The sequence below is a fragment of the Chelonia mydas genome, chromosome 4 (genome assembly GCF_015237465.2).
Source record: "Chelonia mydas isolate rCheMyd1 chromosome 4, rCheMyd1.pri.v2, whole genome shotgun sequence".
NCBI classification, from domain to species: Eukaryota; Metazoa; Chordata; order Testudines; family Cheloniidae; genus Chelonia; species Chelonia mydas.
Genome location: NC_057852.1, coordinates 119,518,376 through 119,662,554, shown reverse-complemented (window position 1 = coordinate 119,662,554; position 144,179 = coordinate 119,518,376). Strand labels below are relative to the sequence as shown.

At 42.2% G+C, this 144,179-nt stretch overlaps 1 protein-coding gene across 3 annotated transcripts; it reads right to left on the bottom strand.

Annotated features, from left to right (window-relative positions):
- Positions 1-79,206: 79,206 nt before the first annotated feature.
- CPZ (carboxypeptidase Z) lies at positions 79,207-139,828 on the bottom strand. 3 transcript variants are annotated; one of them, XM_037898151.2, is made up of 12 exons: positions 139,617-139,734; positions 131,801-131,888; positions 115,637-115,660; positions 114,233-114,607; positions 113,310-113,525; positions 111,105-111,301; positions 110,262-110,423; positions 99,920-100,078; positions 92,713-92,848; positions 91,265-91,404; positions 86,952-87,051; positions 79,207-83,411 (listed from the first exon to the last, which is right to left on the bottom strand). In XM_037898151.2, the coding sequence occupies exons 4-12, from the start codon at positions 114,549-114,551 to the stop codon at positions 83,047-83,049; spliced, it is 1,794 nt and encodes a 597-aa protein (XP_037754079.1). In that variant the 5' UTR covers positions 114,552-114,607; positions 115,637-115,660; positions 131,801-131,888; positions 139,617-139,734; the 3' UTR covers positions 79,207-83,046. The 3 variants fall into 3 exon arrangements, with proteins under 3 accessions (XP_037754079.1, XP_027678285.2, XP_043400655.1); XM_027822484.3 differs by lacking the exon at positions 131,801-131,888 and having other exon boundaries at positions 139,617-139,828; XM_043544720.1 differs by lacking the exons at positions 131,801-131,888; positions 139,617-139,734 and adding an exon at positions 127,090-127,150.
- Positions 139,829-144,179: the final 4,351 nt, after the last annotated feature.

Genomic DNA, 144,179 nt, shown 5'->3' with positions numbered 1-144,179 from the left:
TTGCTAAATTTGGATCTGGATTTCAGGTTATACTTTGGAGCCCCTCTTCCCTTCCTTACCCTCCAAACTTCTAGCAAGGGATGTGGGGGGTGGGGTTCTGATTTGATATTGGTTTGGAGAGTTTTTACCCTAAAAGGCCTATGTTGGATGCTGATAAGGAGCAAATGGCGTGGTAAGGTGGAAATGGTTTGTTACACAAAAATGGCGACTCTGTGCAAGGTTTCATAGTTTGGAAGTAACATTTGGAAAGTCCAGGCAAAATGCGACAGGAAGCCAGTTTCAATACAGTAATATAGGTGTGATATGTTCTGGGGGCCAGGTGTGACTCAGGAGGCTGGCAGCTTTGTGCACGTTGTAACTTTGACACAGTGAATGAAGAGAGACAGGCTAACAAAGATTACCCATAATAAAGTCATGGAAAGGTATGGCTAAGAGTCTTATTGCACATATGAGACATTGGGGACAAATGCACTCTGAAGGGTTACTTGTGTAGGAAGCAAGTACATTATTTATGGCATACCCATGAGCAGTTTACAAATGCATTTATTTTGTCTTGGCACATCTTTACTTGTAAGCGTTTAGCTTGTAATAACCAACTCTGAATAATGCTCCATTCTCCCTGCAAATAGTTGAGCTTTTATGTATCAGGGAGTGGACAAAGGAGAGAGAAAATAATAAATCATTTCTCTTCTCTTCTGTGTTGGATTGTTGCTGTTTATAATTCTGTTACTAATATGGCTCTAAGCGCTGAAGTCAAACACAGGCATTAATTTTATTTTTTTGTTGTTTTAGGATATTATCTGACATAGGTAAGCCGTTAGGATCCAAGCCTGTAACTTTTGCTCAGGCAAACCTCTACTGATATCAATAGGATTGCATACATATAAGTTAGGGCAGAATTTAGCCCCAGGAATGTCCATTTTCCCCTTTGCCAGTTTCAGTGAAATAGTGAGACGTATTATTCAAGTGGATGAGGGGATGGATGGCTGAAGGAACATTAGAGAGGGACAATTGTTCAAAGAATGACTCAGGAGAAAATACTTCCTTACTTAATATTCTCCATGGAAGCATTAACAGAAATGTTTTTCTCAGCTTCCTCCATAGTTCTACCTCTGTTCTCTACCAAGTTAAAAGAAACCTGTGCAGTAAATAATTAGCTAGTACTCTAGGTGCTGAAACTAGGGGTGCAGGGGTTGTTGCCAGACCCCCTGCCTTCAAGTGGTTTCCATTATATGCAGGGTTTACAATTTGGTTCAGTGGCTCCTAACACCCCAACTATACAAATTGTTCCAGCACCCCCCGCCAGTACTACAGCCACAGTTAACTAAAAAAGAAACCAGGACATGTTAACCCATAGAACTTGCTGCTGCAGGACCTTATCAAAGCAACTTGCTTCAAAAAGAATTGGACATGTCTATGAATAAAATTAACATCACTGGTTATACTATGCCTCATTTATCAATACTAAGAAGACTATTTTGCAGTAAGTTATTTCTCCTGAAAAACTCAGGAAAGGAAAATGGCACCCGCTTGAACAAAAGCTGGAAAGATATGTGACATGATTTGTAGGTCCAAAAGTTAAAGTGTGTTGAGAAGAGATAATCCAACAATAAAGCCCATCTTTGCCATTGAAATTTGAGGCGGCATTCTCGGTATGTCCAATCAGAGATATAAAGGAGGGGAAAAGAGATACATTGCTGATATGTTAGTTATATTGTAATGTAGTAGAGCAGCTACTGTACGTGAACACCACATAGGTCACCAGAATAACCAATTGGTTGGCCAAAAGGAGTAATAATATGGCTATTGGAGAAACTCACCTAGTTGAGAAAATACAATGCTGACAATTATGTCATTATGTCTTTAAGTTAATTAATTATACTATATTAAGTAAAAAGAAAAGGAGGACTTGTGGCACCTTAGGGAGTAAGAAATTTAGTTGAGCGTAAGCTTTCACAAAAGCTTACGCTCAACTAAATTTGTTAGTCTCTAAGGTGCCACAAGTCCTCCTTTTCTTTTTGCGGATACAGACTAACGCGGCTGCTACTCTGAAACCTATATTAAGTAAAAGACACATGACTATGAAAGACCTAGATATTTTGGGCCTAATTTTCCACTCATGCTGGTGTAAATCAGGAATAACTTTGAAGTCAGTGAAGTTATACTGGTGTAACTGAAAATAGAATCTGGCCCATCATCTCCCATCACCCCAAATACACATACACTAAGTAAAAAACTTGGAAGAAGAAGAGGATCCCTTAGAAGTTGCCTTCAGAGCTGAATATGGAGAGGAGAATCAAGATTCACAAGCCAAACTAATGGGACATGATGGCTTGCATTGCTTTATTCATGAATTCACTCCCCTTCTCCATGCTTTTCCTCTCCCGTTGTCCTTTTTAGTTCATTCTGTGAAATATGCATGGTGTGAGATATGATGTGCACAGTACATCTTGACTGTACTGTATATAAAGTAAGATGTCATGATTGTAATTCTGCAGCATAGATTCCAATACTGAGTTGGGTTTTTGTAGCATCTCTGGATAAAGGAATTCTGGAAGTGAGATGCTTGTTCATACTGTTCCCACTGAAGCCAGCTGGAGTTTTACTATTAAGTTCAATGTGAGTTGGATCAGGCCCTAGGGTCTTACATGGAAAACTGGATTATATTTTACTATATATCTGAGCTCCTAGAGAAAATCAACAAATTGGGGATCTGTGTGTGTGCACTGAGTTCTTTGTCACAGTCTAGTTTTTCATGCTTCAGAAATTTCTGTTCTTTATATATTCCATTTTACATAATCTTAAAGTTCTCTTTGACCAAGTTCTAGTTTTTATAATGCAGTGCAATGTTGGGTGGCTGTAAGTTTCACATCACTAAGTATATTTCATTTGACACTTTTTTTCCCTCTCAAGTTCCTTACATGTTTTAGCATGCTGCTCTATCCCTCCTGGTGTTCTTCACTTTCCGCTTATTGCTCTTTCCTGGAGCTTCCTTAATTGATGCAGTTAGCTATTTACTTCTTTTTAAAAAATAGATTTGCTTTGCCAATTGACAGTACTTCTGTTTCCTTGTTTATATGTATATTCTTCATGATTTCTGTTTCTTCAAAATTAAACTGAGTGAAATGAAAAGGATTTTTACCAGACACTAATTTGTGTTCCCTAAATAATCCAAATTCATAATATGCCATAATGTATGGTTATTTGCCATTTCTCATAGCTCATCATCATGTTCAAAGAGTTTCTTAACAGGTATGGGTAGAGAAACCTGGGTTGAAATTAGTTCCTGGCATGCGAGAAAAAATGAAGAGATCAGCTATGAATTCCTGAGGAAAGGTTTGTTTCTGAGATTAAAAATTTGTCAGTTGAAAATCCTTTGTGCCCAAGAAAATTCACAAATAATCTGAAATAAACATTATTTACAGTGTAAGCTCTTCGGGGCAGGGACCATCTTTTTGTTCTGTGTTTGTACAGCACCGAGCACAATGTGGCCCTGATCCATGACTGGGGCCTCTAGGCACTACCACAACACACACACCAATAATTTGTAATCTTTTAAACAAAGGAATCAAATATTTCCTCAAGCACAGGGAGGTGCTCTCACAGACAGATTGCAGCACAGAGACAGCAGCTGGAAAAATGAGCCCGAACCTTCCTGCCTAATCTGTGTGCATGAAACCCCAGCAATCAGTGGGGACTGGGCCAGAAAAGAGGAGGTTATGGGCCAGGATCCTGACTGACATTCCTAAACAGCATAGCCTGTAACTAGCTGGACTATTCAGATATGTGCAACCAGGCCATACAAGCACATTGCCTGGGGCAAGGTAGGGGAGTGAGGGCTTTAAGCAGTAGGAGACCTAGCCTCTTAATCACTCTCTGCTGGGTAAGAAAGAGAAAAAAGCCATTTTGCTTCTTAGCAGGAAGAGCCTGGCTGACAGAAACACCCTGTTTTTCGAGATGTCCCCTGGAACAACTGTGATATGAGGGAGGGAATATTAGTTTCCCCACTAGTTAATCACCAGCCACAAACGGCAGTCAGCAGAGAGAAAAAGGAAGTCACCTGCTCAGGTCTGCACAAAGCAGAGAGGAGAAAAGGGATCCCTAGACAATACTCTCTAGGTGAGGGCTGACTACCAGTCTCTGCTTGTTCAGCTTGCTCTCTTCAGGGTAAGAAAGGGGGCGGGGGAACCACAACCACACACACACACGAGAAGGCCCAGGGACTTGCTTCATCCAAAGGGTTATATATCTGCCTTGCAGTGAAATGGCACCTAAAAGACAATACACTTAGGCCCACAAAGAGACTTAAGTTTTGTAACACTCAGCATTGCAATGACTAACTTTAAAGCACATTGAAATTACTGGAATCCCCCAAAGCCTGAGTTAGGCCCTAGGTTCCTATACAATGCATGGGGAGAGAGAGGCACCTGAGAATGTGATCCACAAAAGCCAATTCATCATGCTAGACAAGGAGCCCCCCAAGCTAGCCAACGAGAGAGGCTGATGATCCTAAGCCCTGCTCCTCTTAGAGAGTTCAGCACCTAAGTCTAGGCTGGAGGGAGGTGCTTATCTCTCCTAGGGATCCATAGCCAGAAACTCTTTCCCGGAGTCAGGCAGCTTAAGTGCCCTAAGCTATTTTTTCTAAGAATGGAATAGGTAGGCATCGAATCCCCACACAAAATGGCTGGCTGGGTGGAAAAGAACAGGAGGCCTTCCTTATAACCATTAGCTTTGTGGTTAGGGTACTCACCCAGGACATGGGAGGTGGTGGTTTAATTCCCCCTCTGCTGGTGAGGGGAAGGGATAGGAACAAGGATCTCCTCTCTTTCAGGTCTGTACCCTAACCACTGGACTATGGAATGACTCTCATTCTGTCTCTGCCCAGCCTGATAATGTAATTAAAGTGGAATGGCTTCAAAAAGCAAGATGGAGAGAGACCCAAATCACAGTATCCCATAGTCTAGTGGTTATGGTACTCACCGATACTCACTAACATGATATATATGGAACCACTGACATGGAATCATATTAATGTCATTTTACAGTAAGAATTCTTTTATCTGAAAGGTAACAAAAATGTTCCTTAATATATGTATAATATACATACACTACTTATTATTTTATTAACTGTGCACCTCTTGTTCTATAATAGTGACATTCAATTGCCTGTATTATGCAGGTGGTCAGATTAGATGATCCTAATGGTCCCTTAAACTCTCTGCAGGAGAAATACTGGTCTCATTGAAATCAATGGGAGTTAGGTGCCTAGGCATGTCTAAAAATCTCACTAGGCACCTATTTACAACTTTGGGTGCCTAAATCCCTGTTAAAATCTGGCCCTTACTGTCTTGCAATATTGGGCCTTAAGTGGCACATCAAAAGATACAAGTGAATTGTATGTTAAGGACCAAATTTTAAGGAGGAATTCTGTCCAGGGCTACTCCTGAAGTAGGTAGAAGCTGGGCTCATCTGTCTGGTATTAGGATTTTGCCCGTGTACTTTACACTTACAAAACATTATGTACATTATTTTGTATGCATGTATGAAAACACTAGTAACCTGCTTGGTTTTTTTTTCAAAAAGAGAACAAACTAGGTATGACAGTGTGAAGTCCTCTAATAGTTAAAGTGAAAAGCATCTTTCATACTGATGTTAGATTTTCAATCTCATCTTTAGTTTCCTTAACGTTAACATTTACCACATATCACTCTTTGGCTTGTTTGTGTTTTTCGTGAGTAGGTCTGTATCCTATGCATGATCTACAGCTGGACATGGCACAATATTATATAGGAAATGAGAAGGGGGCCATTATTCAGCAAGGAGCACACCTGGTTTCAGAATGGTAGAAGCTTGCACAAAGACAGAAAAATTGATGTGATGATTACACTTGAGACCTGAAGGAAACACACTTTTGTTGGAGCATTAGAGTTTGCATGGAGATTAGGATGCCAAGTGGGTTTTTTTTGGCTACACAATCTATTGTACATAATAAGGATATTTAAGAAAAGGTGCAGCTTTTTAGTAAATAATTAGTAAATGGAACGGAGTGGCATTGTGCAGGTATTAGATAATCTTTTAAAAGCTGTCTTAGGGATCTGTCATATTTTTGCTTACAGTCTACTGAATCCTGAGCAGATGAATGTGCTAAGCTGTCTGCTCTAGTGCTTTCATGCAAAAGGCTTTTAAATTAAAGTAAAAATTCATTTTAAGAGCAGGGTTATGTTTTCCCTTGAGCTTTATACCATTGCTCGCTCTCCTTGCTCAGGATGTTTTACCCTTCATGTTAAAAGCTTTCCTTTCTGTGATCCTAGCAATGGTAGTTAACTTTAATCGGCCGTGGTGCTGGTGGCATTGTACAGCTGAAGGAACCAGTCTTGTATGTGTTATGCACCTGGCATTGCCATTAAAGTCAGTGGGAGTTTTGGGTGTTCAGGGATCAGCCTACAGGTAAACGTGGAGGTGAGCAGATGAAAGAGATGAATGATTTATTTGTATATTACTCAGCTCTTGGCTCCTGCACCTATTTATTAAGGTCTCTCAGACTTCCTCTTTAAAGACTCAATCACTATTCTGGAGCAGCTGGGAGAGTTATTCTGATTCTGTTAACTAATTTACTATGCAGGAAAAGTTAGTTTCTTCTCTTAAGCACCACTTGTAGTAGACAGATGGCAGAAAAATACAGTAGACTCGGACCCCCATTGAAAGCTGACCTAGACTCACCCTGGTTTTATTGTTTTTCTTTCATAATTAGCTTTTGCTCAGCTTTGTCATTTTCATAAGCCTAGATATTCTTCAATTAGCAAAACAGAACAAGAACAACAGGAGCTTAGGCAGCTCATGAGGTCACTTCTTGCAGGGGCTGGATTATGGCACCAAAAGAAGCCTGAAAAGCATGTATTGATCCAGTCTGACAGTTCCTGCCACATTAAGCCTCACCACAGCTGTGATATAAAGGCGCTTAGAGCTGTTATCATAAATACCATCCACTATCTTTAAAGATCATCAAAATTGCTTCACATTGTATAAGAGTTATTGTCATATAATTTGTTCAATGCATTTTAACAGCATAAATTGGTTTAACATCTTAATACTAGCTTAAAGGTCAAACGCAGATAATTTAAACTAACATTTATCCTATGAAAGTTATCATATAAGCTCAATTTACTGAATGGGTGGAATGAAAAACACATTCCCTTCTTTTACCCCCAAACTACATATATCCACTAACAATTGCTTAAAATATTCAGACAACTTTGTTTAAACAACAAGAACGTCTCCATGATTCATATGATTAAAAGTATAAAATAATAGGGCTATAATCTTGGAACACTGTAGCAGCATATCTAGTTTTCTCTTAGCAATGAAGTATTGTACTGTAGCCAGATGATTATAGGGGAAAATATGTATACTCATGAATGGAAAATTACTATTTCAGTGTATAGCCAACTTGAAGTATTAGGAATGTTTGTATGGGAAGTGGAACTGTGAGCATGCATCTCTTAAGATCTCTTAACAAAATCCAGAGCTAGGCCTCTGATCATCTGTTAAGTTCCTGCTGGGCCCTGAGAGGCCTTAGCTCAAAAGAAATATTCCCTTCCGACTTGTGACTCCTTGCAATCCGCTCATTGAATCAACAAAACATGAAAAAGTTCTCAGCCCTTAAGCAAGAGTTTGCTGAAGAGAGAGAGAGAGAGAAATTGAGGGTATCGTGGAAGCACGGTGTGAGGGAGCAATGATTGAATATAATATAACTGATGGCACCAGCAGAAGAAGAAAGATTGTGGGGGGAAAACTAGTTGTAACAAGTTTTCTCCTCAGAGACTCCCCCGAAGATTTACAGCTTCTGCTGGTGCTGGGGAGAGCTGCTAGAAATCATCTACTCTGGTACTGACAGGTCCACGGGACACTCTTCAGTTCTGGTTAAATCACTGGATTGGGACTCAGGAAATCTATGCCAAATTTTCAGTTCTGTCACTGACTTCCTAGTGTGACCCTGAACAATTCAGTTATCTCTGTGCCTCAGTTTCCCAGCTGTAAAAAGGAGATAACACTTCCTTCCTCTCAGAGGTTTTGTGAGAATAAAGTCATTAATGGTTTTGAAGTGTTCAGGTATTATGATGCTCAGTGTCATGTAAGTATCTAGGGTAAATAGATGGGTTAATTTTTGGGCTCTCAAATTGTGTAGGGGGCAGCAGGAGGAAACATAGAGACCACAGGAAACACATTAAAAAGAGACCTAGTTTTGAAACAGGAGTAGATCACAGTGCGCTAGGGAAAAGTTGGTATGTGGCAGGAAGCTCCATGCAGTCACTTAATGTGTGGCAGGCTAACGCAGGGTAAATTTACACCCAGCTTGCTGCGAACTCAGTGTTTTTGCAGACAAGCCCACAGAGTAATATTGGCTTTAGTCGGGTAAAACATATATTAGTTTCATGGGTAGAATCCACCCTGTAGAGCAGTGGTTCTTCACAAATCTGGTCTAGCTCAGCAGTTCTCAACCAAGGGTCCAAGGACCCCTGGGGGGGGCCGCAAGCAGGTTTTGGGGGGCCGCCAAGCAGGGCCAGCATTAGACTCACTGGGGCCCAGGGCAGAAAGCCGAAGCCCTGCCACATGAGATTGAAGCCTGGTCCCTGAGCCCTGCCACCCGAGGCTGAAGCCTGAGCAATGTAGCTTTGCAGGGGCTGCTGCAGCATGAGGCCCCAGGCAATTGCCCTGCTTGCTACCCCTTAACACCGGCCCTGGCTTTTATATGCAGAAAATCCATTATTGTGACACAGGTAGCACGTGGAGTTTTTATACCATGTTTGGGCAGGGGGGGCTCAGAAATAAGAAGGTTGAGAACCCCTGCTATAGACCAGAGCTATCGAGCAGGGTTATAGCTGTACACTGACAAAGAAGCAATTACGCATCATGGAGCTGATGTAAATTGTCCATCAGATCCACTGAAGATCTGGCCCCAAGCAAGGAGGATGCTTGGGTCAATGAGTCTGTATTATCTTTGATCCTATGGCCCCGCCCCAGCTTGTCTTCTCCTGTATGCTGGCCTATGCAGCACCAGTGCAGAGACTTATTTTCTTGTAGTATGCAGTGCAGACAGTTCATAAGTGCCCCTCATCAGCATTCCCACCACTGGGTTTAAGTGGGAGTTTCACCTATTTGAAGAGGAAGAGTAGACTTCTTATTTAACAAGCTAGTTTATGATGATTATTTTTACAGTGCCCACTAATGTGCTAGGGGCCTCACAGGTCAGATGAGACCTGGCCCCTGACACCCCAAAGAGCTCACAGTCTAGGCCCAGATTTTCAAAACAGCTCAGCAGCACCCAACTTTTCCCATTTAGGGACCAAAATGAAGTGCCCAGGGGCAAAATCCTGGCCTCACTGAAGCCAATGGCAGCTTTACCATTTAATTCAATGGGACCTGGATTTCACACCAGATTTTTAAATGTGCACCATTTCCGTTGTCAGTGTGTGATTGATGGGAGCTGTGGAGGGTCTGGCCCCAGTTGAAGATGCTGAACACTCATGGAAATCCAGCCCCTAATTTCAGACAGTGACAGAATGGAAGGGTCAGCAAAACTACAGGGAAGGAACGAAAGAGGAAGGCTAAGAGGCACTTCAAGAAGACTACACGATTTCTCAGCAAAAATATGTGTAGCATGGCAGAGCAGTTTTAGAGACAAAATATCCGTGTATGTACCTGTAGGTTTTACAAAGATATATCTACACTGTGGATGTGCAGAAAGGTCTGCTTCAATTCCTGTGAATGTCAAGTGGTTTGTTTAATTTTACGTTGCTTTGCTATTAAAAAAAAAATCAGGAATGAAAGTAAAACAATCAGGGTGGTGATGGTCTCCTTGCTTCTCTAGGTAGTTGCCATTTTTTTCTCATGTTTTTATAACAATGTTCCCACAGTGTGAGTGAGTGGCTGTGAGTGAGAGAGCCTGGGACAGACTTGCCTGCTGATTTATTCCTGGCCGTGGCAGGGGTGGTAGTTCTTAGCAGAGCTGTCTGATGGTACCAAAAATATCATGGTTTGCATAGAAATTCTTGTCATTTGTGACCCACAAATTTTGTTTTGGGTTAAATGGCCATTACAAATATCTGAGGAGTATACTTCAAGGGTGGACATGAAATGTTTAATGTGATACATGGATGTAAGTTGAAGTAGCAGACCTGCCAAGGGTCACTCATCTTGCATGACACTCATGCATGCAGGCACTTTCATGCATCCCACAGCCTGTACTAAGGGAATGTCTACACTAAAAAAAGCAAACAAAACAAAGCTCTGTGAGTTCACCCCAGCTTGCCCTAAAGGCTTTAACTCATATTGCTAACTCAAATTAAAAGCCAAGTTGCTGTGTCTTCACTGCTATTTTAACCCAAGTTAAAAGCACACTTTTATTTTTCAACATACAGAACACTTATGTTACACACCTGGGCTAGTAAGAGGCATTGGGGTATACCAACAACTACAGTCTGACCTGAACACCACCTGTGCACACTCTGGTACCTGCTAAGTGGGCAGCCAGTCAGCCCCTCTCCTTCCCCCTCTAGCTGCTGTCTACTCCCCATGATGTTCCCAATCATGTGGACTCCAGTGGATAGATGGAGATGGTGCCAGTGTCCCAACAAGTGAGGTAACGCTCTCGTATGGGAGTGGAAAGTGGTGAACCAGGAGCTACTTGGGAGGTGGGAACCAGGAACTATTGAGCGGAAGGAACCAAGAACAATTGGGGGAAAGTGAAAATGAGGTCAAGGGCTTCCTGAAGGAAAGGGGGATACAGGAGCTATTGAGGGACAACAGTATGGAATGGGAGGTGCTAAAACTGGACAGAAGATAGGGATGGGGGCTAACAGGAAGGTATGTGAGCTAATGAGCAATGCCAAGCCATAGCAGTCCTGTCCCCACAGCTTTTCTCCCATCCCCTGTACCCCCCTTCCCCTCCCCCGTCCAGCTCCTCTGGTTACTGCTACCAAGCTACCTCTGGCTTCTCATAGGTCTTTGCTCCCCTGCCCTGCCTTCCCTTCGAGGAAAACAAGGAATGAGACCCTGCCTCTTCCACAGGTGTTTCCACTGCTTGGGGGTGGTGGAGGGTGGCTGTCAATGAAATTTAACCTTAATCCAATACCTTTAACCAGCACTAAATCCACACAGTGTTTCCAAAACCCATGTTCATGAGCGCTTGAAAATAATTTTTAACAAACACAAATTAATTAATTAAATAACATAAAATGCCCTGCATGGAGTTGCACATAACTTGTCAGCAATGGAAAAAAATTAGAGCTAGATAAATAATTCATAAGAAATTATTTACTGCACAAATTTCACCTCCTTTTCTATTCATGAATAGTCCACAAAGCAGGTCACAATTTTCTCCTGTATTCAGATTGAGCTGGGAGAATTTTTTTTTCTATGAAAATATGTTGCCCAAAAATGGGTTTTCATTAAAAATGATTTTTTTCACCATAAAATTGATCTTGAGAAAATTAGTTTAAAAAAAATGAAATGAAAATTTCAGAAAACAACTAAATTTTCTGGAAATTTTAAAATTCTGGGGAAATGCCCACCTTCTTTGATTGCTTTGTTTGTTTTTGGTTTGGTTTGTTTGATTTTTAATATCCCGGCACTAGAAACATGGGGACAACTTTTAAAAAAAGAAAATAACACTTTAAAAAAGTCAGAAATAGTATTTTCAGAGTAACTTTCACATTTAAGTGCTAGTTTTGAAAATGTAAAATTTAAGATTCAAAATACATACACTTTCAGCATTAACACTTTTAAGCATTAACACTTTTAAATGTTGACAGTGTTACTTTCAGAGAGAAAGTAAAAGTGACACTGTCTCACCTTTTAATTTTCTGTCACTTAAAGTGACAGAAAGTAATGCAAAGTACCACTTTTTTTTCATCCTCAAGGGAGGGGAGACAAAACCTGAAAGTGTTTCTACCCCTCTTTTATTTTAATCCTCCTTTTTTATTCTTACACTACAAAAAAGGAAAGGGGGGAGCAATTTAAAAACAGAAAATATTTTTTTTCTGATTTTTCTCATATTTATAGTTCCTTTCTTTCTCACCCCCTTCCCACTTTTTCCAAAGGGGGAAAAGAGGATGTAGGACTAAAAAGTATCAGAGTTAAATTTGTCTCACCAAAACAGAACACAAAATGAAGTCTTGCAATAAGCAATCATAAAAAATTATATTTTTATTTATTTATTTATTTATTAATTAATGAAAAGGCCAATTTCATCCAGCTCTAATTCATATTTATTTCCAACAGTGTGAGTCTGGAGCCAGTATCCAGGAATAAGTGGAGTTACTCTGGATTCACAGTGGTGTTAGGGAGGTCAATCTTGGGAGCCCAACATCTGCCCTGTGTAACTTACTGACGAGAGTTTTGCACTAAAAGTGGCAAATATACATGAGTAGAAGGGAATTTATTTGCAACACCCCAGGTGTAGTCCTGGGAGGCACTGTGTCTTAGACACACTTCTCTGAGCACAGTTCCCTTTTATGCTCTCACCTTGCACCAGGGAGTGGTAGTAAATTGTGGCTGGCATAATTACAGCAGTAAATTACAAAATCCTCCACATTAAGTCAGCTGCACTGACTAGCACACTGGGGGAACGTGAGTGGCACCAAGTCTCCGCCCACTCCACTCCTCTATTCCCTGCTCAACCAACATCCATGGCTAAGAGAACATCAACCAGTAAAGCTGATACAGACTTCATAGCCTACCCAGGTGTAAATCAGTTTAAAAGGGATCAGAAAAATCTAAGATCTGCAAGTGAGCCAAAAGTTGCCTCAGCACAATGTTTACAAGAAAACTTTTTTTTTAGAAAAGGAAGAAATAGGGCAGTATGGGTGAGATCATCAGTAAAAAGAACTGGCTTCTTGAGCAAAGGCCTAACAACCACATTTTAGGTCAGATGGTGCCCTGTGGTCCCTTAAGTAGGCATTAAAAATCTTAGTTAACAATGGCCTTGATATCTTTCTGCTAAATCTATGTAAGCCTGAAGGCAAGGTTCCAAAACTTGGAAACCTTCCAAACTTTGGATGAAACTTTTAGTATGTAAAATAAGCACGTGAAACTGGCCCAAACTCAACCAGAAAATTCAGTGAATTCTTCTTCCTCTGTCCCCCCACATTATGCCACTATAAACACAGCTAACGCAGCCTGAAACTGACCGATCTTTCTTGCAATGAAGGTTAAAAATACCTTTCAGTGAAAAGGATCTTATTCTGTGTCTGAGCAGAGTCAGACAGGGCTTATGATGATGTCATCTACTTATATTGTTGCAATAGTGGAAGAAAAGAGCTTTTTCTTTGTCTCCACAGCACCAACGATACGGGATTTTTAAAAAAAATCTTCTTTGCAGTAATTCCTTGAGTCAAGGCTCCATTTCTACTAGCTATGATCTCAACTTGTATGCTCAGCTGTCACAGGTTAATGGTAAAACACAGTGACATATGAGTCTGACAGATAGAAAAAGGATGCTCTGCAGACAATATTTGAGGACCATAAGGTTCTCAACAGGGTAGCCAGATGCAATGTATTCTTTCTCAGACAACTCTGAAACCAGTGAGTCCATCATTCTTCACAGTTGGGCCAACCAATTCAGCTCTCCATCTTGATGGTGGACAGTGGGAACAATAGGGTTGCTATGAAAAGACTCTTGAATTAACGGGTACAGTTTGTCTTTGTTTGAGCAAAGAGGTAACCTGAATTTGGTTGTAGAACGCTGGGGTTTGAGTCAGATATCATCAAAGATCTCTAAGTAAGTCATTCAGCTTGTAGAGTTTTATGACAGGAGAGATGCAGATCCTGAATGAGGCCATGGTAACCAAATGTGAGATTCGATTATTTATTGTACTCATGCTTCTGCTAGTGCTCAGAGAGGCTATACGTTGTACAGTCCCAGAAGAAGGTAAGGTAGCCCTGCTCTGAAGAACTAAGGCTATGTCTAGGCTACAAGCCAGAGGTGTGATTCCCCGGCTCGTGCACTAATACTCACACCTGCTCTCATCAAGCTGGCATCAGTATAAATAGCAGTAGAGCTGTGGTAGCACAGGGCCCAGCTGAGCCGGGCCAAGCACCTCCCCACTGGCTTCAGACTGGTTTGGACTCATCCCAGCTCAGCTATGCCTCTGCTGCTGCTTCCAGTGCTATTTATACTGACGCTAGCTCAGTTGAGAGCTAGCGCAAGAGTGTGTACACAAGCAAGGGAATCAGCCCCTTAGCTCGCAGCATAGGCATCACCCTAAGCAGACAAACAAACAGAAGAAGGGTAGGAAAGAGCAGTCTAGCTTCCCTGTAAAGGTTTCAGAGTAGCAGCCGTGTTAGTCTGTATTCGCAAAACGAAAAGGAGGACTTGTGGCACCTTAGAGACTAACCAATTTATTTGAGCCTAAGCTTCTGTGAGCTACAGCTCACTGCATCGGATGTAGCTCACGAAAGCTTAGGCTCAAATGAATGTGTTAGTCTCTAAGGTGCCACAAGTCCTCCTGTTCTCTTTGCATCCCTGTAAAGTTGTTGCTGTGCGGATCAACCACTTCTTAATGAAACACTTTTACTTTTCAATAATATTATTAGATCTCTGTCTTATATTTTGCAAACCCAGACACCCAAATTAGGCTTCAAAACCCATATTTAGTCACCAACGCAAAAATGGCCTGATTTTCAAAGGTGCTAGGCATATCACCATTATTGCCCTTATTAAATATGATAAGAGAAGACCGCTCAGGTGCAATGGCTATACAGAAACCTGTGAGGAGAGAGAGACACAGTTAATGGTCCAATCCTCTGGTGGCTAAATCCTCTCCCACACAGCCAGTCTGTGTAGATGGACTTAGAAGAGACTTGCTTAATAGGAGGGCAGAATCTTTCCCTCCACCCCACTCCCACCTCTTCACTCTCTGTAACTCTTACTGCTGCCTTTGGACTCTGGAAGCCTTCACACCAGCTGTTTCCTCCCCCAGTCTTTCCCCATGCACACACGTGCAAGGGGATGTATGGTTGCTGTGGTGAATATACACAGATGATGATCTGCTGGCCCTACCTCATCCTTCCCCTACCCATCCTTGCCAAAAGAGCCATATGCAGAGCCTGAAGTCAGCCCACTTGACCACAGCTGAGCACCAAGCAGGGGTTGCAGTCCACCTCTTTGTGAAGACGATGCATCCTGCAACTTCCTGTGGAGAAGAACTGCACTGATCCTCCTGCCTTTTGGAGCATATACACTCCTGATTCATCAGCTCTGTTTTCTTAAGGGTCCCCCCCTACACACACACTTTTTTCCCATTGTGAAAAATCTGTAAAACCAAACCTATTTTTTCCACTTTTCATTTTGTCTAAAAATCAAAAATGCTGCCAAAGTTTCCAGTGAAATGAAAATTTTTCATTCATTTGAATTTTTCCATGAGAAATATACAGCATTTCGAGGCGGATGTAGCTTCCAGCCTATTAAAAGTAGAAAGAGCAGACTGGACTGGAGTCCTCACCAACTAAGAGTTACTGCAAGTGATGGCCAGTATCAGCCAGTTCAGGATACTGTGCCATCCCAGGAACAATATAACAGATTTGGTTACATTCTCTAACTGCACCAAGTTGAAATTCATCTGCACCATCTGAGTTGGGTTAGAAGGCATACATTTAGTAAGCTGACAAGGGAAGGTGACTCAAAGTGAAATCACAAGGGTAATGGGATCCATCGTGCCAAAAATTCCTCCTCTAACACACTAAACCCTCACTTCCCCCAGGCACCTCCGTATTTTCTCCCATGCTGCCTTCTAAATGAGGAATGAGTTCAGTGATCACATATGTCATGCATGCTCCCCACTTTTCTTCCTTCACATCCTCCCTAATGCCCCATTTCTTCTATCTCTCTGACTTAGGTTCCTGTGTCAACTAATGATACAACACTGAAAAATAAGAAGTACAAAAATTGACCAAAAAAGTGGAACTAATACAATGTGAACACTACAGACACCAGTAATCTCACGCAATTATTCTGTGGAACCCCAAACTGCCCATCCCCATTCCTACCTTGTCTGCTTTCGTCTAGTCTTACATTAAATTATCTCTGCTTTACACAGAGGAGTGGACATTCTAGCTGTTGTTTTTATTCTCTTTTCTTTTCTGTCTCAGCTTTTCAGTGATGTTAAGGCATTGTTTTCCCTTCTTCTAATGCCAGAGTTCCATTCTGTGTCTGAGCTGAGCAAAACTGACACCAGTGTTGTCCTCCTACTGAGAGATAGCAGATGTTCAGGGCCTTGCAAGTCAGTTTTTCCAGTGGAGGAGAAATCAAAGACTTGATATATTCTAAGTGTACCTTGCTTTATTTACACACACACACCAGTCCTGGAACAGAAGTGGCCAAACAGCACATAGGGCAACCCCTTCTTTCAGGAATCTTAACTCAACAGAGAACAACTGTCTCAAGAATTGAGTCTAATCAGAGCCCCAGGCAGACAGCAAGCTCTCCTGCTACTCAAATGACTCCCTCTCTCTCCAAGGTCCCCTGTCTCTACCCAGAACGTTGTGTAACCCAAGGTAACAATATGGCATGTCTTCTCAAGATGGAACATTTGCTTACATGCAAAGAAAAAGAACTTGAAAGAGAAGATTTAACATTGCCACCGGGTAACACTTGCTACAACGTTTTTTGTTTTGTTTTTCCTGTAATCAATATTAAAAAACTTTTCTTGACTTTCACAGCTTCAGACTATAGCACTTTTCCCTACCACTGAAGTCAATGTGACTACTCATATGCTTTCAGTTAAGCATGTGCTTAAGTGCTTTACCAGATTAAAGTGCATATGAGATTCCATTCTACCAGTTGTTTTTCATTTTAAAAGGAAAAAAAGAGCCCCATGCGATATTCCTAATGACGTGTAACTTTGTGAGGCTTGCTGATGGCCAGTGTAGTATTATATGCTCTTGTTTCAAGGTGCATTGCTTTCATTCAGAAAAAAATGATAAACATTTTTAGTTCTAATTCTAAACTTGTACCTTTGGGTTGGTTGCTTTTCAAGGGGTGCATTAAATATTCACATTTTGTAATACCATGACTTGCTATGGCCAATTGTTCTCTCTGCTTTTATTATGGATTTTTCTCTGAAATGACTCAGAGTCCCAGTAACAGAACAGCAGAGGCAAGACATGCAAGTTACTACAACCTGGGGCCCTCAGGATGTGTCTACACTGCACTAAAACACCTGCAGTTGGCCTGTGTCTGCTGGCTCTGATTCAAGGGGCTTGCACTGCAGGGCTATAAAATTGCAGTGTAGACATCCAGGCTCTGGCTGGAGCCTAGACTCTGGGACCCCACAAGTGGGGATGGTCCCAAAGTCAGGCTCCAGCCCAAGCCCAGATGTTTACACTGCAATTTTATAGCCCCACAGCATGAGCCCCACAAGCCTGAGTCAGCTGACACGTGCCAGCTGTGCATGTTTCATTGCAGTGTAGACATACTCTCGGTGGCCAGTAACATACGAAATCTAGCTACTAAACATTAGCTAAACTTGTATTGGTTGTTCTAGTCTTTATCACTCAAAGGGTGGGATTGAAAAGAAAAACTATTATAAGCCAGGTAATACTATGTTCAGACCAAAGCTGAGATTTTCATATACCAGTAATGGGAACTGGGATTCCCTAAGGCAGTGGTTCTCAAACTAGGGCTGCTGCATGCTCAGGGAAAGCCCTTGGAGGGCCGGGCCGGTTTGTTTACCTGCCACGTCCGCAGGTTCAGCCGATCACGGCTCCCACTGGCTGCAGTTTGCCACTCCTGGCCAATGGGGCTGCAGGAAGGGCGGCCAGCATATCCCTCAGCCTGCGCTGCTTCCCACAGCCCCCATTGGCCTGGAGCGGCGAACCGCGGCCAGTGGGAGCCACGATCGGCCGAACCTGCAGACGTGACAAGTAAACAAACCAGCCCGGCCCACCAGGGGCTTTCCCTGAACAAGCGGCGGCCCTAGTTTGAGAACCACTGCCCCAAGGCAGATTTTTAAAACTCAGCCAAAATATGGGTAGATGAAGAGTGACCATTTTATAACTTACTTTTTTAGAACTCCTATGGCAAAGTGTTAATACCCATTTCTCTCTCTGTGTTGCACCCCTCATTTCTCATCCCAGGAATGATCCACATAAGTCCAGATGCTGGAGTGTTTGCTGTCCTGTGGAAGGAGATGGGGACTTTACCTCCTTAATCTATGATTTTCAGCTTGGTCCATATTCTTGGAACCTCTATAAAAGGTGGAGGGTACAGAGCACAGGAGGAAGCACTTGAAGTTAATACAGCCCGTACTGCTGATTCCCCTGGGTGGGGGACTAGGTGAATCTAGACAAGTGAAGTTAGTTTCCCCATCTTCCCATGGCCAGCTAGCCCCATTCATGCCCCCTCCAACTCTGTGACACTAGAACCCCATGGAGCCCTAGCGGAAGCTAGAAGGAGAAGAGTGGGTCATCCCAAAAAGGCAGAATTCCTGGTCCCATACACATAAGCTCTTCTCTGCTGGAAGTGGGAGCATGAGATGCAGATTTATTGTTCTCCAGTAATGCACATCATCTGTGTGTGTGTGTGTGTGTGTGTGTGTGTGTGTGTGTGTGTGTGTGTGTGTGTGTGTAAATTACTTTTCATAAGGGGTCTATGAACCCTAATTAGGTATTGAGCAGTGAAGTGTTTTATAGGGGCACTGAAATTTGAGTTCCAGTAGTTCCATGTTTTCCCTCAAACTACATAAGTACACTATTCAAGAAGCCCATGTCTGAGTATGATTTTCTCCAGACTAGTACATCTTAACTTTGAAAAGTCATGGAAGATGGGAGACATTCCAGAAGACTGGAAAAGGACAAATATAGTGCCCATCTATAAAAAGAGAAATAAGGACAAACCTGGGAATTACAGACCAGTCAGCTTAATTTATGTACCCGGAAAGATAATGGAGCAAATAATTAAGTAATCAATTTGCAAACACCTAGAAGATAATAAGGTGTTAAACAGTCAGCATGGATTTTTCAAGAGCAAATTGTGTCAAACCAACCTGATAGCTTTCTTTGACTGGGTAACAAGCCTTGTAGATAGGGAGGAAGTGGTAGATGTGGTATATTTTGATTTTAGTAAGGCTTTTGATACTGTCTCACGTGAACTTCTCATAAGCTAACTAGGGAAATACAACCTAGATGGAGCTACTATAAGGTGGGTGCATAACTAGTCGGAAAATTGTTCCCAGAGAGTAGTTATCAGTGGTTCACAGTCATGCTGGAAGGGCACAAAGAGTGGGGTCCTGCAGGGATCAGTTCTGGGTCCGGTTCCGTTCAATATCTTCATCAATGATTTAGATAATGGCATAGAGAGTATACTTATAAAGTTTTCAGATGATACCAAACTGGGAGGGGTTGCAAATGCTTTGGAAGATAGGATTAAAATTCAGATTGATCTGGACAAACTGGAGAAATGGTCTGAAGTAAATAGGATGAAATTAAATACAGACAAATGCAAAGTACTCCACTTAGGAAGGAACAATCATTTTCACACAAGCAAAATGGGAAATGACTGCCTAGGAAGGAGTACTGCGGAAAGGGATCTGGGGGTCATAGTGGATCACAAACTAAATATGAGTCAGTGTAATACTGTTGCAAAAAAAGCAAACATCATTTTGGGATGTATTAGCAAGAGTATTGTAAGCAAGACACAAGAAGTAATTCTTTCACTCTACCGCGTGCTGATTAGGCCTCAACTGGAGTATTGTGTCCAGTACTGGGTGCCACATTTCAGGAAAGATGTGGACAAATTGGAGAATGTCCAGAGTAGAGCAACAAAAATTATTAAAAGTCTAGAAAATATGACCTATGAGGGAAGATTGAAAAAACTGGGTTTGTTTAGTTTGGAGAAGAGAAGACTGAGAGGGGACATAACTGTTTTCAAGTACATAAAAGGTTGTTACAAGGAGGAGGGAGAAAAATTGTTCTTCTTAACCTGTGAGGATAGGACAAGAAGCAATGGGCTCAAATCGCAGCAAGGGCGGTTTAGGTTGGACATTAGGAAAAACTTCCTCACTGTCAGAGTGGTTAAGCACTGGAATAAATTGCCTAGGGAGGTTGTGAAATCTCCATCATTGGGGATTTTTAAGAGCAGGTTGGACAAACACCTGTCAGGGATGGTCTAGATAATACTTAGTCCTGCCTTGAGTGCCGGGGACTGGACTACATAACTCTTGAGGTCCCTTCTAGTTCTATGATTCTATGATCTCATTTTTAAGTGAATTATTTTTTTCCTTATAAAGTAACATTACAATTGATGAAATTACCTACCATAAGAGAAGACCGATAGTTCTGGCATTGATTATGATTTGTAAACTGCACATCAACAGGCCCAAACTTGACTGAGTACGGAGGATCGTGCAATGTTGCTAAACCACAGATATAGAACTGCTGATTAAACAATCCTAGTGGGTAAAGATGATTGATATTACCATACCTGACAATAAGTTATTTACCAACTAGCAAGAGAAAGTTAAATGTACTTAATGTGCACTTTTGTGTATGTGCGTTACTGGTTTAATTTCTGAAGCAATCAAAGAGAGTCTTCCTTGTTTTTTTCAACCTTGTACTGTATGGCAAATTACAGGACATTGGATGATGATTAAAGCTTTGATTCAGCAAAGTGGTTACATATCTGTCTAACTTTAATCATGCAAATATCCTATGGGACTACTTCCATACTTAAAGTTAGGCACATGCTTTAAAGTATTTTCATGATCAGAGCCTAAACCAGGCACCATTATCTGTTTTGTTTTTTTCTGGGGGTGAAAGGAAGGAAGGAGTCTGTGTGTGTGTATGTGTGTTTCTAATATATAACACCCTAGTAGCACTATACTTTATTTACATGTATGTTACAAGGGTTTGGCTTTCATAGATCTATAAAAAGACTGAAAAAAAATTCCTTGTGGAGGTTTCTAACATTAAAGTGTAATCCTTTTAGACAAATGATATCTAAGTTATTATAAAGTACTAATGCTGTCCATGAACCAGCAAGATTCTTCATTCACTTCCTGCTCAAATGACCATACAATTTGACTACACCAATACCTCAATTTTAAATTTACACTTCAGTACCTTAAATGATGTGCAATGTTTTACTTTAAAAAAATCATATGATCTTATTTTTAAGTTGTTGTATATATCTGTTCAGGGACATGTTTATTCAATTGTAAAATGTTTCATTCCCCGATGACAGACTCAATCCTGCATCCACTGAAATCAATGGCAAAAGTCCTACTGGGTTCAGTGAAGCAGGCCTATTAACAGCTGATTAAGAAATGTGAAGAATGTGAATTTGAAGAGGTCTTTTGGCAATAAAAATAACTCCCTTTAGCTTTATCTGTACCAAAGGTGTGATCCATTTTGGCTGTTCAGCACCGTAATGCCTAAGGATATAAGAATGGCCATGCTGGGTCAGACCAAAGGTCCATCTAGCCCAGAATCCTGTCACCAGTGCCAGGTGCCCCAGAGGGAATGAACAGAACAGGGCAATTATTGAGTGATCCATCCCCTGTCATCTCGCCCCAGCTTCTGGCAGTCAAAGGCTTAAGGACAAACACCAGCCACATTCTGGTTCCCACTAGCCTTGGTTATTACTTGTACAGTGATCCCAACACACTCCCAGTCCCTAGTTTTCCCTCTAGAAATGTGTGTTCTGAACTGTCCAGCCCGCTCCTAGATAGTTTGGATATTTTAGGTCTGTTGTCCCTGTAAAGGAACAATATACAACAACTTGTCACCTTAAATGGAGTTACCCACACAGTTCAGTTTACTCACGACACTGGATTAATTTTGATTAAAGAATAAAAAATAGTTTATTTAACAGAAGGAGATGGAACTTTAAGTATGTAAAAGTATTAAGGCATTAAAGTCAGAATGGTTGCAAGAAAAATAAAGATAAAACATTTCCTAGTACTAAAACTTTACAAACTAGGCTAGGTTCAAGGTAAAATTGTTCCCACAGGCTTCCAACAGCATTATTAACCAGTCTTCAGGTCTGGATCCCTCCCAAATTCAAAGAGCTGGATTCCTTTGTCAAGAGAGATGGATAGGGAGAAATAGCTTGGGGTGTTTTTGCCCCTCACCTTTATAGTTCAGTCACCCTTTTGAAATAAAGTTTCCTGGCAGTGACCTCTAGATCATGTTCTTTCCAGCTGAAAGCAAGGAGACATGGGGCCTGGTGGAGGCGGGAGGTTTTTTGCTGTTTCTTTCCTTGCTAAAGAGTGGCCACTAGATAGGTGATGGCCCATCAGCTTTGATGACCCCTGGCTTAGGTGTCAACTTGTCCTTTGTCTGTGAGAAACAGGTTTACCTGTTTACGGACTTATCTGGTAAACACATTTCAGTCATGATTGCAGCTTATGTTCATAATTTTACGTATAATGTTGTTACATGCATTTTACCATGAGATTATTGACCAGGAAGTTATTAGTTTTCAAATGGTAACTTAAAAGGCATATTTTGTACAAAGATTATCACAATAGTGTGTATGGTGTGAATTCAGGGGTGCATTCCATCACAATCCCCTGGCAACAAGTTCCACAGCTTGACTGTGTGTTGTGTTAGAAGTACTTCTTTGTTTGTTTTGAACCTGCTACCTATTAATTTCATCGGGTGACCCCTGTTTCTTGTGTTATGTGAGGGGTAAACAACACATCCTTATCCACTTTCTCCACCCCAGTCATGATTTTGTAGACCTCTCTCATATGCCCCCTTCATCCTCTCTTTTCCAAGCTGAACAGTCCCTGTCTTTTTAATCTTCCCTCCTATTAAATTTGTTCCATGTCCCTAATCATTTTTGTTGCCTTTCTCTGTACCTTTTCCAATTCTAATGTATCTTTTTTGAGATGGGGCAACCAGAACTGCACATAGTATTTAAGATGTGGGCGTATCATGCATGGATATAGTGGCATTATGATATTTACTGTTTTATTATCTATCCCTTTCCTAATAGTTCCTAACATTGTTAGCTTTTTTGACTGCTGCTGCACATTGAGCAGATATTTTTAGAAAATGATCCACAATGACACCAAGATCTCTTTCTTGAGTAGTAGCAGATAATTTAGATCCCATCATTTTGTATGTGTAGTCAATATTACATTTTTCAATGTGCATTACTTTGCATTTATCAACATTTAATTTCATTGGCCATTTTGTTACCCAGTCACCCCAGTTTTGTAACTTTGCAGTCTGCTTTGGTTTTAACTATCTTGAGTAATTTTGTATCATCTGCAAACTTTGCAACCTCACTGTTTACCCCTTTTTCCATATCCTTTATGAATATGTTGAACAGCACTGGTTCCAGTCGAGATTCATGGTGGACACAGCTATTTACCTCTCTCCATTCTGAAAACTCACCATCCTACACTTTGTTTCCTGTCTTTTAATTAGTTACTGATCCATGAGAGGACCTGATAGATTCATAGATATTAAGGTCAAAAGGGACCGTTATGATCATCTAGTCTGACCTTCTGCACAACGAAGGCCACAGAATCTCACCCACCCACTCCTGTGAAAAACCTCTCACCTATATCTGAGCTATTGAACTCCTCAAATCGTGGTTTAAAGACTTCAAGGAGCAGAGAATCCTTCAGCAAGTGACCTGTGCCCCATGCTGCAGAGGAAGGTGAAAAACCTCCAGGGCCTCTTCCAATCGGCCCTGGAGGAAAATTCCTTCCCGACCCCAAATATGGCAATCAGCTAAACCCTGAGCATATGGGCAAGAGTCACCAGCCAGATACCCAGGAAAGAATTCTCTGTAGTAACTCAGATCCCACCCCATCTAATATTCCATCACAGGCCATTGGGCCTATTTACCATGAATATTTAAAGATCAATTTATTGCCAAAATCATGTTACCCCATCAGACCTTCTCTTTTATTCCATGACAGCGTAGTTTTCTTAAGAGCCTTTGGTGAGGGACCTTGTCAAAGGCTTTCTGAAAGTCCGAGTATACTAAATCCACAGGATCATTCTTGTCCATGTGTTTGTTGAACCCCTCAAAGAATTCTAATAGATTGGTGAGGAATGATTTCCCTTTACAAAAGCAGTGTTGACTCTTCCCCAACATATCACATTCATCTATGTGTCTGATCATTCTGTTCTTTATTTTAGTTTCAACCAATTTGCTTGATACTTTAATTAGACTTACTAGCCAGTAATTGCCAGTATCACCTTTGGAGCCTTTTAAAAAAAAATCTGTGTTACATTAGCTATCCTCCAGTCATTTGGTACAGAGGCTCATTTAACTGATAGGTTACATACCATAGTTAGTAGTCGGGCAATTTCATATCTGAGTTCCTTCAGAATTTTTGGGTGAATACCATGTGGTCCTGGTGACTTATTGTTTAATATATCAATTTGTTCCAAAACCTCCTCTATTGACACCTCAATCTGGGACAGTTCCTCAGATTTGTCATCTGAAAAGAATGGCTCTGGTATGGGAAGCTCCCTCACATCTTCTGCAGTGAAGACTGATACAAAGAATTCATACAACTTCTCTGCCACAACCTTATCTTCACTCCATTAGCACCTCAACTGTCCAGTGGCCCCATTGATTGTTTGGCAGGCTTCCTGCTTCTCAGGCACTTAATATTTGTTTGCTGTTAGTTTTTTGTGTTTTTGCTAGTTGCTTTTCAAATTCTTTTTTGTCCTGCCTAATTATATTTTTACACTGGAGTTGCCAGAGTTTATGTTTCTTTCTATTTTTCTCAGTAGGATTTGACTTCCAGTTTTTAAAAGATGCTTTTTTGCCTCTAACGGACTCTTTTACTCTGTTGTTTAACTGGGTGTCCTTTTTTGGTCCCCATACTATTTTTTGGGGTATACATTTAATTTGTGCCTCTGTTAAGGTGCTTTTTAAAAGTTTCCAGGTCATTTGCAGGCATTTGACTCTTGTGACTGTTCCTTTTAATTTCCATTTAACAAGCCTCCTCATTTTTGTGTAGTTCACCTTTTTTAAATTGAAGTCTACTGTAGTAGCATTCTTTGGTGTAGTACCCACACAAGGATGATTACATTATGGTCATTCTTACCGAGCGGTTCAGCTATATTCGCCTTTTGGACAAGTCCTGTGCTCCACTTAAGATTAAATCAAGAATTGCTTCTCCTCTTGTGGGTTCCAGGACTATCTGCTCCAAAAAGTCATCACTAGTGGTGACTATCACTATAAATTTTATTTCTGCATCCTGTCCTGAGGTGACATGTACCAGTCAATATGGGGATAGTTAAAATTACCCATTGTTACTGAGTTTTCTATTTTTGTAGCCTCTCTAATCTCCCTGAGCATTTCACAATCACCACCACCATCCAGGTCAGGTAGTTTTTAGTGTATTCCTACTGATATACTATTATTATTCAATTGTGGAATTCTATCCATTGAGATTCTGTGGTACAGTTTGATTCATTTAAGATTTTTATTATATTTGACTCTGTGCTTTCCTTCACATATATCACCACTCCCCCACCAACATAACCTACTCTGTCATTCATATATATTGTATACCCTGGTGTTACCGTTTCCCATTGATTATCATCATGTCACCAAATCTCTGTGATGCTGTTATATAAATGTCCTAATTTCAAACCAGGCACTCAAGTTCACCCATCTTCATAGTTAGACTTCTAGCTTTTGTATACAAGCATTTATAAAATTTGTCAATATGTAGTTGCCAGCCTTCATAGGATGTAATTGAACGGGGTGCTTTTTCATTCAACTGTTTCTCTTCAGCTCCTACCTGTACTTTATCAGCATCAATCCTTTCCTCTTTCCTTTTGCTCTTTCCTTTTACCTGAAAGTACTTTGTATTAGAATATGATACAAAGATGCCTGTCAAGCACTCCAAGAAATATAGGTTTGATGCATGTAGTGGGAGTAACCGAAACTCTGTTTCATCAAGTTGAGTACCCTGTCTTCTGTAGGCAGTTGTCTGGTAATTGTATTAGGTAACCTAAAAAAAGGAGGAAATTTGTAAGATTAAGAAGTCCTCCACCTTTGATAAAACAGTCAAATACTGCAACCTGACAGGTAGCTAAAGAGCTTAGATGTTCCTCTGATATTGTTCTTAGCCATAAGCCCTCAAGCTTTGTTCTACATGCTTAGTTAAACTGTTTTTATCTTACATAAATCCTGGTAAGCTACTTTAAGACCCATCAGACTACCTCAATTGCCATTTAAGTGTTTTTTTCTGCACTAACTGCTTCTTGTTAAATAGTTTGACATTTATGTGTCTAGACTTGGGATGTTTTGATATTGATTTTGTACAGAATGATAATGGAGCATAGTGGCAACATTAGTTTTGCTGTCATATACAGTAGTGATCTATCTCCTTGAACTTTTTTATACTGGGAGCAAAATCTGGAAGCGTATAGGTCTAACTTTAGCAAAGTTCTTCAATGCTAGGCTTTCACTTTGATTTTACCAGACATTTTATATTTCTTTTGGGTCTCCCTTTCTGGTGAAGCTTCAAGAAAACTGAAGCTTCCTGCTCAATCCCTAAATGGTAAGGTCGATTGAGATATCAGTTCTTTCTCTCATGCTGGCTCATAGAATCGTATGGTTAGAAGGGACCACAAAGATCTTCTAATCTAAGCCCTTGCCAAGATGCAGGATTTGTTGTGTCTAACCCATCCAAGACAGATGCCTATCCAGCCTTCTTTTGGAAACCTCCAGTGAAGGAGCTTCCACAACCTCCTGAGGCAGTCTGTTCCATTGTCCTACTGTTCTTACATTTAGGAAGTTTTTCCTGAGATTTAATTTAAATTTGATTTGCTGTAGTTTGAACCCATTGGGTCTTGTCCTGCCCTCTGTGACAAGAGACAACAACTTTTCTCCATTTTTATGGCAGCATTTCAAGTATTTGAAGACCACTATCATGTCCCCTCTCAGTCTTCTCTTTTCCAAACTAAACATACCTATTCCTTCAGCCTTTGCTCATATGGCTTGCATTCCATCCCTTGATCATCTTTGTCACTCACCTCTGCATCCTTTCCAGTTTCTCTATATCTTTTCTATACATTGGTGACCACAATTGGACTCAGAACTCCAGCTGAGTCCTATCCAGCAGTGCTGAGCAAAGCAGTACTATCACCGCCAGTGACTTGCATATCATGCTTCTGTTAATGCAACCTAAAATTGCATTTACTTTTTTTGCAACAGCATCGCATAGCTGACGCATGTTGAGGTTGTGATCCACCACAACTCCCAGATCCTTCTCAGCACTGTTGCTGCCCAAGGCAGTTATCTTCCAGTTATTGGGATTTGTGCATTTGGTTTTTCTTCCCTAAGTGTAGCACCTTACACTTGTCTTTGTTGAATTTCATTTTGTTGTCTATAGCCCAGTTCTCCAATTTATCAATATCCCGCTGAATTTTAGCTCTATCCTCCAAAGTGTTGGCAACCCCCCTAGCATTGTGTAACCTGCAAATTTGATCAGTAAGGACCTGGATGGTCATTAATAAAGATGTTAAAGAACACCAGACCCAGAACAGATTTCTCCAATCTGACATCATTCCATTAATAGTTACACTTTGTTGGCAGTTGTTTAACCAATTATGTATCCACTTAATGGTAGCTCCACCAAGCCCACATTTCTCCAGCTTACTTATCAGAATGTCATGTGGGACTGTGTCAAAAGCCTGGCTGAAGTCCACTTATATTATGTCCACCACATATCACCTATCCACCAAACCAGTTATCCTATCAAAGAAGGAAATCAGGCTGGTTTGGCATGGTTTGTTCTTGGTAAATCCAGGCTGGCTGCTAGTGATCACCCCTTCGTCTCCAGTTATTCATAAATTGAATGTTTTATACATTGCTCTAGTAGTTTCTTAGGTATAGACGTCAGGCTGACCAGTCTATAGTTCTCTGACTTCTCCTTTCCCCCATTTTTAAAGATGGGCACTATGCTAGCCTGTCTCCAGTCTTCCAGGACCACTTTGTTATCCATGAGTTTGTAAATATTATTGCCAGTAGCTCCAAGATTTCTTCAGCTAATTCCTTCAGTATCCTCAGATGAATAGCATCAGGCCCCACTGATTTGAATTAATTCAAATTGACCAGAAGGTCTGACGTGTTCCTTGCCTATCCCAATCTGCATTCCTTCCCCTTTATTGTCTATAGTAACTTCGCTAGTCATCCAGTCACATGTTATTTTTTGTGAGAAGATTGAAGCAAAGAAGGCATCGAGCAACTCTGCTTTCCCATCATCTTCCATTACCAGCTCAACTTCTCCATTAAGCAGTGGACCACATCATCCTTGATTTTTTTTTTTTTTGGCTAACATATTTGAAGGACCCTTCTTGTTGTCTCTAACATTCCTTGGCAGGTGCATCTCTTTCTTTGCCTTGGCGTTCCTGATTTTGTCCATTCATGCTCATGTTATTCCCATGTATACTTCCTTGGTGACATGCCCCTCCTTCCATTCCTGTATGTATTCCGTTTGGTTTTTAGATGGCTAAAACGCTCCTTGTGCAGCCACATTGGCCTCCTGTCCTGTGGCTCTTTTTATCTTTCCTCTGCATTGGAATAGCTTGATGTTGAGCCTCTAGTATTACATCTTATAAGAATTGCCAGGCTGCTTTATTCCTTTTCTTTCTAATTGCTCTCTCCATGGGACTTTGCCTGCTATTTCTCTGAGTTGATTGAAACATGGGCTTGATCTGGGCAGCTAATCTCTGGAGGGGGTTCAAGTGTCCTTAATAAACCAATCTGCTTCAAGACTGTCACAGTTATCTATTCAATTAGATGAGTTTTTGTTGGTGTGCTGTTTTGTTTGCCTACCTGAGTCAGTACAATGGACTGGAAATTAAAGGTAAGGGGTCAAATTCATCCCAGCATGGTTTCAATGGAGTTATACAAGTGATGAATTTAGCTCAGGTTCTTTAGGTAGGAGCTAAATAGGAGACATCAGACTTATTCCTAGAAAATAAGTTTGAAATTTTCCAACTGTGAGGCAGGTAGGCCTGTATGTGAAAATCGAACCTATAACCATGATTAAGAGTAAAAGATTTTATTCTGGCAGTGCTCAAGCTTAGCTTTTGACACTCATTTTGTAAAGTTGAACTGCTGCTAATCACAGAGTACCAAAAATATACAAATACTCACCTCTTTAGCGAACGTGCAGCCTTGATGTGCCTGGGAACAGTGAAGACACTCTTTGGGACCTGGAGGAGAAATCTCAATTGGGAGCAGAGAGGCAGAGATCCACAAGCTCTCTTGCATTTCTCTGTCTCTCTCTCTCCACCCCTTCTTTTCAATATGTGAGGGCTGCTTCTTCTCTCTTCTCCTCATCTTCCTCCCTTGTGAGCAGGGCACAGGGAGGAATGGTGTTTGCCAGGGGGTGTCACATGCTTCATCTGGGACTAGGACTCCAGGAGCTTGGACTGCCCACTGCTCCTGGCATTGGGCAACGGGACTGATGCTGGGTGATTGGCTCCCATTTGATGGTGCTAGAACGTGAGGGGGGTGGATGGAGCTTGCCGCCTAAGCTAGGTAGGCACTGTGGGTTTCCTGTCTCAGCCCCATCCTTTCTCCACTTCTTGAATCTCTGGTGATGCCAGGGGTTGGACTGGTCATCAGTTTTGGGGTCTGGAAGGGATTTTTCCATGGTAACATTAACAAATTGCTGTGTGGAGCTTTTCACCTTCCACCCGATATCCAGGAGTGGATATCCCACAAAAAGAAGACTCCAGTTCAGGAGCTGAGACCTTTGCTCGTAAGTTTTGACGAGGCATCCAAGCACCCTCCCACACCAGCTGCCACAGAGACCACGTCAGGGGAAGTGGCCGGATTGTAGTACCAGGCAGCCCAGGAAGAACATGAGCACCAGAGACTGATGACAGAACTGTGGATCAGGGAGACTGAAGCAGCCCAAGCTTCAATCAAGACCAAGGAGGAGGTGGTGGAACGAGCCCACCCAAGATGCATAGCCAATGAACAATTTGAGGAGAGAGCCCACCAAAGATGCACGGAACGAGCAGCATCCAAAGTGAAAAAGGACACTGAGGACAGGGCATGCAAGAGGCAAATGGGAGCTCAAACATTGCAGCTCAGCATACTGGAGCAGGAAAGGCAGCCTCCTCAGCCTGGGAGTATACCTCCCCACAACACAAGGGAGTGGGACAAAGGCTGCCCAGTTTCTAAAGAAACTGTATAGAAGATTATCTGACCACCTTTGAAAGACAATGTGGGATGCATGATATTGCGAAGGATAAGCAGGTGTCTATTCTCCTAACTATTTAGCTGGGAAAGCCTGACAAGTTTAATGATATGGAGGAGGGTGATGCTAAGGGGTATAAGAAATGTAAAGAAAAATGTATTGAAAAGGTTTAAGATTAGCCTGAGACCTATTGACTGAAGTACAGAAATCTCAAAATTGAAGTACAGACTATATCAACCATATCAAAAATGTGTGTAGAATGTGTATTTTTATGAGAAAATGGATATTGGGTGCGGGGCGCTGAAGATGACTGTGAAAACCTGCCTTGGTTTGCTGGCCCGGGAGCAGTTATTATGGGTAGTTACAGATGAAGTAAAGGCAGCCATTTGTGACAAAAAAGCCCTCCACAGTTTTTGAGGCTGCAGGAATTGGCGATGAATATGTTGAATTAAGGGTCCGCAAGGGGAGCAAATCCCAGAAGAAGGAAAATCTCCCATGTCGCCCAGGTTAAGAGGGGTTTGGAACTAAACATAGCCCGAATTTTGATTTAAAAAACCCCGTGGCTTTAAAAAAACCCTGCCCTACAGATAAGCAGGTAGTCTGTCTTCAATGTGGAGCTCCCAGCCATATAAAGCCAAATTGCCCAACCACATCAAACAGCCCTAAATTAAATAATCACTATCTAAAACAGTGGTTTTCAACGTTTAATCCCCTGACTCCTGGGGGATGGCAGATGATATCTAAGGGGTCCGCAAAAGTTTGTCATTACCACAGAAGAGTGGTTTTCAACCTGTGGTCTGCTGACCCCAGGGGGTCCGTAGACTATGTCTAAGATTTCCAAAGGGGTCTGTACCTCCATCTGGCAAAAAGGTTGAAAACCACTGATCTAAATCATGATCTATTAATATATTTCATTATTATAAGGCATGTATTTAACTCCTGAGAATTTGCTGTTTCCATCTAAATTTAAATGTAACAAGCAGTGTTATCCTGATTTGTATCAGAATGTTTCATGTAACCCTATGTTGGGGGATGGGAGAGAGAGAGATTGGCTATCATTTAACAACCTATAATTTGGACAGGCTGCCTTAATTGCCTGTAGTCTAAATCAGGGTTTCTCAGCAGTATGTAGTGACCCCCAGGGTGGGTCAAAAAGGCAGTAAGGGACTTTGATACATTGAACATTGTATTACAATCTAAAGCAAAGAAAATCTCACTCCCCTACTTCCTACAGACCCTGACCTTTCAAGGTCAAGTATTCTCTGTCAACCTCTTGAAACACACACACAAATAAATGATATGGACTAAGCATTGTTATCACTGATACAGGTTTTTACTTTGACTTTTAGAGGAAATGATTGTAATGCCCACTTGGTCACAAACTTTCTTGACTTCAGATAGGATGTCTCCAGCCTGAATAGGTTGAGAAACTGGCCTAAATGTTAATTTCAGACTGAGAGTGACTTGACTCTTCCTGTAACAACTATTTGGCTGAAATAGATTCACAGATTCCAAGGCCAGAAGGGACCATTGTGATCCTTTAGTCTGACCTCCTGTGTATAACACAATAACACAGGACACAGAACTTCCCTAACATAATTGCCTTTAAACTACATCATGTCTTGTTAAAAAACATCCAATCTTGATTTAAAAAATTGCTAGTGATGGAAAATCCACCAGCTTTGGTAAACTGTTCCAATGGTTAATTATCCTCACTGTTAAAAATGTACACCTTATTTCCAGTCTGAATTTCTCTTGCTTCAACTTCCATTATTGGATCTTTTTATACCTTTGTCTGCAACATGGAAGAGCCCATTATCAAATATTTGTTCCCATTAGAATCCTAGAAATGAAGGGCTGGCAGGGACCTCAAGAAGTCATCTAGTCCAGCCCCCTGCACTGAGACAGGGCCAAATATACCTAGACAATCCATGACAGGTGTTGTCTATCCAATGATAGAGATGCCACGACCTTCCTTGGAAGCCTGTTCCAGAGCTTAACTATCCTTATAAAGTTTTTCCTAATATCCAACCTAAATCTCCCTTGCTGCAGATTAAGCCCATTACTTCTTGTCTGACCTTCAGTGGACATGGAGAACAATTGATTGCCGTCTCCTTTATAATAGCCCTGAACATATCTAAAGACTGATATCAGGCCTTCTTTTCTCAAGACTAAACTTGTCCAGGTTTCTAATCTTTCCTCATAGGTCAGGTTTGGTTGCTCTCCTCTGGGCTGTCTCCAATTTGTCCACCTCTTTCTTAAAGTGTGGTGCCCAGAACTGGACACAGTGCTCAAGCTGAGGCCCCAGTAGTGCTGAGGAGAGCAGAACAATTACCTCCTACGTCTTACCCAGGCATTCCTGTTAATACACCCCAGAATTATATTAGCTTTTTGAGCAACTGCATCACATTGTTGACTCATATTCAATTTGTGATCCACTATAACCCCGGAATCCTTTTCAGCAGTACTACTGCCTAGCCAGTTATTCCCCATTTTGTAGTTGTGCATTTCATTTTTCCTTCCAAAGTGTAGTACTTCGCACTTGGCTTTATTGAATTTCACCGAGTTGGTTTCAGGCCAATTCTCCAATTTGTCAAGATCTTTTGAATTTGAATCCTGTCCTCCCAACAAGCAACCCCTCCCAGCCTGGTGTTATTTGCAAATTTCATAAATTTACTCTCCACTCTATTATCCAAGTCAATAATGAAAATGTTGAATAGAACTGGACCCACGACAAACCCCTGTGGGACCCCACTTGATATGTGTCCCCACAGTTTGACAGCAAAGTATTGATAACTACTCTTTGAGTACTCTGTCAAAGTGAGAAATTAGGTTGGTTTGACATGATTTGTTCTTGAGAAATTCAAAGGTAGATTCTCATAGACTGTGATCAAGTCATCCCCTGACATTCTCTTTGTTAAGCTAAATAGATCAAGCTCCTTGAGTCTATCACGAGTCTGCATGTTATGTAATCCTTTAATCATTCTCCTAGCTCCTCTCTGAACCGTCTACAATTTATCAACATCCTTCTTGAACTGTGGACACCAGAAGTGGACACACTATTCCTGCAGCAGTTACAGCAGTGTCAAATACAGGGATAACATAGTCTTTCTGCTCATTTTGAAGGTTCCCCTGTCAATGCATCCAAGAATTGCATTAGCCATTTTGGACACAGCATCACACTGGGAGCTCATTTTCAGTTGATTATCCCATATGACTCCCCAATTTTTTTTTTCCAGAATCACTGCTTCCCAGGGGAGTGTCCCCCATCTTGTAAGTATGGCCTACAGTCTTTGTTCCTAGACTAATACATTTACATTTAGTCATATTAAAACACATATTGTTTGCTTGCACCCATCTTACCAAGCAATCTGGATTGCTCTGTATCAGTGACCTGTCCTCTTCCTTATTTACCACTCCCCCGATTAAGTAATATATAAATTGTCATTGAGATTGATAATGCCCCGTTATTTTAAGACTGACAACTAAACAACCTTTGCTACCTTTCCAGATATTTACATAAGGATTATATTGAATTGTTGGTATCCTTGGTATTATTATAATTTTGATACTATTATATAATGATAATATAATACTGATTGACTTGATATTAAATCTTTTATCTTAAGTGGTTTTATTTCAATTTTATTTTATACTTTTATTTAGTTGTTCATATGGTTAACAAAATAGCAAAAATTGGAAATCTGCATAGGCCTACCCCAGGTGTTTCTATCCCAGAAATCAGGGGCTGGAACTGCAAAGACCCCAGGGTACATAAGCGACAACTTAACAAGCCTAATAACCTAGTGGAGGTCCATAGACTTTAGCCCTCACAAAGGGAGTTAGGCACCCAAATCCCATTAAAAGTCCTAATTCTCTTAGGGTCCTTGGGAAAAGTCCAACCTAATGAATATCTCTAGTCCTGTAAAACCACTAAAATATTTAGGAACTTTTAAAGCTATTGGTAAACACTTGAACAGGGATAGTAGAGGCCCCAGCAGAGTGAATAACTCAAAGCAAGTCAGTATGCCCAGCTGCTCACTGATCATACTGGCAATATCAGCGCTAATGGCCTTTCTGCAGCCACATAAAGGTCACCCCCACTCTTGTACTGAGCAGGTGCCCACATAAAGGGGGGGTCTGGATAGTTACAAAACAGCCAAGGGATACTGCTGTGATGAACACCACAAAATAAAAGAAGGGCATGTGCAGGGGTGCCAAAGGAACTATACCCTGTGCAGGGCTGCTCCCTGGAGCAGCAGCAGCAGAAGATGCAGGGTTTTGCAGACTCTGAAGTGATGCAGAGAGATAAAAGGGCAGCTGGAAGGATCTGAAAGGATGTGCTCTGTGCACCAGGCCACCCCAGAGTGTAGCTGCAAAGAGGAAAAGCAGGGCTTAGAACAGGGGTGGGCAAACTACGGCCCGCGGGCCAGATCCAGCCCCTTGGGGCTTTGGATCTGGCCCGCAGGATTGCCACCGCCGCGGGCTCCACGCTGCTCCAGGAAGCGGCCACACCATGTCCCTGCAGCCCGTAGGGGTGGGGGGTCAGAGAGCTCCACACACTGCTCTTGCCTGTGGGTACCTCCCCCAAAGCTCCCATTGGCCAGGAACGGGGTACCGCGGCCAATGGGAGCTTCGGGGGAGGTACCCACAGGCAAGGGAAACACGCGGAGCCCTCTGCGCCCCCCACGCCCAATGGCCACAGGAACACGGTGCCGGCTGCTTCTCAGAGCGGCGCACCATGAGGCCGGGGCCGGGGCTGGGGCCTGAGTAGGCAGGCAGGGAGCCTGCCCTGGCCCTGGTGCGTGCCGCTGCCACCCCAGAGCCGATCTAGGTAAGCAGCACCGGGCCAGATCCTGAACCCCTCCTGCACCCTGCCCCACAACTCCCTGCCCTAAGCCCGCTGCCTGCACCTCACACCCCCTCCTGTACCCCAACCCCCTCCCCTGAGCCCCCTGCCTCATCCCTCCTGCACCCCAACTTCCCGTCCTGAGCCCCCTGCTGCACCCTGCACCCCAACTCCCTGCCCTGAGCCCCCTCATACACCCACATCCCTCCTCTGCCCCAACCCCTTGCCCTGAGCCCCTTCCTGCACACACACCCCCTCCCACACCCCGCAATCCGCCCCCGCACTCCAACCCCCTGCAAGCAATTTCCCCACCCAGATGTGGCCCTCGGGCCAAAAAGTTTGCCCACCCCTGGTTTAGAAGCTTAAAGTGTTGTATTCCAGGATAGGCTGTAGCCTTGAATACAGCTGCAGCTGGAAGCAAGCTGGGAGAAAGATGTGTACATGAGAACATAGGAGCAGCCATACTGGGTCAGACCAAAGGTCCATCTAGCCCAGTATCCTGTCTTCTGACAGTGGCCAGTGCCAGGTGCCCCAGAGGGAAAGAACAGAACCGGTAATCAACTGATCCATCCCCTTCATGTTTCAGAGTAGCAGCTGTGTTTTTCTGTATCCGTAAAAAGAAAAGGAGTACTTGTGGCACCTTAGAGACTAACAAATTTATTAGAGCATTCATGAATTCCCAGCTTCTGGCAAACAGAGACTAGGGACACCATCCTTGCCCATCCTGACTAATAGCCATTGACAACCTATCCTCCATGAACTTATCTATTTCTTTTCTGAACTATGTTATAATCTTGGCCTTCACAACATCCTCTGGTAAAGAGTTCCACGGGCTGCCTGTGCATTGTATGAAAAAATACTTTTGTTTACATTTGGTGACCCCTAGTTCTTGTGTTATGAGAACGTAAATAACACTTCCTTACTTACTTTCTCCACACCAGTCAGGATTTTATAGACTTCAATCATATCCCTCCTTAGTAGTCTCTTTATTCCCAAGCTGAAAAGTCTCATTAATCTCTCCTCATATGGCAGATGCTCCATACCCCAATCATTTTTGTTGCCCTTTTTGGAACCTTTTTCAATTCCAATATATCTTATTTGAGATGGGACGACCACATCTGCACACATGTGGGCGTACCATGGATTTATATAGAGACTATATGATATTTTCCATTTTATTATCTATCCCTTTTTTAATGATTCCCAACATTCTGTTTGCTTTTTTGACTGCCGCTGAACATTGAGTGGATGTTTTCAGAGAACAATCCACAATGAGTCCAAGATCTCTTTCTTGAGTGGTCACAGCTAATTTAGACCCCATCATTTTATATGTATAGTTGGGATTATGTTTTCCAATGTGCATTGCTTTGCATTTATCAACACTGAATTTCATCTGCCATTTTGTTGCCCAGTCACCCAGTTTTGAGAGATCCTTTTGTAGCTCTTCACAGTCTGCCTGGAACTTAACTATCTTGAGGAGTTTTGTATCATCTGCAAATGTTGCCACCTCCCTGTTTACCCCTTTTTCCAGATCGTTTATGAATATGTTGAATAGCACTGGTCCCAGTACTGACCTCTTGGAGGCACCACTATTTACCTCTCTCTATTCTGAAAACTGACCATGAATTACTATCCTTTGTTTCCTATCTTTTAACCAGTTACCAATCCATGAGAGGACCTTCCTTCCTTATCCCATCACAGCTTACTTTGCTTATCTTTGGTGAGGGACAAAAATCTAAGTACACTATATCCACTGGATCCCCCTTGTCCACATGCTTGTTGACACCCTCAAAGAATTCTTGTAGATTGGTGAGGCATGATTTCCCTTTACAAAAACCATGTTGACTCTTCCCCAACAAATTATGTTCATCTATGTGTCTGACAATTTTGTTCTTTACTGTAGTTTCAATCAGTTTGCCTGGTACTGAACTCAAGCTTACCGGCCGATAATTGCCAGGATCACCTCTGGAGCCCATTTTAAAAATTGGCGTCACATTAGCTATCCTCCAGTCATTTGGGACAGAAGCAGATTTAAATTGTAGGTTACAAACTACAGTTAGTAGTTCTGCAATTTCACATTTGACTTCCTTCAGAACTCATGGGTGAATGCCATCTGGTCCTGTTGACTTATAATTGTTTAGTTTATCAATTTGTTCCAAAACCTCCTCTAATGACACCTCAATCTGGGACAGTTCCTCAGATTTGTCACCTAAAAAGAATGGCTCAGGTTTGGGAATCTCCCTCACATCCTCAGCCATGAAGACCAATGCAAAGAATTCATTTAGTTTCTTTGCAATGGCCTTAACATCGTTGAGTACTCCTTTAGCATCACGATCATCCTGTGGCCCCACTGGTTGTTTAACAGGCTTCCTTCTTCTGATGTACTTAAAAAAATTTGTGCTATTGCTTTTTGAGTCATAGAATCATAAAATATTAGGGTTGGAAGAGACCTCAGGAGGTCATCTAGTCCAATCCCCTGCTCAAAGCAGGACCAACATCCACTAAATTCATCCCAGCCAAGGGCTTTGTCAAGCCAGGCCATAAAACCTCTAAGGATAGAGATTCCACCACCTCCCTAGGTAACCCATTCCAATACTTCACCACCCTCCTAGTGAAATAGTGTTTCCTAATATCCAACCTAGACCTCCCGCACTGTGACTTGAGACCATTGCTTCTTGTTCTGTCATCTGCCACTACTGAGATCAGCCGAGCTCCATCCTCTTTGGAACCCCCCTTCAGGTAGTTGAAAGGCTGCTATCAAATCTCCGCTCACTCTTCTCTTCTGCAGACTAAATAATCCCAGTTCCCTCAGTCTCTCTGAGTCTTTGGCTAGCTGTTCTTCAAATTCTTTTTTGGTCTTCCTAATTATATTTTTACACTTCATTTGCCAGAGTTTATGCTCCTTTATATTTTACTCACTAGGATTTAGCTTCCACTTTTTAAAAGATGCCTTTTTGCCTCTCACTGCTTCTCTTACTTTGTTGTTTAGCCACAGTGGCACTTTTTTGGTTCCCTTACTATGTTTTTTTAATTTGAGGTATACATTTAAGTTGAGCCTCTATTATGGTGTTTTAAAAAAATTTCCACGCAGCTTGCAGGGATTTCACTTTTGGCGCTGTGCCTTTTAACTTCTGTTTAACTAACTTCCTCATTTTTGTGTACTCCCCCTTTTTGAATTAAATGCTACAGTGTTGGGTCACTGTGGTGTTTTCCCCACCACAGGGATGTTAAATTTAATTATAGTATGGTCACTATGACCAAGCGATCCAGCTATATTCACTTCTTGGACCAGATCCTGTGCTCCACTTAGGACTAAATCAAGAATTGCCTTTCCTCTTGTAGGTTCCAGGATTATCTCCTCCAAGAAGCAGTCATTTAAGGTGTCGAGAAACTTTATCTCTGAATCCCATCCTGTATCCAGCACATATACCCAGTCAATATGGGGATAGTTGAAATCCCTCATTATTATTGAGTTTTTTATTTTAATAGTCTCTCTAATCTCCCTGAGCATTTCACAGTCACTATCACCATCCTGGTTAGGTGGTTGGTCATATAACCCTACTGTTATATTATTATTAGATCATGGAATTACTATCCATAGAGATTCTATAGTACAGTTTGGTTCACTTAAGATTTTTACTTCATTTTATTCTATGCTTTCTTCCACATATAGTGCCACTCCTACAGCATGATCCTGTTCTGTTCTTCTGATATATTTTGTACCCTTGTATACCCTCTTTATAATCAATAACCCTTGATTATCCTCATTCCACTAAGTTTCTGTGATGCCTATTATACAAATATCCTCATTTAATACAAGGCACTCTAGTTCATCCATCTTATTATTTAGACTTCTAGCATTTGTATACAATCACTTTTAAAACTTGTCACTTTTTAGCTGTCTGCCATTACATGATGTATTTGAATGGGACTTTTTTTTCATTTGACTGTTTCTCATCAGATACTACCTGTATTTTATCATCTTCCATCCTCTCCTCCTTACTACGACATAAAGAATCTCCATCAGTAGATCCTCCCCTAAGGGATATCTGTCTGAATCATATGCTCCTCCACACCTGTTGGCTTTCCCCCTGCCCTTAGTTTAAAAAACCTGCTCTATAACCTTTATAATCTGGTTCCATTTTGGTTTAGGTAGAGCACATCCTTCCTGTATAGCTCCACCTTTCTCAAAATTTTCCCCAGTTCCTAATAAATCTAAACCCCTCCTCCCTACAACATCATCTCATCCATGCATTGAGACCCTGCAGTTCTGCCTGTCTAACTGGCCCTGCACATGGACTTGGGGGTGAGGGCTGGTTTCCAGTACAGGGAGATCGATGCTGCTGCAATCGATGCAGCAGCGATCAATTTCGCGGGTCCAGTGAAGACCCACTAAATTGATGGCAAAGCGCTCTCCGGTCAACCCTGGTACTCTAGCTGTCCAAGAAGAGTAAGGGAAGTTGACCAGAGAGTGTCTCCCGTCAACTCAGTGCAGTGAAGATACCGGGGTAAGTCGACCTAAGCTATGTTGACTCCAGCTATGTTATTCACATAGCTAGAGTAACGTAACATAGGTTGACTTACCCTGGTAGTGTAGACAAGCCCTGAGACACAGAATAGTGGGAGAGAGAAAGAGAGGCAAACTGAGGGCACAGAGAGATACACAGAGACTCACTTAGAGACCTATTCATGGAGAAAAGACAGATATATCCCAGAGAGGAGGGTGGAAAAACACACAGACAGGGGTCAGGGAGAGAAAGCAATACCAACAATGGAGCAAAGAGATGGTAGAGGGTGTTCCTGGCTATTGTAGACACAGTTAAAAGGGTGGAGAGAAAAAGAAACATAGTAAAAGGGGGCAGGAGAGATATGCTGCGTGTGTTACCCAGGGTTTTCAGAACCCAACGCAGTGGTAACTTAACTGTTTCTCTCCAGGCAGTGTCAGGAATAAATCAATGGGGAACAGCTACTCCATCCGATTGGTATAAACAAGAGATCTTTTACCTGTCACTACTTTTCTATTAGGTCTCAAGCACACACACATATATTTGCTGTCGCAGTAGCTTCAGAGCATCCCAAACATTTATATTTACCCAAAATCTGAGATGGTTTCAAGTAAACAAGATTCTTGGGCCCTTCTTCCATCCAGCAGTTAGGGATTTTAAGTAGCAGCTCCTTGCTCATAGAAAAGCTTCCTCAGACTGGTCCAAAGTGTATCCTTTTGGCTAATCTTTTATAGCTAACTTAAACAAAGCACATAACCCCTAGTGACTCCTAGTGGGTTACCAATTCTCTTAATTTCAAGCTACTCATTATCTCCTAGTATCTCTAGTCATAACACCAATAAAATTTATTTGTCAGGGGAACTTAAAACCAAAGTCGACAGTTCAAACGTTCTTTCCATTCTCATTGTACATCAACTCTCTGTCCCATCTTCTCATTCTGATTAGCAGAACTGCAAACATGCAGCTATTTGGCCTCGCTTCTCAGAGTCTAAGATTATTTCTAGCTATGTGCTACTTGGTTTTCCATTAGCAATAGCTGGATACACAAAATAGGTGACTGCAGTAAAGTCAAATTCTGGGGGTACAGTCGAGGGAGAGAATTGGACTGCTTGTTAGCCAGGGTTTTCAGAACCCAAAGGAGTACTAATGTAAGTTTCTCTTCAGGCGGTGTCAGGAATCCCAAGAGAAGGAGGCGGGTGGTGGTGGTCGGGGACTCTCTTCTCAGGGGGACTGAGTCATCTATCTGCTGCCCCGACCGGGAAAACCGAGAAGTCTGCTGCTTGCCAGGAGCTAAGATTCGCGATGTGACGGAGAGACTGCCGAGACTCATCAAGCCCTCGGATGGCTACCCCTTCCTGCTTCTCCACGTGGGCACCAATGATACTGCCAAGAATGACCTTGAGTGGATCACTGCAGACTACGTGGCTCTGGGAAGAAGGATAAAGGAGTTTGAGGCGCAAGTGGTGTTCTCGTCCATCCTCCCCGTGGAAGGAAAAGGCCGGGGTAGAGACCGTCGAATCGTGGAAGTCAACGAATGGCTACGCAGGTGGTGTCGGAGAGAAGGCTTTGGATTCTTTGACCATGGGATGGTGTTCCAAGAAGGAGGAGTGCTAGGCAGAGACGGGCTCCACCTAACGAAGAGAGGGAAGAGCATCTTCGCAAGCAGGCTGGCTAACCTAGTGAGGAGGGCTTTAAACTAGGTTCACCGGGAGAAGGAGACCAAAACCCTGAGGTAAGTGGGGAAGTGGGATACCGGGAGGAAGCAAGAGCAGGAACGTGTGAGAGGGGAGGGCTCCTGCCTCATACTGAGAAAGAGGGGCGATCAGCGGGTTATCTCAAGTGCCTCTACACAAATGCAAGAAGCCTGGGAAACAAGCAGGGAGAACTGGAAGTCCTGGCAGAGTCAAGGAATTTTGATGTGATTGGAATAACAGAGACTTGGTGGAATGACTCACATGACTGGAGTACTGTCATGGATGGATATAAGCTGTTCAGGAAGGACAGGCAGGGCAGAAAAGGTGGGGGAGTTGCACTGTATGTAAGAGATCAGTATGACTGCTCAGAGCTCAAGTATGAAACTGCAGAAAAACCTGAGAGTCTCTGAATTAAGTTTAGAAGTGTGAGCAACAAGGGTGATGTCGTGGTGGGAGTCTACTATAGACCACCGGACCAGGGGGATGAGGTGGACAAGGCTTTCTTCCGGCAACTCGCAGAACTTACTAGATCGCACGCCCTGGTTCTCATGGGAGACTTCAATCACCTTGATATCTGCTGGGAGAGCAATACAGCGATGCACAGACAATCCAAGAAGTTTTTGGAAAATGTAGGGGACAATTTCCTGGAGCAAGTGCTGGAGGAACCAACTAGGGGCAGAGCTCTTCTTGACCTGCTGCTCACAAACCGGGAAGAATTAGTAGGGGAAGCTAAAGTGGATGGGAACCTGGGAGGCAGTGACCATGAGATGGTCGAGTTCAGGATCCTGACACAAGGAAGAAAGGAAAGCAGCAGAATACGAACCCTGGACTTCAGAAAAGCAGACTCTGACTCCCTCAGGGAACTGATGGGCAAGATCCCCTGGGAGAATAACATGAGGGGGAAAGCTAATGTACTCAATGCTTTTTTTGCTTCTGTCTTCACGAACAAGGTCAGCTCCCAGACTACTGCACTGGGCAGCACGGCATGGGGAGGAGGTGACCAGCCCTCTGGGGAGAAAGAAGTGGTTCGGGACTATTTAGAAAAGCTGGACGTGCACAAGTCCATGCGGCTGGATGCGCTGCATCCGAGAGTGCTAAAGGAGTTGGCGGATGTGATTGCAGAGTCCTTGGCCATTATCTTTGAAAACTCATGGCGATCGGGGGAAGTCCCGGACGACTGGAAAAAGGCTAATGTAGTGCCCATCTTTAAAAAAGGGAAGAAGGAGGATCCGGGGAACTACAGGCCAGTCAGCCTCACCTCAGTCCCTGGAAAAATCATGGAGCAGGTCCTCAAGGAATCAATTCTGAAGCACTTAGAGGAGAGGAAAGTGATCAGGAACAGTCAGCATGGATTCACCAAGGGCAAGTCATGCCTGACTAATCTAATTGCCTTCTATGATAACTGGTTCTGTGGATGAAGGGAAAGCAGTGGACGTGTTGTTCCTTGATTTTAGCAAAGCTTTTGACACTGTCTCCCACAGTATTCTTGCCAGCAAGTTAAAGAAGTATGGGCTGAATGAATGGACTATAAGGTGGGTAGAAAGTTGGCTAGATCGTTGGACTCAACGGATATTGATCAATGGCTCCATGTCTAGTTGGCAGCCAGTATCTAGCGGAGTGCCCCATGGGTCGGTCCTGGGGCCGGTTTTGTTCAATATCTTCATAAATGATCTGGAGGATGGTATGGATTGCACCCTCAGCAAGTTTGCGGATGACACTAAACTGGGAGGAGTGGTAGATACGCTGGAGGGTAGGGATAGGATACAGAGGGACCTAGACAAATTGGAGGATTGGGCCAAAAGAAATTTGATGAGGTTCAACTAGGACAAGTGCAGAGTCCTGCACTTAGGACGGAAGAATCCCATGCACCGCTACAGACTAGGGACCGAATGGCTCAGCAGCAGTTCTGCAGAAAAGGACCTAGGGGTTACAGTGGACGAGAAGCTGGATATGAGTCAACAGTGTGCCCTTGTTGCCAAGAAGGCCAATGGCATTTTGGGATATATAAGTAGGGGCATTGCCAGCAGATCGAGGGATGTGATTGTTCCCCTCTATTCGACACTGGTGAGGCCTCGTCTGGACTAATGTGTCCAGTTTTGGGCCCCACACTACAAGAAGGATGTGGAAAAATTGGAAAGAGTCCAGCGGAGGGCAACAAAAATGATTCGGGGACTGGAACACATGAGTTATGAGGAGAGGCTGAGGGAACTGGGGATGTTTAGTCTACGGAAGAGAAGAATGAGGGGGGATTTGATAGCTGCTTTCAACTACCTGAAAGGGGGTTTCAAAGAGGATGGCTCTAGACTGTTCTCAGTGGTAGCAGATGACAGAACAAGGAGTAATGGTCTCAAGTTGCAGTGGGGGAGATTTAGGTTGGATATTAGGAAAAACTTTTTCACTAGGAGGGTGGTGAAACACTGGAATGCGTTACCTAGGGAGGTGGTGGAATCTCCTTCCTTTGAAGTTTTTAAGGTCAGCCTTGATAAAGCCCTGGCTGGTATGATTTAATTGGGGATCGGTCCTGCTTTGAGCAGGGGGTTGGACTAGATGACCTCCTGAGGTCCCTTCCAACCCTGATATTCTATGATTCTATGATTCTATGAATCAATCAATGGGGACACAGCTCCTCTGTCTGATGAATGGCACAAACAAGAGTGCTTTTTCCTTAAACTACTTTTTTATTAGGTCTTAAATACACACACGCTGTAGCAATAGGATTAGAACATCCCAAAACATTGATATTTACCCAAAGTCTGAGATGGTTTTGAGGAATCAGCAACCAGTCTTCAGGGGGCCCTCCTTTTGTCCAGTTGCCGGGGAGTTTTATGTGCCAGATCCTTGCCCAAAGAAAAGATTCCTCAGAGTTCTCCAAAGTACACTTTCTAACTAAACTTTTTATAGATTTACTTCAAGCAAAGCACACATAATAGCCCTTAATAGGCTAACAATTTCCTTAGCAACAGCCAATAACAATTCATTATTCTCCTCATCTGCAAAGCAACATCAGCAAAACAAACAAACAAATCAAAAAAACAAAAACAAAAAACACACCACCTACACACAGAGATAATCAAAATGAAGGTCAGCTTTCTACATTCCCCACACCCTTTTTTCATGAATCTGTCCTTCCACTTTATCTATCTTGGTTAGTAAAATTGCAGCTTGCAGCTGTTTGTCTGACTAAGCAAGGCCAGATTTTTCTCTCAGCTCTGTGGTGTCTTCCCCCTCCGGCTTGGGGGGAGGGAGGGACTAAGTGCATAAAATGGCTGAGGATTATATCAAATCCAGTTCTCTTACAACATGCTCACTCCAGTATTAGTCAATGTTAGTAAGGGCCTTTGTCTGTAAAACACCTAGCCCACTTTGGGTACTTGGGTATAGATTTTCAAGAGCACAAATGGGAATTGGGAGTTTGGCGCCTAACTGACCTTTATACCTTTGAAAATCTCCCTCTGTATAAATCAGCCTGGCAAAATTGTTATGAAAAATTTCCAGCCCTGACACAAAATCTATATGCCTACCCTTCACTGTGTTGACAAATAATAAAGTACAGAGGGAGAGGGCAATGGAATTAAAACAAGATATTTGACATACACCTGTCAAAACAACAACTACACTCTGCAGGTGAGGAGAATTTTACAAGGCTGACATACATGATAAATGTTAATGGGCTTGTGTGATGGGGTATGAATGGGTTAAAAGGCAATACTGTGTCCAGTTAGCCCCCCACTCCAGACCAGCTGAGAATGCTCCAGCTGGAAGAGTGGGTTAAGAGAGCCCAGGCAAAGGGTGGTGGACAACCTGCTGGAGAGAGGAGTCTTCTCCAGGAAGCCAGGCAGAAGAGTGAGTCTGAAAGGGGACCACAGAATGGGTAACACCCACAGGCAGAGCCTTCTCTAACCACCATCCCCTTTGAGAACTTGCAGGGCCCTGCTGCTTTGAACTTTTTGTTGTAAGGCGATTGACTGTTTGCAGGGCCAGCTCTTGGTTTTTTGCCGCCCCAAGCTCAGGTGGGGCTGGGGCTCGCAGGCGGCGCTGGAAGCGGAGGGAGTGATGTCACCTTCTCCCAGCGCCGGCAGGGGCTTTACCCCCTCCCCTGCCCGGCCACGCAGAGAAGCCCCGAGATAAGGGGTGGCACGAGGCAGCGCCGCAGCCAGTGCACAGGGGGGCGGCTCATCCCCGGCTCCCTGGCAGGACTCGCCCTCTCCTCCTCAGGTAGCGGCTGGGCCCTGGCAACTCAGACTCCTGGGGCTGGGGCTTCCCCTTCCCGCTGCGGCCGGGGGCGTGGCGCCCTGGCCCCGTCTAAGTGGCGCAGCTCCGAGAGCGCAACTGCCCCCGAAAGAAAAGGATGGCTGGAATGCCGCCCCCTGGAAATGTGCCGGCCCAAGCACGTGCTTGCTTTGCTGGTGCCGAGAGCCAGTCCTGACTGTTTGAACTATAAGGGGCATGCCCCAAACTGGAGGGACCTATAGGTAAAAAGTAGCTGAGGGAAGCAGCTCAGACTCACTGCAGGGAGGACTCTGCCACTGTCACTTCCCAGGTGTGGGTGGAAACCCAAAAATCCCTGACTTACCGTCAGGAACAGGTACCCCTAATACCCTGACAGAGAGGCAGAGGGCTGGAAGTTGGGTGTAATGACCCCTAGGCTTTCTGACCCTCCAAGCTTCCTATTACAGCTTAGCTAAAATAAAAAATAGGCCACTCTGCTAACTTTCCAGCCTAGCTGGATTGCTAGTCATGGCTGACAAGTTTAACTGGCTGTTCAGGCTACCCAGCTGCAGAGTTATGGGACTCAGTAAAATTATTGCTGGACAGATATTGAGTCAACAACATGATAGCAGACTATATTATACTGCACAGATGTAGGTATATCATTCTAAGCAGTTTTGTGCTGTCTTTCAATGATAACATATGTGATGCTTCCAAAACCCATTGCCAAGCTTATCTGAGAATAAATGGTCCAGATGTTTTCAATCGAAAACACATCATCCTAAAATAAATTGATATTTCATATTCTTTGTATTCTTCTTTCCTGCACATGCAGTAAGTATTAACAGTGAAATGATTGTGTGTGACTGTAGTTTAACAAAATGATCAGGAAGACGAGCTGTGTTAGTAGCATTCAGACATTTAATAGCATTTATCCCTTTAACTTCATTATAGTACAAGGCCCTGGGGCCCAAGAAAGTTATTTTTAATGTGACTTCAGACAGAGAGAAGTAACTTCTTATATGGACAATACAGTCTTCTTTCAAATACATTACTGTGGCTCCAGGGAATAAGAACAGGGGCTTGCCGCCTTCTCCTCCTCCCTGTCCCCACCACTCCCAGCAGTCACTCGATGTGGTCTTATTAGTCCCTCGGGCCAGCAATAAAAGTTCCCAACCCTCAGGCCTTCCCAGCTGCTACCATCCTCCAGATGTCACCACCCCTTCCTTGACCTCTTAGTCCAAATCCATTTAGCCTCATCTCTTCCCAGGTCCTCTCTAGAACACAGCAGGAGCTGCTCCAGGATGATAGGTTTCTCTCTATCACGCACGCTATCATGTGATTTAGCATACCCAACCCCCTTTCTTCTAGGGATTGTCTAAATAAAGACTTCAGCTTCCCGCAGAAGAGTAACCAAGACCCAGATCTTGAAAGGTATGTAGGCACCTAATTCCCAGCAGAATTAGGTGCCTTAATACCTTTGAGGACCTGGGCCAAACTGCCTCCATCCAGTGCCTCAGGGGAGGAGAGAATTCCAGAACTGCCCCACTCTTCCCTTGCACCCATCAGAACCCACTGGGATCTACTCCATGCCACTGGATCCTTGCAGCTTCATTAGCAACACATGGGGCAATGGAGCCATTGTGCCCAGAACTTCAGCTGGTCAACCACTGGCCAGATTTCTCCAACTGCATGGTTAGTATTCTTCATCCCAGTGCCTAGACAGCAACACATCTTGATGATAAAGTTGCTGTTTTGGACAGAGTCTAAGTGAATAATTTAGAAAATGTATGGACTTGATAATTTATTGTCTTGGATGCTTTTGCTTCTGGCACCCTGTTTATTCACTTCCATTTACTGATTAGTGCTATCTCTCTGCTCTGTCACACTTGTCTGTTTTGTTCCATTTACTCATTGCTGCTAGTACTCATCCTCCACCCCCAGAAACCAGTCCTCCCCTTCTTGTCTTCCACCTCACCCATCCTCCACTACCTTGTAGTTTTCCTTTCTCTCAAACCTCATTCCCATCCATTGCTTCCCTACCTGTATCCTCTCTCGCTCTCCTTGGAACTCAAATTGCAACACTAACACACTCACCACTATGCACACCCTCTTTCCGAAGTCAACAGTATCTCCTCATGCTCAAAGGAGCCTCCCTCTATCTTCTCCATCTTTGTATATAGAGCCACTCACTTTCAGTGGACTCATTTCCTCCGATTCTTGTCAATCAGAGGTGATAGACTAGAAACGTTCCTCTCTCCTTTCTGCTGCTTCCAATCCATTTCCCTCCCTCCTTCCCTTCAAAATCTAGTCCCTTTCTCACTTATTTCTGGATGACACATCTACGGCGCTCCAGATGTGTCACTGCCCTCCTTCAACTTTGACTTCTGGCTGCCCCTCTTCCCTCAATCTTCTGCCCTCATTCTGGGACATTCAGCTTCCACACTGATTAACAGCCTGATCCTACTACCTCACATCTCCTACTTCACTATTGCCTTTGGTGGATCATCTTCTTTCCTCTACCTCCACCCCACACACTTTAAATGTCCCTCAGGGTTTACTCTTTCTCCCTCTGTGCTTGTCTGTTGGGTGAGCTCCATCAAGCTGTCCTGCAGTGACTCAAAAGCATGAGTACCCTCCTCAGGCCAGACTGTTAAGGAGCAAGGCACCAGGTTGTGAATCTATACTTAGTTTTCAACAAACAGTTATTAAGTGTAAACTCTTCAGGCACTATAACAACCAAACCATGGAGTCATAGATAGTCCCCCTGGGTACTCTGATTTATCTCACCACCAGTAAACTTGCCTTTCAGATAGATGAACCTTACACCAAAAATCACAATATTCAGGTTACTCCCAGTCCCAAAGGACCAGTCACTTACCCCAGGTCAATTGTATCTTAGATCTTACACCAAAGACAACTCTTGTAGCCATTCCTATAATTAGCTGCGTAAAGATTTATTAGCTAGGAAAAGGAAATAAGAGGGTATTTACATGGTTAAAGCAGGTAAACACATATTCACAATAGAGTTCCAATCTTAAGTTTTAAAAAGTAATAAAAGCTATTATAATAAACAAGCTCTATCTACCCTTTAGGGCTAATCTATGCTAAGCACTGGAGATCACTTGCTTATGCCTAGAAAACCTTGGCCTTTAGAGTCTAAAGCACAAAGATACAGTTTCTTCTTGTTAGGTGTTTTTATCCCATTCCCCATTTGTTCTTCTCTTCTGATAGGAGAAATTCACTTGCAAGACTCATCTCCAAGGGGGAGGGAAGAGCAATCAGCAAAGTCTTTTGCCCCCTTTAAGGTTTGACAATAGTTCATCTGGCATTGATGGGCCTTCCCTATTGGGCAGGATGTAACCCCTTCTGCTGGAAGCCAGCATTTTACACTAGTTAAATCCTGTTTGGTGATTTGCACGGTTACAGAGGATTACAATGCACACACTGAAATATTACCTTATAATATGGGATAGAGATATTTTAAGTGAGATTAATGCATGCATCAATTTACAAACATTTCCTAAAGTCTAAACACTTAGTTCATCCATTTATCAGGGGAATTTTTGTTATAATGAAGTCACTTGTGCATCACTATTGAAATAAGGACTGAAAATATTATGTCTTATTCGTCAGGCTAATATGTATTTGCAGCTCTGAATAGTCTGTGGGGGATCTGCATGTGAATATATGAAAGCAGAATTTGACCTGTAAGGTGTTCACGTGTAAGGGCTGATCAGTAAACAAATAACTCCCTCAATTGGATGTATGCTGCAGTATTCTAGGAATTGTGTAGTAATAATGGGAGGACTTTAAAAGTGAGTATTTCGTAATTTTGCATTTTTTCTAAGAGTTGCTAGTGGGATTGGGTATAGGGTTGTGGAGACGTTTATAGGGATTATAGAGTTCAACTATTCCTGACCCAGTCACTTTAGAAAAAAACCTAAACAGAAAGTTAATGGATAGACTCTAGAAGGGTGGAGTGAAGGGGACTTGAGCAAACTGATAGTGAAATAAAATTACTTTAGCAGCAGTGTGTTGAATACGTTGGAGTGGGAAGAGATGAGGCTGGAAAAGAGGTCAGTAGTCTCTGTGTAAGTGTCTATGTAACAACAATTCAGCAACGGGGGGACAGGGAGGAATGGGGGGAGTCGGAAGATGTTGTAGAAGGTGAAGCAATGTGATTTGGTGAAGACCCGGATGTGCGGGGGGAATGACAAGGAGAAATTAGAAAGTGACACCCAAGGTTGTGAGCTTGAGTGACCAGGAAGGTGCTGGAGTTGTCTGTGGAGAAAGAGAATGATGGGGTGGAGGGAGAGCAAATGCTTTAGAAGGGAAGATGTGTTTCATTTGAGAAAGAAATGGGAAACCCATGAGAAGATATAGATGTGTCAAGTCATGCTATGAGCCTGGAGAGAGTGGGAAATGTGCATCTCAAGATGTACATTTGAGAGGCAATAGCCTAAAAGTACTAGTTGAAACCATGGAGTCTGATGAGCTTGTGATGCTGGCAAACCACGTGCCAGCCTGTGCCAAGGTCCCCATGCCTCACTTCCAATAAACACATAGCTGGAATCTGTCTGCTTCACTTGTGCATTAGTATAGGTGAAATAGACATTAGAGTTATCCTACTCAGGCACCTTTACTGACTACAACTTAGCCGGATTTCATGGAGTGAGAGGCAGTCTCTCAAATAGGCAAGTCCCCAGCCAGTTCTACATTGCAAGTAACATTCTGATGAGAGATTATTGTTACACATGGATCTATCATATTTACCTTTCTTCTTGATCTCCTTTCCCTCTGGCTGTTGCAAGGAGTGGTCTCTTCCTTGCTTTAGCTCTTGTCACAATTTGAATACATTACTTTAATTGCTATTCATTGAAATTGTCTCTTCTATTCATTCTTAGTTAGGACTCTATGCAAATTGAAAATTAGTTAATTTTTTAAGCAAAACAAATAATTAATGCATGACTATCTTTCTCTCATTAACATACTGACTTTCATGTTAATAACATAACTATTACAGTAAGCAGATCTACCTTAAAAGAAATCTAACAGGAGACTAATTTTGTCTGTGAAGAATACAAACTGTTCTTATAAAAGTTTGTGGACTTAGTCTGTGTATTTAGTTTTAATGTAAAAAAGTTTGTGTATTTAGTTTTAATATAATGTAGTTTTAATGTACAGTAATGTAGTTGTGTATTTAGTTTTAATGTAAAACAATCAAGAAGCAGAAAAAGGACATCAATAGCAAGAGATTAAGAAGGTGTCTTTCAGTTGACAGCATGTGCAATAGTCCACTACAGAGGAAGTACCAGGGCAGCCAACATGGCAGGAGATAACGTGACAACAGAGCAAAGTGAGAATCTAGAGGGCTTCTTCCTTTCCCTATGAAACATGTGTGGCAACAGGTCGTGATCCAGATAGGCAGCAAGCACTTAGTGGGAGTCTACACTGCTTGTTTTTAGAGCAGCATTAAAGAATGCTGCTAAACGTATTGTCCTCAAGCCTCCTTTAAACCATCCTGCCCTACATACGCAGAATGTCTTCAGAACCCTCCACTCTGCCACTACCACCCTGCTCTTGCCCTCGCTCTTTGATAAGAGAAGAGAGAGTGTAATCTATGGTATGTAACAAAACAAAGATGTTGATGACAAAAGACACATTGGGTTAAAAAGAAAAAGCATGGTACTAGAGAGATGGCTGAGTCCATTCCATTTAGAACCCTAAGGAAAAGTACCACAAAGGACATCAGAAAATACCCCATCACTGTGATCTAGGGGATATTGCTGAGGAAAACAAGAGGATGAAACATGACTGGTGACTGGGAAATAGCAGATGTTCCCCCTCAAGGGCATAAGTGGAACTGTACTTGCACAGAACAAAGGCATCCTACCAAGCGGAAGAGCATTAACCAGGCAGTCTAGAAGAATACAAACAAACATACAAGTATTATCATTTCCCTTCACATTGAGACATGGAGAAGTAAGATCCAAGAACAGCCCCACCCATTAAGAGGGCACAGAGCAACCAAACAGCTATGAACATAAGAAAAGCGAAATATTTTGACTAACATCATAAGGACACAGGATGCCCAATAGCATACATTTGAGTTGAGAAAACTCCAAAGTCAGCTTAACAGGCTATTGCATGGGATTGATAGTAGTGAAAATTCTACCATAACCATCGGCTAATGGCTATATAATTGAATGTTCCTGGCAGAGTCATATAAAAAGGCCAGATACTGCAACTCAGGCATGTGACATGAGTTACTTCTTGCATAGAGTAGTCCCATTGGAACTGCTTATGTATGTAAGGTTATTCAGTTGTGTGTTTGTAGTACTAGTCCCCCAAAATTGTGAGTAAGGTCAAGTGCAAAGATATGAATATATTCAAATAAATCCATTCTTTGCCAGGCAAAGCAAAAGACTCCCATACCAAAGCAAGGTACTATACCTTATGTGTTATTCTGCCTAAGTTCATTCTCATCATATGTTACTGCAGTTTCCATCACAACCAAACAAAAGCCAACAAACAGCCCATCTTCCCGAATGGCCACAGGCTGCACTATGACCCAAAGCTTGTGTATTTAGGTGTGACACCATAATATTCAAGGAACACCTTACAAAGTCCTTGCTGAAAATAAAGACAAAAAACAACCTGATCAGCAAACTAGCTGATTCAACCTGGGAGAGCCAATGTGCTGACCCTAAGAAGCTCTGGGCTTGCCTTGCATTATTCCGTAGTAGAGTATTGCTCCCCAGTGCGACTTAGTTCCTCTCACAGAGAACTAGTGGACACTCAGTTGAATGAAGCTATGTATAAAATAATTGGTAGCATGAGTCCAACCTACCTGGCCTGGCTGCCAGTACTGTCCCACATAGCCCCTTCTAACATCAGGCAACAAGTCATCTGGCAGAATCTGCTTCCTAAGGTGCAAGACATATAACATCTACCCCTCTCTAAAGAGTGTCTAATCCACCAATTTACCATTTTAGCTCAAGGCTTCTATTTGGACAATTCCTTTAAAGAACTTCAATGTCCTCTTCAGGTGGTGTACTAAGTGGCAAGAACAAACTTCAGACATAGCCAATGCCTACCTTACAACACATCCAACAGTCCAGCAACCTTCCACACCATCCGTGGGCAAAGCTCAGTCACTTCAAATATACAATGATCAGATGTGCTGCAAATGACTATAAGTTGGGCCTTTGTAAATCTCCCCTTTGCTTCTGTGGCCAGCTAGAAGATGTATATCACATACTTACAGGATACATCCATCTGCAAGGGGTGCCTTGTTCTTCATGGACTTGCACAGTGCTGTTCAATTTGTCACTGAACTCCCTGGGGGAGAACTGAATGTCCCCTGTTCTGTTTTACCCACATTCTGCCATATATTTCATGTTATAGCTGTCTCAGATGATGACCCAGCACATGTTGTTCAGCTATTGAATGGTTAAGACATTGAGATTAACACGCTTGACTTGAATGTTTATGTAAATGCAATCACAATAATAAAAAAAGTTTTCACTAGTTAGCTAATTAAAATGATGTTGTTTTATATGGATTTTCCATAGCTATGAACAGTTTGAAAACAGCAAATTACCAAATCCGGGTTTTATTTGCACCCATGCAACCACTCTGATATGAATGAGGCACAGTGGCTATAACTGGGAGTAGAATTTGGCTTCATCACCATAGCCTCTCTCCCCCATTCTCAAGCAGAGATGGACCCAAACCTGAGGCTGCTCTAAGTTAAATTGAGACCCAAGACAGACCCTAGCTGGCTGCAGAATTGGGGAGCTGTAGAGGTGGTTTAAAATTGCCTTCATCCTCCCTAGCTGTAAAGAGCATTTCTCAGCTGAGGATCGAGAGAGTGAGCTCAGTTCTGTCTCTTTATATGCATCATTAGAATTGGTACTAAGTTCCAATCAGTTATACCTGTGCAAACCCATTGAAGGCAATGGAGTTGCACCAATATCACTGAGGTTATCTGAAGTCAGGGTTGCACAGGTGTAACTGTGGGCTGAATTTAGCCTACAGAACCTTTATTTATGGTGGTAATACAGTAGAACCTCAGAGTTACGAACACCAGAGTTACAAACTGACCAGTCAACCAAACACCTCATTTGGAACCAGAAGTACGCAATCAGGCAGCAGCAGAGACCAAAAAATTATAATAATTGCAAATACAGTACAGTACTGTGACAGTGTTAAATGTAAACTACTAAAAAAAAGGAAAAGCAGCATTTTTCTTCTGCATAGTAAAGTTTCAAAGCTGTATTAAGTCAATGTTCAGTTGTAAACTTTTGAAAGAACCACCATAATCTTTTGTTCAGAGTTATGAACATTTCAGTTACGAACAATCTCCATGCCCCAGGAGTTCTTAGCTGTGAGGATCTACTGTATGCAAAACCGAATTTATCCATTTTACACTTGAATTGTTGGTTTAGTTTGCAGGACTGGTGGTAAATTTTGCTTCCAAACTGAGCAAATTTAATATGGAGTCATTGGACACGGAGTGGAAAAGTGAGGTTTAAAAACAGAATTATTTTCAGAAAAGTGACTGTGTACAAATGGCATCTACTAATTCAATGGATCTGCAAAGTACATAGTTATATCTGCTTACTTTAGTGGTAAAAAGTGTGTTTTGACTTCTTTTGACTCCTTTCAGTATTGCAGGCCCAACATAGCTTTGGGAGAGCAGGTTATTCTGGCTCACTCATCATACACAGTGTGACTAAATTCCAATTGTGGGGTCAAATTCTGTCTTCCCTCAAACTCTTTGATCTGTGATGACAATGGAGTTGCAAGATGCACTGGTATTATTGAGGCCTGCAGAAACTTCACTAGCCAGTGATGCTGAATAAGGCTGAAGTAGACTAGCCTGACTCTCACGGCCCATTGATCAGTTTGTAGGACTGGTAAATAGAAAAAATATATCTGAGCAAATTTGATATGGAGTCATGATTAGACACAATAAGCAGGAAACCACATTCTACCATTTTATGGTGACTTTTCAGAGTACACCTGTGCTTTCAATTTAACTGAATATCACATACAAATCCAGCTGAAATCAGGGAGGTTACACTGGTGCATGAGAGAGCAGAAATTGGCCCTATGTCTTTTAAGAAGTGATTGAGGCTGCTGCGGTACTTTGTTAACCTTCATGAGCAAAAACATCCCCAAAACACCACAAAGAGAAATAAACCTGGAGCTGTTTACATTTCATTACTGGGTCCATCCACCCTATTTTCAAGTGCAATTGACAAGTTCAAAAAATACAGACCAACAGAAAAAGCTCTAGTTCTGTAAAGTATAAAATAGGCAAATTTTACAAAAACAATATCCTAAGGGAGAGAGAAAATTTCACTGGCATTCTGTCAGCTGTCAATCATATTATCCTTGTCTAGCCTCTATGATTTGCCCTCTATGTGATTTATTAAAGAAACTTAACTCTCTTTACTTCCTTTTTTGGCTTGTGAAACAGGGAAATCTCATTACAAGCTCCATACAGCTGACTAGCTATATTTTACTGAAAGGCGCAACAACAGCAGCACATAATACAATGGCGCAGAGGGAAACAACCCACAAAGTAAAATGACCAGCAACCCCATCTCAAACACAAATGTATTGTAAGCATTCATAAATATCTTGTGCTGCTTCTGTACTTAATTCCCTGGCAGCCCAATAACCCTCTTCCGTTCTGGAGAACGCCTGATAGAAAGCAAGAAAGATACTTTAGAATGGCAACCTGTGCGATCTCTGCTAATAGTGGCTTTCAAATTACACCTTCCAGTTGACTAGTATGTTGGATACTGGAAACTGTTGGATTTGAGATACTGTGAACCTTGGGTAGAATTTTCAGAAGTGTTTGGGGTATGTCTACACTGCAAAATAAATTCCGCAATAGAGTCTCAGAGCCTGGGTCAGCTGACTCAGGCTCACACAACAGGGCTAAAAATAGCAGAGTAGCTTTTCCTGCTGTGACAGGAGCCTAGGCTCTTAGACCCTCCCTCCTCTCCAGGTCTCAGAGGCCAGGCTCCAGCCAAGCCCAAATCTCTACACTGCTATTTTTAGCCCCATAGTAGGACTCACTGCTGCAGGTTCGGGGTGTTTTTTTTTTTTTGTTCGGCTGGTGTATAGATATACCCAAATTTTTTTGGTGTCTAGATATACCCAAGTCCTATTTGCAGAAGTGACTTAGGCACTGAGGCACCTAAGTCTCATTGAAAGTCAGTGGGGTTTAAGCTCCGAAGAGACAGGATTTTAAAGGTGTTTGTTTTACCTAAAGATTCAGATAAGTGCCTTGTGCCAGGTGCTTTTAAAAATACCATTAGGTACCTATCTGCATCTTTAGGCACCTAAATATCTTTTAAAATCTGGACCGAAGTCCCTAGGTTGCATTTGAAATTGGGACTTAGGACCTTTGGAAAACTTTACCCAAGTTATTTTTGCCATTGTGGGAGGCAATTTTTTGCAACATATCAGCATCATTACATTTCAGCTTCATGACCAAACTCCAGCTCCAGCCATCTTCTTAGCTACTCTAAAAATGGTGGAAGAGCTTTGGTTGTCACTGTGTCAGGATGACTGCACGTCTATCCCCCTCCATGGTCCACTCCAAGAGTGCCCTCTCAGGTATCCAGTCATCACCTGTCTCTGGGCAGGGACCTTGTCCCATTTCCTTCTGACCAAGGGTTTAAAGGCTGCATAGCCCCCTGCCTTACTACAATATTGCCAGAAAGCTAGTCTGCCTAATGGCCAGCACCTGTGTGTTGCTTTCTCTCTGAGGACTATGAACTGTGCATTGCCAACAGTTACAAGTTATCATACAGCTCTTTTTAGCAAGCACATTTACTCTTAAGATAAAAGCATTGTAGTGAAAACATAAAAACAATAAAAGTTCCTATACACACACTAAAACTTTACCAGCGATTCCTCATCAGTCTTATGGGGCCCTAGCAGGCCAAAGTCTTTCCAACCCTTCCGCTAGGGTTGGGGCCTCCCTTGTGCAGGAAGCCCTATGTGTTTGCTGGATCAGAAAGAAGGCCCTAAGTCAGTTTAAACCCAGACATTTTATATCAATTCTATATTGGTTGTCTGTTGGTCTCAGAAAACTAGGTTTGAACCAGTATATTGAAGCCTTCCCAAGGGCTAGTACCTCTCTGGAGATGTTTACAACCTAAATAATTCAGCTCCTACTGTTTTTGGTTCCTGAAGGAGCTGTGATAACTCTCCCCACTGAAGGGCATACAATCCCTGGCCCACAGTGATATACAAACTTAATATAATATAGTCCCCAAAGATATTGCATGTGGTTGCAATATCTGTCACAAATGGCTCCTCCACATTCACTCTTCTTGCATTTAACCACTTCTAAGCCACAAAGGAACAAGTCATTCAAACAAAGAACAAGACTTGTCCATCCTCTTCACCAAGGGCTGATTTTTCCCCTCCATACATATATTATACAATGTCACAGGGTCTACTCACCACAGTGGCATCTCCTGCTGGCCATCCTCAGGATTAGCTCTGCTAGTTGTAGTGCCTCTCCCATCATCCTCTTGACCTGTGAGCCTGTCTCACTCCAGGAACCTCAGCATCCTCTTCATATCTCATCCCTCCAGCCAGGTCACCATCTGTGTTTCCCCTTCTGGGATTACCCAAATTATTTTTATGCCAACTGTTACAGGCAGTTTTCTCCTGTGCTGCCCTGATGGTGTCTCTTCCCCAGTGGCTAGTAGGGGAATCCAGGCCTGCCCTCTATTCTGGGTTCCAGTCTGGGGACTCTCAGCTCAGCAATTCTGGGTCTACCCTCTCAGCTCTCACTGCTTCTTTCCTGGACTGCTTCCTGCTCTTCCTCATCTCCTCCCTTCTCTGGAAGTACCTGTTCCAAACCAACTCCATCCTCTCTCTTTTCTCTTCCCAGGGAGTAACTTCCCTTTTCCCCAGCAACACTGTCTATTCCTGGACTTTATAGGCCCTGCCTATTCCTGCCCAGCTGAGACTCCTTTAATCTACTTTCTACTCCCTGGCTACTCCTCCAGGTGCAACCTGGACAATTAATTGACCTACCTGGCCACCTTAACCCCCTCTAATCCTGTGTGGGGTGAACACCTCATCACACACACAAAAAAACTAAATTAAAAGAATAAAAACCAAGAAGCAAACGTTAGGAAATGCCAGATTTATGTTGCCTGTGCAACCTTAATTGGGCCCCCTTGTGCATATGCATTATGACAATCTTTGCATGATCACATACTATATTTTTCCACAGGACCCCAGGATGGATGATGCTCAATTAATGAGCAGATATTCAAAATGTAACAATTTTATCAATGATCTGGAAAAAATATAAAATCTCTATGGATAAAATTTACAGATAACACAAAGATTGGGGGAATAGTTAATAAAAAGAGGACAGATAACGGATAGAGAGAAATCTGGATCACTTGATAACCTGGGCACAAGCAAACAATATGTGTTTTAATATGACCAAAAATAAAGTCATACATCTAGGAACCAAGAATGTAGGCCACACTTACAAGACGGGGAACTCTATCCTTGAAAGCAGCTACTCTGAAGAGGATTCAGGGAACATAATGAATAATCAGCTGAAGATGAGCTCCAAATGAGACCAAAATATGATCCCTGGATGCATAAACGGGAATCTCAAGTAGGAGTAGTTAAGTTATATTCTCTCTTTATTTTGCACTGGTGCGACCACTTCTGGAATACTGTGTTCACTTCTGGTGTCCACAATTCAAGAAGGCTATTGATACATTGGAGAGAGTTCAGAAAAGAGCCACAAGAAAGATTAAAGGATTGGAAAATGTGCAGTTTACCAAAGATAAGGTTAATGGGTTACTTGACCACAGTCTATACATATCTGTATTTGAAGCTAGGCGAAAAATAAGGCACACGTGTTTAACAGTGAGGGCAATTAACTGTTGGAACAATTTACCAAGGCATGTGGTGGATTCTCCATCATTGGCAATTTTAAAATCAAGATTCAGTGTTTTTCTGAACGATACATTCTATTTTATTATTCTAGTTGAAACAGGAATTAATTCAGGGAAATCCTGTGCCCTGCGTTGTACAGGAAGTTAGATCTATATGATCACAATGGTCCTTTCTGACCTTAGAAGTTTTCTACTCATTGCGCAATGCGTGGCCCCGTGCCTTATTTACTGCACGCTTTTCAAACCCTGCTTGAAGTCAGAAATATTAAGTTGTGTTAAGTGATAGAATTATATGCTGTTGCATATCACAGGTTTTCCTTACTCCTGTTTTACAGGAAACTTCCATCCATTACTCCCCAAACTCTCTTCAGAAACTCATATGTTCATTCTTGACATATTCTGTATTGCTTTCCCACTGCTTTACTGGTTGTCATTATGGCGCCATGTTTTGAGGCAAATTGTTTCCCACTGAATACTATCCTTTTAGTGGAGATCGATTCATATAATTTAATAGGGGTCTAAGCTTTTCTTGAACAGATTCTGAGGCCTGAATGGCTTTATTAATGGCTTTTAGGATGTTAGAACAGTGTTTGGAAATAAGTTCATTTTAAAAGATATTAAGAATATGCATGAATAAGTTCATAATTCCATTTGCTCAGGTTTTTTCCATGTGGGCAGTGGTCTTGGACAATGCCAGCTACATTATATCTAGAAGCAAAATCTTGTTAAACCTGGAACTGTTTACCTGAGCTACATGGGTGATGGGTTGGAAATGAATAGTATGGTTTTGATAACCTTTTCAATGACTAGCCTAGCATTGCTGAATGTTTTCTATCCGTGGAGAGGGACACAGCATCATTTGAAGACAGCTTCGTGTCAAAGGTTTTGTGTATATTTAGAACATGCAAAATCAATGGAAATGCACAATGAAAATCCTTCTGCAAAATAATTCGCACGCCAAAGTCATTTGTCAAGGTTTAATATATAATTATTAAAGTTTTAATCATTTTTAATATGTCAAAAGTGATTAAACGCTGGATTGCTTTTTGGCAATTTTTTTTAAAATAGCCCAATTTTTGTGTTGGGGGCAGATCACCTCTAGAGACCTAAAATCCCATGTTTGAATACTATTAGAAATGAATTCAATAGGCTATTCCTCATTTGTCTGCATTGCAAAATCATCACACAGTCCAGAACAACATGAAATCTGTGTTTAAGAGAAGTACACAAGTGAAAGTTCAGAGGTGTTACTACAGGTTACAACTGACAAGCCAGGTACATTGTCAGAATTACAGATGAGAGGTTGCAGAACATCTGCTCACACTTTGTATAGCTCAAGCCTGTGCTATTAGTCTTTCTTTTTAATGAGCCCTGAATTTACCCAGTAAAAAAGTGCAAAGAGTAGCAATTATACCTCAAGGGAACTGAAAACAGAATTGCTTTACTGGATTCCACAATGAATTCAGAAATATTATTCCCCACTTAACAATGAAGCACCTCAAGTTCCTTCTTTTTAATGATCACTTCATCTCCACATTGCCCTCTACTACTGAGCCCTTCTGAGTATTCCAGTCTGTCAATGTCTGTGATTTCTTTGATGTTTTTTAGCTCTCCCCATCCTCCCTTGGGAGTGGGCTAACGACCTTCTCCTGTAAAAAAAGCAAAGCCATAACAGAAACCTATGCTATTGCTCAGCTTTGCAGCAAGATACTGCCAAAAGTGGAAGGCAGTGGTGAAGATTCTAGGTTCCACAGGGAATAGAGATGCAGAAGTCAAGTAAGTAAGGCTATGTCTACACTACAGCTTATGTCGGCGTAACTTATGCCGCTCGGGGTGTGAATAAACCACTCCCTGAGTGACGTAAGTTACACCAACATAAGCGCTCATGTGCACAGCACTATGGCGGGAGAGCTTCTGCCATGTGCGAAGGTGGTTTTCTTATGCTGATGGGAGAGGTCTCTGCTGTCTGCATAGAGCGTCTTCACTAGATGTGCTGAAGCAGCACAGCTGCATGGGTACAGCTGTGCCACTGCAGCACTGTATGTGTAGACATGCCCTCAGGAAGTCAGCCTCACTGCTCTCTTCTATGCTTGCTGTAGTAGAATCCCTTCATTCCTCTCTCCTCCACCCTGTGCTTTTTTGACTCTTTTTTCCTCGGCAAATTCCATTCCTTCAACCCTCATCTGCTGGGACTATTGGCTGTTTCCACATCTCTCTCTTCCACCTCTTCCCTTGAGCCACTGAGCACCTCTGGAGAAAATCCCACAACCTTTGTCCTCTACAAGTTTAGACTTTCCTCCTCCTGTTCTGCTATATTCACTTCCTTCAAATGAAGCTGTATCCAGATCTTGTCACGGCTTCCTCCATAAGAAGATTTCTAAGATCTACCCTTTGATTTCTGTCCAGGCAGCTAAAACGCCCATCCAACCCCTCAGCATGTCCTGCCTTGATTACTGTAATCTTATTCTCTCAAGACTAGACCTGGGCAAAATTATTTGGCCAAAACTTTTTTTCCACCAAAAAACAGGAACATTCAGGTCGATCAAAATATTTTGTGAATTCACAGCAGATGTGCCAAATTATTTAAGCAGAAAACAAACAAAACAACCTTTTCATTTAAACTTTTGCTTCAATTTTATTTTTTTAAAAAAGGTTAAAAAATTCCTTGAAAATTAAACAAAGCATTTTGTTTGACCAAAACCAAAACATTCAGTCTAACCTGAAATATGTATTATATTTTATTTACTTTTGCATTTCAGGTTGACTTGAAACTTCCTCCACCCCCTTCACCCCCCATTGTTTTGGTTCAGGCACTGGTCTGTAAAACTAGTTATTCATACAGTGGTACACAAAACCTACATTACCCTCTCCAGTCTATACAAAACATAGCTGTTATATCACCTCCCTTGCTCACTGCTCTGACATCATCCATCTCTGTGAATCCCTTTCTTAGCAGCAAATTTAAACTTCTTATCCTCATCTTCAAGGCCTTCCATAACTGTACCTCTATCTAATTAGCCACTTGTCTCTAATCATGTCAACCCCTCCAAATCCTCCAATCCGCCAAGGATACCATCCTACCACATCCATTTGTCAGCTGCTCATGCCATCACCTCTGTACCTTCCACTTGGCTTCTTACACATGAAGGGCTTGTCTTCACTGCAGGCTAAATCAGTGGCACTGCAATCGATGCAATGATGTCAATTTAGCGGCTCTGGTGAAGATGTGATAAGTCGATAGGAGAGCACTCTCCCGTCAACTTCAATACTCCACCTCTGTGAGTGATGGTAGCTATGTCGGCGGGAGAGCGTCTCTTGTATGTCACTTATCTATATGACTGTAAGTCCTCGGTGCAGGGACTGACTCCTACCATATATCTGTATAGCATTTATCACTCTCTGGCCTCACTGGGAGCTGCTGCAACATAAATGTTAAATGATAACAATAGTTATAATAATAATAGCCAAATTACATTGCCCAGTTTACAGCATCCTCATTTCCCCTGTGGAACAAATCAATGAAGCAATATCCCAAGGCCTGCCTCATCTTTATTCAAAGTGAAATTAATTCTGAAAGCTGCAAAAGTGGATTAAAATGAACGCAGCCTTAAATTACATCTCTTCATAAGCACACGCTGCTCAGAACCAATATTAAGGCTGTAAGCACTTGCAGTATAATGGGATATCTCCTGCCAGATGTATGCGTTCTTTACCTCATCTAGCTTTCCACTTTTTTTCTTTTTACAAGCCACCCATATGGCAGGACCATTAAACATGTCATAAAAAGACTGCTCAAGTGGCAGTCTTGTTACCCTAATGAAATTACATGTTTTTTAAATCCTTGCCATTCCTACCACCATATGGTATGAAAACACAGGCCTACTGGGATGCCATTTCATGTAAAGTTTAAGTGTCCCACTAGTGAATACATTTAACTGTAATAGCTCTTCTGTTAACTTTTGTTACTTATGCAACCAAACCAAAGCTAGAATGCAAGTGTGAGGAATCTGGTAAGCGGGAAACTATTATTCCCATCAACACCCTCATTGCGGACCTATCACCCTCCAGAGTGGACACGTAGGCACATCCCTAGCCAATAGGGAGAGGGGGCAGAAACTCTATGTTGACATAGGAAATAATCTTTATCTGTAGGAAAGGCAGTGGCCAGGTGGCAAACTGGGAGCGAAGCAGGGAAGCTAACTACAGGTGGAGCTGTTGAGGAATCCAGTGAATTGGGCTGCAGCAGAGTATGTGTGGAGTAGACCAGTGCCTCTGAAACTTTCTGGACTACTCTACCCCTTTCAGGAGGCTGATTTGTCTTGCGTATCCCAAGTTTCATCTCACTTAAACTACTTGCTTACAAAATCCAGACATAAAAATGCAAGTGTCACAGCACACTAATACTGAAACATGGCTGACTTTCTCATTTTTACCATATAATTATACAGTAAGTAATTTGGAATATAAATATTGGACTTACATTTCCGTGTACAGTATATAGAGCAGTATAAACAAGTCATTCTCTGTATGAAAGTTTAGTTTGTACTGACTTTGCTAGTGCTTTTTACGTAGCTTGTTGTAAAACAAAGCAAATATCTAGATGAGTTGGTGTACCTCTGGTTGAGAACCACTGGAGTAGACAGTAACTGGCATACATTGCAACCAGATTCAGGTCTGTGCAGTACTTGTGGGAAACAGATCTAATGTATGGGTATAGGCTCCACTATGCAATTCTCCACATGTGCTTTCCCCAAACAAATGTTTCAACCATGTTCCTATTACAATAATATTAAGAAAACATTAACTAGCTAATCAGTAATCACCTTTGAAAATCATAACCTAAACGTACTGTGGGTTTTATGGTCAGGGGATTTGCCAATGAACTTCATGTTCTCCAGGTCTGCACTGGGCCAACATCTACTAGGAAAAAAACCACTTATTCTTTAGTGCCTCAATGATACCAGTATTAATGACATCAGTGGGTAATTTATGTGTTTATGTGACAGAACGCACCTCTGTATTCACAGCCTACACACTATTTTAATAATCTTTGTACAAAATATGCCTTGTAAGGCATCATTTGAAAACTAAAAACTCACTGGTCAATAATATCTTGATGAAATGTATGTAACAATACTATAAGTAAACTTATGAACATAAGTTGAAATCATGACTGAAGTGTGTTTACCAGACAAGTTTGGGAAGCGGGTAAACCTGTTTCTCAGAGACAAAGGACAAGTTGATATCTGGCCAATGCCCTCAAAGTGAATAGGCCATCACCTATCAAGTGGCCATTCTTTGGCAAGGAAAGGGAGTAGGAACAAACAGATCTGAATAAACAACTTAGCAAACTTCCCCCCACACCAGACTCCGTATCATCTTGCTCTCATTTGGAAAGAACTTTATCTAGGGGTCCCTCTCAGGGAGATTCATTTCAAAAAGTGACTGAACTATAAAAGTGAGGAGAAAAACTGCTCAAGTTATATCTTTCCCTGTCCATCTCCCTCTTTGCACCTAAGATAAAAGATACAGCTGTTGGACTTTGGGGGAGGGGTCCTGACCAGAAAAGTTTGGTCAGTAATGCTGTTAGAGGGATGTGGTAAGTACTTTACTTTGAATTAAGTATAGTTTGTTAAGTTAGGTACTAGGAAGCATTTTATCTTTATTTTTCTTGTAACTATTTTTAACTTTTATGTCTCATTACTTGTACTCACTTAAAATCTCTCTTTGTAATTAAATGTGTTTTATTCTTCAATTGAAACTAATACAGTACATTAAGTTAAACTGACTGGGTAACTCCATTTAAGGTGGCAAGTTATTGTGTATTATTCCCTTAAAGGGACAACAGACCTAATATCTCTGGACTGTCCAGGAGAGGGCTGGACAGAACAGAATTTTTTGAAGGGAAATCTGGGACTGGGAGTGTCTTGGGGTCACTCAGACACTCAGGGGCACCTGCATGCTGATGGCTGTTTGTGAGCGATCCATGTTGGGAGCCCAGTATGTCACAGCCCAGTATGTCACATATACACAATTTCTTTCTGTTTTTTTTCCAATTCCTGCAAGCTCCTTCTTGAAACTTCACATTAAGTTGAGTGCTACTGACCACATGGCTCTTGATTCAGTCCATAAAAATGCATTGCAGTGAGCTCAATCTTTTTGCTGTTAGGCTTAAGGTTTGTTTTTATTAAAAGAGAGAGAGAGAGAGAGAGAGAGAGAGAGATTTTATTGATAAAAGTTGCTTTTCATGTCTGGTTAACATTTTTTGAAAAATATGAAAGGTTATATGTGAAATGTTTAACCCAGCTGCTGTACTTCCTAGCTCTTTCTCTAGTGATGGGGGGAAATCTTGATTTAAGTGATTTAAAGTCAAAATTGAAAAGATTTTTTATATCAATATTCAATGATGTTTCAAAGACATAATTCAGTGGAGTTGTTGTAGCTCTGTTGGTCCCAGGATATTTGAGATATACGGTGGGTGAGGTATTATCTTTTTTGGGTCAGTTTCTATTGGTGAGAAAGACAAGCTTTTAAGCTACACAGACCCGAGCAAGAGCTCTCAACAACAGAAGTTAGTCCAATAAAAGACATTAACTCACCCACCTTGTCTCCATAATTAAGTGGAGAAAGTTTTAGTATCAACAGAATTGAAGTAGAAGGAACAAATTTAGCTGGCCATTACTCCTCCGTAAATTAGGCCTTACACTATGTGATCAACACACATTTAAATGAACAGTTAATTCATTTTATTGATTCAAGTCCCAGTTGAGTAAACAAGAGTAGTCCTATTAACTACAATAGCCCTACTCATGTATTTAAATGTATGCACTGGCTTAATCACAGAATCATAGAAATGTAGGTCTGGAAGGGACCGCAAGATGTCATCTAGTCCATCCTGCCGCATTTAGGCAGGATTAAGAATACCTAGATCATCCCTTACCAGTGTTTGTCTAACCAGATCTTAAAAACCTCCAAGGATGGGGATTCCACAACCTCCCTAGGTAATCTTTTCCAGTGCTTAACTATCCTTGGAGTTAGAAACATTTCCCTACTATCCAACCTGAAGTCTTTGCTGAAAAATAATGTGATTCAGAGCCACAATGCATGAGACAATGAAAATGGCTGAAGTTGGTGCGAAACTTTTGGAGACTATTTTATTACATATAGTCTGATTCTGCAACGCTTATTAAAGCTCAGCACCTACCCAAGAACAAGCCAACTCAAGATCCAATGGCTGGAAGCTAAAGATAGATTCTGACTAGAAATGAGACACACATTTCTTTTCACTGAGAGGGTAGTTAACCACTGGAACAACTAACCTGGGGATATGGTAGCTTCTACATCACTTGAAGACTTTAAATCAAGATTGTATGTCTTTATAAAAGATATGTTGTCGCTCATCCAAAAGCTATGTGCTTGATGCCGGAACCACTTGGTGAAATTATATGGCCTGTGCTATATAGGAGGTCTCACTAGATAATCACAATGGTCTCTTCTGGCCTTGGAATCTATAAATACTGAACAGAGGCTATTATATTAATTGAACTATGATGTCGCTGCACACAATATTTATGAACCAACCAAAGTCACTTAAAAGGAGATTTTCAGTAGGAAAAACCTGTAGCTTGGAGGGGAGGGGACTTCCTTGTTTTGTCCATGCTTTGTAGAACTCCCCAATGCACCACAAAATCTTGTCCCAAAGTTGTTGCAATCATGTGAATAACTTTATTTATGTGAGTGTACCTATCGAAGTTAATAGACCACTTGATTTAGGTGAGCAAGGTTACTTCCATGCACAAGTGTTTGCAGGGTCAGGCCTGAGAAACAAAGGCAAGACAAGGCATGGAATAACTGTTCAGGAAAATGAGGGTATAGGGAATATTAGTGAGGGGAGCAGCATTGCAAATATTCCTGGAAGAACAGGGTTTGAAGGAGGGATTTTTAGGAGAGCTGCTCTTGATTAGAGGTAAGAATAGGGAGCTAGTTACAAGCATACAGAAGCAGGGAGGGGATTAATTTAAGGTACAAACCTGAGAATGAGAAAGGGACGTGAAAGGTTCAGTGAGTGGAGAGGATTAGGAAGAAAGTGGAGGCATGGGGGGAAGCGAAAGCAGAGGTGTAATTGAGGGCAATTTTAGGGAAAGGGCACATACTCTGTGATGGCACAAAAGAGGGAATCCAACTTATTAGATTCTTGACTAGTGCAGGACGAATAATTAAATTTTTTGTTTGGTGGTTAAACTGAAAAATTAGGGGGGGAAATACAGGTTGACCCAAAATTAAATTTTTTTGGTGTTTCTCACCGAAACAAAAAACTGGACAAAATTGAAAAATAAGGAGGTCATTAGAAGACCCCAACAGCCTTCAGGGTATTCCTTTAAAAACTTAAATAAAAAGCATCTGTCCTCTCATTCAAGCTCTAGAGGTAGGTCTGCACAAAAATCCCAGAACCAAAGAAACCCTATATTATGAGATGTTTGAAATCTTTGGCATTTGAAATGTATCTGATTTTACATATGATCGCTGTGTTTATAGTGGTCAGAACGAAAACCATGGATCTAACCAAATCTAAAATTTGATATGTTTAAAACCCAAATCCTGCTATTAATTTTGTGGCATGAAACCATCTTTCACAAGGTTCCCAGCTTCTTCTTGCTTTACAAGTCACTGCAAATGAAGGGGCTGATCCTGCTCCCATGGAAACCAAGGATAAACCTCCCACTGAATTCAATGGGAATGGGATCAGTCTCTAAGATTGCTTTTGTCTTTACCTGTTTATAAACTGAAAGACAAGATTGTCATGAAGTCCAAGCTGCAATCACTACACTCTTCATTTATTTACATTTATTTTAGATTTTTCTAGCCCACTTTGCATACCCAGAAAATATGTGATATTGAAGAATCCACATAATGTCCTATTCAACAATAATAGTTAAAACTGTATGTGTCACTTCTCAAGTCACAGAAATATCTTACTGGTATATGACTAAACCATAGTCAATTGTCAGGCAGGATGTCAGAAGAAGGGAAAAGATAAGAAGATAAAGGAAAAAGGAGAAAGCTAACAAGGAAGGAAGGAAGCGGGAAGCAGGGTGGAGATGAAAGTTTCATTTTAAAGAAAAAGAGAAGACAATATTTTGAAGGAAATTAATGTGCTACAATTGTTCCTGAAAAATAGTGTCAAAATCTGTGCAGTGTCACATGCTGTGAGCCCAGGATACTGTGACTGCATCTTCACGATGTCATAGACATTCTTGCTCATTCTTGCCTTTGTTCTTTGATGGAAAAATGATTTACAGTAACCATGAGTGGATATAGACAAACTTACATCAGATGGTACTGGGAAACATATGTTTAGTGCTGTGGTGCACTGGTTGCTAACTTCCACCCTAAAGGTGGATTAAGTGGTAAGGAGCAATGAAGTTTCAGTTATGGATAAAATGATTCCTTACGTATCTTTCAGTTTTAAGTCAAATTTATGTAAGTCTATAAAGGTCTCTGGGAATATTCTGAATGAAGATTGTAAATGTAAGTTATAATAGGGATGTGTGACAAATTAATAATGAACTCAAAATCTAAGTTCAAGGTATTTTTTCATTTCATTGTAAACTCAAAGTGGACTTTGCTTTTTCTAGAAAATTTTAGTAAGGTACATGAATATTTCATGTAAAAATTAGCCTACTTTCCAGTGAAAATATGATGGCGTGTAGCCAAAAAAATGACTATTTCTGAGCAAACATTGGCCATTTTTAGAATGATTTTTTTTCTCTTGAACTAAAGAACTGTGAACATTTCTAGTTTTGAAAAAAAAATTGGGTGGGGGGGGGAGCTCTTTAGGAAGATAGGAATGGCCAGATGGATCAGACCCCAGGTCCACCTGTCTCTGACCGTGGCTAGCACTAGATGTTTCAGAGAAAGGTGTAAGAACCCACGCTAGGTAGATGTGGGATAATCTGCCCCCCACATAGGTTTTATCCTGATCTCTGATAGTTCGAGATGGTGTAAGCCCTGAAACACAAGGTTGAATATCCCCTTCCACAATTTTTGTTGACATTAATTATAATTCTGGATGGTCTTCAAAATTATGGATGAAATTATGTAAAATTGTATCCTTTTGATATTATGACAGGGCCACCCTCACTTAGATTTAGGTGAAACAAAAGGAAAACATTATGTATATGTATATTTTTGTAATATTTAGACAGAGACCAATGCTTATTATGTTGACCAGTGTTGTCTCATTGTTTCCTTGTATTCCCCCATCTGTCTGTCTGCATCCATTTGTTATCTCTTGTCTTATCATTACATTGTAAGCTCTGTGGGGCAGAGACTGTCTTTTTGATCTGTGTTTGTGCAGCACCTAGCACAATGGGGTCCTGGTCCGTGGCTAGGGAAATAATAATAAATAATTTACAATAAAATGTTGTTAAAAAGTATGACCTTTTCATGCAAAGTTCTGTGAAACTGTTTTTTAAAACTTCTTCTAACTCTAGTTATTACTTTCAAAGAATGCACAAAAAAATCGCAGATCAAGGAGAAGAAATATGGCACTCACAAAATAGTTATCTTTGCATATTATCTCTCCATATTTAGCTTAAGTAACTTTTTAATTGATCAAAATCCTAACCCTTAGTTAACAGAACTGCCTAGTTATATATACAATGTGTAACAAATTGCAGTTGCCCATTTTGCAGCACGTACTCAGTATAAGACACAGTGATTAGAATCGTGAAAAGGAAAACAGTGTTACAGGGCCAACAGTTAAGCAATTAAAATAACACCTATGTTATGCAAATGGAAATATTTTACATATGAATGCTCTGATTGGGATAACAAGCTTCCTGAGTAAAGTTCTGTGGTACCCTATTGTATCTTAGATACAAAAAGCTGCTTGACGCAGCAGATAAATGGTACATTGCTGCCACTGAAATAGCAAACTGAACACAATCAATGAAATCAAATGAAGCATTAACCACTATGGCCTACCTGCAAGTGGCCTGATACTAATGTGATATGGCAGCTGAGAGCAGCTTCATACAACTTTCTCAGCCTCCCTAAGTAATTGGTAACCTCTGACCTCATCTCACATGAGCAGCTGGGGGAGAACTACTCCCAGTTAAGCAGACAGGTCAAGCCGAAGCCTGATTGTCTGAACTTTCAAACATGTGACCCTCTTCCTCAAAACTTTCTTTCTCACACCTAAAGATCATGCCACTGGCCCCTGGTACTGCCCTTTGATCACTGCTTGGAGTCCTTTGTTTACCTTATATATTAGCCCAGTCAAATGTGCCTGAACTGTACAGTATCAGTTTTTCCCTGGTCCTTTAAGTTTGTGTAAAGAGAAACTAGCCTGATCTTAGCAAACTTCTATCTTGTTTAGCACTGATCTTGGATATATGCAAAACTGACAGCGTTACTAATATAATCCTGATTTTGGCATGTGCAACTTTAACACTTGGAGGATCCGAATGTAGTTTAACTGAAGTGATTCACTGAACTTTGGGTACCAGTGAAGAAAGGATTGCTCAGATTTGGGAAGCAGATTAGGTACAGTGATTTGCTTAGCATATTCAACTTCCAGATGGAATATGGCAGAATGTATCAGTCATGTACTAGTTCTGTGAAAGCAGAATTGTAGTCTAACTGGCCAGTATTAGTTAGTACACACCATAAAAGCATGCTCCCACTGAAGTTTTGCAGCTGACTTCAATGAAAGCAGGAGCAGGCCTTGGAATTCTAAAGGCGAGCACAAAGGGTACATCTACACTGCGTCTGGGAGCATGCTTCCCAGCAAAGGTAGACAGACGTGCACTAGCTCTGCTCCAGTTAGCACTAAAAATAGCCGTGTGGCCACAGCAGCACTGGCAGCTGCTCAGGTTAGCTGCCCAAGTACATACCCAGGGCTCAGATGGGTTAATACTCTGGTGGCTGGCCGGAGCTGCCGCCCATGCAGCTGCAGCCAGTGTGCTAACTCAAGCAGAACTAGCTAATATTTGTCTCCCTTGAATGGGAAGCAGGTTCCCAGTAGCAGTGTAGACTTATCCCAAGGTTTGAAAAGAAGCCAAGGAAAATTAGGTGCTCAACTACTATCCAGTTCCAAAGGCTCTGGGTGTCTTTAGCCTCCTTTGCAAATCCCATCCAAAATATCTAGAAGTGATGCAAGAAAGTTTGGCATCTCCTCCTCCTTTACAACATCCCACCCTACTTGTGGATAAGTGCTAGGTTGGAATACTTTGTGTAGATATGATTTAGTCTCTGCTCATGTATCTGCATTTAAAATAAGCTTTAGCTCTGTGGTTTCCTAATGCACAAACCTTCTCATCACACAGAATCCTCTTCTGTGGCTCATGTTAAATAACTAATTTTCTTTAATAATTGAGCAGACATTTTGAAGGTAATTATTTATATTTGCTTCAAACCATTAGGAGAAATATTTGTCTGCTCTGCCATAATTTATTTTTTCTTTTTTGTTTTTTCCTTTTTATAAATAGCTCTCAAAGCAGGCCAGTAATAAATAAACGATACTGTTTGCTATGTTGTTGTTAATCATTTCTGTTGTTACACAATGGTGAATTTCACATAGGCAATCACTGGTGGGATTTATCCTCCTATGTCACACACTGCTCCAGTTTAGCACAAATACTATCATCCTGATTTTACCAGTAAATATGAAACTCCAGGACTCCAAAAATGTAGTACTCACTTAAACTAGTCAAATCCTTTCATAGTTTAGAAAGCCAGCAGCCTTGCAGTGACCGTCAATTTTATTGTACGAATCAATTTGTCTCCACTGACGGAAAATAATTGCAAAGCAAACAAATTATCCATGGTACATTGAACTCCATTCACTCCAGGGACTCTGAGCTTCCAGCTTTAGAAGATTTTTCTCTGCATCTCTCAAAAAATGACCCCTCTCTAAAAAAAAAATCAAGACTCTTACTTCTGGTAGAGATCCTCAAAATTTTTATCCCTGCTTAATTTTACAATATTTGACCAGCCACAAAGATACCACCCAAACAACTAATCTGGATACATTAAGTCCCAAATCTGCGACTTTGTGTGGTAGAAGTTTAGTAAAAGCAAAGAAAACTGTAGCTGGAAATGAAGAATACACATGGAGGGTGAATGTTTGAAAGGCCAAACTCAACCTTATGTATAAATACAATCCACAGGCTACATATAATAGTACCTAACCTTGACTGATATAGGTGCACAAATATGGGTTTAGGTACCTAAATTTCTGGGCCTGGGTCTGAACATTTTGGCCTTATAACCTATCTTTGATTGCTGAGAAGCACCACTGCAGGGTTCTCAGGGCACTCCAGTTTCCAGCATGAAGTCTTTAGCTCCACCACTCAGATTTCAATTGGTGGAGGTGAACTCATTCCTGGCTGCATGACCAGGTCACTTCCTGATATCAGCTGTGGGAGTCTATTTACATCTAACCAACACCAAATGGAGGGGTAGAGGGAAACATATGGCATGTAGGGTGCTCTCTGACATTAGTTAATTAGAAGAGAACGTTAAAGGGGCAGTGCCTTAAAATGTATTTCAGAAAAGAAAAAATGCAAACACTGTCTCATTTCCATTCTTCGCAGTATTTCAGGCCCAGTTCTGCCATCCCTTTATAACAGCAGCAGTCTCTACTATCTACTGTGACACTTCTCCCCTGTGTAAGGACTACTCAATTCAGAGTTATAGCAAAACCTTCCCTTTGGTACTTAAAACTGAATTTTTGGGTGCAGCTTACTTTGACCATCAGCGCTTTTTTAAAAAAAGTGACTCTGTAAGCATCTTTAACCAGCTGTGTATTTAAAGTGACAAAGTACCAGTATTTTTTACTGTTTCCCCTTTTATTGGAGGAAATGTGATCTAGTGGTTAGAGCATGAGCTTGGGAGCCAGGACTTCTAGACAGACTTCCATGGGAATGGGAGCCAGGGCCTGGATTCTATTACAAACTCTGTCACTGACTCTTGGTGTGACCTTAGGCAATTCACTCTGGAATATGGATACAATAATACCGGTATAATAATAATCATTAATACTTACCTACTTTGCTCTGTGTTGTCTTATTTAGGGCCAATTAATTAGGGACCATTTTGTTCTTGCATTCATCGATGTGAATTCAGTATAATTCCACTGAAATCAGTAGAGCTACTCTGGATTTAGACTTATGTAATTTACAAGAGAAACAAAGTAGGTGATAAGAAAAGGAGTACTTGTGGCACCTTAGAGACTAACAAATTTATATGAGCATAAGCTTTCGTGAGCTACATCCGATGAAGTGAGCTGTAGCTCACGAAAGCTTATGCTCAAATAAATTTGTTAGTCTCTAAGGTGCCACAAGTACTCCTTTTCTTTTTGTGGATACAGAATAACACGGCTGCTACTCTAAAAGTAGATAATGTAATATCTTTTACTGGACCAACTTATAAAAGATATTACCTCTCCTACCTTGTTTCTCTTATATTCTGGGACCAACATAGCTACAATAACACTGCAAATAAATTACAAGAGAACTTGGCTCTTAATGTTTGTAAAGTGCTTTCAGCTACTGAAATGGAAAATCCTCTAGAAATACAAAATATTAATAAACATCCTATTTCCAACCATTCCCTAAATGACATGCAATATTGCTATAAACCTTTATAATATACACTTACATTATACAATATATTATATTATATTATATTATATTATATTATATTATATATGCTTACTCCTTATTTACATGATAAACATTTAAGGTAATGGGAATTTATTAGAAATTGGTAACTGGCATACAGGAGCGGATGGACAAATAGGTAGCCAGAAGTCATTCATTTTCTCTAGTCCTTAATTCCAGGAGAGGCCATTCACTGGTTGTAAATTTATGGTTTGTAAACTGATAATACTAAATATAGATATATAGGTTCAAGGATATTTTAAAATGTACTGGAATTAATTCTGATCTGTTCTGGGCACTTTAAAGAATTAATGGTCATATATTAAATTATTAGGCATTTTTTATCCATCTTCCACGATTCAAATCAGCTGATAAACACAGAAACATGAATTGTGTGGTGGTCATCACAAGTACTCTAATTCATTATCTAAAGGAACCAAAAGGTGTCTGCTTCTAAAGTCAGATATGTATAAAGTGAATAAACCACAAACTGGCAGACGGTACATTAGGGACTGATTCTCCTCTATGTAATCATTTACTGCTTTAAACCTATGCTTTGCCAATGTCACTGGCTTACCTAAATCAGTTTAAAGTGGCACCTTCATTTAAACAGCTAAGACTCTGCATGGTGATTGTCCTGCTTATCAGGCTATCCTAAAAATATTCTGGGCCTGATTATTGACTGATTTACAGCAGTTTAACATCAGCATAGCTCTATTAACTGTAGTGTATTGTAGTTACTCCTGATTTACACCCACAAGAGTGAACGGATAATGAAGACCATTGTGCTCATTTCAAATTCATATTTATTTTATGGAGTTTTAAAAAAATCATTTCAGGGAAAACACTTTACTAAGGTAATTTTGACTCATTTACGAGCATAAAATGAACAAGGGGCCAAACAATTACAAAGTTAGTGATAGAAAACACCAATTAATAGCTCTTTAACTATTGTGAATAGACTACAGACAACTCCAGGAATGAAATTTAAACAGACTTTTCCATTGTTTAGAGTCATTGGTTTCCCTCACATCGGTTTTTTCCCCTGGCACTCATCATAATTAATTGGGTGTGCCATTTATCATGGAGTAATTAAGTGGCTTCTACTGTATTTGTCATTGCGAGCAAAGGAAAAGAGCTCATTTCAGCTTAAATTTTTATCATGGGCAAGCAATTTAAAACAAATAGCTTCACAATTTCCAGAAAAAAGACATGTTAACTCCCAGCAACAAGCCCTGCCCATAGAAGAGGGGTGACAGCTCATTCCGATGGTCTGCATCTGAGTTATTTGCATTGCAAACTCATTTTTACAGTGTCACAACTTTCTGCAGCAGCAGGATTCACTCTGATGGTGCTGCTGTGGGAATTCTTCCCTGAATGCTCTGGTGTCTCGTTGTGGCAAAGTTACAGGAGGAGATAATAACCACTACAAGAGAAATCTGTACAGGTGGCCCAGACCCAGGCCTTGCAGCCATATCGCTTAAAGGCGTGGCAGGCTAGTGGTAACTGCTGTTACTTCTGATACTCCTTTTGTAGTCATGACAAGGCAGTGTTGTTTCTAAGGCCTTGTCTACACTAGAAAGTTTTACCCACAAAAGTTCTGCCGGCATATTGCTGTCAACATGGCTATTTCACATTTGGCTGCCTTTGACTGTGCAGTGTGTACGTTCTCATAGCATCAGGTTGGATCAGCAAAAGATGTTTGACACTGTGAGTAGGCATCCCGGTGTACCCGCTACACCATCCGGTGCACTACCTTTCGGGAAATTTTTGCGGTGTATTGTGGGATAGTGTCACTTCTCTCAGGGAACTGCGGTAGACTGGAGTCAAAATTCCCACAATTCTCTCTGCTTGCACTGTTTTTAAAAAATTCCCACAATTCCTTCCCATAATCCACTCTTTTTTTTTCTGTTTTCTGCCAAAGCTAGGGATGCTGCCCAGATTAGAGGAGCTCTCTTGTCTATTTTAAGGCTCCGCCAAATGATTTTTCTTTTCAGAACCACAGCACCTACGACAGCAGCCACTCAGGCAGCTGGACTACTGAGGAGGAGTGGATGATAAAGACAGTGAATGAAACTGACCGGCTGCGGATGGTGGAACAATGGGTCTGGGCCCATGAAACAAGCACTGAGTGGTAGGGCTGGATCATGATGGAAACCTGGGGTGACCAGTAGTAGCTGCAGAATTTTCGGATGGGGGAGACTATATTCTTAGAGACGTTTGCTAAGCTCTGCAGAGCAGAGACACCAAAAGGAAAGCTGCTCTGACAGTGGAGAAATGGGTAGCAAGCGCTCTCTGGAAACTTGCAATACTGGAATGAGCAATCAGTTTGCTATTGGAAAATCTATGGTGGGGCTGTTGTCATCCAGTTGTGCAAGGCCATGAAGCATCTGCTGCACAGGATTTTGACTGTGGGCAACGTGCAATAAATACGATATGGTTTCAATGCAAAGGGCTTCCCTAATTGTGCACCCTTCCATAACTTGCCTCTGAGTACATATGTTGAAAGGTTTCAGAGTGGTAGCCGTGTTACTTTAGCAGCAAAAACAACAAGGAGTTCTTGTGGCACCTTAGAGATTAACAAATTTATTTGGGTATAAGCTTTCGTGGGCTAAAACCCACTTCATCAGATGCATGGAGCGGAAAATACAGTAGGCAGGTATAAATACACAGCACATGGAAAGATGGGAGTTGCCTTTCCAAGTGGGGGGTCAGTGCTAATGAGCCAATTCAAACTAAGTTACACTATTTCAGTTACATAAGTTAGGTAACAGAAGTTGACATAACTTAGGTCGACTTACAGCGGTGTCTACACTGTGTTTCCACCTCTCGGGGAGGTGGAGTATAGACGTCAACAGAGAGCGCTCTGCCATCTACTTAGTTTGTCTTCACCAGACCCACTAAATAGACACCTCTGCATCGATCGCAGCAGTGCCGATTTAGCAGAAAGTGTAGACAAGTCCTCAGTATAAAGATGACTTATACTGGAATGCTAGTCCTCTTCCGGAATGAGAATAGCTATACTGGTATAAAATGCCTTTGCACTGATAGAACTGCCTCCAGACAAGGGGGCATGTATGGCTTTAATTATACTGGTATAGTTAAAGTGGCAAAAAATTCTAGTATAGACAAGGCCTCAGTCACAGTATCTTCAGTTCTCCTGTATGGTACAATTTATTTAGGGGTAGATTGGGTATCCTTTACTCACTTTGGACTACTTGAGAGTGTAAGTGTTCTCCGTGGTGAGTAATGGCTGCATGATCTAGTCCTTTAATAATTAACTCATGATTTTAAAAAGACTTTTTTTCCTCCATTACATTCCTATACTATATGTGCCACCTGCGTTTCCTTCTTTGTGTGTGTTCAATTCTATTTATTAGCAGTTTACTCCTGCAACAGATTGAAGGTTTCACCTTTACAGTCAGATTTTATGGATTTTTCGTCAACTAGGTTTTGAATGTGTGAGGCAAGAGGTGATTGAACCAACCAGAATGTGACTTAAGAACATTCATTTGAATACAGGACACTTTAAAATCAAATAAACATTTTGCTGTAATATCATTGCAGCTACCTTCTATCAGCATAACAGCTATAGTGCCTGGTCTTTGTTTTAGCTGGTGGTACTTGAGGTTTTCTATTTACTGGGCAAATTTGATTGTGATTTTTATCTATGCAGTTTTATCTTCTGCTGACAAAAGTTATCTTTATTTCCAGTTAAAGATGAATAAAGCAAACAGAGAGTACTGAAGTCATTTTTTATTACTCTAACTTATGTAGATTTTATCAGTCATGTCCTCATTAACCATATATTATTGGTGTCATCTGCAGTCACTGTTATATGTTTAGTTGGAATATAAATCATCATTTTTATATGGCCTTAAATGTAATTAGTGTTATTGGACGTAAATTTAATAGTGTTTAGAACATTTGGGCAACAGCCAGCAGTAAGAATTGGTTGCACCTGGCTAATTACATCTTTTCTCTATGAAGCAGAATGGAGATAAGCAGAAGGGTAACTATGGGGCTGTGTTAGCTAACGAATCAGTTATCAGTTGGTTACTGATTAGACATTGAAGCAATGATCCTCCTGCACCAACTTCACTGCGCTGGGCATTGTGTGTGGATGCCAGACTCTTGCCTACCAAACAAGTCCTCTACTCTGAGCTCACCCATGGTCAGAGATCCCGTGGTGGTCAGAGGCCACAAAGTGCCTTCCCCTCAAAGCTGAAAAGAGAGAGAGGAGGAAGGAAAAAGAAATAATTTTCTCCCAACAAGCCGCTGGTCTGCCACAAAATGTCTGTACCTACTGCAGGCAGATTTGCGGTTCCAGGATCGGGCTCCTGAGTCATCTCAGGACCCATATGTAAATCCGTGGTAGAGATCATCCTCGAATCAAGGGATCCCCAATCACTGATTAGACAAAATCATTGATGGACATAAGTAATGGATGAAATCCTGGGTGTTTCACCATTTACTTCAATGGGGGCAAGGATTTTGTCCAGTAAGTTAGAATAGAAACTCAGACTTCATATAGTGGACTGAGCATGGTAATAGAATCCAGAAGCTCCCAAATTCTAATCTGGGCTCTAACACTTACTTCCTATATATGGCTTCAAACAAGTCATGTAAACTTGTCACTGGACAACTCATTGGAAGGATTTCTGCAAATCAGTGGGAGTAGTTTCAGTGTGTGACACTGGCAGGCCAGCTGCCATCTCAGTATTGAGATCCCCATGTCTCAAAGGAACACTGACAACTACATAGCTGGAATTAATCTAGCTCACTTGTGTGTTCATAGTGTTAAATAGGTATTAGAATTAGAAGAATGTGTTTACTGTTTAAACTCTACTGAATGTTTGTGAGTATCTGCATACATTAATCCCACTTACATAACATCTATATCCCATATTGCAAGGTAATATATGAGCGGTTGTATAGTTAACCTCTCTGACTGTGTAAATCACCAGACAGGAGAGAGACATAGAATCATAGACTATAAGGTCAGAGGGGATCATTATGATCGTTTAGTCTGATCTCCTGCACAACACAGGCCACAGAATCTCACCACCAACTCCTGTAAAAAACCCTTAACTTAGGTCTGAGCTATGAAGATATTAGTGTGAAGGGCCAATTTTCAACAGAAAGTTTTATGCCTTTCCGAAAAGGAAATGTCCATCAATACCAGCTGGACTACTGTGGGAATGTTACAACTGGAATGTCCTAAGTACTGTCAACAGGAGGACAAAAGCCTTTTTTTATTTTGCCCTCCTTCCTGTGAAGGTGAGTCATGCATGTGGACTCTTCCTATCACCTGAGCTTGCAGCTCAGAGCACATGGCAGGAGGGGAATAAAACCCCTAACAAGAAGGAACTGATTATCTCTGCTGATTGGACTTGGGGGCAAAATGTTTCTAGGCCTGAGAAAGAGATCCCCAGCTGCTTAACCTGGGTTAGTCCCCTAAAGGACATATAGAGCTTGCTTATTATACAAGATTCTGTTACCTTTTGAAACATAAGAGTGTAAATCGTGTGTGTGTGTGTGTGTAACCTGCTTTAACCTTATAAATAACCAATTTTTTTTTTACTGTTGTCTTTGGTATAGAATCTAAGGTGCAAATTGACCTGGGGTAAGTGACTGATCCTTTGGGACTGGTAGTAACCTGAATATTGCTGTGTCTCTTGGTGTAATGGACCACCTATCACAAACGTGCACTCACCTGAGTGGTTCGGTAGAGCTGAGTACCCACGGGGACTGTCTGTGACTCCATGTTGAGACTGCTATAATGCCTGAGGCATTTCCACGTGGTAATTCATTTGATGAACTCTAAGTATAGAACTCACAACCAATTTGGGGTTTGTGCCCTGGTTCCTAGCAGTCTGCCTCGAGGTTCATGGTTTTGAGTCACTGGAGGTAGTGTTGCACACGGCCTTAACCTCTCTGAGTTAAATACATATATCAAATACATATATGTTGATTAAGACTTCCTTTCTTTTGAAGTTAAAGCCCATATACATAATTACAATTGCCTTTCAAATATATACTATAGTTATGTTACATCTCCATCAATAATTCATCTTTTCAGTCACATACTGCAGTGATGAGTATCCATAAGTAATATCAATAATGTACCAAATTTTCTTTATTTCAAAATGTTGTTTCCCTGCTCAAATACTTTGGCATACATTTCTAATAACTGGCCTTTTGTACTACTAAAAGTTAAAGAAAAAGTTAGAATTGGAGGGGAAAGTGGTGATATTCTCCCAAGCTCTGCCCACAAACCAATTTGGCTCACTCATGACATCAAAATGTGACACCAATTCATGGTATACTGTGCAGATCTTAATAATATGATCATCCTTCTTCTTTCATGCATACAACAGTGAAAGAGTTAATGGTGACATTTAGAGTAGCATCACAAGGTTCTGGGGTTAACCCACTGAGATGAATAAGGAGAATGCCCACCTCTTAGAGATATTATTTCAGTCTGTTGCAGCCACCATTGGATCAGTTTACGTTCTGTTCATATTGTGAAGGCTGTCGTCACTGCCATTTAAAGCAATTGTTTAAAAAAAATTAAACTAAGATCCTAGCAAACGTTTGCTTCAAGGAAAAGGGACTGGCTTGCTGAGCTGCTAAAAACCTGTCCACTTCAACAGCTACTTCATGGGACTTTATCAGCATGCAAATGGAGATGTCATTTGAAAGCAGCCTAGTTCACCTGTGTGATGGAAGCATAGTATATAGGTGTGAAAATCAGGAGAGTTATGCAAATATAAACATTATATATTATATTCAAAGAGAAATGGTCAATCAAAAGTGACTAATGATTTTGGGTGCCTCCATTTTTGGATGCCCAGCTTGAGAAATTTTCTCCTCCTTCCCTCTTTGGAAAAGCAAGAGAATTCTTCAGGGGACTGCAGGGACCATAACTGTGGCCACCTCCTGCACAGGGGGGACAAAAGAAGGCATTTCTGCCTGCCTTCCCCCATCACATTGGTGCAAGGGACAAATATAATCTGACCCGGAGTTTCTTTAGAATAATAGGAGTTTTCACAATTCTTGTGAAGTGTAAATTAACTTTCCTTTTCCCTTGGCATTTTTGCTTATTCTAAATTATCTCTACTGTATAATTAAAAGAGAAACTTCAAATATAACATTAGCAAACACTTCTCCCTGTTCTTCACCTTCTTAAAGGCTATTAATTACATCTGTATACTGTGAATCCATTGAGGAGTTTCTGCACTGGCATATTAATGATGAAGCTCTCTGAAGAGTGTTCCCTAGACCTTTAGCAGTTCCAAATGCCTGTTAATGAAAAAAGCTTTGTGGATGGCATCCTGCTTGAATGAACAAAGGTAACAATGGCGACTGGGAAATTAATTATTAAGGCGGATGCTACAAAAACATAGGTCAATAATGTTCAATATGTGGTTGGAAGGGAATTGAAAAAAACATAGGCTTTGACTTAGAAGGAGAGGGAGTCTCACTAACATGTGCTGTAATTCACATATAAGATGAGCTATTTTGGGGTGTGGAGTTTAGACTGATATTATAGTCCCTCTGTGGGACATGTCACACGGCAAAGTAGTTCTGACATTCCGAAAAAGAGACTAGACAAGTCAAAATGGAGGCTGTCAGGTAACTTTCATTGCTCTTAATTTCTTTTCTGTGTTCCTAAACCTTCGTGCTGCATGAGGCCGCAATTCATGAAAGCACTTAAACACCTGCGTAAATCCACGCCTCTTCAGAAAAGCAGATAAGCACGTATTTAACTTTAATTCCCATTCCACTGGGAATTTAGCACGCGCTTAAAGTGAAACACACATATAAGGGCTTTCCTGAATCAGGTCATGAGGTTGTTTTTCATAGTGTCCATTCTCATGCATTTATTATAGTAGTGCCTAGAGATGCCCCAAATGCTAGGCACTACATACACATAGGCCAGGTCTACACTACAAGCTAGGGATGTGATTCCCCTGCTCGTGGACACATACTTGCACTAGCTCTCATCAAGCTAGCATGAGTATAAATAGCAGCATAGCCACAGTAGCTCGGGTTGTGGCAGCAGAAACATGGCTGAGGTGTGCCAAATACAAACCCACCTGAAAATTGGTGGATATGTATTCAGGAATCATACCCCTAGCTCACAGTGTAGACACAGTCATAATAAGAGACAGTCCCTGCCCCATAGAGTTTACACGCTAAATAGATAAGACAGATCCGGGTGGGAAATATCACTACTCCCACTTTAGAGATGAGACTAAGATCCCAATTCTAGAGACTACAATCATTCTTAACATCTAACTGGTAATGCTCTGAACCAAGTCGTCGGCTTGCTCAATAAGTGAGTTTGATATCCCCTCATCACTACATTTAAGCCTACTACATACAATATGTCCACTTGTAACTGTCAGGAAAAAATAGCCCTTCACAGATTTTAGGTTTATTGAATATTCTCATTATTTGTGGTCCTAAAAGAAAATCCTTTTTTTTTTGGTTGTTTATTTAATGTGGAAGTTATTGCATTCTCAACAAGGCACGTCTATTCTTCTTGATTTTAAAAAATACTTAAAAAAAAACATTGAAAATTATTTTTTTCCCCATAAAATTGTTGCAACTGAAAAATGAACTGTGTATCTTCCGGAGAGTGAAATAACTCAGGAATTCAGGGAGGTTGAGGTTCCTTCTCCAAAGATTCTACCTGTTGTTTCCTACTGGTGTGCCATAACCCAACCCCTGTATCTGGATTACCATTCATGAAACCCAGCAGAACTTCAGTCCAACTTAAAACTCCTGATTGTGGCCTGGACAGACATAGCACAGGGAAGGTTATCCTCACTCTATTTCACACCTAGTTCTAATTAGGAAACACTTGAAATCTCACTCACAAAAAAAGCTTCTTTTCAATATGCTGAATCCAGACGCACTTCTGCAATTAAGCCATTAATTACTCCGGTATGGCATATGTCACATTTTAACCTAGTTCCCTCATGAATTAGGCCATTTATTTTTTACCTCCTAGTACTTTTTAATAACAAATGTTTTCAGAAATACAAGCATACCTTTAGTATTAAAACTCTAGTAGGGTCAAATACTCTTACTCCCATGAATAGTACCATACTCTCCACGTATTCCCATTTACTTCAGTTGTTTACTCCTGATGTAAGGCACTAAGCAACACATGGGAGGATATCACAATCTGGCCTTTATCACATTTCCCTTTATTTTATAAAATTGTATGGGTCCCTTTCAAGCATTACCAGATGGAAACTGAATGAGAATTTCTCAAATAGAATTTGGGAAAATGTGACTTTGTTCAATATGTTTCTTTATTAAGAACTGACTCTTTCACTAGTAGCTCATCCTACTATAAATGTTCCTAATTCAGAAACACAGATTTCTTCTTTCCACATTTCTCCTTTCTAGTGAGTCTTTTCTGAAAATTAATGCTGAGATCAAATGAAGGGTTTTTTTTCCTCTAAAATAATTTTAATCTATGCTGGAAGATTTAATGTACTAAACTTAATATGCAGAAATAATGTATAAAGAAGAAAAGGCTTTTCCAAATTTTCCTAAAGGTTGTTTTCAGTTTGCAATAATTAATGTGATAAGACATGTTTGAAAATGCATTAAAAGATCAGGAAGATTCCTCTGCAGGTACTTTAGAATCTAATAAATAATAAATCTGATGATTAACTGCATGGGCATAAGGAAAGCACATTACTAGGAAACTGAATAGAACCTGGCCTTTGAACAAATGTGTACTATTTTTTTAATATATAAAAGTACTTGAATATAGTCAATTCTGTGAAAAGAGGGGGAAAAAAGAATTACAGAAAGTGATATTGAGTTAACACTGTATTTCCAAATTAAACAGATTTAAATATTGCCATTAGCAATCAGGGTATTAGGATTTTGATGGAACAGTGTCATAAGAAGGTGAGCAAAACAATTATCTGACTTAACGCTGTTTGAGCAGCCACAGTGGTTTATGCTGGCCTAGAGAGCTGAAGTAAGACCACCACCAAGGCTTCTCATTGTGCCGTGTAGGCTGCCCTCTTTCTTCTCTTGGTTCAGACGGTGCATGTTGGGCATGAGGATCAAAATATTCCAGTGGGTCATATCGCTCATATATGTCTTCCATCGGCCCCCAGAGGAAATTTTTAGGCCTTGTATCTAGAGATCGAAGGGCAAAATCTACCCTCCCCGCTCTTTTCATCTTGGCAGGCAGAGTGACCCTCTTCATCACCTTGCTGTATCCGATAGCATGAGCACTGATTATATATCTTCCCGGAGGTAGGAGTCTCCAGTAGTCTCCATCGGCAGCTAAAGAAAACAGGTATCTCAGTCCTTTGTCCAGTAGCATAAATGCGTACGCACATCTATACACAGATAAGCATTGGACGTTATAAGGGCAGATTTTGAAAAAGAGCTGAGCACAATGTTCCCCTCTTTTAAAAATCAGGTTGAAGGTGTCACAGTGGGAGCTGCTGGGAGTTGAGCACTTTTGAAAATCTGGCCCTTAGTAAATAATTATATTTCTAAAAAGAAAAGGAGTACTTGTGGCACCTTAGAGACTAACCAGTTTATTTGAGCATGAGCTTTCGTGAGCTACAGCTCACTTCATCGGATGCATCCGATGAAGTGAGCTGTAGCTCACGAAAGCTCATGCTCAAATAAACTGGTTAGTCTCTAAGGTGCCACAAGTACTCCTTTTCTTTTTACGAATACAGACTAACACGGCTGTTACTCTGAAACCTGTAATTATATTTCTGATCTTGTAAATTGTATTAATATCAGGATAGATGCAGTGTATGTATTACACAGAAGTACACCATGGCAAACAAAAATGGTGCCTGATTCTGTTTTTACTTGCAATGGTATGAATAAAAAGTAGCTCCAGTGAAGTCAATGGATTTATACCTGTCTGTAGCTGATGTAAGTGAAAGAAGAATCAACCCCAATATAGAGGTATATTGTATGTCCGAGGGCATAAGAAATTCCTATTTGTAATATATAATACACATGAGACATGGGGCCAGATCATCAGCTGGTGTAAATAGTTTGTCTCTGATGCTGAGGTGAAAATGTCCAATTAAATGACTACCTTGAAATCCTGCACGTTGGTGGCTCATTCACTTCAGTGGAACTATAGCAGTTTCCTCCAGCTGAGGATCAGGCCTGTATTTTAACGCATATGCAGAAGGAGGCAGTGCAAACAATGCGCATTTATGCATAACTTTATGTTTCCTGGATTTTTAAAGTTTATCAGCACAGCAAACATTGTATTAATGCTATTTTTCATAGAATTTCAGTGTCTATCTGTTGGGTTTTTTTTAAGATGAAAATAAAGGAAGAAGAGGGGAAAAAGAAAGGAAAAAATCAGAGGTATTCAGCTCCTGGCAATCATAATTTCCTTCATTCATAGGTGCTGGAACTAGAGGTGCTGGGGGTGCTGCAGAAGCTCCTGGCTTGATGTAGTTTCCATTATTTACAGAAAAGAAAAGGAATACTTGTGGCACCTTAGAGACTAACCAGTTTATTTGAGCATGAGCTTTCGTGAGCTACAGCTCACTTCATCGGATGCATAGCATATCGTGGAAACTGCAGAAGACATTATATACACACAGAGACCATGAAACAAAACTTCCTCCCACCCCACTCCCCCGCTGGCAACAGCTTATCTAAAGTGATCATCAAGTAGAGCCATTTCCAGCACAAATCCAGGTTTTCTCACCCTTTCCCCCCCCCCACACACACACATACAAACTCACTCTCCTGCTGGCAACAGCCCATAAACCCCTCTTTATAATGCGCATGATAATCAAGGTGGGTCACCTCCAGCACTAATCCAGGTTTTCTCACCCCCCCCCACAGCCCTCCCTCCAAAAACCACACACACAAACTCATTCTCCTGCTGGCAACAGCTCATCTTACAGTGTGCACAGCAATAATCCAAGTTTAACCAGAACGTCTTGGGGGGGGGTTTGCAGGAAAAAAACAAGGGGAGACAGGCTACCTTGCATAATGACTTAGCCACTCCCAGTCTCTATTCAAGCCCAAACTAATAGTATCCAATTTGCAAATGAATTCCAATTCAGCAGTTTCTCGCTGGAGTCTGGATTTGAAGTTTTTTTGCTTTAAGATAGCGACCCTCATGTCTGTGATTGCGTGACCAGAGAGATTGAAGTGTTCTCCGACTGGTTTATGAATGTTATAATTCTTGACATCTGATTTGTGTCCATTTATTCTTTTACGTAGAGACTGTCCAGTTTGACCAATGTACATGGCAGAGGGGCATCGCTGGCACATGATGGCATATATCACATTGGTGGATGTGCAGGTGAACGAGCCCCTGATAGTGTGGCTGATGTTGTTAGGCCCTGTGATGGTGTCCCCTGAATAGATATGTGGGCACAGTTGGCAACGGGCTTTGTTGCAAGGATAGGTTCCTGGGCTAGTGGTTCTGTTGTGTGGTATGTGGTTGTTGGTGAGTATTCGCTTCAGGTTGGGCTCTACTTGATGATCACTTTAGATAAGCTGTTGGCAGCGGGGGAGTGGGGTGGGAGGAAGTTTTGTTTCATGGTCTCTGTGTGTATATAATGTCTTCTGCAGTTTCCACGATATGCTATGCATCCGATGAAGTGAGCTGTAGCTCACGAAAGCTCATGCTCAAATAAACTGGTTAGTCTCTAAGGTGCCACAAGTACTCCTTTTCTTTTTACGAATACAGACTAACACGGCTGTTACTCTGAAACCTATTATTTACAGAGTTATTATTGTCTGGTTCAATGGCTCTCAGCACCCACAATCTACAAATTGTTCCTGCACCCCTGCCATCATTTTGAATATTTTGGCTTTGCAACTGTTGGGCATAGTCTATCTTAACTAAAGCCTGGTCACCATGAAATTTCTGAACTACAAACTCTTGTCCATTCTGAAATGAAACTTAACACTCCTTTTTCCTTCACAGGGGCACAATATTTTTGGTTAATTCTTTACGGGCCTTATTCATAGCCCATTGATGTTAATGGGAAGTCATTGTCTACAATGAGGTTTGGAACAGGCCCTAAATCATGCCCCAATTTCAGCTTCAAAAATTTGCACCATCTCCCAGTTTTGTATCCACTCTAATTTTATAGGTTTACTCAAAGTACTGTCGTGCAGTATCCACTACATTTATAAGCCACTCTGGCTTTCCACACTAACATAACAGCCACCGCCAGAGCAAAATTTTACCACACATGTGACATAATGTACTACTGGGGTCTAATCCTATTCCCATTGAAATCAATAGCAAAATTCCCATTGATTTCAGTGGGAGCAAGACTGAGCCCTAAATGCTCAGAGCTTTACAACTGCTGAAAATTAACAATTATGTATGTTATTGATTGGTTAATGCAATGTACATAGTATGTAACTCCGTATTCCACTCTTTTTGCCTCTGATTGACTGTATGTAGATCATTCATATATATGTATAACATACTATTCACCTGTGCACAGAGACCAAAATATTGCTCTATCTGAAGAAAATTTCAGTTTACTTAGCCTAACAAGAAATTTAACATGAAATTAGAGAGAGTCTTCAAAAAATTGTGGGAAAAATTTTGCACTCAGTTACACTCATGCAACTTCACTGGCACTGATAATAGTGCGGGGGGAGAGGGGAGGCAGGGTAGATTTTGACCTACGTTTTTTCACATGATTCTACAAGTAAACTCACACAGCCAAATCCTGCAATTCTCTTCAGGCAAAATGTCCATTGAATGTAATAGGACTTTTGGCTTAGTGAGAACTAAAGTTTTTCGCTCATAGTGCATACCATCATTATCATATGAGAAAGATCCAACCAAAATAACATTACCTGTGATAACATCATGTCGGATCCCTTTTACTGAAATTCTGGCATTTTTTATTGGGTTACCAAATTTATCAGACACAATTCCCTTTATCCCACGGTGTACCTAACAAAGAAAGGACACGTTACACCAAATGGTAATATTTTTGTGCCTGCTCATCTTTTCCTGCAAGAAAGCCTATAGGAAGAGGAAGTGTAAGAATCTGTAGGGGGTACTGAGTTGCTGCCACCTCAACACCAACACAAAGGCATAGGCTAGGCTCTTGCAGGAGGACCTTGTGAGGCTGGGCTTAGCAGGAAGCACCGCCCAGCAGGACCTGAGTGGCAGCTCCTCACAGCCCACTGATTGGTTGGCACCAGTACTTAAGCCAGGAAGCCATGACAGGAAGCTGTCTGAGCAACAATACAGACTGCCTGCCTCTGCTTCAGACCCTGTGTGCAAGAGACCCCAGATTCTGCCTTCTGATTCTGCCTGTCTCCTAGGTCTGACTCTTGGTTTGCCCTCTGGCCTGTCTTGGACTCTGGCCTTCTAGTACCTGACCTGGACTGACTCCTGCTCTGACCATTAGGTCTGACTGCCCATGTTCTGGTTGTGACAGGAAGCAATCCTCATGAGATTCTCCTCAAAATGAGTCACCATCCTTCTCATTGAGAAGGGTAGTTTGCCTTCTAGGGTAACAACTTAGAGGCCTATGCACAATCTCAGATCATTCTCCACACTCATGAATCGCCAACCTACGAACAATTCTCTATGGAGTCTGGGGGCAAAGGGAGATGTGGAAGCAAATCATCCCCCTTTGATGATGGTGGAATGTGATCTATGCATGGAGGGTCCCGCCTGTATATAGATCATGGGTGCATGACCATATAACCATTATATTCAACTAATATTTTAAAATGTATGACTTAAATTCAACACAGAAAATAAATTTAGAGTTAAAGTTTTGAAAAATGACCTGATACTCCCTATGTAAAGGAAAAACACACTTTCATAAACTATGGAGTAAATGAGGCCAATTTACACAAGGAACTGACCCTCTAATCTACTAACTGCATTTACTACAAGGAAAAATGCAGCATTAAAGGATATATAGAATAACTAAATAACTAATAACTAACAGTCAAACAGCATGCTGACATCTTGACAGTGCAACCAATTAATGCAGCTCACTGCTATGAATAATATTTGCATAAGAAAATCAGAGGCATTAAAACTTTTTGAAATAATAATAAACAAACAAATATTTTTCAGTTATGTAGTACCTCATATTCAAGGATCTCAAAGTGTAAACTGTAAACTGTGAGTTAATTAGCTGAACCCATCAGCAATCTTATGAGGCAGGCAGGCATTATTACTATGCGAAAATCTCTCCCTGTCAGAAAGAACAGTGATGGAAATACTAGAACAATGACAGACATTAATAAAAAAAAACCCTGATGTGAATATTTATATTTGAGAGAGAGAGAGAGAGAGAGAGAGAGAGAGAGAGAGAGACACTAGAGCAGCAAACTTGGACTTCAGGGTTGTTATTGTGTTGCACAACATGGCCATTCAGAATGTCATGATAATAATGGGTATAGGACTCTGAGGGCTTGTCTCCACTTACTGTTGATTGACACTGTGGCAACTGATCCATCGGGGGTCAATTTAGCGGGTCTAATGAAGACCCGCTAAATTGACCACAGATTGCTCTCCTGTTGACTCCGTTACTCCACCGGAACAAGAAGAGTAAGGGGAATCGATGGGAGAGCATCTCACATCAACATAGCATAGTGTGGACCCCACGATAAGTAGATCTAAGCTACATTGACTTGAGTTACGCTACTAACGTAACTCAAATTGCGTAGCTTAGATAGACTTTCCCCCGTAGTGTAGACCTGCCCTGCACAGGATCCTACTGCTTGAGCTAAAGGGAAATACCCCTATCTGCTAGCAAGACAAAGCTGGTGACACACAGCAGACCAGTGTTAATTCCATGCACAAGATGCCAAACATGCCGATACAAAATTGCCAGTTCATAACAATCCGAGCTGGTGAAAAAGTGGGGAGAAAATCATTTTTTTAGCATTTTAGTCATTTTTTTTCTTCAGGCTTCACAAATGGACAGGTATTTATTTATTCAAAATTTTCACAAATATTTATTAAAAAATTCAATTTCAAAATTCTTTTTCTGATTTTTTTCATTTTTGGGGGTTTTCTGTTTTGTAGGTTTCCTCTTTTCCCCTCCTTTTTCTCCTCTTTTCCCTTTCCCCTTCATTTTTTCTTCTTTTCTCTTCTTTTTTCCCCTTATTTTGCCTCAGGAAAACAGGAAAACAAATAAACAATGAAAAAAAGATTAAATTTTGTTTTCCAATAGAATTAAAAAAATGGAAATTTAAAAAAAATAATTAACATATCCAATTTTTTTAAAAGGCCATTTTTTTTGGATGAAAAGTTTTGTAATCTAAAAATGTTGACCCGTTCTAATTACAGCACACACTTATTTATGACCAGATTCTGCTGCTCCTACTCATGTTGAGCACTATCTTATTCTTTACATAGTTTAACTTATTTGAATGGGACTACTCAAGGTGTGAGGTACTACTGAACAGAAGGAACCAGAAAGGGACAGAATTATTATAGCAGGTTGGTGCAGTTTTCTTTCCAGTCATCCTGCAGCATGAAAGTATGGAAAATCTTAAATTAGCATGAGGTGTAAAAATTGTGGACCTTTCTCTCCACTAATTTGCACCCTTATCATTCACATTCTTGTAAAGTGAATGGAAAACACTTCCAAATCAGAAGGACGGAATTTCACTTTCTGAAGAGCTGTAAATTCTCTATACAGGGTACAAGGAAGAAGAGAATCTGTCCCATAATTCAGCAATTCTATTTCAACTTTGCTTTGCTGGATTTAGGTCAGAATCTGTTTTAAGTCCCATTTCTGAGATCTTTTTCTGACATGACTTCAATAATTACTAGGCAGTGCAGGTAAGAGTGACAGAATTGGGCCCTTAATTACTTTATTGTTATTGGGTTTATTTTGCTGCCATGAATACAGCCCTGATCATGTACCCTTACAGTCAATGGGAGTTTTGTAACTGCTTTCAATAGGAGATGTATTAGCGCATAGAAATCTATGTATAACTTTTGCTAGTTAAACTAAGTAGATTTATGCACACACGAAATAATCTGGTAAATATCAGAATGAGAAAAGTTTGAATTGGTTATGGCAGACTTAATCCTTATCAGGAGTAATTCAGTCAATCTTATCTAGAGAGTTTTCGCTTACTGTTCTGCATTTGCTCAAAAGGCTTTTCCAGCATAGACTTCTACAGTATCTCACACTATAAAAATCTTTACATCTTGAAGGCTTCAAGTGCAATATATATGGATTTAATCCAGTCCCATTTGGACTCACTAAAACTCATTTTCATCAGACAGCTGTAAAATGAAATGAGTTTGGTGGTCTGGATTGTAGTCTTTATCGAATGATGATACTTACCACAAGTAGCAAGAGGTTGCTTAAAAAGGCCATAAAAAAAAAGCTAACACACTCCTAACAACTTTAAATTACTACATAGTCTATCAATATAAGGCATGACAGAAAGCTGATCTGCTAATGGCTGAGAGAAAGATGTCTGCCTTGGGTCTCTGTGATCAGTTACCTATTATTAGTGAGGCAATTGTTATTGCTGAGTGAACCCACATAAATTTGGTTCGGTTGCTCCTCCACAAGTTCAGGGGCCAGACCTTTATCCTAACAGCTTTTGTTCAGAAACTGAGCTGAAATATTATAGGAACAGGATTTCCAATGAATGTTTCAGTATTTCTTTGGTCCAGCTGGGGCAAAAACAAAACTTAAAAGGTCTCTGTTACGGAACAGTGGAACTTGAGACCAAAAACATGGAATCAGAGAAGAATGTAAAAGTGAAAAATTACCTAAACTTTATGGAAATTTAAACTAAGTTTGGTTTAGTTCTTTGAGAGAGAGGTTGAGTCTTATTTTTCTGAATGAGTTGGTCTGTCTCTAGTATTGGATTTTGAAGAGTTGATTCATAAACCCACCCAAACTATTTACAGACATTCCTACGGTCCTATTTTGTGTTGTACTTAAGCTCATCTCAATCTTCAACCCACCCACATGTGAGTTAGGGAAATAATATCCACATTCTTAGACAGCCAAACTGAGGGATAGAGACTGGTGTGGAAATATCTGAAGATCAAATGCTGTCATAAGCATCCACAATGGGAAAAAAATAAACAATGGAATCCCACCAAAGAATGGACATGAAAAGCCACAAGAACTAAAGGAATGTAAATAAAAATAGGGCTCTACCATTTCCATAAAAGTCAGAAGGGCTTCTTTGTTTTCATGCCAGGCTGAATACAGTTCCTCCTCCAAAGGAAACTTTTCACATCCCAGCTCCAAGGTGATTTCAAAACAGTTTGTGTGAAGGTAATTAAAATCTGCCATACCTAAATTAATAGAAAGGGAAAAGGGAAGATTATGAACAATCCATGTCACATTTAATTAGAACTATGCTGCTGCAATTAGTTGATTACCAAATGCAGCCCTGTGGACAAGGATGTATATGTTGTGTAGAATGAATGCATCTACCATATGCATAGGATTTGGGATCTTTGGAGCTTTACAAGCATTATTTTAAACTAAGTTAACTAATTAATGCTCACAACACCTCTTTTAGATGGGTAAGTACTATTATTATTAAAACTCATTTACATTTGTGGAAGCTAAGGCAGAGGAATGGGAGTTGTGTATGATCAGCTTTATACCATAAGGTACTGCCCAAGGTCACAGGGAAATCAAGGTCGGAGCTGGGTTTAGAACTCTGGAATTGACTTCCAGGCCTGTGGTCAGAGAATGAGACTTGTTCTTGGACTCGGGAATAATCTCTTTGCTGTCTTATGGTTTCTACTTCATTTTATTACACCATCTAGCAAAGGTACCATACCCTGTCAGCAGGTCCTTTGGTGGCAGCAAACCTCTAAGAGAAGCTAACATCATGAGAACCTTGTGCCTCTGTAGGGAAGGTCATGGCATTATTATGTACTAAAATGTTAATCATAGATAACAGGTACAATTTTCAAAAGCACCCCATTTTCAAAAGTTATTAATCACTTAGGAGTCTAAGTCACTTTTGAAAATAGGATGTAGGTGCTTTTGAAAATTTTACCCAAATATCAAAAATTGAACAAGCCTGAAAAACCAAATAATGCTAATGATAAAATAGCATTGGAAACTTGAACACCAATGAATTGGTTGTGACAGTTGTGGCATTTTTGCTTATCACAACTACTACTAATAATCAATTATAGTTTAGTCAATATGGATTAAAACACTAGCACACTTCAAATCCGTAATGTAAAATATATAAAATTCTGCATTATGAATCTGAAGTCCAAATTCATGCTGCTGTTGAGGCATTAACGTTTCATTCCTATCTGCTAGAAAATTTCAGATTTTAACACCAGAACAGCATTTCATAAATATACAATGCCAAATTCATCCCATGCATAACTCCATTGATTTCACCGGAGTTACGTCAGGGATGAATTTGGCCTGCTCTATTTGAATATAGACTTTGCCATTTAAATCCTCTAAAGACATTTTTGTGCACTGGGGGAAGGGCCTGATCCAAAGCCCACTGAAATTAATGAGTCTTTCCATTGAGTTCAGTTGGCCTTGGATCAGGCCCTTACTTGTCTCTCTTAAGGGTCTTACTCGGGTTTTGCTTCACATGACATAATGGCAAAGAGATTTACCTCCAGTAAAGCTGTACCACTGAGCACCATTTATAATTCCTCCTCGTTTTACGAAGTTTCCACCACAACGAGCTTCTGATTTGTCTGAGATGATTGGATGTGCACTTGCATATGCTTTAGCCAGCAATCTGAACATCTGAAATGAATGATTTTGAAATATATTTACTTCTTCTCTGAACTGTAAGCACGTCTTCCATTTATCTTCACATTACTGAGATCCACTCCAGTACTAGCTGTTCCTGCTCGCCAGATGGTGTCCTCTAGACTTATGTGCACAGAGGGAACCTCTATACAAAGGTATCCCTCTTAGATAAAATTTATAAAAGTTCCTGAGTCACCTAGGAGTCTAAATGCTGAGACCTAGGCTCCTAAGTCACCTAGGTGCTTTAAAAAAATCCATTATCTGCAATGCAATTACAAAGGATTCTATATAGTGGAGCCACTTTTACCCTGGTCTCTACTCACCTGTGATTTCAGGAATAAATAACAATAGTAACTTGTTTTCACTTTATCAAAGGTGCCAAGTGCTTTGGGGTCTAAACAGTTTTTTCACAATGCCTATAACTTGAGGTAACTAATGCAAGTTACAGGCCTCCTTATTTCTCCCGGCATAAACAAAAATTGTTTATAACACCTCTAGCTTAGTGTCATTAATACTAGGTTGCTTGTATGCCTCTAACAGAGACTGAAAAGTGTTACAGAGAGACACTTAGCAGTGCATGTGACCAGGTAGAAGATTCTGATGGTAAAGAGTCTGCCTGAGGGAACTCAGCCAATGCTATAGGCCCAGAAAGAGCATATGTGCCATCATGATTAAGAAGTGGAGACAGTAAGTCTAGGAGTACATGTGATTTCTGAGTCAAGAGCCAGTCTGCAGCTTGGAGGGAGACTGCAAGAAGAGGACAGGCTGCAGCAAGGAAAGAAGAGGTTAGCCTGCAGTTTACAGGGGACGTTTTCTGTGACCTTTCATGCTAAGTGAGGGGGAGTCCATTGGCCCCGTGGGTGAGAACTTGAGGCTTGATTCACAAAGGTACTTAGGTGCCTAACTGACTCATTAGGTGCCTAAGTCTAACATTTAGGCACCACTGACATTTTCAAAATGAATTCTCAGGTACAGCCTAACTCTGAAGGTTCCTGCCAGTAGACATGTGCAACGCCACATAAGTCCTGCTGTCACCCACAGCTAATGAGCTGCTGGGATCCCTAGCACAAGCTGCATCCCATTAGGAGTCTCAAGCTAGGGGTTCTTCTGCCTGCCTTGCCTGTGGGGACCAATCCATTAGGTGTCCTCTGACCACCTAATGCAAGTCTGAGAATTCCACTGGGTGGCAGAGTGCCTTGGAGTCAGGTGTTACAATGCTTAAAGTCCCTTTGTGAATATAGGGATCCTTGTCCTTAATTAAATGAACAATGGGGACAGCAGGCAAATCAGGGGAAATGCAGGCTTCAGAAGCCTGTCCCTAGTCTCTGTTTGTCAGAGGCAGGAAATGGGCGACAGGGGATGGCTCACTTGATGATTACCTGTTCTGTACATTCCCTCTGAAGCACCTGGCATTGGCCACTGCTGGAAAATAGAGTAGTGGGCTAGATGGACCTTTGGTCTGACCCAGTATGACCATTCTTATGTTCTTATGTCCACTAAACCACTAAAAGGAATTGGGTTTCACAGTGACTAGGGCAGAAGAAAGTAATTGTCCTGGTTTAACATCTCAGAGGTCATTGCTTGGGACAAAAACCCAAGAACATTCCAATCACTGGCAAACAGAAAGCCAAGCAGGGGACTGAAGTGAGAGATCATATCTGGAAAAATGTGGGACCTTAGAGGTCCAGACAAGGACTTTTAATGTATTCAGAATAATATCGTTATCCACAAGGTTCAGAGTGGGATTTTCAAAAGCTCTCAGCACTGACCTGTCTTCACCCATTGAAAAGAGAGTTTTACCACTGCCTTCAATAGAAGCAGAGTCAAGTGAACACTGAACATTTCTGAAAATCTCACCCTCGATACCTCATTGGGGCCAAACTGAGTGAGCGAAGGGTTTGGATTTGTTGTTTGTTAGTATTTCTGCTGACAGTGTATCAGTGTTGGCAAAGGGACAAGCTAGCTAATTGTTGAATGAAGACAAATGAGTATTCATGTAAAATTTGAAGTCCATCTCATTGTTTCTGAGTCAGAGGAGATGGAAAACTACCCCCATTTCAACATCTCAGACAAAATGTTTTTGAGTTTCCCTCAAGCTTAACCGTGATTTGTTGCCACTCTGTGCACCTTCCCAGATAGTTAAATCTCCTTCATAGTTCAAGGCTCTGTTGGAAGAAAATAGCCAATAATTAAATACATTTACAAACAATATTTGTGGATAGTTTGGGATCCAATCCTGATCCTACTAACTTCTACTAAGGGAGTTATGGGTTCAATCCTGCTCCTACTGATGTCAATGAGAGATTTGGGGTACATTTTTTAGAAGTGCCTAAGGGGTTGTTTACACTGCCTGGCTGGTGGCTGCCTTGTTGGTGGCTCCTACCCTGCGCCGGGCTCAGCTGCTAGTCCCGGCTGGACTGGGGAGGATGAGACTTCCTCTTCCCCTGCATGGCATCTGGGGCCAGGTCAGACCCACCTCCAGATTTTCCCCCCAGTTGCAGGAAACTTTCCCCCAATGCCCCATTTCCTGCACCTGTCGCTCCTCAACTGCAGGGGGACAGATCTATGTGCGGGGAGCTGGTCCCCCATCCACCCACCCCTGTCCATCCTGACCCCCTCATACCCAGACCCTCCCACCAAGTCTCAGCCCCCTTACACACTCCCAGTGAGTACCCCCCAATGAGTCCCTCTCCCCCTGCAGCTGTACCACCCCGACAAGCCACCTGGATCCCCACCCCACCAGCCCCAACCAAATCCACTTGGATCCCCACCCAACTGAGCCCCACTCCCCCAGTATCTGGACCCCCCCCGAGCCCCTCACACCTAGACACCCCCCACTGAGCTCTATCCCCCACCACATCCAGACTCCCTCCTGCTGAGTCCCAACCACCTTCACCTGGACCCTCCTGCAGAGTTCCATTACCATTGCACCCAGAACCCCCGCAACAAGCCCCTGTGCCTCCAGATCCCCCCTGCACCCAGATTGCCCCACACAGAACCCTCTCAACCCACACCTGGATCCCCCCACGCTAAGCCCCTCCACACCTGGATCCTGCCTTGCTGAGCCTGCCTGCCCACACCCGCTGCACCTAGCATGGAGGGGCAGGGCCCTGGGGTGTTTCTGGGGGAGACCCGGTCCTTGCGCTGTGTCCGGGTTGGGTGCAGCCTCACTGCTGAGTCTGTGTCCCGGGGTGGGAGCTGCACAGTGATCTCCCCGCTCTGTGTAGCCAGTGGTCTGTGCTCCCCACTGCCATGCTGGAGCCTCCACATTTATTTGACAAATAAGATTTGAAGAATTTTGCAGAATTTTAAAATATTGGGCTCAGAATGCCCAATATGCCCAATGCGCAAATTTTGGGGGGCAGAATGCCCTCAGGAGTAACGAGCTAATCTGGCCGCTAGGGATAAACCAGACACAGCAGTGTCCCACATCCCCAACACCAGTGGAACCAGGAAGGGGTAACATAGGGGCCAGAATGCCACCAGAGAATATATTGACATAGGTGGGAGTATCACTGGCTATTTAAGTCTGTTTTAAGTACACTTTGACACATTGACTCAGCCCAAAAACAATTCAGCAGGCTGGAGAACCTGAGCCTTCAAGGTTAGCTTCAGCAGTGCTGTGGTGCTTTACTTTTTGCTGCAACCAAGGATGCAAATTTGCCCTCTTCCTCCTTGCCCAGGTGAATTCCACTGGGTCAGCAGTCAGAACAGAGGTTACAGCTAACAGAACAGCAGCTAAAACAGAGCAACAATATTTCAGGCTGCAGGTCCCCAGACAACAGCAGCTGCAGATGAGATTAGTTAAATGCAGGTCACTTAACAGGTGTGGTTTTATAACTCTAACATTTACAGGGATACTGCTAACATTGCTAGACCCACCATTGCTACAAGCACTGGAAAAGTTATAAGGTTAAAAGAGGCGGGCGGGGAGGAGAGTACATGTTGATCTCCCTCCAATTAAAATAATCTTTTAAAGTCAATTTGAGAGGAAACACTGCTTTGGTGCCCCATATTTAAATGAGGCTCCAGGTGCACAGTCCCTCACAGAGAAAGGGCACAATGATTACTGTAAGATTCAGGGGGCCTGATTCTCCTCTCCACCACGCAAGTGTGAGTCAGGAATATCTCTGGAGCAGTCTGTGGAGTCCCATAGCTGGAGAGCTGGTATGTGAGGAGAAGGAAGCTCACAAACATAAAGTCACAGACAACTGTTTATTTATTTATTTGGGGGGGGGGGGGGAGTTGAAATATTTCACTACAGCAAGTATTGGTCAATAGGGACCTGACGCTGTTCCTCTGCACAGCAAGGAAAAACCCCTCTGCCATGTACATTGGTCAAACTGGACAGTCTCTACGTAAAAGAATAAATGGACACAAATCAAATGTCAAGAATTATAACATTCATAAACCAGTCGGAGAACACTTCAATCTCTCTGGTCACGTGATTACTGACATGAAAGTTGCGATATTACAACAAAAAAACTTCAAATCCAGACTCCAGCGAGAGACTGCTGAATTGGAATTCATTTGCAAATTGGATACAATTAACTTAGGCTTGAATAGAGATTGGGAGTGGCTAAGTCATTATGCAAGGTAACCTATTTCCCCTTGTTTTTTCCTACCCCCCCCCCCAGACGTTCTTGTTAAACCCTGGATTTGTGCTGGAAATGGCCCACCTTGATTATCATACACATTGTAAGGAGAGTGGTCACTTTAGATAAGCTATTACAAACAGGAGAGTGGGTTTGGGGGGGGGAAGAAAACCTGGATTTGTGCTGGAAATGGGCCAGCTTGATTATCATACACATTGTAAGGAGAGCGATCACTTTAGATAAGCTATTACCAGCAGGAGAGTGGGGTGGGGGGGTATTTTTTCATGCTTTGTGTGTATAAAAAGATCTTCTACACTTTCCACAGTATGCATCCGATGAAGTGAGCTGTAGCTCACGAAAACTTATGCTCAAATAAATTGGTTAGTCTCTAAGGTGCCACAAATACTCCTTTTCTTTTTGCGAATACAGACTAACACGGCTGTTACTCTGAAGCTCGAGCCCAGACATCTACACAGCAGTGAAACAGCCCCCCAGCCCGAGCCTGAGTCGGCTGGCACAGACCAGCCATGGGTGTCTAGCTGCTGTGTAGACATACAGTATCCTCAGAGGCCCATGTCGTCACTGGAAGTTGAAAAAAACAGTTCCAATGCAGAAGGCATTCAGCACCTGAGCATTGTTAAAGGGCTGTGACATCATTGTTCACGTGTAATGAATGGTACCTTACTCCACAGAGCAGTCCCTCACTGACAAAGAAAACAAGGCAGAGCACTAAACATCTGAGTGGTGATTTTACAATTCCAGTCACTAAAACCTCAGCTCTTTTCTGTTCTCCAGTGACTTTTCTGAGGCTAACTGTGCTCACCCTTGATTGAAAGCAATTCACAGAACATGCAGCTGTGTGCTAAGTTAGGAACCTTTATCACAGATCAGTGGTTTAACATAGGGGATTTTTTTGGCTTTTTCTCTAAGTTCACTAGCTGTAAACCATCTGCTCCTTACCAGATAAAGAATGGATTTCCCCCTCTTCTTCATAACGTCCTGTAGTTTGCATTACCATTCAGTAAATCTATTTGTGACATGCTATGTGCTTCTCACTGTTCAGCATCCCTACTTTGTGTGGCTTCCCCTGCTAAGTATATCACTGAGTATCCAAACAGCAGACTTTATGCAGCTCACAACAAGACACTTAATACCAGTTTCCTAACTGCAGATCCCTGGTGCCCAGCCTGCATAAGGAATCAACCCAGTCCTGTACTCCTCAACACAAGGGTTTGTGCATCACACTAAGGAAAAGTGATTTCTTTGCTTCTCTGCAGCATTTGTTTGCTAAAGAAAGTGGTGTTTTTTAAGAAGGCCAGGGATTTCTGACATGTCACAAAAGCTTCTCATTACTTGTGTCAAGGATTAGTTTTAGGAAATAAAAAAAGAAGTAGAGAAGAGGGCTGAAAATTGTGCAGCATATTGAAAGCTCCCAAAATGAAGAATACTCCAAATCAGAGACCGGAAGGACAAATATTCACTATTTCGTCTTAACCTGGAATAACTATTACAATATTGCCCCCTTCTGGCATCATTTATTTTCTTCGGTTTAAATGAAGATAAGAACTGTATGTTCAGATCCTGTTCCTTGTGAAGCCAGTGGGAGTTAGATTGGACCCTTAACTCCTTAAATATTAAGGGGCAGATTCTCTGTTCCCCTACACCTGGTGGAGTTATTTACACTAATGCAAAGCGGGTGCAAAATGCTACCAAATCAGAACTGTATATATGTAAATGGCTCTAGAAGGTGCAGGAAAGTGGACAGTCAGGCCCTCATGTGTTGTCACTGAAATGTTACATTTATTGGTTTGGCTACAGGAAATAAACTTTCCTATGAGTAGATTTGTAAATAGTTTAACTTTCCAAGTCTTATTCTTTCCTCCCTCTGTCTGACAATAGGAGCACTCAGCATTAGCACAACGCTGGTCCCTTAGAAGCCAATGTTCAAACTCCCACTGATTTCACTGGGGCCATGTTTACACTATGGGTCCTACAGCGACAGCGGCAGCTCTGGTGCTGTAGCGCCGTAATGTAGACACTTCCTATATTGATGGACGGGGTTTTTCCTTCAGTGTAGGTAATCCACCGCCCCAAGCAGCAGTAGCTAGGTCAATGGAAGAATTCTTCCATCAGTCAAACGACATCTAGACCAGGTGTTAGGTCGCCTTCACTCTGGCACTCAGGGGAATGAATTTTTCATACCTGGGCAATGTGAATAGGTTTACCTAAATTTGAAGTGTAACCAGGCCTGAGACTGACGTTAGACAAACACCAAGCGCTTTTGCAATTCCCACCCCTAGAGTGTAATGATTGCAGAATTACATTCACCCTTTCATGACATATTTAGAGATATTGTTGCAAGTCTGGCATTCAAAAAATCCACATCAGCTCAGAGTTAAAAGGATTGGTTCCAAGGAGTTCCATATCTGGAGTTGTACTCGTTTATGTAGCCATCTGAAAGAAGTATTACCTTCTCATCAGGTGTAGGGGAGAACATTTTCTCTTCTAGTGGATGCCTTGAGAAGTCATAGGGATAGGTAACAACTAATTCACCTCCATGGAGACTGGCAGACAATACAAATGGTATAGCCCTCATCCACTTCATAACTGCTTTTGTCTCCGGTGCTACCTGAAGAGTGGAAAGAAAAATCACTTGAATGAACATTCTGTTTAGCATGGATTCACTTAAAATAATTTGGGGCCAGCATGACTCTTCTCATAGAAACACCTGCAGATAGGAGTGTGGTGGGGAAGAAAACTGTGTGTGATTCCCCAGATGTCCCATTAGGGGATGGAGTGGTGGTTGTTTGTCCCATGTAACAAGCATGGAATTTGGACCCCAAAATCCAGGACCAGAAAAATTGTTATAACAAAATGGAAAGTCAGACTCACAATTCCTAGTCACCCAGACCCCAGAGGCAATTGCCATTTTTGGAAAAAGCATCACAACATGGAGAAAACATGGACTATATTTTTGTTCTGTGTTTATACAGTAACTAGCACAAGGGAGGACTGGGGTTCCTAGGCGCTATACTAATACAAATAAATAATAATAAGATGTGATTTGAACTAAAATTCAGATTGCAACAAGATTAAGAGCCATAATAGTGGTCACATTTTAATGAAAATGTAACATGTTGCTTTCAAAATTTTCCCTGGACAAGCTGGAACTCAAGTGCAAAATCCTAGTGTTCACCACTTGTTGAAAGACAACGTAGAAAACAACTTTACATTGGCTCTTGTAAGATAATTAAGGATATGATTTAGTCACTGAAGTCACAGATTCCATGACTTTTCCGGACGTCTGTGACTTCTTTGGTTTTATCTGTCAGTGGCTGTCGCCAGGACCGGAGCCGTGGCTGGAACCGGGGCTGTGCGCCCCTGCCCTTCGGCTTCAGCAGAGGCTGGTTCTGTTCGCCCATGCCCTGTGGCTTGGGCTGGTGCTGTGTGTCTCCCCTTCCCCCATGGCCGTGAGGCTTGGGCTGTCAGTCCCTACTCCCTGGGGCTCCAGCTGTAATTCCTTCCCTGCCAGCCCTCCGTCCTGGTTATTTTTAGGAAAAGTCACAGACAGGTCACGGGTTCCTGTGAATTTTTGTTTATTGCCCGTGACTTGTCTGTGACTTTTCCTAAAAATAACCGTGACAAAATCTTAACCTTAAAGATCCTCTGATCTGTACATCTGACAATAGACGGAGAAGCGTCTCCATATCCATGTTATGCACTGGTATAGCCATGCGTTGCTTGCAAAAGAGTTCAGTGTGTTGAATCTAAGCCATAGGATTCTTCATGTTGCCATTTCATGCTATGAAGTAAACAGTTTCCTCTTGAGGGACTTATCTGGCCTCAGTAGTTACTGAGGAATAATTTCATTCAGGGCTACATTATAATTAGCTACTCCTTAAATGCAACAGTGACACCTGGTGGCCAGTTAGGGTAAGCCTCGAAATACAGCTGTCAGAGAGTTGTTAGTTTTACGGAGGAATTCTCCTTCCATTTGCACCCTTGTGGGGTCATTGACAGCTGTGCAATGTGAGTGCAAAGTGGCTGTAAAATGCTACCAAATGAGAACAGCAGTGTGTTTGCACAAATATCAAAGACTACACGAGGTGTAAAGCGAAGGAGGGTCAGGATCTTACTTTGGGCCCAGCCGTGCATGGATCTATGCAGGGCTGCTAAAGCCCTCTGTCACCTCATGCTTAAATACCATCAGCTATCAGAAAATAATCAAGGTTGGAGGACGACCATCCCTTGGTCAGCTGGTCACTTGCATGAGTGACTTCCCGAGTGCCCCCCGTAAATATTGCAGGAAATGCGTTGGCAGTTCAGTAAAAGCAAGTGGCATTCTTATCCAGGTGGCGTAGACACCACTGTGGAATACTGTTACTCCATTTAATGTGTAGTAAGTGCTGGGTAACTGAGGAAGGCAGCTATAGCAGCATTAGGCTTTATATCCACTGTAGACTAGCCATTGGTATGGGTGCTTATAACATTTTTGTTTAGCAGGGCTGCCATTTCATTTACAAGAGGGCAGTATGCACACACACACTAACCAGTGCAGAACAACCTGAAAACACCTTTTCTGGTGATAAAGCCAGGGCAACGGTTTCACAGGACCCATATGAATGGTCCTTTATATTGATGCCAGTTGTTGATTAGGGCTCTTCCGCAGAGCATGTAGCCATTGGCAGAGAGTGGGGCTTCATTTATTTTGTGTCAGTAGTTTGCCAGGTTGCACTTGCGGTATGTCAGGGTGCCCGGCTCAGATGAAAATACTGGATGAATTGTCATCAGTTAGATCCCTCCAACATCTGGCTGTCAGCTGGCTTGAAAACACTAAGAAAAGTCACTAAAGCCGAAATCTGAAAAGATATTTAGGGGTTGGGATGCTCAGTGTTGCAACACCTAAGTGATTTAGTAGCTGTTTTCAAGAGTGATTTAAGCACCTTGGTGCCTAAATCCCATCAACTTCCAATGGGATTTTGGTTCCTAACAGCATAAATCCCGTTTGAAAATGAAATTTAAGCTCCTAAATCAGCACTGCAATGCTGAGTGCCGCAACACCTAAATACCTTTAAAAATCTGGGTCTACGTGTAACAAAAGCTACAGTGCTGGCTCTAGGCAGCTGCAGTGAGAAGTCTGTCTGAATGTTCACAGTGTAGTGCACATGTATCAAAACAGTCAGGGTGTATTTTTTGTAAGGCACTGTGTAAAAATTTATTAGTGGAGATTTTATAGGCCCTGGACACTGTGGGACAGGTGGCTATGTGGTAAGAACTGGGGAAGGGATAGTGGTGGTCAGAATAACAACACTCCAGGAATCACACATTATTTTTACTTCATTGTTGTTAGCATTTAGCTGGTAGAAGTATTGTGGGGCTGGCAATTAAGTACAAAACTAAAAGAAAAAAATTAAGTTGGTTCCTGTCTGATCTATGGTTTGGAAATGGGTGTTACAGTGATGGAAGAAAAGAAGATACAGCTAATAGAAAGGAGAATGGCAGGCGAGCAGAGGACAGACAGAGTGCTCATGGAAGATATTAAGGGGAAGATGAACTTGGAACTCTTAATGATAGAGAGGCTGGAGAGCACACTTTTGAGGTTGGATGGACATGTGATCAGAATGATCAGCAAAGAAAGCCTGGGAGGAAGAGGACAGCAAGAAAGGGCGTGGACGACTGACGATACGATGGGAAGACACTGTCAAGAGAAGTTTGAAGAGAAAAGGATTGGAACGCCAAGACCTATGAATCTGTGTTAAGGACCAGAAGGAGTAGTGAAGAATTGTGGGCACCTCCGACCCTGTGTAAACAGGAAAAGGAGTAGGGAAGTGAAGTATTGTTAGCATTTAGGAACATGAGTTACAGGACCTGGCATGGCAAATTCTTCTGTAGTTTATCATCATTTGAGATAACTGAAGTTCTACATCCTGGTTATTAGCTATGCTCCAGTTTCCAATACACAAAAAGCCATTAGTACCTTTGCATACATTTGCATGCCAGTATCACTAAAAACTATAGTATTACAGGTGAGCCCAGAGAGAAAGACATGCTAGGAGTGGCAGACAGGATGGAAAAGATCATCCCCTTCCTTCCCCCACAATTGACTCAGGGTTTTAAAGTGAACCCAATGCTACTGATTCCCATGAAAAAGGAAGCAAAGAGGTCCTTTATCAGGAAGTTATCATTATAATAATTCATTTGTAGCATTGCCGTAGCACAAAGGATCCCTAGTAATGGACTAAGATAAAATTGTGTTAGGCAAAAAGATGATCCCTGCCCCCAAAGAATTAAGACAAGAGATAACAGGTGGAGACAGTCAGACTGGGGAATACAAAGGAACAATGAGACAATATTTGTCAGCATGTCAGGCACACTGGCTGCCTAACCATTGTCAAGTTTGTTAATACGGCAATTCCCCCATATGTTCAAGAGCATGAGAGGATTTTACTTACGGCTCAGAAGAAGGGAGACCATTTGAAAAGCCCTGGGGAGTTGAGCGCCATGGGTAAAGGACACTAGAGAAGTCTTTCAGGCACACACAGGTACACACATACCAAAGGTGGGGGAGAGAAAATTGCCTCAGGAAGTTTTGTGAGAATGAACTCGGGGAGTCTCAGAGGAAGGCTCCCTTATGGGTTTGCAGTGAGAGTGGGCTTTCCACAGGGAATCTGAGACCTGACTCCATGGATCCCATGGAATTAGTAAGAAAAATCAGCCTTCTGGGCTGATTCCTGGGCCTCCTTCCCAAGCCTTGGCTCCCTTTAACTCCATCCCTTCTCAGAAGCAGAAACTGCAGACAATTTAATACAGCCTGGAGAAGCACTGATGCCCTCATGGGTTTCCTCTTGGGATCAGCTGGATGGCCAATGGACCATGCTGTGGCAATTCCTATGCTTCTCCGTTCTGTCAGTGCCCACACAAGAGCACTTCTGTAGGCTGTTGAGTAACAGGGAAGCCTGCTGCAGAGGGGGCTCAATTCCTCTTCTCTGGTTTCAGCACACAAAACTGTCTGCTCCTTTGCTCCTCTCTGCAGCAGTGAATAGGCACCAACACAGACCCTGTCCTATTCTTGAGGAAATAGGTGCTCTCAGATTTCAGTAAAAGTCTTTTATTTAACTGTTATATCAATATTTTCTGGGACAAGCCCGGAATGTCCTATTCAGAGAACTTCCAAACTCAATCTCTTTCCATGTCTCTCTCTCTCACCTACTTCCTTGTTAGATACCTACATACTCCGCAAGACAGTGAGCCTGTTTGTGATGCTGGCAGACCAGATGCCAGCCCATGCCACGGTCCCCATGTCTTAACCGAATATGAACAAATACCTAGCTGAAATCAGTCTGGCTCACCTCTGTGTTAATATTATTAAAATAGGTATTAAAATTATAAGATTGTGTTTAGTATTAAGACTTTCTTGATTGCTGGTGTGTTGCTGTGTGCATTAATCTCACTTACAGCACATGTATCCTATATTGTAAGGTAATATTTAAGCATTTGGAATGTAAACTTCTGTGACATTCTAAATCACTAGACAGGAGAAAGACATTAACTAGTGTGAAGTGCTGACCTCCAAAGCTGTTACATCCTGGTCAACAAGGAAGGCCCATCAACACCACAACGACTATTGTGGGACACTGAAGAGAACAAAAGACTTTGTTTCTCTGCTCTCTCACTCCACACCCACGAAGAAGAGTTATGCAAGTTGATTCCACCCATCATCTGAGTTCACAGCTTAGAGCACATGGGGGAAAGAGAATAAAAAAACCCTAACAAGAAGGAACTATACCGCTATGACTCCTGGACTCTGCGGGCGTACAGCTTCTAAGCATAAGCAAGGGATCCCCAGCTGCTTATCGTGGGTTAGCCCTTTAGGACATATACAGCTTGTTTATTATAGAAACCTCTATTACCTTTTCAAATGTAAAAATGTGACTCGTGTGTGTGTTTTCCTGTTTTCATCTTATAAAAAACTCTATTTCCTTTTCCCTGTTAATAAATCTTTAGATAGTTTATTATAGGATTGGCTACAAGCATTGTCTTTGGTGTGAGATCTAAAGAGCAACTGACCTGGGGTAAGTGACTGGGCCTTTGGGACAGACAGTAACCTGAATATTGCTGTGATCCTTGGTGTAAGGGACCATTTATCACAAAGGTAGGCTCACCTGTGTGGCAAGACAGATTGGAGTATCCAAGGGTACTGTCTGTGACTCCATGGTTAGGCTGTTACAGTGCTTCTTGACTTTCCACTTGATAATTGGTTTAGTGAAATCTAAGTACAAAAAGCACACCTATTTTGGGGTTTGTGCCCCGTTGCCTGCCCTGAGGTTGGTATTCAACCTCTTGGGTTACTGCAGGACAACTTTACACCATTATTATTTTATTGCTGCAAATTTTGTGGAAAACAATTAGGTTTTGCACCCCATATAGCAATTTAGCTTTAAAGAAACTATATTTTTAAACCTACGTCCTTCTGGTTCAGCTCCATCAATGGTATCAGACTCTACCCTTTGACTATTCATAGATTATTTCTTTAATGTGGTTTATTAACTCACCAAAAGTCCTTTGCCTTTCAGTCACAGACAATCATTCTTAAATTATCCATTTTGCAAGAGCAATTTAACATACAATTAGAAGGGAACTAGATAATTTGGCTATAAATAGTGAATGGCCATTACCCTTTTTAAACCTGATTCCCATTTCTGTCAGTTATATCGTATTTAGCCACTGTCTCCATGGTCTGTAAAGATGAGTTCTTTTTTTTCCTTTTAGAAACAACTGGACTAGATTTCCTACAGTTTCTGCCAGCCTCCACTATAAGCCTCCAAATCCTGTATGGATCAAGCCAATTTAATTTATTTAATCTCTGATAATGTTTCTCAATTTAAACTCTGACCATTTATTACAATAATTGGTAATAACAGAGAACAAAGCTTGTTGTGAGGGCAAGGATTATGGGAAGGGAAGGGGTTTTTCTGAGTTTATGTGACTGGCAAAGAGCTAAATAGCTTGCTTTCAATTTTCCGGTCTCCATGTGGTGCTTTGGAATACCTGCATAATTACTTTAATAAGCTGGATAATAAATACTATTAAGTAAATGACAGTTGAAAGGCTGGCTTTGAAGCAGACATACTAATTCTTTTACATGCACAAAGCTGAGTTCCATAACAGCGTCCCCTCATGAAGGTAAATGGTTCATATCCCTAGCAAAATTGATGCTCATTACATCAACAACTCATGTGGCTCTTCTGTGCCCACTGCTGTAGGAGTAGGTTAACTCCGGACAGAGAGAAGATTCATGCAGTTTCGTCTCTTAGCTAAATGAAACTGTAGTTGTCAGGGAAGTTTTTTGTGTGTCTTCAAGGTCACAGGATGACAGGTTCTCTCATTCTCTCTCTACACAATACACATCGGAAGGTACTTTGTATGTTGTTGAGCTGCTTCTTACGGAGGGAACAAGTTCTCTGTGTGTTTGTGGTGTGTTAAATAGTCACTTCCTTCATGGTTAATTCCTCTGTAAAATGCAGTGAAAGGCCTGCAGTAGAATGGTTGTAGCGTCTGGTATGTTGAAACTCCTCCGTAATTTTGTGTATTTTGTTTCTGTTAAGGGCAGGTTGAGACAACAGAGGGGTTAAAATGCCAGTGGCTGCCTATGCCTTTTCTGAACTGGAGTGCTCACATTCTCTGTCACTAGGGGAGCAGAACTTGTGGCAGCAACAGTGGGAAATTTGGGACAAAAATCCTAGGGACAAATTCTGTCACCCACCCAGGCTTCTGTAGGCTACTGTGATGGCATATGGGGCTGTAAAGGCACAACAGGAGTCCGGGGGAGAATCTGACGAGTGCAGGGCACTCTGTAAGTGGCCATACACTACTCCCCACCATAAAGTCATGTTTAAGGAGCATGCCACACACATGGCAGGGGGCAACTGGGAAAAGACTAGGGGCAAGAATGTAAACATTATGCAGTGAATAGTGTTAGAGGAATTCTGGGCTGGGCCGCAGTCCATAGACAGCCTGGGCTGGGCTAAGTCAGAGTGGCCAGGAGCTGCTGCAGCTTATGCTGTTGGCTGCATCAGTCTTCGGAGCAGCCCAGAATATGAGCATAAATCTCTCTTTGTCCCCTCTCTTCCTGGGCTGAGACTTCAGTTCTGCAGCTCCTGGAAGTGTAGACAAGGCTGGAAAGATGTCCTGGTCCCTGCCTTGGAAGGCTTCCAATCTAATGTTAATGCAGAGGCATGCAGCCCAGTACAATAGCACAGCAGGGGGAAATCTTCCAAATAGGCCTGGGTAAAACTGGTGACAATTCTTCCCTGCCTTTCCCCAAGTGTGTTTGACACACATATGGCCTGTTACACAGCACACAGCTCTGGAGGCGACAGAGTCCAATGCAGAGTTCCCTAGCCAAATGGCACCAAGTTAGCTCACCAAGGCTTTGATCCTGCCAAGGGCTCTGTATAGGCAGACCCCCCCCCCCCCCCCCCGCGCCTGCTTGGAGCCCCATTCAAAATAACAAGGCTCTGTGCTGGATGCAGGGTCTGCCCACATGGAGTTATTTGCATGGTCAGGGCCAAAGACCACTTCCCAGGCCCTTCTCAGTCCTTCAGAGACATTACTCAATGCAATAACAATGCACGATTTTAAATGTAAATAATGTCAATGACTGTGCACTATTGGGATTAACAGAAAAAAAAGGTGCCCAGCTCTCAGGGCACCAGAGTTCTGCTTTGTTTGGAATCTCTCTCTCTCTCTTTCTCTCCCCCTCGTATATTATCTCTTGGGACCTCTCCTATTTGTCTCTTGGAACCTCTTTACTAGGCCTCCAACTCTGCTTCAAATGCTCTAATGCTGGAGCTGAGCGAATAATTGATTGTTTTGGTTCAGTGGCAAATCTCTGAGGGAAAAAGGTCATTTCGGGTCACCCCAAAACACCAGTTTTTCAGTTTCTCACCAAAACACAAAGATGCAAATTTAATTTCAAGTTGAATGAAATGGTCTGTTTTATTTTTGGGTGTTTTTCTGCCTTTTTGGTTTTTAGAGATTTATTATTAGTTGTTATTATTTTTTATTTTATTTTATTTTATTATTTTAAGTTAAATCTAGCTTCATTTCTAAACAAAACATCAGTTCTAAATGAAAACTCAGACATTTCACTATTTGCCATGTTTGACCCTAATTCATGAACAGTTTCAGTCTATCTGAAATTGCCTTTTGTTTGGGAGGAGGATGGGAATAAACTATTCATCAAAGAAATTTTATCTAGTTCTATCAAGGCCATTTCTTCTCTTCTGACGCTCCCTCAGTCTGTGCTCTGAGGCTTGCAGTGTGCTGTTTCACAAGCCCCCTATTTGCCATCCACCATCTCTCTTTATTAGTTCATTTGAAAGCTGAAAATCATCAAGGCCCTGATCTTACCAGCTGCTCCACACAGGGGGCTTCTATGCCTATGCAGAGCATCGAGAGAAGTCAGCTGGGCTCAGGGCTCCATCTACATGGCGTACCTTGCAGGATCAGCACATAAGCAGCACATTTCTCTCAGCTGTCACTGAAGGTGTGGGTTTCTATGGCCCCCATTACGGTAGTATCTGAGCAACACACACTCTGTAATGTATTGATTCTCACAACACCTCTGTGAGGTAGGGCAGTGCTATTATCCGCATTGTACAGATGGGGAAGTGAGGCACAAAGAGACTAAATGACTTGCCCATGGTGAAGGTTTGTGGAGAAGCAGGGACTCCCCAGAGTCCCCTGCCAGCATCGTAATTTCTGGATCATCCATCCTCTCTAGGACTTCGAACATTTGGGATTGCATGCCGGCAAACAACTGAACCAATTTCACTGAAAACCCACCCAAATGAAAACCAGGGTTGCATGGGGAATTGAAGAGAGAGCAGGAGCTCTCAGACTCAGGGCTAGTGTTTTGCCTCACACTTACAGTAGGTGATGGATTCTGTGTTTCCTCTGTTTGTAGGGAGATAAATTGCAACTGCAGCCACTGGAGCTGAGGGAAACCGCTCCCTGCCCCATGACAGGGGTATAGCCTTTGGTACACCTGTCCTGTGACTGGGGCTAGGAGCTAAAATACTCCTGAATATCACACTATTACTGTGCAAGCACATGACTTACTTAAGTTGCTGATGATTAACTTCAGGCCCAGTGCTCCTTTTGCTGCTCCCAGTACCAGGGAGGAGAGGTAACAGCTGCTTTCTCCCACCCACCTTCCAGTACTGCTGGCGGGGGGGGGGTGGGAGGGGGGGAACGAGTAGGCATTGAGATAACAGCTTCAATTACTTGAGCTGTTTGTTAAAATGTCAACTTGGTCATTTCCAAGAAATGCTGAGGATACATAACTCCCAATGAAGTCACTGTGAGCTCCATGGGGCAGGGACCAGCTTGGTGTTCTGTCTGTTCAGCACCGAGCGATGACTGGGGCTGATAGACTCTACCGCAATACAAATAATACGTTTAATAATAATAATTAATTAATAATCAAGTCAATATGAGTTGTGGGTGCTCAGCCCTTCTAAAAATCAAATTGTTTCTGTTGTACAATAGCGTATAGTTTAATTAAATACAGAAACCTGTTATTTGTCACATTTTTGTTTGCTAGTCATTTGAGGCTTTTGCCTTTTCTTCCAAGACCAGCCCATGACTTATCATGCAAATCCTATGCACATCCAACTAATCCTCCTTATAAGAATAATAATATTAAGCTCAAACAAGCATCAAGGATAACTTCGTACTGATTTTTTAAAATATTCATAATTATCTGAGCCTTTATTCAAAATATTTGATAAAAGGTCTGTAATTCATACCTTACCCTCCCAATAGGACTGTGGAATGGGGATGTGGTCTAGGCGTGCCCATCGGAGTCCGGCTCTGTTGTAAACTTCAGATGTCAAGTCAGGGAAATTTCTGTTAAGATCAAGGTTCTGAGCAGTTTGACGTCCATTAATCCATCCATTGTAACCAGCTCCCTAATAAAGAAAGAAGCCAATTAAATAGATCCAATCCTGCCTGTCTCATAATGTTTGGGGTTTTAAAAATGTTATTTGCTAATGACCAACTGGAAGTTTGAAATGCCAAAAAGGCACCGGAGATTTGTTAAAAGTGTCCAGAGAGTGGAAATAATATATTTATTTATAGAACACCCTTTATCCCAAAGGACCTCAAAAGCACATGTGAGCACCACGGATGTGACTCAGAGGTCGAACACAACAGCTCTTAAACAGGTTTAAATCAGGGCTCAGCAAACATAATAAATATTAATATTTAATTACATTTGATCTTCTAGCTGAGGAAGAAAATATATTAAACGAAAAGTTTGTATAAAATAAAAGGAGCAATTTCAATTGTCATAATTGGCTCTTGGGCATTTTGCTCAAATATTGATAGGGGCAGGCTGCTGAATGTCCAAACAGACTTTCATCTGTATCAAACCTCCAGTATGCAAGCAGGAACAATGGAAAATCTGGTCCAAATTACCTGTTAGTTTTGTTAATCTGGGCACTATAGAGCAGCCACCCATCAAATCAGATGGGAATAAAATCTGTTAGTCAACTATTGTCAAAACCCAAATCCCGCAAACCCCAGATTTTCTTTTCTCTTTTGCAGGGTAATTTTACAACATATTCACTTCATTGCAAAAAGTCTTTTACCTCTTCTGCAGCAAGTTCATACCCATCTGGGTTCAGTGAAGGCAGAAGGTGAATTCTAGTGTTGTTTATCAAAGTCTGGATCCTGGGGTTCCCAAGGAGATATTCAGAGCACAAGTATTGTGCAAGGTATATTAACAATTCTTTTCCAACAACTTCATTTCCATGCATGTTTCCAATATACTTAAATTCTGGCTTCACTGTGAAAAGATGGAGTAATGAGATGATTTGTTGTAATTCTGAGAACATTTGGATGCCTTCCCAAAGCCTTCCAACGCAGATAGCTGACAGATGAGTCAGTGAGTTTTATTTACAGTAATTTAACATGCATTTTCCTGTAAACATCATGTCAATTCCAGATCCATTTGCACCAACTTCAAGTCAGTTAACAAATTAAATATATTTTCTTTATACAATAAAGTGAACTATTTGTTAAGAATTCACAAATGTTATGAGGCAATCACTGCGGTTAATGATGAGAACAGCTAAAACTAACTGTAAATCAGAGTATTTTCAGAGGACTGCAATCAAAAACATCTAGGAAAAGAATAATTGGCTCAGACATCAGCTAGACTACACTGTGATGGGATCTATCAGGCCTTCTCTACACTCTGCTGGAGGCATGAGAGTCCTGACACTCCGTGCCCAAGGAAAATCCATCTACACCAGGTGACCAACAAGGCAGTCCTCCAGAGACGTAGAAGGGCCAGGAGGAAATATTGACCTATCAAGAGTCAGCAGGCCAATGAGGACGTTTGGCCAGCTTTTGCTTGAGGGCAGAGCTGAGTGAGACTGGGACACAGGAGGAGCACCTAAGTGCTAACCCAGAGCCCAGGCCAGGACCTGACTCTAAGTCCAGCAAGTAAGCACTTGCAGTCTGAAGGATTTTTTCTTCTTTGTTTAAAGTGGCAGACAGCCGAATCCTGAGCTGCTATTTTTTCTTTGGAAACTGATGCCCAGCTTATGGCACAGGTTACCCTGCCTCAAGCAGGTGGCCAAACTTTGCAGACCAAGATGGGGAGTGGATGTAATACAATGTGTGACACTGAAGGAGGCGCTACAGAGCCACCTTGCCTGCCACATGCACACATCACCATAGATTCTGAAACCAAGTATACAACAACAGCATGTATATAGTATTATGGCCTTGATTCTCTGTTAGACCATCCCTGTGTTTGGAGCAGGAATCAGGTTAGGGTGCAAATGTAGCTTTAAATTCTATTCTGGGGCCTATGAGGCCTCTGGTGTAAGTTAGAGTAGCCTCAGGATGCCCCTATATTATGCTCTGCGTCCCATGGTTCCCTATGGATCATGGAAACTAGAGCATAGCTGTAGTGCAGTGCATTCTAGCCAAACCCCTTCCCTGTTCCCAGTCTGCATCCTCATCTTTCTCTCTAACCATAACAAACTCTGTATGCCTGAAGTAGGGAGGAGGGATGGAGTCGAGCCTTCATACCAGCTTTACATAGGTCATGAAGGCCTCCTGCTCTGGGAGTTATTTCTGCCCTCTTAAAAGCTCTGTTATGCTGTTCAGAGTGGTGTAATTGCCTGCTAACATATCATTTTTACGATAAAACATGTTGAATTATGGTTTTATTTTAAAACATGTTTATTTTCTGGTTTGTAGGCTACCTAACCATTCCACTGGCCAATGGAACATTATAGTATTAAGGACAGTGCTACCACTGTTCCTTTAATTGGAGGTGAAAGATGGCCTAGTGGTTAGGCTTCTAACATGGGACTTGGGAGATTCAGATCCCTACTTTGCTACAGACTTCCTGTGTGACCTTTGATAACACAGGGCTCTTCAATCTATCAGAGAAAGGTATAACAAGGTTAAATGGCTGGAAGTTGAAGCTAGACAAATTCAAACTAGAAATGGGGTAAAATATTGAAGGGGGGGTAATTAACCATTGAATCAACTTACCAAGAGTGGTGATGTATTCTCCATCACTGGACATTTTAAAATCAGAATTGGATGTTTTTTCTAAAAGATATGTTCTAGTTCAATGACAGCTATTGGACTTGAAACCGGAATTAATCTAGGGAAGTCCTATGCAGAAGGTCAGACTAAATGATCACAATGGTTCTTCTGGCCTTAAAATCTATTAATCTATAGGGAACATGATAGAAGTTCACCATATCTCACCCTAAGAGGCTAGCTGTCAGAGTTATGTCCACACTGCAGCTGGGAGCATTATTACTCACTCAGGTCATGGTGTCCAGGATTGGTTGAAAACTCAATCACAAAAAGGTCTCTCCCTTCAAAGCTACGGCCAATGCTGTAAGTTCTTGCAATGTGGGAGCACCTAGAAGCAGTCTTCTTCAAAATGCTCACCATTTTGTAATACGAATGATGGGTGAACTGAATTAAAGTTGTAGGCACCTCCACAAGTAAATCTTCCTCAGCTAATTCTGGCTCCCCTGCAGAGAAAAATTATAACTGCAACTAAGTGAGGTCAAAAAGTTTGTGCCGGAGTGGGGTTATGAAGATACAGTGAACAAACACCTGCCCCTCTGTTCATAAAGCATACATTTCCAAAAATAAAAGTATGGAAATTAGAAATGAGCCTGAATCAAGACATTAGATCTGAACAAGCACCTCCTCCATTTGCTCTTCCGTGTGAGGTAGAATCATAGCGTCATAGAATCATAGAATATCAGGGTTGGAAGGAACCTGAGGAGATCATCTAGTCCAACCCCCTGCTCAAAGCAGGACCAATCCCCAACTATGTTAGTCCAAGTCTCCAAAACGAGCTACTGCACTTGCACGGTGACAGATATTTTAAGATGTGCAGCCAGATTTGCTGTGAGCTTCACCAGCTAAAAACCGGCCTGTAGTACACAGGTAAACTTCAGCCTTCAGCATAGAGACTGGTCCTTTAAATCTATTGGATCAAAGTCATCCTTGGTGTAACTCAACTGACTTCAGTCACCTGCACTATATACCACTAAACAAAAAAATAACATTCACAAAGGCAATTTACCTTCCATGAGCTAGTTAGTATTGTGCATTTCCTGTTGTTCTAAAATTTCAGGTAAGATTTTAAGATATAATACAAAGTCTGTCGGTATATTGTAGCGATCATGGATAGTTTCTTATGATGTGCCTGTATAGCTTCAGTTCTTACCTCGTAGCTTTGCCAGTGGATCAAAACAACCTTCTTCTTCACCAGCAAAGAAGCGATCACAGTCTAAGAAGTAGGGCCAAGCCATGTCTATTGTGTCAAATGCAGGAAGGCAATTTTTTCTCAGGTTTTCACAGACGTGTCTGCAGGGCTTTATCATTTTGTCTTTTTCACACTGTGGGGCCAGTATTGAGCAGCTCAAGAGTCTCAGATCAGGATTACATTCTCCCTGAAGCAAGTTGTGTAGCACACTCATGAGAATATATTCAGAGCTGAATTCAACCACTTCTCTGGACTTCTGATCCAGCAAATTAGGGTACATTGTTTTGGTGTAGGGAACGTCACCACAAGAGCCTAAGGTGATGTCCACGCATTTTGCTACAAGAAACGATAAGATGAACATGTGAAAAATACCTTGCTCATTAATCCCACTGAATCCAATACAGCTGCTCAAATAATATGTATTGAATAACAGGCTCAGTTAAGTTAATCTATTTGCTGTTCACAGATTGTATGGCAATTGATCACAATATTCTCAGATATATTTATTGTTTGAAACTATTTGCGAAATGATTCTTAGTCAGTGGCTTGTTTGTGAGTAGTTCATTGCAAGGAGCCAGTATTCAAAATTTCAATTAGATTTTCAATTTTTGTTGGATACATGGTTATATTTCTGTTCTCTGATTGGCTGAGTCTAACTTTTAAAATCAGATTTCTGGTGTATTTACAAATTCAAAATTTGAAATAGTTAAATGGACAGATTTGAGAGTTTGAATGCCTGCGGACTCCCCTGTCATGTGGAATCCCCATGGGGCCAGAATAGGTAGCATGGCCAGAGAAAACAGTTGAGATGGACAACTGGTGTAAGTTAGAGTAACCCCAAGACTGCTCTATATCACACCAGGGACAAGAGCTTGAGCATATCAACCCCAGCATGGTGGAGCTGAAAAGGTGGCTGACATCTGCCTTCTACCATACATTTGTCCTGGAGGATATGGGCTAAAGCAGATTCATTTTAAAAATTCTAGCAAGTAGAAATGTTTTTGCAACATTTAACCAATTAAAAAAACAAAGGATAAACTGGTATTTATGACATATGGTAGAGGTATTGGATACTACGACACTGGGCAACTTGGATGTCCAAGTCTGAGTCTTACACTCTGTGCTGAGGTCCCAGGCTGGTACGAGATGATATCACAGTAGTGGAAGCAAACTCTTGCCCTGGGAGAGAGAGAACATCTCCCATTGCTCTCTAGTACCTAGTACTAGGGCCAATGCATGGAGCAGTATTGCCAGGGTCCAGGATCAGCTGAAGGAAAGAATAACAAGGAAATAACTAGGAAATACTCAGAGTGCTGAGAGCCCTGGGAGGGGCAGGCGGGGAGAGAAAGAGAAGCTATGCCATACCTTTTTCTCCTGTTTGGCATTGTCCTGCAAATAAAGAGAAGATAAATAGGGATTAGCATCATGAACAGGAGAGAAGGGCTGCTGCAATACCTGTCTAGTACTGTAGTTCTTGCTGAATCTCAAATGTTTGAACTCGAAGTTAAACATATCTAGTTAAGAGACTTTTTACAGACGCAAAGGTATGTGGCAATCAGTTAATGGCCTTGAATACCAAAGGGAAACACAATGCAATATTACTGTGGCTTGTGCGGAAGGAAAGGAAAAGTTCAGTGTGATGTCAAAACCTCAGCTCTCCTGTGTCCCGCTGACATTCCAGACAGGAAGAATATGACCCTTATTGTCAGGAATATCAATCTAATTCAGTGGTTCTCAAACTGTGGGTCGGGACCCCAAAGTGGGTCATGACCCCATTAATGGGGGTTGCCAGGGCTGGCTCTGACTTGCTGGGGCTCGGGGCCCAAGCCAAAGCCTGAGGGATTCAGCCCTGGGACGCAGGGCTCAGGTTACAGGCCCCCTGGCTGGGGCTGAAGCCCTTGGGCTTCGGCTTTGACCCCTTCCCCACCTGGGGCAGTGGGGCTCAGGCTTTGGCTTTGCCCTCCCCCCCTCCCCCACCCCGCGTGGTTGGACTCAGGTGGGCTCAGGTTTCAGTCCCCCCTCCTGCAGTCATATAGTAATTTTTGTGGTCAGAAGGGGGTTGCGGTGCAATCAAATTTGAAAACCCCTGATCTAATGTAATGTAATCTAAAGCATTTATATCATGTTCAACACTGTAGTAACTGAGCTCCTAACAAATCTATCAACACCACAATATATAGGCCCGCACATGATCTATGTCCCTTTCTCTCTAAAGCAATTAGACAATTTTTATTTTAAATCTTCCACCACCTCTTCTACCTTTTTAACTTTTCTAACTTTGGCAACTAAGGCAAAATGATGCTACTAAAATAAGACTCAAACTGTTGGGTTTTTTTCAGTGCCCCATTGGAAGTAACAATTATGTGCAAGGCTCATAAACATCAAAGAATATGTTTTCACTGGTGTATATTGGGGATCTAGCCATGTAGCTATAGTCAATGGGAGACTGGCAGCTAGCTCGTCATGTTTGTTCTTATAAAACCAAATGCATTATGTCCACTAAGAAAAGCGTGAATTACTACTCCCACCATATTTAAGAGTTATTATCTGAATTCACTCTGTTAATCACTCTCTGGAAACCAACTAATTTTTCACTCTCTGGAAACCAAAGCAAAATCATTAACATGAAAACAAAATTAGCCCTGGAATTTGATCTTGACAATGGGTAATTTAATGGGAAATGAGTCTGGTTATGTATCCTGAATTATCATCAATTAACATTACTCTGTAAAGCATTTCTGCGGCTCTGTGCTATTATAAATATTTAATTTTTGACACCAGCAATTAGTGGTGACCAATAATCCTGTGGTAACTTTTTGAATATATACTGTTCATATAGGCTTTTTGTCCTGGCTTGGTAGATAATGGTAATAACAATAAACAATGCTTAGTGTATCTATATCAGAGGTGGGCAAATTACGGCCCACGGGCCACATCCGGCCTGCAGGACTGTCCTGCCCAGCCCCTGAGCTCCTGGCCTGGGAGGCTAGCCCCCGGCCCCTCCCCTGCTGTTCCCCCTCCCCCACAGCCTCAGCTCACTGCGCCACCAGCACAATGCTCTGGGCGGCGGAGTGGCGAGCTCCTGGGGCAGTGCAGCTGCAGAGCCTGGCCTGACCCGGTGCTCTGTGCTGCGCGGTGGTGTGGCTGGCTCCAGCCGGGGGCGCGGCTGTAGCACCACCAGCCACCGGTGCTCCAGGCAGCGCGGTAATGGGGCAGGGAGCGGAGGGGTTGGATAGAGGGCAGGAGTGTTGTGGGGGTGGTCAGGGGGCGGGGGTGTGGATAAGGGTCGGGGCAGTTAGAGGGTGGGGATCGGGGGGTTGAATGGGGGCGGGGGTCCCGGGAGGGCAGTGAGGAGGTAGAGCAGGGGTTAGATGGGGCGGCGGGGGGTAGTCAGGGGACAGGGAAAAGTGGGAGTTGGATGGGGCAGAGGTCCTGGGGGGGCAGTCAGGAATGAGAGGAGGGGTTGGATGGGGTGGTGGGGGACAGTCAGGGGTGAGGGTTCCGGGGGCGGTCAGGGGACAGTGAGCGAGGGGGGAGGGTGGATGGGGCAGGGGTCCCGGGGGGGGACAGGGGGGGTTGGATGGAGCAGGAGTCCCGGAGCGGGGACCATCAGGGGGCTAGAAGCAGGGGGGGATAGGGGGCGGGCGCTGGGCCACGCCAGGCTGTTTGGGGTAGCACAGTCTCCCCTAACCGGCCCTCCATATAATTTCCGAAACCCGATGCAGCCCTCAGGCCAAAAAGTTTGTCTGCCCCTGATCTATATAGTGTCTTCATCAGAGGATTTAAGTGTGCTTTCATTAACTCAGCCTCACAATCTCCCTGTGAGGTCGTTATTATTAACTATAGTTACAGCTGAAGAGGCTAAGGGACAGAGAGACCAATTTCCTAGTTTTTGTGTTGAGACCCTCAAACCTGCCTCTTGCATCCACAATGTTATGACTGGAGGTAACTGTGGGTGCATTTTGTAGCATATAGGATGCAAAGGAACAATCAGGTGTTCAGATATTTCATACTGGGAAATGCACCAGGAATTATTTCTGCCTATATAATCAGAGGACATTTTTCAAAATCAAGCCTCAAGAGCCTCTTCTCTGCACTCACAGAATGGACCCATTTCCCACAGTGATTACTAGCAATAGTTCCTTTGTTTCATGGGTTACCTGTTAGGATGGATGAGACAAAAATCATTTCCAGAAAACGATTGTTCCCTGTCCACACTTGCAGGTCAATCAGGTTCAGCATCAGTGCAGGGGGAACTGCCACTGACAACCATTGGTGAGTGTAAGTAGGGCTTGTGTGACTTGCCCAAGTTCATGTTCTTGCCCAAGTTCATGTTCATCTTCATGTTTTGGTCCATAATCACAAATCCCCTGTAATAGGGTGTATATATAGCCCTTTGTGACCCCCTGCTGGAGGCCGGGGCTGGCCTTAGACCAAATGGCACCCCAGGCGAGGAGCATCTTCAGCTCTCTCCTCCCCTATTTGTTAAATTTTTGAATGCTTTATTTTTATTGCACCTGTAGCCCATTTCATGACTTGGATGCATGATTTGCATGCAGATTTATCCATGGCATATAAGAAGATAAATCTGCACACTACGATCTGTAAATCTGTATTTATTCATGTCATAGATAAGCAAATAAAAAATTTGTTTCTTCTAAGCTTACAGAAACTTTTAAATTTTAAGAATAACTGAAATGTACTTGAAACTGTGATGAAATGTACAAGAAATTGAACTGTGCACCAACATTGGGAGGACCAGTATTAAATAGTGTTACAGTAAGAGTTACAGTAGATGATAGCCTTAAAATATTAACCCTATCCTTTAGTTCAAAAGGTCACTTTTCTCACCTTTGCCCTCACAAACTGAAGCACAGCATGAGAGAGATCCAAAGACTGGCCAATGGCATTTTCAAGCAATAAAATAGCAAGTGATGTCAGTCTCTTGTCATCCCTCATTGATCAAAGATATGTTTTAATGAGCCTGAGCTTTGAAAAGCTGTGCTCACCACTCACAAATGTGACCGGCAGCATGAGCAGAATCCTCAAAGCTTTCCACACATTAGGAAAAGTGTCCTTCAGCTCTGCATCATGAATGAATTGTAGAACTTGGAGTGGAGAGTGCTTCTCGTGTGGCAAAGCATGATGGATGTTGTCCAATTCGACATAGAGGTTTTATCATTGACATCCAAACATTCCCCATGTGTCAGCATCCGGTGAAACTCCATACAATTGTTCAAGAGTATTTTCCAGTCCACCAGCAGCTTGTTAAGGTCATACAAAAAAAAACCTGGTCTTTTTGTGGTGCTTCATTTGTCCAAACCTGTCTTTGACGGACACTCGAGCAGTGTCAATACGCAAGCAAAAAAACTCCCTCTTGGATTTTTTCTTCCGAGCTTCCCATCAACCCATCTCTGCTCTTGTAACCAAACTGTCTGTTCTTCCGATGAATACGCATTTCCTTGCAGATAGGCTCAACTCCTAAGTTTGCCACCATTTCTTTGGCAGCAGTGATGACATCTTTTAATCCGTTATTTCTGTAGGCCACAATGAAATCAAGGCAGCTTCTCATCAAAGTAGTAGCAGTCGCGATGTCCATTGACTGATTTTGTAATGTCTTGCCAACAACATTTCCTTGGAACAAGATATCAAGATATCGTGCCAACCCACAATTGAGACCAGAAATTTAAAGTCAGCTATATAGTTTGCCAGGCTTTTCACCTTGTCTCAGATTCCAGCCTTGGCTTTACTCAACTGCAGCAGTTCCTCAGGGCATTGTAAACCTCAGTCACTTGGTACCTCACTAGCCTTATGCTGTCAATGCGGCTCTCCCAGCAAGTGTCATTTAGCGGCTGCATGGTCAGATTTGTAACATTGTCTCTGAGACTCCGCAAGCTCAGATAAAAGGTGGTGCAGGGCCTTAGCAGGTCAGTTCCTGACTGGGACCAAAAGGGTGAGGAAAGGTGCTCTACTCTGACCACAGGAGCTCATCTGGCTTTACTATTTACTACATTTACTATTATTGGGGGAGTAGTAATTACCGGATATAAAGGGACCAGGTGGGAAGAGGCCCAGGGAATGCAGTAGCAACTAATCAAAGGAAGCAATACATACATGCCTGCTGTTCATAGGGTCCCTCTGTTGGGATCCAGAGTAGTGGGCAGGCCTGGATTTCCCCACTGGCCACTGGGAAAGTGGCCTATGCCCCATGAAAGAGAACATAAGAATGGCCATACTGGGTCAGACCAAAGGTCCATCTAGCTCAGTATCCTGTCTTCCAACAGTGACCAGTGCCAGGTTCCCTGAAGGGAATGAACAGAAGAGGTAATCATCAAGTGCTCCATTCCTTGTTGCCCATTCCCAGCTTCTGGCAAATAGAGGCTAGGAACACCGCCCCTGCCCACCCTGGCTAATAGCCATTGATGGACTTATCCTCTATGAATTTATCGAGTTCTTTTTTGACCCATTATAGTCTTGGCCTTCACAACATCCTCTGGCAAGGAGTTCCACAGGTTGACTATGCGTTGTGTGAAAAAATACTTCCTTTTGTTTGTTTTAAACCTGCTGCCTATTAATTTCATTTGGTGACCCCTAGTTCTTGTGTTATGAGGAGTAAATAACACTTCCTTATTTACTTTCTCCACACCATTTGTGATTTTATAGACCTCTATCATATCCCCCCTTAGTCGTTTCTTTTCCAAGATGAAAAGTCCCAGTCTTTTGAATCTCTACTCATATGGCAGCCGTTCCATACCCTGAATCATTTTTGTTGGCCTTTTCGGAACCTTTTCCAATTCCAATATATCTTTTTTGAGCTGGGGCGACCACATCTGCACACAGTATTCAAGATGTGGGCGTACCATGGATTTATATAGAGGCAATATGATATTTTCCATTTTATTATCTATCCCTTTCTTAATGATTCCCAGCATTCTGTTAGCATTTTTGACTGCCACTGCACATTGAGTGGATGTTTTCAGAGAACTAGCCACAATGACTCCAAGATCTCTTTCTTGAGTGGTAACAGCTAATTTAGACCCCATCATTTTATATGTATAGTTGGGATTATGTTTTCCAGTGTGCATTACTTTGTATTTATCAGCATTGAATTTCATCTGCCATTTTGTTGCCCAGTCACCCAGTTTTGAGAGATCCTTCTATGTGTCTGACAATTTTGTTCCTTACTATAGTTTCAACCATTTTGCCCGGTATTGAAGTCAAGCTTACTGGCCTGTAACTGCCCAGGTCACCTCTGGAGCCCTTTTTAAAAATTGGCATCACATTAGCTATCCTCCAGTCATTTGGTACAGAAGCTGATTTAAATGATAGGTTACAGACGGCAGTTAGTAGTCCTGCAGTTTCACATGTGAGTTCCTTCAGAACTCTTGGGCGAATACCATCTGGTCCTGGTGACTTATTATTGTTTAGTTTATCTGTTTGTTCCAAAACCTCCTCTAATGATACCTCAATCTGGGACAGTTCCTCAGATTTGTCACCTAAAAAGAATGACTCAGGTTTGGGAATCTCCCTCCTATCGTCAACCTTGAAGACCAATGCAAAGAATTCATTTAGTTTCTCTACAGTGGCCTTATAGTCTTTGAGTGCTTCTTTAGCATCTCGATCATCCAGTGGCCCCACTGGTTGTTTAGCAGGCGTCTTGCTTCTGATGTATTTAAACATTTTTTTGCTATTACTTTTTGAGTCTTTGGCTAGCTATTCTTCAAATTCTTTTTCGGCCTTCTGAATAATTTTTTTATACTTCATTTGCCAGAGCTTATGCTCCTTTCTATTTTCCTCACTAGGATTTAACTTCCTCTTTTTAAAAGGATGCCTTTTTGCCTCTCACTGCTTCTCTTACTTTGTTGTTTAGCCTCAGTGGCTCTTTTTTGTTCTCTTACTATGTTTTTTTTTTTTTAAATTGGGGTATACATTTAAGTTGAGCCTCTATTATGGTGTCTTTAAAAAGTTTCCACACAGCTTGCAGGGATTTTACTTTTGGTGCTATGACCTTTAATTTCTGTTTAACTAACCTCCTCATTTTTGTGTAGTTCCCCTTTCTGCAATTAAATGCTACAGTGTTGGGCTGTTGTGGTTTTTCCCATGCCACAGGGATGTTAAATTTAATTATATTATGGTCACTATTACCAAGTGGTCTAGCTATATTCACCTCTTGGACCTGATCCTGTGTTCCATTTAAGATGAAATCAAAAACTGCAATCTCTTCTTGTGGGTTCCAGGACTAGCTGCTCCAAGAAGCAGTCATTTAAGCTGTCAAGAAACTTTATCTCTGCATCCCGTCCTGAGTTGATATGTACCCAGTCAATACAGGGATAGCTGAAATCCCCCATTATTATTGAGTTTTTTATTTCAGTAGCCTCTCTATTCTCCCTGAACATTTCACAGTCACTGTCACCATTCTGATCAGGTGGTCGGTAATATATCCTTATTGCTATATTCTTATCATTCGAGCATGGAATTACTATCCATAGAGATTCTATATTCAATATTCTATGGATAAAGAGACAAGGCTTGTTTAGAAGCCCAAGTGAAGGATGGGATTTAAAAGGCCCAGAGACTGGGTTTAAGACCCAGGTGAGGGCTGACCGTTTGTTGAACTCTTTACTACGCCGGAAGGGGTTCATTCCTTTTTGACTGTATAACTCGGCTGGAGGGCTGAGCCACCAAAGACCCACCTAGTGAGGTTGGCAACCTACAGGGGGGGAAAAAATTGCAGCACCACACCGATCCCATAAGGGGCACTCAGGAGACGTGAGTGTCTCTGTCATATTCCCCTTGTGTTTTTCTTTCTAACAGACCTTTATCATTAAATGAAACAGTTGGGCATGCACACTTTGCCAAACTCTATTCCATCGCTGACCAGGAACGTTGTACCCATCAGTCAGTGTGATATGTGGCTTAAAACTAGTATCAGTGGAAACTCACTATTCTTCCCATTCACCTGCAGTAAAAGGTATTCTAGCAGCAGCTGGGGACAAGAGGAGAAACCCAAAGAGAAAAACATAGCAAGCTGAAACTGCTATAATACTGCTGGTTCCTTCCTTCCTTGCCATCCAAGAAGCAGCAGACTTGCTAAATTTAGCAGCTACCTAGTCCCTGCTCGGCTGGCCATAAGGAAAGTTGCCATGATGGCAATTGATGGAAGAGATGGAAACACTCACCAAGTCATATACAGTGGCTGGATTCACACAAGGGCCAGATAATTTTGGGAGCAGTAATATATGTAAATATATATTTTATGAGCGGGGTAAACTAGTCTCATGCTTCCGAGCATAAACTGATTATCTACAGAAGTCAGGAGGGCTTCCCTCCTCCATTATATACAACACTGAATATTTGCTAGATGCCTTATGGATTGTTCTTGGACTTCTTTTCTTCACCTGGAACTTCACATACTGACTAGAGTTTGTCAGAAAACAAATTCTCTGGCCCATCAACAATGTTGAGATTTGGGGGGGTTGGGGGAAAGCATCACATCTCGGGATGAAAAATCCAAAATTTTGTAATTTTTCATGGAACAAAATTCTATTTTTTTTCCTCAGGTCAATCAAAAATTTGTTTTGATAAATTTGAACTGTTTCATTTCAATTTCAACCTTTTTAATTTTTAATATAAAATAAAGTAAACTTAAACCTTTTTGTTCTGAAAATATTGAGAGAGAACATTTTAACATTTTCATAATGCTTTTCCCATTTTCTTATAACAATTTCATCAAATCAATACAATTTCTTACAAAGAATAGGTTTTGTTAAAAAAGCATTTTCTGATGGAAAACCATTTTGATGAAATTTTTCCAACTAGCTCTAATGTTGACCACTGTTCAGTAGGTTTCAGAGACTTGGTGATTCAGAAATCTGATCTCCTACAACAAACTCTGTGGCATATTCCCATGAAAAATCAGCTAATTAGGCAGTTAAGGTTAGATTAAGTTATTTCTCATGCCGTTGGTTGGACAGTATGGAGGACAGCAAATGCATTATGTGTCTCCATCATTTTCTGTCCTGATCCAGATAGAGCACATTATGGGATAGAATGCCAACTGTTGACATCATTCTGCCATTGTGTTTCAAGTCTTCCAGGAGTCTTTTTCCATCCTGCTTTCATTGGGTCAAAGTTAAAGATGATTCTCACAGGGAAGTTGGAAGGCATTCTGAGCAAATGACCAAAACACCTTAGAGAGCGTTGGGTCACCATTTGAGAGAACAGGACTTCATTAGTTAGAAAATGGATCTCTTCCTTCTACTGGAATCCATACCATTTGATGCTTCATCTGTGTCCAACTTCTTTTCAGTCTTGACAGTGAGAGGCCTTTTTTCAGTCCCATCGGTCAGAATACTGACCATCAAAACATTATATATCCTCAGCTTCATCTCTGTACGTATCAGGGTGTTCGGTTTGCAAAAGACAATTCTGATGAGGCACACCATTACTGATGACACTCTTGCAGTGTGGGCTTCAAGTTTTTTCTCAGTGCCACCCATGTTATTAACAGTAGAGTGGAGGTAGGTGATATCACCAACAACCTTGACTGGGTGGTCACCCACGAAGGGGCTAGTGCCTTCAGTGTGTTCAAAATACCTATCAGGAGGAATTTTGGTTTGATTCCAGTTAATTTTGAGGCTGACTTTTGCCACTGACCTTCCTAGGGCTTTAATTGCTGCAACTAGCCCATCCATTGATTCAACAACTAGCACTATATTGACTGCAAAATCAGTGTCAGTGAGGTTCCTCATCAAGGGGAATGCCTAACCTGCATTTCCTTAGTGTGTGGTCTAGCATGTAATCGATGACGGCATTGAAGAGATCTAGGGCAGCAAGGCATCCTTGTCAAACACCGGACCTAATTCAGAAGACGGCAGTTCTTTTTCCACTTACAAGAATGCAGCTTGAGGAGTTAGCAGTAGTTAGAAGACAGAATATTCCGCAAAGCTTGCCAGGGAGGCCTACAAATTTCAAGCTCAGCCAAAGCGATACAGAGTCAATCACAGCCTTGATATCCAGAAATGCAATGTGAATGGGTCCTTGAATTCTCATGCCTTCTCGATAAGCTAGTGCACTGGGAAGATTTGCTTTGTCATAGAATGGCCAGGAGTGAAGCCAGCTTGTTGTGGTCTTCTCTTAACTCCTTAAGATACCATCAGCTGAGACCAACAAGAGAGAAGAAAAAACTTTCCCTGGGATGCATAGAAGAGTAATGCCCAATAGTTATAAAAGTCTCATTTGCTGCCTTTACGTTTGCAAAGTGGTAAAATATTACCTTTTTGCCAGTCAGACAGGACTGACTCTTCTCCCGATGATAATGAACAGTGTCTGCAGCCACAAAAGAATAGTTGGTCCTACACTTTTTAATAATGCCACAGGAATTTCACAGATTCCTGCTGCCTTATTTCACTTCAGCAGCTTTACAGCACTGTGATTTCAGTGATAGTGAATTCACCAGGATAGTTTTGTGCTAAATGGGTCAACTTGGCAGCAGCCTTAATGTCAGGGTCCAAAGAAACTAAGGTGCATTTAGCAGCTGTCAGAAATGTTCCCTTCAGCCTGCCATGAACTCCACTTTTTCATTGATTAGCTGACAAAAACTGGAGTAGACCACACCAAATGAATGACTTTTCTCGTGAGTGAGGTTGCACAAGTGTTTATAGAAGGGAGGCTACATTGTTCCTGCAGAAGTTTCCTCAGGTGAGATGGCTTTGGCTTCCAGAAAAACTTTTCAGTTAGTGCACATTGATTTATTATGAGAGTCATTTAGCTTATGACATATGATCGTATCACCTCTCATATGTGATTCTGTTCAATGATGATTAAAATATTAACAGAGATCCAGGGCTTCCTGGCTTTTTGGGAGGGAGTAATGAGAGTCATGTCTGCATCAATTATCTGAGATCTAAAGTCTGTCCAGGTGGATTCAGCATCAATATATTCTGATAGCCTCTCCAACGTGTTCAGGATTTTAACTCCATAGTGGTTATGAATGCTATTGATTTCTAGATTAGATCATTCAAATTTTGGTAACCCAATGGTTGCTTTACCTATGCTCTTTTGTCTGAAACGGAAATTGGTGAAGACTAATTTGTGGTCGGCGTTAGTGAGTGCGGCAGACCAATAAGTACTGCAGTTTCTGATGGATGATTTCGTGCAACAAGAGATTATAATGCAATCAATCATCTTCCTTGTTCATTCCATCATTCAGCCAAGTAAATTGGAGATTTTGCTTCCTATAAAACCCGGGGTTCTTAATGACAAGCTCATGAGAAATGCACAACTGTACAAGGCATTTGCTGTCATCCAGGATCCAGGTATCCAAGACAACAGGTCCAGTTTTTTTTCCCATGCTCCACTCAAATTACCAAAAGTAGCATTAATGTTACCAAGCAGAATGATGATTAGATAGATCTATTAATAAACAAATAAAGTTGACACAAAAAGATATTCTAATTTTTAGATAATGAGCAGAAATCTGCTGTCAGTAACATGGATGCAATGCCCAAGTCAAGTTAAGTTACTTATGTCATCATACAATTGACTCCATAGATAGCTCTACAAAAGAGATCGTTAGAGATTTGCTACTTAGTTTGCTGTGTTTCTGATAAAGAGATTAGTATTTCATGTACATAAAAACAGAGAACAGAAATGTTGCAAAGCCCATCCCAAATGTGCATTTCTGATTAAACAGTTCTTTGGAAACTATCATGATCCCAAATTCCAATGCTTGCACATAATCAAGAAGTTATGATTCAGCATGGGACAAAAATAATTGTCCAGGGCCCATACTTAAAAATAATCAGGGATGCACTTACCTGGGCCAAACCCTCCCTGCCCGTGAAACAGTCAGTACAAAACTCCATGAGGGCAGCTCCCTGAAGTTGCTGCTGTGCATTCGCCTCCCAGGGGAAGGGTCTGTGGCCCCTGATCCCCACAAAGCCCAAGGATCTGTAGGGAAATAACACAGGTCCTGGGGCTCTGCACAGAGATGACATACTTTGCAGTGCTCCACCTGCTGTGTTCTGTCTCAGTGAGGCTCCTGCACAAGCCGTGCCACTGACCATACCAGATCAGCCCCTCCACACACACTCCATTTTAGAGGCCCATGAAATTGGAGGGGATGCACAGAGCATTGATATCTGCCAGCTCCTGTGGTTAACCCAGAGCCCTGCTCCTAGTGATCCCGTCCTTTACGGGTGTTGAGCAGGGACTTCCAGAGGGTGAATGCTGCAGAGACATTGCTCCCTTTCATGTCATTGTTTCCCCAATTTTAGACCCTTCCTCAAACAGAACTGATGGGTACAAAGAACCGATTGTCTTCCAGACCCAGTGGACCCTGTATGAGTTGTGTTTATTGTTATCCCTGGTTGCTCTGCAGGAGGTGCAATAAAGTTTGGGAGAGTACGTCTTGTATTTAAAAATATGGATAAAATCCCACTTTTGAAGAGCTGGTTGGAGCTGCCTGAGTGCTTTCTATAATATACTCTTCTGCTTTCAATTTGTAAAGGCAAACTTGAAAATCTAGAATGCAGCCATTCTAGTGCCAAGCTTACATTTCTCCCCCTCTCAGATGATTCAGTGGCGAAAGACACAGGCGGCTAGGATTAACCCTCACCCAGCCAATGTGACTCTATAGATATTTCCAGTATCATGGTTTAGTTTATAGTGGATTTTAATGCAGTCAGTAGTAAAGCCAATGGGGATCTTGTGTGAAGTCGGGTTGCAGGTTCAGTCCCAGAATTGTTAATGAATCTAGACCCACAGAAGTACCTCAATGTGACAATGCAATGGTGTCTTTATGGTTTATTGAATGAGCCAGATTAGATCATTTGTGTTATCATGACTGACACATCCACTTCTTGGTTCACTGAATTTCTTTGTGAGTATGAGTTTAAAAGCCTGGGCTCTTTTGTTGGAAATATTCATTCCTTTTCTAGAAGGGTTTATAGACGAAACATCTGCTTTTCAGAATATACACAAAGCATTTCAAATTCCATGGATATTAGCTTTGTTTTGGGGTTTTTTTGCCAGAGTATCTGATTAACCAACTCAGTTTTCACAATGAATGTTTTCCTTGAAACATTATCTAGACAAAAGCTGCTATTAAGCAATAAAATGCAAAAGAACAAATACCATTGGGTAATTCTGCTTTGCAAAGAAAAGCACAGAACAGCAGCTGGAAACAATAAGTGGAAGCCTGCCTAGCTGCTCTACATGGCCACTGATAATAATATGGGGAACTGAAGAGACAGAAGCCACTTTCAGGGACCAGAACTACCAGTGAGAATGGAGGTGACAAATGCCAAAGGGAGAAGAATTTCCAGGAGACAAGGGAATGAGGCAGCTGGGCAGTATGTCCAGGGAGAAAAGGACTAGGTGGCCAAGCAGTGTGTCAGGGCAGAAGGGAACCAAATGGCAAGACAGCATGTGCAGGGATGAAGGAGGAGAAAAACCCCAGGAAGCAGATAAATGTTTCCTGGAAAATAGGATGAGAGAGGCACAGAGTGGAGCGGGTGTCACAGGGAAGTGATGTGATGGCAAATAAGAAGGGGTAGGCAAGATCATGAATGGCAGGCATGCAATCCATGAGATAATGTCCTCTCAAGACCTGGTCCACAGTATGAAGAAGTTTGAGAACCTGAGATATAGATTAATGCCTATCTCCCTTTGCTTTGAAAAATAATTCATAGCAGTATGAGAAGAAGAAGTAATTATCTCTCTCTAAACCATACATCAGGGATCGGCAACCTTTGGCATGCGGTCCGCCAAGGTAAGCCCCCTGGCGGGCCAGGCCAGTTTGTTTACCTGCCGCGTCTGCAGGTTCGGCTGATCGTGGCTCCCACTGGCCGTGGTTCGCCACTCCAGGCCAATGGGGGCTGCAGGAAGCAGTGTGGGCCAAAGGATGTGCTGGCCGCCCTTCCCGCAGCTCCCATTGGCCTGGAGCAGCGAACCACGGCCAGTGGGAGCCGCGATCGGCCGAACCTGTGCACGCAGCAGGTAAACAAACCAGCCCGGCCCGCCAGGGGGCTTACCCTGGCTGGCTGCATGCCAAACGTTGCCAATCGCTGCCATACACATTTGGAGGTTTTCCCCACACACATCCTTTGCTTAACAGTGTTGCAGTTACTCTTTCCCCCAAACCACCAGAGGCATTTGCCTCTCTCCTCTGCAATCTGAATGCCTTCAGAAACAGGTCCTCAGGTGCTATCCTCCATGTCTGACTGGTTCTTAAAGTCACTCTACAAGGAGCTCTTCCAGCTGAATATTTAAACAGGAAACGACAGCGAAATAAATGCATTTTGGCCTCAGGTAAGGTGCTTTTGAAATCTGTGCTTGGGCAACTACCAGTTAAAAAACAGGGACTGCCAGATTGGCTGGAGCTTTTGACAATGACGCATGTGGCCGGGTTGCTTTTTAACATGCATTTTCCATGAACAATGCTAACTTAGAGGCCTGCAGGTCCTTTCTTTTAATGCTTCTTTCATAAGGGAAAGTTAAATCAGCTCAGCTGCAGGTGAAACAGATTAAAATAACAGGTGAGATGCGGCCAGGGAGCATTCAAAACCTCAACAATTTAGACAGGGATCTAAGTAACATGGTGTTACTCAAGAGGAGGGACAGTCCTGTGGCTCAGGCATCAGACTAGGACTCAAGTGGTGTGAACTGAGTCCTTGGCTCTGCCACTGTCTTCCTGTGTGACCTTGGGCAAGTCATTTAACCTCTTTGTGCCTTATTTCCCACTCTTCAACTTGTGTTCCTTTCTCTGAGCCTTCAGGCACAGGCACTGTACAGACACCCCTGCTCTGGAAAACTAAGCTTTTCAGGGCAGGGGCTGTCTGTTCAGTGACTGGCACAATGGGACTCTGGTGTTGGTTGGGTCTTCCAGATGTTACTGTAACACAAAAAAATAATAGAAATAAACATGGTCTAGCTATATTAAAATATTTCCCCTTTTCACTAGTTTAGGGAAATCAGAAAGACAGTAATGTAGCACACCAGGTATTGTAGCACACCAGACAGAAATCTGCAAGAAATATCAGTCAAATCTGATAATCTATTTATATTTTAATAGCTAGGATCTCAGCTGAGGCCCTGGATCCAAATAACCTGAAACTCTGGTGGTGATGATTAGAGAAAATCCAAATCTGGATCTGGTTCTGAATTATGCATTTCTTCCCCAGGCCTGATTCTCCCTCTCACACTCATGTAAATGAGAAGTACTCTCATTTAAATCAGTGGAGCTACGCCAGTCTACAAATGCTCTAAGAATCAGATCCCAATCTCTATAATGGGCAAAATTATTATAAATCCCCAAATTCCAATTATCTAGAATTCTGTGAAGGGAAAGATGGTTTCTTAACTCTTGATCCACATAAAAATTGAGTATGCTTGAGCCAGCAAGCCCATTGCTAATACGCCACTTGGAACTTATGGTAAAGGTGTATTTCTTCTATACCTGCTTGTAAACTGGTGCCCTCTCTTCCCAGCCCAGATAAGTAGTCAAGTCAGTCATGGTCCCTTCTCCTCAGGGACCCTTTTGTAGGAACTTATAGAAAACCCAAAATAAAACAAAAACAGTAGTAGCAAAGGCAGCAGCTACCTTCAACTGCCCTCTCCCCACTGAGTTCTCCATACTTGTGGGCAGGGCTTCAGCTCACACCCAGCTGTTTTTCCCCCTTGCCACCTTCCAGGCAGCCCTTTATATTTTCCCCGCTTACTCTAATAGGTCAGGGTTAATTGACTGCTGCCTTAACCCCTTAGGGTCTGGGCTAAGAAATGCCCTTGTACCCGGTCACTCTCTCTCTCTCTCTCACACACACACACACACATACCCCAAGAGTGTGGCAGAGAGCAGACCGTCCTTCGTGCAGAAAAATACCTGTGGTCCCTGGGCTGTCCCAGGCCTAAGGTTCACCACAAAAGAAAATGGCTGCAGGGCCAAATGCCAATGTGTAAGTCTGGCATTGTAATCATTCATAGCCTGTAACCATTTGAGGGGCACATGGTCCATGATCAGGATGAAGGATGCTCCCGGAGGCAGTATCACAACAACTCCATCGGCCACTTAACAGCAAAGCTTTTTCTAACCCTGAATACTTCTTCTCCTGAGGGAGAAGCTTTCTACTGAGATATACGATGGGGTGTTCTCCATCTTCCACCACCTGCATGGAACCACCTTAAGGAGGCATGTGTTTGTAGCATGAATTATTTGGTAAAATCCAGGCTCAGCAGCACTGGTTTGCTGCCGAAGATGTGCCTGAGTGTGCCAAATGCACCTATGTAGCCTGAAGCCAACTGAACCTTTCAGGGTGGCCTTATCCTTCAGGAGGTCCATGGGGGCGGTGGGGAGTGGGAAACCCAGGGACAGACCACATATAGTATCTTGTTAACCCCAAAAACAAGTTGACCTGCCTTTTGGTGGTTGGGAATTGGGCACTCTAACAGGGCTGTTCCCTTGCTGGCTAAGGGTCAGATTCGTCCATTCCCCAGGGCACATGCTAAGTATTTTGTTTCGGCACAACCCACCTTTCACTTTGCAGAGCTAGCTGTTAGGCCTGCCTCCCTTTGAGACTGCAGGACAGTGGCGATCCACTTGAGATGATGTTCCCTGGTGCTACAATAGACAACAATGTAATTGAGATAGGCCTCAGAGTACTGCCGGTGAGGCTGCAGTACCCTATCCATTAACCACTGGAAAGCGGCGGGAGCCCCCACAGAGTCCAAATGGGAGAGTTCAAAACTGAGAAAGGCTAAAAAGGGTGGCAAAGGCTGTCTCATCTTTAGACTCTGGTGCCAGTAGCCTTTTATAAGGTCTAGTATGGTTATTAAGCAGGCCCAACCCAGCCTTTCCAGCATCTCATATATTCTGGGCATGGGATATGTTCTGAACCTCTACACGACATTAACCTCTCTAAGATCAATACAAAAGGGAACACACTTGTCAGGTTTGGCTACTAAATCAATCAATGGGGCCACTAAATCAATGGGGCCACCCCATTCACTTGGTGACTCCTTGACTATCCCTACATCCGGAATTTTCCTTTCTGTACTTAACATCTGGGATAATTTGTGTGTGGTGCTCAGTGAGGTGCGTCCTCCCAGGCTTGATGGTGATGATGTCATAAAGGCTCTGGACTAGCTTGCGGGCTTGCTCTCTGGATGGTGAGGTTGTCTCCCAGAGTTATAGCAGGACAGACCCCACCTCTGATATTTGAGGGCCTTAGTCTAGTTCCTGTGGACTGGGTGGATAAACATGGCCTTTCAGCCATTCCAGGGCTTCAGTAAGTTCACATGGTCCATCTGGATGCCCTATCTCTTTCCAGCTAGCCAAATCTCATAATCTTTCCCCACCCAGCACTATCTCAAAGGGGCCCTGCCATTTAGCCAGCAATTTGCTCTCGGCGCTAGGTAGCAATACCAGGGCTGGGTCCCAAGGCTGATAAACCCTCTGCCTTGCAATGCTCTTGTAATACTGCTCCTGTGTGGGCGTCACAGCCTGTACATTTCTGCTTGGCAAAGGCCCTCGTTAACTACAGTCTCAGAAGATTCAGGACATATTGGACGGCATTCTCAGCCTTGGTCCCCTTGATCTTGCCAGGCTCTCTGCACAAGGAACAGAACTCCATGGGGCGGCCTTCCATATAGCCACTTAAAAGGAAAGAACCCCGTAAAAGACTGGGGCACCTCCCTGACAGCAAACATGAGCTGTGGCAGTACTCTGTCCCCATTGTGGGATTCGGCTGTGATGAACTTGCACAGTATTCCCTTTAGGGGCCGGTTACAACACTCCACCAACCCTCCTGTTTGGAGCCGGCAGACTGAGGTTCTTATGGACTTTGTTAAGTAGGAAGCAAACTTCATGCAGTAGCCTTAACATGAAGGTGGTGCCTTAATCAGTCAGCATCACCCTGGGGATGCCTACCTGAGAAAACGCCTTTAGCAACTCATCTGCAACCATCTGGGCTGACACTGATTGCAGGGGAATGGCTTTAGGGTACCAGCTGGTGTAGTCCAAGATAAATAAATAATATATAGCAGCACGCCCTGGCCATAGGCTCAAAGGGCCACATTAAATATACCCCAGTGCAGTCAAATGATATATCTACCAGGGAAAGAGGAACCAAGGGGGCCTTTTGAATAGATTGGGGACTCACCAGCTGGCATTCAGGACAAGAGGTGCAGTAGTCATAGAATCATAGAATCAAGAGTCCTTAACCTCTTGACATATCTCTAGCCATACCCATTTCTGGTTTGGTTTGGTTTTTCACGCCTAAGTGACCAAACCAAGGTATTTTGTGGGCCAGCCTGAGGAGCTGGGAACCAGCAGTTGTGACTGGTATATCCCAGTTTGGACTCTTTGACCACCTGAATCAGAACATCTCCCTCAAGTTCAAAGTGAGGGTACTGTGCATCCTATACCTCATGCACCAAGGTCCTGTTCACCCTGGCCAGATGCCCATACAAACGGCTAAACACTCCATCATTTTGGTGTTCTTGAACAAAGTCACTGGAGTTGGTGAGAGACTAATTTTCCATCAGCAGGATCACCAAAGGTAATAACCCTTGTGTGGATCTATCAGGGTGTCCAAATTACTCTGTGTCACTGTGCTCTTCTGTATTTGTTGCACTGGCTCTGGATCAGGATCTGTAGGGCCCCTGGAACCCTGAGTTGCCCTAGCCTGTGGTATCTGGGAGTCTGACCTCTGCAGGGTTACCTACAGGGGATTTGAACCACAGTGGGTGGCAGTGGATTTATGGGCCCACCTCCTCAGATCTTATATGGTAGTACAGTTTGCTTCTGGGCAAGATGACGCTCCTTATGTGTTTTCTGCACTGGGGTAGTAAGTCAGGATCAGCAAAGAGGAAGCTCTTCCTAAGCAGTACATCAGCCTCCTCCTATGGGCTGGGATCCAGGCAGGGTCCTGTAGCAGGCCCATTACGGGTCCCCAGACCCGACCCAGCACCACTGGATATGGCAATTCTTTTGACCCAGCCACCACCAACTTTGCAGCTCTCCTGTTTATGGGCGGCTTAAGTTGGATAGTGGGATACGGTTGGAAATACCCATAAATACAACCTATCAGCAATACCCCCCCCCCCGTCCAATCCTTGGGAAACTGGGTCCCAATAGCTGCTCATGGAAAAATGTCTGGCCAGAGCTGGAGTCAACCAACCCCATTGACTGTAATGGGGATAACTAGAGCACTGAGCTCCCTGAGGAGTGCTGAGGTCTTGGAGGAGCAGGCTATGATATAGTCACATTCCATAAGGGTGCAGAAGCTGTAGCCATGGCCATCCTGCCCACAGCTGAAGCAGATCTGAGCTCCTTCCTGTCCCTCGGGTTGTACCAGTACCCCTCTGGTCAGTATTGGTCATCAGCAAGGAAGCAGATTCTGCAGCTCCTATCTGCTCCCCTTCTCTCACCGGCCCCTTTAACCCCCACCCAATTTACTTTGGAGACCATTGCCCCCAAAGGAGGAGTAGTCTCCAGTGGGGAGGCGGGGTGGCAGTCCCAACCACAGAACAGCCTTCCCATGACCCTCTCAAATCCCTGCATTGTCTCCTCTTTCATGACACCAACACCTTGCAAGGGGAAGCCAATGGACCCACTTCTCCTGATTCAGGTCAGGCAGGTGACCCACAGTCTAGTTCAGCCTCCAAAAAGTTCTCAACCAAACGCACTGCGGTCTCCAGTTTGGCTGCCCCATGCCAGTAAATCCACTCCTGGGGTCCCAGTAAGCACGACATGACAGAACTACTTGAGTACCACCTGCTCGATGATTTCCCTGGGGAACTCAGATTCTGGCCTTAGCCACCAGCAGCAAAAGTCTAGGAGGCATTGTGCAGCAGCCCAGGGGCGAGAGCCCAGGGTGAAGGCTTCAGCCTGGAACTGTGGGTAGTACCTCTCCACAATGGGACCCAGATGGTCCAAAATAGCAGCCTAAGGGCTCTATAATCCCTGACCATAGTGCAGTCTTAGGCCCTGAGCCTTCTGTCAGATAGGGGGCCAACTGGAGGGACCATTGCCCTTGGGGCCACTGGTGTGCCAGGGCCAGCCACTAAAATATCTCCAAATACCCTTCCCGATCATCTTCTGGCCCCATCTTGGTCAGGGCCCCTTCCCCACTCAGGTCTCTAGGGACTATGCATCTACCTCTACTCCTTGGACTCCAAGAGATCCCTGGTTCACAAGACAGAGAATGATCTGCTGCAGTTGGTCCATAAATCGCTGGAACTGGAGTTGCTGCTTCTGCTTCACAAGCCATTGGAGATGGGATTCCTTTTCCATTTTGGCAGCACTGGTGTTCAGTTTCAGGCCAGATCAGTTGCCCACGTTCTCTACCATATGTGATCTGGTGTCATGTTTTCCCAGCCCAAATAAACAGTCAGATGGCCAGTCAGTCAGTCCTGGTCCCTTCTCCTCAGCGACCCATTTATGGGAACTCATAAAAAGTTCAAATCAACACAATAGTAGCAAACCAAGACAACAGCCACACTCAACGTTCAGCAGTCCCTCCAGCTCTAAAAACCTGTGGGCACGGGTGCAGCTCACACCCAGCAATTTTCCCCCCTTGCTGTCTCCAAGGCAGCCCTTTATATTTCATCTGCTTCCTCTAATAGGTCAGGGTTAACTGGCTGCTGCCCAAAACCTATAGGATCTGGGCTAACAAGTGCCCTTGTACTGGGTCACAATGCATAATTCAAAAATGCATGACCCAACGTTGTATAAACATTCAGAGGAAAACGTTGTCACTGGGCTGAAGTCATGCTTGAAAAATTTCATCAGAAAAGGATCTGTTCAGAAATTAAGATTTCACCATAAGGGAATTTCCCCATATAGTTCGTAGTTTCTAGTCCTACTTTCCTTGTGAAATATAAACCAGAATATATTACTATTTATATTATTGAATCTATACCATACATTATATGGGATGTCTACTGTGGCTGGGTTAATACTGATGGGGAACTATTGGGCCAAATTCTCCTCCTAGTTATAGTGGTATAAATCCAGCATAACTCAAATGAATCAATGAAAAACCTCCAAATTTGAACATGTGTAACCAAGACCAGAATTTGGCCCATTAACTTAAGTATGTCTGAGTTCATAACTTTAGTGTTAGTTTTGCATTAGCGTTTGTTTTGGCATGATTTCATCTGAGTGTGTGTGTGTGTAGATATAGACATCAAGGGAAAAGTAGTTTTAGAAATATCTAAGGCAGATAAATCACTATTCACGTGTACTATAGTACATTCATTCACACGCAGAGATAGGGCCTTTTCCAAAGCCTATGGAAGGCAATGATTTTCATGGGCTTTTGATTAGGTCCGTAGAGAAATATATGTTTTGAAAACATTTTTATAGAGATAAAATATTATTCCAAAAACATTGGTTTTACCTGCCTTCTCTGGCCTGCAAAGGGTCATCGGGTGTGGGTGAGAGTGTTTTTGATCTCAGGGGCAAAGTCAAATTGGCCATGGCTGTCCAAGTTTATTATTTAAATATAAGCTTTCTGGAGTGTGACGGGCACAGGCAATCACACTATGCTTAGCCCAGCTGGACAAGGTTATCTGTAGGATGTGTCTGGCATATCGTTGATAGTGAGATACCTGAATATGGATTTGTGGGGGAGGTTTTCATTGAAAGTTAGTGGGATCTGGATGCCTAAATGTCCTTTATACCTTTGGAAATCTCCTGCTTAGGGGCCAAACAACTTTAGGTATTTTATATCACAAATTGTGGTAACAATATCTAACACAATTCTGCCCTTTAACCACTAGGTGGCACTAGAGACAGTTGCAAAGATAGCAGTTACCTTTTCTTCAAATAGACGTACACAAAGACTCCTTCCTATCCACCTAAATATTGTCTATATTCTCAGCATTAGCCCTAGGTATTTGGATGAGCAAAGTGATTTGCTATAGGCAAATTGCAAAATGTATGCCCCTCACAGCTCACCTGCACTCATAAATAAACATTTAGGATGGGATTTTCAGAAGTGTTCAGCATTGCCCTAACTCTGTTCCCACGGAAGGAGCTGTTAAAGCTCCCATTTACTTCACTGGGAGCAGAGTTAGGACAATGCTGACAACTTTGGAGTACCCCATTCTTAGTAAACCTATTATCTTCATTAATTTGCTCCCTAAAGCTTTATTGCTTACAGTGTCTCAATAGCAGAGCTGGCCCAAAGTAAGAGGAAATCGTCCATTTTTAGTATTTTCAGCCATGTGCAGACTGCCTCTGTTTCGTTTTTATTTTTCCTGACACTAATGATAAAGTGATGTATTCCAGTTCCCAGTGAAATATACCATTTCACTGGCATTAGGGCATTATCCACGACCCTCTGGGAAACAGGCTGTGTGCCAGAATGGAATCCCATCCTCTCAACTCCCTGTCTTGTTCTTGGTCCAGATTATAATACTCTTATATAGGTCTGTATCATTATCCCCAATTTACAGATGGGGAAATGGAGGCACAGGGAGGCAAAGTGACTTGCCCAAAGTCACACATAAGACCGGGGCAGAGCCAGGGATGGAACCCAGATCTCTGGAATTCCAGGATAATGCTCCTCTCCTTTGCCAGTGGCAGATGCAACTCCCTCACACTCCCTTCCATGGGGAACTGAAACCATCTTACTCTGGACCCATTGGCCAGTTCCTTTTCTCTTTCTAACACCCATCTGCATTGCCCTACTCAGGGCTGGTGTATAGCCTAGATCTCCACATGCAGGGTGTGCACTATCTGTGAGCCTGACTACAACTACCTTTCCTTTCTACTCAGAAAGGTGGCAGTTCTGTTGCAGTGAAGGCATTTTGCAAGCCTGTGCTGCCAGTTGAATTTTATCTTTATGTATTGTGGTTGCCCACGGTGAAGTCAATGGCAAAACTCCAAGTGACTTTGTAGGATCTGATTATGCTCCAATTAAAGAAACTGTATACTGTACCCTATATAGTCTCTTCCCATAACTAGCTCTGCATATTCTGTGGTACTTATCTTTGAGCAACATGATACAGAAATAAACCCCTTCAGTCTATGGTAGACCTCACGTTGAGGTTTGTGAAAGCTGCACTGACAGATTGTATGCACCTTTGCCCAAGAATTGTAGTCTGCCATTTCAGCCTCAAAATAGAATCTATGGGTTATATTTAAAAACTGAAATTATAGCTGAACTTCTGTGGGTAACATTTAGGTCAATTTCAGGTTAACTTCCTTCCTCCCCTGACAAATTCCCAGTTATAAAACAAAATATAATGTCTTTTATAAACCATTTTAAATTGGAATCTACTGGACATAATTTCCTCTCCCTTACCTTTGGCTTTTCTTTGGTGTAACTCTTGGTTCCACTAGAATTACCCTGTATTTATGCCCATGTACATAAAATCAGAATTAAGCTAATTTAAAAAAACAAAACAAAAAATGCTGTATACATTTTTTTAAAGGCTACTAAAGTTTTTCAGCAATGGTTAGTTTTAAGTGTAACTTTAGTTACTGAAATAAAAGATTTCAATTCATTTTAACCAAGTGCTCCTATATAAATCTAGCCTTTATTCCAGTGTGTGTAAAAGTGTCTATCAAATCAATCTATCCAAACTTTGTATGGGTTATAACATGTTAAAATCTACAGCTACCCAGCACACTAAGCTCCTAATGAAATTCATTTGGACTAAATAAAAGTTCCTTTGGACTTAATAAGTAACCAAAAAGTAAATGTGAGAAGAAGATTTTCATAAGCACAAAAACACACACCAGGTCGAAAGTTCATCTTCAGCAATCTGAGGCTCACTTTCTGAGAAAGAAAGGCCAGAAAGAGGGAGAATCTTCTGTGTTCCCCAAAGCAGGAGTTAGAGGATCCTGTATAGGGTGACCAGACGTCTTGATACTATCAGGACTATCCCAATATTGGGAGCTTTATCTTATATAAGCAACTGTACCCCCCTCCTGGAAAAAAAAAGGGATCCCAATTTTTCACATTTGCTATCTGGTCAGTCTAGTCCTATAGATTGTAACTTTGTAAGTACTTCAACAAAGAGACACAGCCACACATGCTCTACAAAATGCTGATGGGGAAACATTTTACATCCACCACCATCAGAGATTTGCTATTACAAAGCAACACAGTTGGCTTCCTTCTCATTCATGCTTAGAGCATAAACACGTTACTAGCATTGCAAGTTTGTGTGTCCTTCCGAAGAGCAATCCGATCCCCACATCTGGAGGGGGGGCGGCAGAATATTGTTCATTTCTCCCCCTCCCTCAGCCTGAAATTTGCTCCCTTTCTGTTTTCCTCCAGAAGCAGAGCTGGGGGAAAGGAATGAAGGGGCGCATGTTAGTTTTTAGCCTTACCTAAGGTTTCCTGGCCGGGTTCACAGCGTGGGGCAGGCTCAGTGACCCTCACCAGGGCACCAAGAAACAGCAGGAGCCTCAGCAGCATGCTGGAGCGCCTCTGTGTGCGGTCAGGATAGTGATGTGGCACTGGCTGCTGGAGGAGTTTCTCCACTTTGAGCCTCCACGCCGCGCGCTCTCCCTCTCTCGCCAAGCTGCAAAGGAAATTAGTGCAATGCAAGTGCATGCCCACCTCTTACAGGATATACGGTCCAGGAATCATATTACAGTTGGCCTCAGTGTTTTGAAAGCGAAGGGTTTTAAGACCGAAGGCGGGAGAAGCCCCTCTCCCCTGGTAGGCTGGCGTTGGATTTTGTTAAAAGCTTCAGGGGGGTCCCCACAAGAATCCAGCCGCCCGCTCCTGGAGTCCCTGGCCCCTCCCGCGTGTTTGCTCTTTGTAGAGCAGAGACCCCCAGGGAACTGAGAACTTCCTTCAAGTGTGTGTGACATTACAACTTGCTGAAACTGACTGACTGCAACTGCCTGGGAAGGCACCAGTTAAACCAGAGAGGAAACACAGTCGGCTCCTGTCCTGTAACTGTCTCCCCACAAATGATACTTCACGTGCTAGACTCATGACACATTTAAAGCAGAATGCACATTAAACAATGCAGAGCCTTGATGTGGTTACCTATAAGAACGGCCAAAGTGGATCAGACCAATGGTCCATCTAGCCCAGTATCTAGGATGACCATATTTCCCCAAAAGGAAAAGGGGACAGCACCTGGGGCTAGCCCAAGGGCCCCCTTTGCCCCAGTGGGGAACTAGCCTGAACCCTGCATCACCCCTGCACAGGGCTGGCGTCAGTCCCTGGCCTGAGCACCCCTGCCCCCATGCAGGGCTGGCCTGAGATGCCCCCCCCCCCCCACACACACAGGTGGGGCTGGCATCGCCTCCCGCCTTCCACTCAAGTTCCTCTGCACCCTGCTGGGGTGCTTTTTTGGCAAAACTGGGCATTTGTGCTATTTGCTCTTGCCAGTTGATGATCAGTTAGCAAGAGCAAATGGGACAAATGCCCGGCTTTGCCAAAGCTGTTGAGACGGCCAGGACAGGGCTTTGAAAAGGGACTGTCCTGGCCAAAATAGGACCCCTGGTCACCCTACCAGTATCCTGTCTTCCAACAGCGGCTAGTGCCAGATGCTTCAGAGACAATGAACAGAACAGGACAATTATAAAGTAATCCACCCCCTGTGACTTAGTCCTAGGTGCTGGAAATCAGAAGTTTAGGGACACCCAGAGCAGACAGTTGTGTCTGTGGCTACCTTGCCTAATAGGCTTTGATGGACCTATCCTCAGTGAATTTATCTAATTCTTTTTTGAGCCCACTTATAATTTTGGCCTTCACAACATCCCCTGACAATGAGTTCCGCATGTTGACTGTGTGTTGTCTGAAGAAGTGCTTCTTTATATTTGTTTTAAACCTGATCCTTATTAATTTCATTGAGTGACCCCTGGTTCTTGTGTTATACAAAGGGGTAAAAAAACACTTTCTTATTCACTTTCTCCATGCCATTTCTTCAATGTAGCTAGCATGCAAAGCTATAAAATAGTGAGCTACTTCCCTCTACGCACATCCCTCATGCATATACTGTTTTGCTTAATATATAGGCCACTTTACATTTTTTTAAAAGGTCAATGGATGTTTAATAGGAATATTTCATATCTATTTTTTCCAGAAGCTGAAATATATCTTATGTATTTTACACTGACCATGAATAAACATAAGCTGGGAACTAGAAGAAGGTTTCTAACCACCAGTGGAGTGAGGTTATGGCACAGCCTTCCCATAGCAGGAGTGGAGGAGTGGAATTTGATAAATTTATGAACAGGATTATATGATGGGGTTGCCTATGATAGCAAGGGACTGGACTCAATGACCCAGGAAGGCCCTTCCTGGCCTATGTCCCTATGTTCCCATCTTAAAAAGTTTACATTAGAAAAATACATAGGGCCATATTCTCAGCTAGTGAAAAGTAGTGTAATGGCATTAAAGTGGAATGGACCACCTCCAATTTATAACAGCCAATAGCTCAAATGTAAGTTATGGGTTTGATGGAGAAAGTATTGGATGAAGGTCTGTTCAGTTAAGTTAGATAGGCTATATGGGCTAAAGGGTTAACATAACAAAGTCACTGTTCAACGTTAAACAGTGTTAAACAAGGTCCTGGGTCTGGTATACAGAGACCTCAGCTGTTTAATTCCATGGCAAATACACCATTAAAAATCCTTTTACCCTTTTATTAAAGATGCAAAAAAGAAAGAAAAACAATGAAAGCGTTTGAAATATAAAGTGTTCAGTAAGGCTTTCATTTTAACAACATCCCCTGTTCCCTTTCCCTTAGCTGGAGAGAGTTTTAGCAGGAACAATCTTGTCTCAGAGATGGTTTTAAAGAAGGTAATAACTGTCCTTTTGGGTAAAAGAGAAGAAATGAGTTGAGATGGGCTGGAGTTGTTGTTGTTGCTGTTTTTAAAGTACGACCCTATTTCATCCCAGGTGTGTTTAGGATTTAGCCAGAGCCAGTAGGTGTGGCGATGTTGTCTAGGGCTCTCTCTCTCTGGCCCAGTCTGGTCAGGATATCCCTCAGGCTTAGGACAAAGAAATTCCAGAGTCCCAGGAGCCAGTGAGGGTGGCAGTCATGATGGTGAAGCTCGTTCGGGTAGCCTTTGTCTGTTCTTCCAATTGTTCTCAAAGTCTCTTTCCTTAAGGACCCACCAGGGGATTGGTGGGTGGAATAGCCCATTCCCTGGTTATTTAGCCCACCATTTAGGTCTAATATTCAACACACCAATTTTGGTTCATTAATTTCCAGTTCCACATCTTCTGTTTTTACCAAGCATGATTTTAACACAGTCCTTTAGTTATATCAGCAGGCCTTTTTGTTTAGACTAATTCACTTTTTCTGTCTGCTTTACGTACCTTTTCCCATTAACATTTATTATTCTATGTTATTGTGACATTTTATGAACTTTTACATACTTTTTACAGTTGATCTTACAGTTAGGGTTAATTTGTCAGCCCAATTATCAAAACAGTTCTATGGCCTGTTTTCTGCAGGAGATCAGCCTAGCTGATCATAATGGTCCCTTCTGGCCTTAGAAGCTAATAATCTATAACTTCTAAAACAGTGGTTCTCAATCAGGAGTATGCATACCCCAGGGGTACACAGAGGTCTTCCAGTGGGTACATCAACTCATCTAAATATTTGCCTAGTTTTACAACAGGCTACATAAAAAGCACTAGCAAAGTCAGTACAAACTAAAATTGCATACAATGACTTGTTTATACTGCTCTCTATATTATACACTGAAATATAAGTACAATATTTATATTCCAATTGATTTATTTTATAATTATATAGTAAAAATGAGAAAGTAAGCAATTTTTCAGTTAGAGTGTGCTGTGACACTTTTGCATTTTTATGTCTGACTTTGTAAGCAAGTGGATTTTAAGTGGGGGTACGCAAGACAAATCAGTCTCCTGAAAGGGGGTCCAGTAGCCTGGAAAGATTGAGAGCCCTGTTCTAAAATAACTTCCCTGATGCTGTGATAAAAGGAAGACAAGCTAATCATCTGCTCAAAATTAAATGATACATTTATCTGCATCTTTCTGAGTGAACCCTTGGACATTTAGTTGGGGATTGGTCCTGCTTTGAGCAGGGGGTTGGACTAGATGACCTCCTGAGGTCCCTTCCAACTCTGATATTCTATGATTCTATGATTTGAGGCAGTATAAAAATGGTTAGTTACAATCAGTTATATGATATGGATAGTTACAGTCAGTTATATGACTGACTAATTAATTATGGGTAGGTAGTTGCAGTTAGAACATACATCCAAAATTAAAAAAAAGAAACTAAAACAATATTGGACTAATGATTTTGTGAGCACCCTGATCAATGTTGTTCACATGTGGCATCCTATTCCCTCCCTTTTTGTCTTTCAGCTTGTAAAGTCTATGGGGCAAGGACTGTAACTTCCTAAATGTCTCTACAGTGACTAAGATGCAGTGTAGCAGTAGTTGCACTGGAGCCAGGATATTAGAGAGAAAAGGTGGATGAAGTGATATCTGACCTATCAGTCCTCATCCTCAAAGGGAACCTGCCCAACACTTTCAAAAGATGAGCCTAGGCACTTAAATTCATAACTTTGCTAGACACTAAAAATCATAGAATGAACAGAGATACTGGATTTATGGCTTATTACAATGATCTGTAACCGACTAACCCCCTCTTTTTGTCCTATGACTGCAGAGAGGTTAGTGGATAAACATTATGGGGCAGATTCTCTCTCCTGCTCTGGACCCTCTGTGCCACGCTGGTGATGCAAGAGCCTTGAAGAGGCCATATCTAGCCAGGTGAGAATTCCCCAGGTGTATGGGAGATCTCTGGTGGTGTAAAGCTTCTTCCCCTCTCCTTGCCCAGTGTAGGAGACGGTGGGGGAGGGAGGGGTTTTGTAATAACTGGGGCCTCGTAGGGCTACCCCAAATGTGAGCTCAACTGTTGGAAGGTGGAGAAAAGTTTCTAA

Bases quoted from the DNA above. Each gene is read 5' to 3' on its own strand.
- CPZ (XM_027822484.3), bottom strand. From the start codon at position 139,704: ATGCTGCTGAGGCTCCTGCTGTTTCTTGGTGCCCTGGTGAGGGTCACT. The intron at 115,661-139,616 runs GTAAGGCTAAAA...CTTTATTTGCAG, and splicing joins ACCCGGCCAGGAAACCTTAG to GACAATGCCAAACAGGAGAA. The intron at 87,052-91,264 runs GTAGAGCCCTAT...TTTCTTTGTTAG, and splicing joins TTCTGACTTTTATGGAAATG to GTACACCGTGGGATAAAGGG.